The sequence below is a fragment of the Capricornis sumatraensis genome, chromosome 8 (assembly GCF_032405125.1).
Source record: "Capricornis sumatraensis isolate serow.1 chromosome 8, serow.2, whole genome shotgun sequence".
In the NCBI taxonomy this organism is placed as follows: Eukaryota; Metazoa; Chordata; class Mammalia; order Artiodactyla; family Bovidae; genus Capricornis; species Capricornis sumatraensis.
Window position 1 is genome coordinate 110,806,432 of NC_091076.1, and position 142,542 is coordinate 110,948,973.

Here is a 142,542-nt window from a genome sequence, read left to right on the forward strand (position 1 = left end):
ATAAAGTTAGGCAGACAACAAGGTCTGTGCAAAATGTGGCTGGTTCCCGAAGCAGCAGGAGAGCCGACCGACACAGAGGCCATCCTGAAAGGAGTCAGAGGCAGCAGTGAGGCGGCAGGCTGGCCAGAGGCAGAGCCCACGGGCATTGCCAACACCCAGGAGTCCGTGACACGCAGCGTTTGCAGCAGGGCAGACGCTGATGGGTGAGCACAGAAGCCAGTGCCTCGGATGATGCAGCAGAGGATGGCTCCGGATGGACTGAAAATGCTCACGGTCTCCGGGACGCGCTGAGCGGAGCTCTCTGTGCTGTGCAGGCTCCTGCTGGCAGTGCTCACACGTCGGGGGGTGAGGGTGGGAGGGCGCCCCACGAGGAAGGGGGCGCGAGCGTTCACCCAGCTCACTCTGTACGGCAGTCACCGACATGACGTCGTAAAGCAGCTCTACCCCAATCGAGACGTAAATCTAGTGGCTGCAGATAAAATGAATGGACGTTTACGGCCTAGAAGTTCTCAGTGTCTCCCTCCATCCGGTTTTTGGAAATTGTTGTAAAATATATGCATAAGATTTGCTGGAAATAAACCAGGCACAGGTATTATAGGAGTAGGAACATTTATAGGAAATAACCTCGAACAGGCAAATTCACAGAAGTGGACAGAATAATAAAGGCTCAGGGTGAATGGGGAGTTAATAGTTTCAGATTTCCTGTTTTGGATAATGAAAAAGTTTTGGAACCAGATAGTGATGATGGTTGCACAATATTGGGAATGTAAGTAATGTCACAGAATTGTACACTTAAAAATGGTTCTGATGGCACATTTACCCTTTCTGTTTTCTAAAATATAATTTAAAATAATTCTGACATAATACATGGTTGCTATAAAAAAATCATACAATGTAAAGCAATCTAAGCTATGGAAATTCTCTTGCTTAGTTAATACATTTTCCTATCCTATACACATAGGATACTAGCAAGTCACTTGTTCTGAAATTGTCTTATTTAACAACACACTGTGAACACCACACCTTCTCGTCTGCTTGTATTTGTGTGGCATTGCTTGTGCTGCCTGTGTTATTTCAGTGTTTGGACGTGCCCACAATATTTAGTTGAAAATTGATCGAAAGACGTTTAGGTTCTTTCTAAACCTCCCTTTGGAAATAACGCTGCAACTAAGGCGATTGCACGTAGGTCTTTGGTGACTGTCTTCCTGCTCCCTTGGAGTCTGTTGCTGGAATGCCTGGGTCAGAGGCTTTGTCCGGGCCTAGGCTTTTGGCCTAGGAAGGCTGAAAGGCTCCCTGGAGTGTCTCTTGCATTGGCAGACAGGTTCTTTACCACTGAGCCACAGACCTGTATTCTATTTGCTCTCGATAAAATGAAAAAAGGAAACCAAAAAAGACGGCATGCGTGGATCGCCGTCTCCGATGGATGAACAGTGTGATCGGTGGAAGGGGAGTGGAATCTGAGAAACCTGTTCTCCCTCTTCGGGGGGGCGGGGGGGTGGGGGGCGTTCCTGGATGCATGAGCAAGCTTGGGGACGTCCCACCTGGCACTGAAGCGAGATCCTAGGCAAAGAATGTTCATTCTCCTAGGGACGTGATATTACATTTCTCCCTCCTCAGAGCCAGCCTGAGGAGAAGAAGGAGGATCACACGGAGTGAAAAAAAGCGTCTCATCAGCGAACACCATCCCTGCAATGACCACACAGGACGTAATGGAAGCTGCGAAAAAAAAGAAAAGTAACAGTGACCAGATCGGCTTCCAAGAGGGTCCACGACACTGACTGCTATGCTGAGCAATCTCTGTGTGATCTCTGTGATATGGAAAAAGTTTTGGCCGGAAGAGGAGAATTTGACTAGAGAAAGATTGAGCCTTAATATAATAGTCAGCAAAGCTCTCTACAGACAGTAACACAAACTCCAGAAGCAGGGACATTCTTAAAAACTGCTGTTTCGAGCTCTGCGTGAGTCCCATTCAGAAGTGCTGGCTGAGCTCGCGTCAGTTTCCACTTCTGCGGGGCCAGCTTATCTCCTCTCGTCAGGCTCACGGGCTGGGCCCGGAGCAGCTGTACGTCTCCCATGTGACTCCAAATCGAGGATAACAGCAGCCTGGAGCGCTGCCAAGCCCGGCCAGGTCCCCCCCGAGGTCCGAGTGAGTGCCGATGTGCCGGCAGCTGGGGAAACTTTACAGACACGTCCACAAACTCCTCGTGCTGAAATTCTGTCCTCGGGCAACGCTGTTACAATCCTGACACTTGATACTAGAGATTCCGGCCACAGGTAGGTGTCTGTATATGTTCTTCATGAAGCAGGTAAGCGAGATGTGGAAGCTTGTACGAGAAAAGGCAAAAAAGGAGAAGCAGCTGACGGATGCCTACAGCGACTGCTGTGGCTAAAATTCCAGAAATCTCGTGGCTAGAGGCTAACAAGCCGCCAAGATGCTAAGCTCTAGTTTACTCGAAAGCTTCTTTATTTAGAAAGTGAGTCATGACCACGTATTTTGTTTTGCTTCATTCAGGTTCGTTTATAATCTTGGACAACCAAGCCACCCAAAGCTCACCCTGTTTCTGAACACACGGAGATCGCTCTCTGCCATGAACCGGAAAGCTTAGTCTAGGAGCCAGCGGACCCAGCCACGCTGGTAAGAAAGAAGCGGTACCGACCGTCTCCACTAGGGGTCCTCCGGGAGGAGACCCTTCCTCGCATAGACCTTCAGGGCCTGGCCTCTCGCTCTACCACAGTTGCCAGGCAACACCCCAGTTGTGGTTAAACCTGCACGACGGAGATCAGCCCTGAGAGAAGACATACATGAACAAAATGATTCAAAGGGCTCGATTCTTCGTACTTACCTGTTTACTCATTCATTTGGCCACGTTGCATCTCGGTTGCAGCAGGCAGGATCTTCCGCTGCCGCGCGTGACTTCTCTAGGTGCGGTGCCCAGGCTCAGTGGTTGCAGTGAGTGGGTTCTCTGCAGCGGCTCATGGGCTCCGGAGGGCACGAACTCTGTAGCTCTACAGCATGTGAGATCTTAGTCGCCCACCAGGGATCGAACTGGTGTCCCCTGCATTGCAAGGCGGATTCTCAACCACTGGGCACCAGGGAAGTCCCCCAGAAGTCTCACTTTAAGTGAATGAACTTGCCTTCCATGGAGCCACAGTTCTGCCTGCCCACTCCGCTGCACCCCCCGACATAGTCACTCTTTCACTGAATTGGATAACCAACTCAGTGACGTCGCCAAACACACTGCTTCTCAGACTCGAACACCTCATTCTTTTCTTAAACTCTCAGGAGAAGACATTGCCTTCCTCTTGACTGTGAAATGAAAGCAATTACAAGAGGGCATCTTCACATGCTTCACAGCCTCAGCCCCAGCCAGGCTGCCTTGGGCTTCCCTGGTGGTCCAGATGGTAAAGAACCCGCCTCCAATGCCGGAGACCTGGGTTCAGTCCCTGGGTTGGGAAGATCCCGTGGAGGAGGGCATGGCACCCCACTCTCCAGTATCTTGCCTGGAGAATTGCGTGGTCAGAGGAGCCTGCGGGGCTACAGTCCATAGGGTTGCACAGCACACTGGCTTTCTTCCCATTCCCGTGCGTGTGACGGAACAACATTCCTCTGCGTAAGGCCGAGATCCACACCTGCGCTCCTGGTTCCACCACCATCGCCACTATCCCCCTCATTCAAGCACATTCAAATGCCTGCCCACCCACAAGGGCTGCCTGTTAGGTGGCATGGAGGTTCCCAGTGGAGCACAAGGGCTGCCTGTTAGGTGGCATGGAGGTTCCCAGTGGAGGGCCGTAACCCAAATAACTCTGGGTCCCCGAGACAACCTCAGGGGAAAACAGTGGCATGATGCTGTCGTGAAATCCTGTTATTATCCGTTCCCACGTCAAGTTCATCTGTGGTCCCAACTAGCAATTATAACTCTACCAAGTCATAGAAATCTCTAAGATTCCTAAATCTCTAAGAATTCTCTAAGATTCTAAATTGCTAAGATTCAGCAGATCTGAAGAAATGTGGAGTGGACTGAAAGCTCTGCTTCCTCTTTCACAAGACTGTAAATGAACACTGTGTTGTTGTTGCGCGGTCGCTAAGTAATGCCTGACTCATTGCGACCTCGTGGACCGCAGCACGCCAGACTTCCTCATCCTTCTCTATCTCCCTGAGCTTGCTAAAACTCATGTCCATGGAGTCGGTGATGCCATCCAACCATCCCATCCTCTGTTGTCCCCTTCTCCTCCTGCCTTCAATCTTTCCCAGCATCAGGGTTTTTTCCAATGAGTCATCTCTTCGCATCAGGTAGCCAAAGTTTTGGAGCTTCAGCTTCAGCATCAGTCCTTCCAATGAATATTCAGGGTGGATTTCTTTTAGGATTGACTGGTTTGATCTCCTTGCTATCCAAGGGACTTTCAAGAGTCTTCTCCAGCATCACAGTTTGAATGCATCAGTTCTTCAGCACTCAGCCTTGTTTATGGTCCAACTCTCACATCTGTACATGACTATTGGAAAAACCATAGCTTTAACTGTACAGACCTTTGTTGGCAAAGTGATGTCTCTGCTTTTTAATATGCTGTCTAGGTTTTTCATAGCTTTCCTTCCAAGGAGCAAGCGTCTTTTAGTTTCATGGGTTGGGAAGATCCCCTGCAGGAGAGCATGGCAGCCCACTCCAGTGTTCTTGCCTGGAGAAGCCCATGGACAGAGGAGCCTGGCGGGCCACAGTCCATGGGGTCGAAGAGAGGTGGACATGACTGAAGCGACTTAGCGCAGCACAGCACATGTTTTGAAAACTCACAGCAAAATAGTTGTTGAATTTTTATTTGTTTTTAGTTCTGCATAGGATACACTGATGTTCTAATCTGAGGACTCACATCTTCAATTCCACAAAAACATCATACCTTCGCTTATTTATTCCCTGTATGGTCCCTGTTATAAAATGCCTATTGAGCACTGCACAGTCCTGTGAAGCTTTTAGATTTGTGCAGAGGCGCGAGGTCCAGCTCTATAACCTGTGGCGGACAGAGTCAAGGTCAGGGGGAATGGATGCGCCTCTCTGGACTCTTGTGTTTCTGACGTGGCATTCACAGTGTTGGCCTTAAGTTTTCTCGGTTTTGGCCTGTAACGATGCGCCTCCATTTCTTTCTGGTTCTTCCAACCATTCTTCCTTATTTTCTTCTGTTTTTTCTTCTCCCTTTTTAAAGTTTGGTCACACATCTGAACTTCCATATTTTACTCTCTATTTCAGTGTGTTTCTAGCTGGAAGTCGGGCCTTTCCTCATCACAGAAGGTCATATTGATGGTGACTGCCTCAGGTTTCAGTAAGGAAAATAGCACCCCCGCCCCCAATAAAAATAAATCAGAATAAGGACGTCAAGAAAGAGGAATAGAAAGAACACTCAAGAGCAATGATAAGAACTGAAACAAGTGAAATACATGTAACTAATTATTGATACGGTAGTTGTGAATCTCAACGTAACTGTAAGAAGTGAAGTGAAAGTTGCTCAGGCGTGTCCGACTCTTTGTGACCCCACGGATTACACAGTCCATGGAGCTCTCCAGTGGGTAGCTGTTCCCATCTCCAGGGAATCTTCCCAGCTCAGGGATCGAACCCAGGTCTCCCACATTGCAGGTGGATTGTTTACCAGCGGAGCCACAGGGAGTCTATAGGATCTAAAACAAGTGTAACAACAAAATTAATAAAAACCCAAAATATATTTCAGGCGATTTAAAGGAAACTTAGATTTTTTTTTTGTGGGTCATTGATCTTTCATTGATACAGAACTTTTAACAGTGTTTACAAACTTCTGCCCCATCCCCTTTCCCTGAGACATTTAGAACATCTGCATTTCTAAGTTTTTGCCAGTTTTTAGTGTAAAAGACACGTGCTATTTCACTGTTGACTATTTTCAAAACCAGAGCTAATTACCAAGGAGAGAAATGTCTATACAAAATATCATGACTTTAAATGTTTGTCTTAAAATTATACCTCTTTTCTCCAGAACGTATCTCAGCTTCGTGAATATTAACATCTGTGCCTTGGGAGCTATGTCAAATATTTGAGATTTCCCAATTCACAGACTTTGGTCTCTTGTTTCGTGGTTTACTTTGGCGGGTCAAGAAAAGTTTGTCACTCTTGACAAAGATAGACGATATAACGGGAATTGAATATATTTCAGTTTTTCCCCTAGTCGTCACGTGTAAAAATTGACCTGAATCTTTTCCTAATTTTTTTTTTCAGTCCTTAGCAATCCACCTACTTTTGTTTTGCTCAGATGCCTTATGAAATCCTGTACCCATGATGCAAGGAGCAGGAGATAGGGATTCATTCATAATTCTCCCCTAGTCCAACTTAGATGTCTCTCCAAGGCAGGCTATGGATTGCTTAGCAATCCAATTGTGTTTCAGGGAAAAAGATAAAGGAAAACAAAACAACTCAGCTCCCGCACGTTCTGTAGCGCGTGTTAGTCAGATATGTCCACGGCGACTGTGTTTAGGCATTAGTAGTGAAAAGAAGAAAAAATAAAACGGCTAAAGAGTTCTCATACAAATGTAACCGTTTTGTTCGGTTAGTTGCGCATTCACTGCCTTTCATCCCATCTTGGTCTCATCACAGTAGCAGAGCTGATTTTGTGTTCCTTGTTCACTGTCTCCCCTGATCCCTGGAGTCGAAAGGCCGAGTGAACAAACACGGGGCTTGTTTAATTCGTAACCAGCCATGGAACAGTCATTTCCCTGCAGGATAACTGGCTTTGGGGGAAGAACAGACAGAAAACAAAACAAGCTCATCAAGGGCAGCTTGGTCTGGCTCCGCCCCTTCTCAGAAACCAGCCTGGGCGAGAGCTGCTGGAGCGAGCCTTCATTGCAGGAATATAGGAAGAAGTGGCCAGAAAGACACTTCAACTGTTGCCTCAGGCAAAAAGAACTGTGCTTTGGCCCTCTTTCCAGGGCACTTTTTCTCTCATTATCCTGACAGTAAGTAGAGTTCTGTTTTCTTGTGTTGTGACAGATATTCGGGTGGACGCTGCGAAAATCAGTTTTCCAGATGTTTCCAAATACTTGTGTGTTCTGTACTGAAGACCTAACAACAAAACGTTTGTTTTTTCCCAGCCAACTTTCATTGTGCAGATACAATAACCGAACATAGGAAAACAGCAGAGTTTGCTTCTGTGCCAGCTAAGGGAGACGCATCTGAGTATTTCGATGTGAAATCCTAGACATTTTATTTGCAAACATTTGGGCAAAATTACTTTGTGTGATTTCTTTCCTCTTTCTGTTTCTTTTTTCTCTTTCTCTCTTTTTTCTTTTCTCTTTTCTCTTTCTTTCTTTTTTCCACTTACTTTATAGTTTTTTTTTTTTTTGTCAGTTATTCAGGAACTTTTGAATTCTGAAAATTGAGGTAAATTGTTTTATGCTTCCTGTTTATCAGAATCAAGCTTCAAGTCATTTGAGTCCAGATAATTATTCCATGGCATAACTCTTTGGATAAAAGTTGCTCGATTCAATCAGGAAGGTAAATATCAAAAGAAAGTACTTCCTTGGGATTGCTTCTAAGGGACATAATTAATTATTTAGATGAATTTACATCAGAATTTTTGTTAATTAGCTATGGCTTTTCTTTTTAAAAGTAAATAACAAAAATTATAATTCAGATGAGATACTATTCAATTGTTCTGTTCATATAATTGAATTTCTTTTATAAAATGTCAAAATGGGAAGTATCTTACAGATTCAGAATTTAATCCTATGTTTTCCATTGTAATACTAATGTTATTGTAAAACTGTGTAAATGGTCCGCTCTACTTCCTTACCGGTACTCATCTCCCAAACAGCATATATTTGATGTGAAATTTTATAATCATGATTATTGAACTAATATTTTAAATCCTTTTTTTGCAGTTCCTAAAGGTAGGTAATATTTTCCCTCAAAATGTGACCAAGGCTTTTCTCTTATTACACTTATTTTTCTAGCTTATACTTCACTGTGTCTACTTTCTCTTTATTTAATGAACAGGCTAAATGCATATGAAACAGAAAAGTGTATACCAGCAAACTCAAGCACTTCTGTGCAAGAATCTCCTGAAGAAATGGAGGATGAAAAGAGAGAACCTGCTGGTATGTTTGACCATTTGATCCCTTTCAGTTAGCAGTATTCTTTTATTTCGTTGCCTTGTGGTTCTCTTATATTTTAAGTAGCAGACTGCATTTATTTTGTTTTTTGAGGAGCTGTAAGGATGTATTTTGTTTTATTGAATGAAAGATTCTTTCAATTCTATAGTGCTTTACAATTTTCAAAAGGTTCACACACACAATTTCATATAAGCCTATTTGTCGTTGTTCAGTTGCTGAATCGTGTCTGACTCTTTGCGACCCCTGGGCTGTGGTGTGGCTTCCCTGTCCTTCACCACTTCCCGGAGTTTGCTCAGATTCTTGTCCGTCGAGTCGGTGATGCTGTCCAACCGTCTCATCCTCTGTTGTCCCTTCTTTTGCCCTCGATCATTCCCAGCACCAGGGTCTTTTCCAATGAGTTGGCTCCTATAATAACCCTTTTTTTCTCTCACCCCTATATTGCCCCCCCTTCCCTCTCCGCACTGGAAACCACCAGCTTGTTCTCTGTATCTGTGAAAACTGCATTTATTGACTTTGAATTTCTCTCCAGTTATTGGAATTGAGAGACTCACAGTCATCTCTGAAAAACAACCCAGAACTGCAAAGACAAAGTTTTCCTCATATTTTTTTTAAAAAAAGGAAAGTAACTAAAATCTAATTATGTGGTAATTAGATTATAAGCAATTATTGAGCTTCCTAGGTGGCTCAGTAATAAAGAATCTGCCTGCCGATGCAGGAGACCTGGGTTTGATCCCTGGGTCAGGAAGATCCCCTGGAGAAGGAAGTGACAGCCCACTCCAGTATTCTTGCCTGGGAAATTCCACGGACAGAGGAGCCTGGTGGGCTACAGTCCATGGGGTCACAAAGAGTCAGACACGACTGAGCACATAGCAACTATTAAAGCTGCCATCATGGGTAGTAAATTTAGAGTCAAGAAATACTAACCACAGCATCTGCAAAAATAGAGGAATTTTAATTGGGGGCATTTATTTTCAAGGCCATAAATTTTCTACCCAGAGATTATTTCCAAGAATTATGACCAAGTGGCCCCACTGATTGTCTGTGTGTATTAGAGCCCCGAATCTCAATAGCTCAACGCAGCAAAGGTTTGCTTGTCACTCTTTGCAGTCTAAGTCAGGTTGGCAGGGAAAGGGACGCAGGTTGGCTCGGTGGAGGGATCTCCACACAGACACGCAGGGCCCCAGGCTCCTTCACAGAGCGACTCCACCAGTGATCGTGCGAGACTTTGGAGATTCTCCCTGGACCCTCAGGACGCGGAAGGCCTGAGACAGAAGAAGGAAGCTTGCGCAGGGCTCCGTTAACCAGGCCTGGGCCCACATCCCACTGCCAGAACTCAAGCATTTGGTCCCGCTTCCTTTGCAGAGGCGGGGAAGGCCGTCTAGCATCGTGCCAAACAGGAGATGATGAATGCCGATGAGGCACTCGACACTCTCTACCACTCCGCCCCTTCTCACGGATGCGGCGGGGATGGTAATGGTCTAGCTGCTATGGCGAGTCTGGCTCTTTGCGACCCCCGCGGGACTGTAGCCCCCCGGGCCTCTCTGTCCGTGTGCTTTCCCAGGCAGGAGTACTGGAGTGGGTGGCCGCTTGCTTCTCCAGGGATCTTCCCAGCCCAGAGATCAGACCCGCATCCCCTTGTCCTGGCAGGCGGATTCTTTACCGCTGAGCCCGTGGATACGACAGCTGACAGAATGGTGCTCTGTGCCCTCCTGAATGCCTCCTGGGGTGCCCTGTGTCTTGTGGGCTCTGGGACCACCTGCCATGCACATAAGGACTGTGGGCCTGTTCGCCATCCTGGTGGGCCCTGGAATGGCTTCCACGGGAGCTCATGATTTCCCGCAGGAGTTTAGCTCCAGCGGTAGAGAATGTGCTGTGTGTTGGCTGTCGTGGGGTAGGTCTGTGGTTGGGTCCCATTGCTCTGAAGAGTGACGGCAACGGGAAGACACCTGCGCGGTGAAATTGGGATTTGTCTTCAACTGTTCTCTTCTGTTGACTGAGCTCCTCAAGGGATGGCAATCTAAATTTGTTCTCTCTCTCTTTTAATATAGGAATGGGGGTTCCTGATGCTTTTAACCGTTCATATGTGCATACTTTCACATGTAAATCAGAATGTCCATTTTCCTGGAATGCCTCCCCAGAACCTGGGAAGGGTAGATAAGTATAATAGGTCTTTTATGGATGTTGTGTACACACCAGTCTCCAACTTGACCCAGCAGATAATGAATACGACGGCATTTGCCCCTGTTATGAAAGGTAGGTGTGCTAATGGCCAAAAAGTATGACCGATTTCATTAGTTTTTTAGTTGAAGTACAGTTGCCTTACAGTGTCGTCAACCTCTGCTGCACAGCACACTGACTCATACACACAGAACCATTCCTTTTTCCTATTCTTTTCCATCATGGTTTATCACAGGATTTTGAATATAGCAGAATGGAGGACCTTGTCGTGTATCCACCCTGTGTATGAGAGTTTGCATCGGTCCATCCCAGATTCCCGGCCTGCCTCTGCTCCATCCCCTTCCTCCTTGGCAGTCCCAGGTCTGCTCTCTGTCTGGGAGTCAGTTTCTGCTTCATAGAAGGTTCATTTGTGCCCTTTTTCATATTCCACATATAAGCAATATCACATGGCGTGTGCCTTTCCCTTTCAGACTCACTCAGTAGGATCGTCTCTGTTGCGTCCACATTGCTGCAAACGGCGTTCGTTCTTTTTACGGCTGATCCGCATTCCGTTGTATATACGTGCCACATTTCTTTATGTTTTTTTGATAAAATGTTTGCGTTTTTAATGTGAAGCCACAGTTAACTATGATGCTAATTATCTAGATAGCAAGATAGCAGAACTTTGTCAGTTCTTTCTCTCATTTAGCCTGAACTATTAGCCTTTTAAACCCTTCTGGCTTGATGAGGATCTACTTCGGGCAGGCCTCCATTTCTATTGGAATTTAAATAAAGGAATAGCTTTATAATTTCAGATTTGCTGAATACTGCCTAGGAGGAATATGTTATTGGTGAGTGTGGGTGTTTTTAACATGGAAATATAATGATTAATATTTATAATTTAGGAAAAAAACATATAAATAAAAGAAATTAGATATGGTTATTATAACATTAATTTCAGAACTGTGAAAATTAAGGGTGAATAACCTGAGGATATTCTGTCTGCATATGGTATAATTTGTAAACATCTTTAAAGTCCTTCATTCTAGATTTTTGCTGTTTGGCTACACCATGCAGCTTGTGGGATCTTAGTTCCCAGCCAGGGATCAACCCCATGCCCCTGAGTGGAAGCATGGAGCCCTCACCCCTGGACTGCCAGGGACGTCCCTAAGGGCATTCGTTCTAAATGAGGCCTCTGGGTAACTGATAGAACCAAAATGTGCTTTTCACTCATGGGCAGGCTGGGTGCAGTCTGGTTATCTACTCTTAAATTCTGGATTTGAACAGGTAAAATTGCTTGCTGTTAAAGTCACTTTGTGTTCTTGGTCACTGTATAAGGCAAAGACTATATGAAGATCGTTTGCTTAGTAAAGCTAAAATCTGGAGTCCTTTGACCACATCGTAACTGCCACAGTTACCTCTATTTTGGTACCCTGATTCTCTAATATATACTTCTTTCTTGACATAACCATTTTATATACCTAAAATTTGCCCTAATGCCTGTCATTATTAAAGGAAAACTGTTAATTCTCATGCATATCTCTTGATTTTAGAATCTAAAATGACAACCAAAAAATTCCTTTTTTGGGGGGGGGGTTATATTTAATTTAAAGGTAGAATGATTTTAGTTGATTCCAATGGAAAATAGGTGATGGCCAAGTTGAATATCACATTCTGTTTTGGTGAAACTCTAACAATCCTCTATGTTTGTTTGTTTTTTTAACCATACAATTCACAGGAAGAAGAATCATTGGGGCACCAGATGAGAAATCCATGGATGAAATAATGCTAGACACTTTCTCATACAGCGTGGGCGTCATCTTTAACGACTCTTTCTCTTATAAGTTAAAATTTTATCGGAGATATTACGTTCCCATTTTGAAGGAGGATTTTTTCACAGGTGACTTTCCGTGTAAAGTGTTACTGTTGCTTTTTGCATGTTTTTAACACAAGCGCTAGGATGGGTCGGGCGGCAGAGGTATCCGCGCGAGCACCAGATTCGACACACACTCTGCTGACCTTGTTCCGAGCTCAGTCGTCTCTTCCCCGCTGAGGATGGCTCTCAAAAGCCCAGTGAGTCATCCAGCAGATATGTAGTGAATTCCCAAGGGCATGCTGGAAAGGACGCAGAGGTGATCGAGACTGAAGTCCCAGCCTCAGGTGAGCGTCCAGGGTCAGCAGGACAGGCCAACGGTGAGCAGTTAATGACCAGCGCGAGGAGAGGTGCTCGGGGCAGTTAGACCGGGGGCTCCCGGGAAGCCCTGTGATGAGAGAAGCTCTGCCTGGAGAAGTGATGGTTCAGTGAACCCTGGACCGGGTGGCGTACGTGGGGAGCCAAGAACTTCCCCTTCCAGAGAGTAAAGGGGGTCGTGGACGGGGGCGCTGGGGTGGGGGAGAGCATGTGGTATGCCACGCGGCAGAGGAGCCGTCCTGTGTTTAAGTGGGCAGAGCACGCAAAAGGGGCCGCGGCGGGAGGAGGAGGCTGGCCCTGCGCGAGGGCTGAGGCGGCGGAGAGGCATCAGGGTGCTTTGATCAGGGCAGACGCGGGTAGGTTCCCAGGCCTGAGGGAGCGCTAGCCCCTCGGGGAGAATGAGTGGAATGTTCTAGTTCTGCTTCGCAATGAGATGTTCACTGGCCACTCCTGCTCTGCTCCTCTCCGCTCACACGCTGAGTGATAGAACACTCGGCGGCGCAAAAGAGAGAGCAAAGCGTAGGACTGGATGGACAGGATGCGTCTGCAAGGGTCAGCCTTCTGGTGGGTGACTGTTACAAGCAGTGAATAAACAGAGGAATTCTGAAGCCGGGGGGATTCTTACTGCTTCAGAACAACCGTGATTTGAACTCCACACGTTCCCTAGACCGGAGTGGAGATGTTCTCATTCTGGCGGCCAGGAAAGGCCTGTGTGACAAGTTTACCTTTGTAGAGAGAGCAGAAGGACAGGAAGGCGTGCGCCCCAGACCCTCCTGCAGGGAGAGCGTTTGGGCACGAAGCCAGCTCTGGTGCTGCAGCGCCTTTGGCGTCTTGAGGCGCAATGAGACGCCCAGGGTGGGCCAAACAGAGTGTTTGCCTCCGTCTTCTCTTCATTTTCTGAGACATTCTGTGCATGCCACCGTTTCCTCGAGTAAAGTCGCTTTATTTAGAACTTTCATTTGCTCCTTTTTCCTGTGGTTACAAGTCCTGCCTGTTGAATACTGGGGTACACGTGTCTCTTTCAGTTCTGGTTTCCTCAGTGTGTATGCCCAGCAGTGGGATTGCTGGGTCGTATGGCAGTTCTATTTCCAGTTTTTTAAGGAATCTCCACACTGTTCTCCATAGTGGCTGCACTAGTTTGCATTCCCACTCAGGACGGGGTACACATGTACACCCATGCGCGATTCATATGAAGGTATGGCAAAAAACCACTACAATATTGTAAAGTAATTAGCCTCCAATTAAACTAAATAAATTAATTAAAAAAACAAAACCCCCAAAAAAGTCCTGCCTGGTGAAGGCACCTCCAGAGCAGCTTCTCTTGGATTCTTGTATCTTATTTTCCAACCGCCTTACTCCCGTCCTGTCGGTTCTGCTTTTTTCCTTGTATTTATTTATTTATTTATTTTGAGCCAATAGCTCATTGCTCCCCCTCCTTCTCATTTTGCTCAGTCATGTCCGACTCTTGTGACCCCCATGGACCGTAGCCCACCAGGCTCCTCCATCCATGGGATTCTTCAGGCAAGAACACTGGAGTGGGTTGCCATGTCCTTAGCTCATTGCTAGAGTACAGATATTAATGACTTTTCCTTCCATAATGTTGGTTCTGCTTCCCTTGTGTGTGATTATAGCTTACTGCCAGCGTACAAATATCAATGACTTTTCCTGTGCACTGGAGAGATACTGGAAAGGAGGATTCGTGCCTCTACAAGCTGCCATTAATGCTGCTATTATACAAGTAAGAAAAGTGCTAATAACTGAAGTGAGCTAATTCCAGAGGCATCAAGGTTTGATAAAAGATGGTGTCTACTCAGGTCTTCATCTGTTTATATAATAAACTGGGTATCCAAATGGTAAAACTGACATTTAGGTGAAGGAGTACATTTTTTTTTTAACTTTAAATTTTCAAGTAGTTTTAGAAAGTTTCAAAAACAATATACAGGGAGGCACCCACCTGTTCTTCATCTAGTTTCTCCTGAAAGTAACATCTTGCATAACCACAGAACAGTGTTTAAAACAGGAAATGTACCAGGGCCCAAGCCCCATAGCTCATTCAGATCTCACCAGTGTCTATACTTTAATGATTGTGTTCATTTGCGTTCTTTAGACGACAGCAAATCACTATGTGATGGAGGAGTTGATGTCAGTTACTGCTGTAAATATGAAGACGCCACCCTTTATCTTTAAGGAGAACCTTCAAAATGAAATGTTCATTTTTTACGGCTTGCTTTACTTCTCCCCGTTTCTATATTTCCTATCACTCAATGTTACAAGAGAGAGAAAAAAGTATAAGGATTTGATGAACTTGATGGGTCTGCAAGATTCAGCCTTCTGGTAAGTGACTAATTCAAGTAGTGCAAGTGAATAAACAGAAATTCCGGAGCAGCGGAAGAGTGTTACTGTTTTAGAACACCGCCACTTAAACTCGATGCACGGCCTACTTTGTTGTTGTTGGGACTTTTTTATTTAGTTCTTATTAAATTTTGCTGTGCAAGATAGTGACTATATTTTTCTGGGCTGTATTTCTGTGCCATCATGTATTAAGCCAGTGGAACGATAGAGGTACCATTAAGATCACAGAGAATAAAAAAGAATCACCCGGTGTCAAAAAGATGTGTACCAGACCAGGTGGTGTAATTTTTAAAAAATTTTTATTGGAGGGTAGTTGATTTACAGGGCTTCCCTGGTGGCTCAGACGGTAAAGCGTCTGCCTGCAGTGCGGGAGACCGGGGTTCGATTCCTGGGTCGGGAAGATCCCCTGGAGAAGGAAATGGCACCCCACTCCAGCACTCTTGCCTGGAAAATCCAGAACAGTGTTGTGTTAGTCTCTGCGGGACCACGCGGTGCATCAGATTATACATGTGCACATATCCACTCTTTTTTAGATTCTTTCCCAATATAGGTCATTACAGAGTCTTGGGTAGAGTTTCCCGTGCTATACAGAAGGTCCGTATTCGCGGTCTATTTTATATATAGTGTGTATATGTCAATCCCAGCCTCCCAACTTACCTCTTCCCACCGCCCCCTCCCCATCTGCCTTCCCCTCTGGGCAGGTAGGTTTGTTTCCTGCGCCTGTGACTTTCTGTTTTGTAAATAAGTTCCTTTGTCCCATTTGTTTTTAGAGTCCACATAGAAGCGATATCATACCGTTGTCTTTCCCTCTCTGACTGACTTCACTCAGCCCGACGATCTCTAGGTCCTTCCTGGCATGATTCCCTTCTTTGTGTGTAACTGAGAATTCTTCATTGGGAATGCGTGCCCCGCGTTCCTCATCCGCTCCTCTGCGGATGGGCACTTGGGTCGCGGCCGTTTCCTGGGTCCCGTGGTGGCGCCGCTGTGAACGTGGGGGCGCGTGCATCGTTTTCAGTTTTCTCTGCATCGTTGTCCGTTACGGCCCGGGGCCGTATGGTAGTTCCGTTTTTGGTTGTTGTAAAGGAATCTCCGCACTGCCCTCCATGGTGGCGGCACCGACTGACGTTCCTGTGGGAAGGGTAGGGGAGGCCCTTTCTCCACTCCCTCGCCAACATGTTTTGCGTGTGGATGCTCTGAGGGTGGCTGTTCTGACCAGTGGCAGGTGATACCTGGTTATAGTTCTGATTTGCCTTCCTCTAATAACGGGTGATGCTGGACATCTTTTCCAGTACCCTCCCACCTGGCCCACCCAGGGTTACCGCTTAGTTTCTCCCCACTTCCTCCTGCTGAAGAAAGTACAGGCTTATAATGGCTAGTTTCTGTTCAGAGATTGAGTACCAAGGATATATTTTTTTGAGCAACTAAATGCCGTGTGTTGGAGTTGAGATGGCCTATAAGGGTGCCCAGTCCAGAGGTTGGCAGATAGGAAGCACTTTATAAGAGCACTTGCTTCTTACATTGATATACTTAGATCATATCTTACCCCATTCACAAATGATTTAATGTGATTTTAACATTTATATTTCAATGTGATTATCATATTTGTATGTATGTCTCTATGTATGTGTATATTATAATAACAGATAATTGAGGAGTAGAAACAGAGGTTGAGCAAAATAATGAGTAGATAAGATTAACAGATAAATATGCAAATCACACGATCTGCATATTAAAAAGCAGAGACATCGCTTTGCTGACAAAGGTCCGTATAGTCAAAGCTATGGATTCTTCAGTATTCATGTACAGATGTGAGAGTTGGACCATAAAGAAGGCTGAGCACCCAAGAATTGATACTTTTGAACTAGTGCTGGAGAAGACTCTTGAAAGTCCCTTGGACAGCAAGGAGATCCAACCAGTCTAATCTAAAGGAAATCAGTCCTGAATATTCATTAGAAGGACTGGTGCTGAAGCTGAAGCTCTAATACTTTGGCCACCTAATGCAAAGAACTGACTCATTGGAAAAGACTCTGATACTGGGAAAGATTGAAGGCAGGAGGAGAGGGGATTGACAGAGGATGAGATGGTTGGATGGCATCAATGACTCAATAGACATGAGTCTGAGCAAGCTCTGGAAGACGGTGAAGGACATGGAAGCCTGGCGTGCTGCATGGGGTCATGAAGAGCTAGACACAACTTAACGAGTGAATATAATCTCTAAACCTCTAAGAGGCCAAGGCTCTTAGAGAATTCTGTGATAGCATCAGTTACAAAATTCATACTGTCTAGGAAAAGAAAAAAAAGAAAAATGATCTGTTTGCTTTACCCTAAAAGAAATTTTGCATTTTTCAGTGTTGAGTCCTGGGAGATATTTCTCTGTATACTCCCCCTAGCAACAAAATGCTGCTTATGGGGATAGTGCTCATCTGGAATGGAGGAGGGACTACTTATCGAACAGCTCTTTATAAGAAACTTATTTGCTGAAACGAAATTAAGGTCTAGGGAATTTTAAGTTTCCTATAAAGTATATTTTAAGTATATTTTCCTATAAAGTATAAAGTAATTAATAGTAAGAGTTTTAATTCTAATATAACTGAATTATGAAATAGTATAAGGGGAAAGTGGGTCTTGAAATTTAAAAAAGGAAAGTAATGTTTGTTCAGTGAAACCTTGGGAAATACAAAGAAGTAAATGGTGTTTGTCAGGAGGAAAGAGAGAGAGGAACTCTGTACAAATGACGGTATCCCTGCAGCGATTTTAGGACAGGCAGGCACGAGCCAACTCTAGATTATAAAGTCAGGAAGGTGCTGGTTATTTAGATGAGGCTTCATTCTCAGGGTAAATGCTTCTTAGTATGCATGTAACCGAAAATTTAGCAAAATGGGTATATGTTAAAACAAGGAAAAGAAAAATCTGAAATGTTCTTATTAAGAACAGAATGTCTAGTGGTAATAAGTTTTACAACACTCCCACTTTTTTTTTTAACTAAAGCAATAAATGTGAAAAGCAGTCAATATTTACTGTAGTGATGTCTGAAATTGCTTTGTTTTATGATGAAGCTTTTCACTGATATATTAACATCCCCCCCAACTCCACCCACAACTCCCTGCTATAGATTCCTTTTCTAGAAAGGTTTAACTTCCTTCATCCATAGTCCCCACACCCTATGGCTTTTCAGTTCCTACCTAGAGCAGTTCCCTTCTGTACTCAGGAGGTGAATTCTGTAGAATGCGGCGTGCCTCTCCAAAAATGCTGATCGTCTAGCGCAGTCCGGATCCTTGTAATGACATGAAAGTTTAAAAACAAGTTGAATAAGCAGTAATTAAACATGCTCTGATACACAGAGTGCCTGATGAACTATGGATGGAGGTTCGTGACATTGTATAGGAGACAGGAATCAAGACCATCCCCCCAAAAAAAGACATGCAAAAAAGCAAAATGGCTGTCTGAGGAGGCCTTACAAATAGCTGGGAAAGGAAGAGAAGCCAAAAGCAAAAGAGAAAAGGAAAAATATACCCATTTAAATGCAGAGTTCCAAAGAATAGCAAGAAGAGATAAGAAAGCCTTCTTCAGCGATCAACACAAAGAAATAGAGAAAAACAATAGAATGGGAAAGACTGTAGATCTCTTCAAGAAAAGGCAGAGGAACCAGAGATCAAATTGCCAACATCTGCTGGATCATGGAAAAAGCAAGAGAGTTCCAGAAAAACATCTATTTCTGCTTTGTTAACTATGCCAAAGCCTTTGACTGTGTGGATCACAATAAACTGTGGAAAATTCTGGAAGAGATGGGAATACCAGACCACCTGACCTGCCTCTTGAGAAACCTATATGCAGGTCAGGAAGCAACAGTTAGAACTGGACATGGAACAACAGACTGGTTCCAAATAGGAAAAGGAGTATGTCAAGGCTCTATATTATCACCCTTCTTATTTAACTTATATGCAGAGTACATCATGAGAAATGCTGGGCTGGAAGAAGCACAAGCTGGAATCAAGATTGCTGGGAGAAATATCAATCACCTAAGATGCAGATGACAAACATCACCCTTATGGCAGAAAGTGAAGAGGAGCTAAAAAGCCTCGTGATGAAAGTGAGAGAGGAGAGTGAAAAAGTCAGCTTAAAGCTCAACATTCAGAAAATGAAGATCATGGCATCTGGTCCCATCACTTCATGGCAAATAGATGGAGAAACAGTGGAAATAGTGGCTGACTTTATTTTGGGGGGCTCCAAAATCACTGCAGATGGTGATTGCAGCCATGAAATTAAAAGATGCTTACCCCTTGGAAGGAAAGTTATGACCAGCCTAGACAGCATATTAAAAAGCAGAGACATTACTTTGTCAACAAAGGTCTGTCTAGTCAAGGCTATGGTTTTTCCAGTGGTCATGTATGGATGTGAGAGTTGAACTATAAAGAAAGCTGAGTGCCGAAGAATTGATGCTTTTGCACTGTGGTGTTGGAGAAGACTCTTGAGAATCCCTTGGACTGCAAGGAGATCCAACCAGTCCATCCTAAGGGAGATCAGTCCTGAGTGTTCATTGGAAGGAGTGATGCTGAAGCTAAAACTCCAAACACTTTGGCCACCTGATTTGAAGAGCTGACCCCATTTGAAAAGACCCTGATGCTGGGAAAGATTAAAGGTGGGAGGAGAAGGGGATGATAGAGGATGAGATGGCTGGATGGCATCACCGACTCAATGGACATGAGTTTGAGTAAACTCCGGGAGTTGGTGATGGACAGGGAGGCCTGGCGTGCTGCAGTCCATGGGGTCACAAACAGTTGGACACGACTGAGCAACTGAACTGAAACATGCTCTATTGGGATATATTCATGCAAATTCCCGATTTTAATAATTTCACCGTTTTCTCCAGCTGTTTCTTATTAAGCAGTTTTATGTACAAGGAAGAGCTCTGAACTGACAGAAAGCCTACAGCTGCTCTCTCAGTTCTGTTACTGATTTACTGTGGTGACCTTGAGTAGGACCCTTTAACCAGGAAGAACTGCCATTTACTCATCTGTAAAATGAGAAGCTTGGGCTAAAACACTCTCCAGGTTTCATAGATCTAAGACTGACTGCTATTTCTAATACTCACTTCATAAAAATGTGAACCCCAGCACATCTATAGCAAAACAGTGTGAACACATAAGGGTGTTGCCATAATCTATGTTCCATCGTGTCCAACTCCTTTGTGACCCCCATGGACTTATAACCCTCCAGGCTCCTCTGACCATGGGATTCTCCAGGCAAGAACACTGGAGTGGGTTGCCATTCCCTTCTCCAGGCAATCTTCCAGACCCAGGGATCAAACCCGTGTCTCCTGCATTGCCGGGGGATTCTTTACCCTGGAGCCACCTGGGAAACCCACCATGATCGGCATCCGTTTTCAGAAAGAAATGCTGAACAGGAGCAGCAAGCATGCACTGGGCTCAGTGTGGTTATGAGATCCCAAGTTTCTACTGGAGGGAAGGCAGGGCTGTTGCTGGCTGCGGTCCTCCCAGACGACCACATCATCCGTTGGCCCCCGGTACATCCACGGTCACTGATGGATCAGCAGCTGTTGTTTCCTTCCAGTTTTATAATGAGAACACTTTGGTAATATATAACAAAGCTGGAAACACAAAATGCTTATCTCCTGGAATTCAGCAATTTCACCTTAAAGAAAAATTGTGTGCACTTCGCCCAAAAAAGGCAAGTGCAAGAACATTCTTAGCAACGTTGCATTAGAAAGATGGTCTGGAAACAGCCTAGAGGGCCACAGGCAGGAGAACTCTGAGTCGTATTCGCCCAGTGAGATGCTATGCAGAGTGTGTGACAGTCACGCACTGTGAGTGAAGGCGAGTTGTGGAAGGACACAGGCAAGGTGACGCTAGCGAAGCCCGTCCACGTTAGTTGTGCAGTGCGAACGCCGAGGCAGTGTGTAGCCTGACAGCAGTGCAGCCGGCGTAGTGCTTTAGCTTGTTGTTGTTTAGTCGCTTGACTGTGTCTGACTCTTTTCCATCCTACGGACCGCAGCACACCAAGCTTCTCTGTCCTTCACTCTCTCCAGGAATTTGCTCAAGCTCATGTCCATTGAGTCAATGATGCCATGCAATCATCTCACCCTCTGTCACCCCTTCTCCTCCTGCCCTCAATCTTTCCCAGCATCAGGGCCTTTTCCAATAAGTCAGTTCTTCGCATCAGGTGGCCAAAATATTGGAGTTTCAGTTTCAGCATCAGTCCTTCCAATGCATATTCAGGACTGATTTCCTTTAGGATGGACTGGTTGGACCTCCTTGCAGTCCAAGGGACTCTCAAGAGTCTCCTCCAACACCGCAGTTCAAAAGCATCAATTCTTCGGTGCTCAGCTTTCTTCACAGTCCAACTCTCACATGCATATGTGACTACTGGGAAAACCATAGCTTTTCTAAACAGACTTTTGTTGGCAAAGTGATGCCCCTGCTCTTTAATATTCTGTCTAGATTTGTCATAGCTTTTCTTCCAAGGAGCAAGGATCTGTTAATAGGCGGCAGGTACAAAGGGAGGCATGGTGTATTCTTTAAGTATTTTTGTATGTTTTAAATATTTCATAATGAAGTTAAAGCAACTGAAATACTGTTTGTCTTTTTTAGGCTCTCCTGGGGTTTAATCTATGCTGCCTTCATCTTTGTCGCTTCCGTAATCATCACAGTCATCATAACATCTACTGAAATTATCATCCTGACAGGCTTCACGGTCATATTTACTCTCTTTTTCTTGTATGGCTTATCCTTGGTAAGTTCGTACGTTTGCTACCATCGTCTCTGCTTTCGGTCTTGGTTATAGGTAACAGAAAGAATGTCTGAGCAGGCTCCTGCAGCCACTTCTTTCACGTTGTGTGCGTGTGTGTACGTGTGCGTGTATGTGTGCGTGTATGTGTGCGTTTGCTTGAGAAGTCTTTCTGAGTATGAGAAAATGATGTAACCTAAATAAAACTGAAACTTTTTTTTTTGCGTAAAGGTCTGAATTAATGAAATGATGCATCAAAAAGAAAGAAAATTGTTTTGACTCTAAAAATAGCTAAGATTTTTATAGATTGATGAGAATGTTCTCAAGGGCTGCTGCTGCTGCTAAGTCGATTCAGTCGTGTCCGACTCTGTGTGACCCCATAGATGGCAGCCCACCAGGCTCCGCCGTCCCTGGGATTCTCCAGGCAAGAACACTGGAGTGGGTTGCCATTTCCTTCTCCAATTCACGAAAGTGAAAAGTGAAAGTGAAGTCGCTCAGTCGTTCCTGACTCTTAGCGACCTCGTGGACTGCAGCCCACCAGGCTCCTTTGTACATGGGATTTCCCAGGCAAGAGTACTGGCTGGACCCACCTTTTTTTCCCCAAAGGTTCCCTGTCGGATGGTAGCTTTTTGCATCTCATCTCCTTGTAACATCCTACCCTCATCTGACCGGCCATGTCACCCTCTCTTCCTTCTCTGAACAGGCTCCTCTGACTTCTCCCACCTTCCAGGGGGTTTTCTGCAAAACACAGTAGACGCTGTTTGTTAATATATTAATTTCTTTCCCTCTTTCCAAGGCTGCACTTTTATCCTTGTCTCAGCTCTTCTTGCAGGCTTTCCAAGTAGATAAGTGGTTAAGAACCCGCCTGCCAGTGCAGGAGTCGGGTTCCATCCCTGGGTCAGAAAGATCCCTTGGAGGAGGGCATGGCAACCCACTCCAGTGTTCTTGCCTAGAGAATCCCGTGGACAGAGGAGCCTGGTGGGCTACAGTCCACGGGGTCGCAAAGAGTCGGAACAGAACTTAGCTACTATACAGCAGCAACAGCTCTTCCTGCAGCCTTTCAAGCCCAGCATTTAAGTAGGCAAATAAAGATTCTCCTTACAAGGAGGTTGAGAGAAGGATTGAGCATAATTGCCCGTTAATGCCGTTCATCGCTGTGTCTGTGATGAACAGTTATGTTATGGTACAGAAGTCCTTATTTTGAGGTGGGACCGCTGACCGTCAGCCTGTGCAGTGTCTCGGCTCTTGCAGATCGCTCTGGCGTTCCTGATGACTGTGCTGCTAAAGAAAACCTTCCTCACCAGTTTGCTCGTGTTTCTGCTCACCCTCTTCTGGGGGAGTGTGGGATTCACTGTGTTTCACCAACAACTTCCTTCACCTTTGAAGTGGGTTTTCAGTATCTGCAGCCCCTTTGCCTTCAGCGCTGGTCTTAACCAGGTGAGATCAGAGCTAATTCTAACACTGTCATCATTTCGAAGAACCTAGAAAAGACTCTCTTGAAAAACAATTACAACTTAAATTCCTATTATTAAAACATTATATTTTTAAAAGTCACTGTTTCCTTCTAATATTGCTTTGATTGCTGTAAAATAGAAAGTTCCCCTAAGAGCCTCATTAGGAGGGCTTCTTAGAGAAACTGCATAATAAAGTGGTGGTTCTTGCTGCTACACTGAATTATATTTAAGTATTTATTATTATTTTTGTTTGAATCTTAGATTATCCACCTGGATTATACTATGAATGGTGTCATTTTTCCTGACGCTTCTGGAGACTCATATATAATGATAGCTACTTTTTCCATGTTGACTTTCGATGCCCTTTTATACTTGGTGTTGGCGTTATACTTTGACAAAATCCTACCCTGTAAGTAATTACGGTTTTTCCCTGACCTCTACCGGTACTGCTCACATTGAAGATGTTTTCCTTAAAGTCATATATTTTAAGGAATAAGGAATGCAAGCATTTCCCATAAAAGACTGAATGACTTCTTTTCCTCTACTTCATAGCTTTAACGGTCTAAAGGAATTGCTACCTAAAAATAATTATTCTTCTGAATGTGATCTAGTGATACACATTCTAAATATACAATGATGATCATTTTAATTATATTTTAATTAAATATATTTAATTATTATAATTATACTTTAATTGTAATTGTAATATGATTAAATTACATTATAATTACAACATGTATTATTATAATATAATAATTATATTTTAAATATTATATTTTAAATACTGTTACACTTTTCAAAGATCACTGAAAGTGTTCTCCAAGAATGATATTGAGGGTTTGAATCAGGACAGGCGGGAACAAATTAGTTCTTCAGATGCTTTTGGTTGGCACAGGGACACTGCGTAGTGAAAGTGCCTCCTCACCTTTGCCATATATCGCTCGTATTTACAGAAGTGATCCCCTGGAGGAGGGCAGGGCACCCCACTCCAGTGTGCTTGCCTGGAAAATCCCATGGATGGAGGAACCTGGCAGGCTACAGTCCATGGGATCACAAAAAGTCAGACTTCACTTTATTACCCAGTTAGATTTTCTTTATCTTGAAAACAACTAAAAATTTCACATAAGTCTAGAATTCCTACACACATGCTAGAATCAGCGTGCTTGTTTACCTTGCATGATCCTGTTTATATATTTTATTTTTTATGTTTCTTCCACTTTGACTGGATTTAAGTTTGTTCTGTATATCCCTACACATTCATTTGTGTGTATGTCTGTCTCTTGATCACTTCTGGTTAACATCTGAAGGCTCTTAGTAACAAATGCAGTTCCATTTTTTAAAATCTAGAGAATGACCATGGCTTCATCCTGAATAAATTAAGTTCTCCATGTACTTTTTATTGATGTACCATATAGATTTCAGTATTTTGCTCAATCATACTGTTGAATCACATGATTTCTTAAGTTCACAAACATATTTAAAATTATTTTTATGTGCCATGTTAAGGCTTTTCCCGCTCAATATGTGATTTAATCATTATCCTAAACACATTTTAGAAAGAAATTTATTCAAGTCTTTAATTTATACCTTATCAAGGGTTTTGTTATACTGTTTACCTTTTGTAATAATGTCCTTTCTTTTTAATTTTCATTGTTTCCTTCACTCTTAAGACTTCTTCTCGATAATAGGGAGTTAGAAAGCAATATTTGTGATGCTTAAAAGTCGAAGACATTCTGCACTGCTCTAAAGAAGGCTTATGTGCTCATTGTCTTCATGGTACTGAACAAATGTTTTATCACCTTTTGATTAGATGGAAACGAGTCCCATTATTCGCCATTGTTTTTCCTGAACTCGTCATCTTGTATCCAACACCGGAGGACTGGTAGTCATGTCGCTGAGAAAGACGTGGACCCTGAGCCCGGCTCTGATGATCACTGTGAGCCCGTAGCCCCAGAATTCCAGGGGAGAGAAGCCGTCAGGTAGTCACTCGTGTACTGATACGTGGGCGCAGGAAATGAGCTCACTGAAAAGTTTATTTAAGCGTCGCTGGTTGATAGTGTCCTGTTGATTTCTGCCGCACAGTCGGGTGGCTCAGTTGCATATTCTTATCCCCCGTGGTCGGTCACAGGATGCTGACAGTTCCCTGTTCTGCACAGCAGGGCCCTGCCGCTTATCCGTCCCGTTTATAACAGTTTGCCTCGCTAACCCCAAACTCCCGGTCCCTCCCCCTCCTCCTTGGCAACCGCGTCTGTTTCCGTTTGTGAGTCTGTTCCTGGCTCGTGGGTTTGTTCACCTGTGTCGTACTTGAGACCCCACACGTGAGAGATGCCGCACGCCGTCCGTCTTTCTCTTTCTGCCTCACTGCACTCAGCACGATCGTCTCTAGCTGCATCCCCGTTGCTGCCAAGGGCAGTCGTTCCATCCTCTTTCGGGGGCGAGTGACGCTCTGTGAGTGCGTCCACCGCAGCCTCTCGGTCCGCTCGTCCGTCGATGGGCGCTGAGGCTGTTTCCGTGGCTCGCCTGCTGTCGATAGTGCTGCTGTGGACAGTGGGTGCACGTATCCTTTCGGATTAGAGTTTTCTCCGGATATGAGCCCAGGAATGGCACTGCTGGATCGTATGGCAACTCTGTTTTTAGTTTATCGAGGAAGATTGCCTACTGTTTAGGGCTTCCCTGGTGGCTCAGGCCTGGGTTCAGTCCCTGGGTCGGGGAGATCCCCTGGAGGAGGAAATGGCAACCCCACTCCAGTGCTCTTGCCTGGAGAATCCTATGGACAGAGGAGCCTGTAGGCTACGGTCCATGGGGTCGCAAAGAGTCGGACACGACTGAGGGACTCCACTTTCAGTTTCCATACTGTTTTCCATAGTGGCTAAAATAAATGAAATATTAACCAATGGCAGTGGGGTGAACCTGAAGCAAAATATTGAAGAACAAATTTGTAAATGTCACTTTGAACTCCTCCACCGCCATCACCTACAGTGTCCGTACGATAGTGAAAGTCACATTTGCTCAGCACCGTGCAATATTGCCGCTTTACCCTCTGTCTAGGCTCCCCCTGCCTCTGACTGTCCGCCCCGGCCTCTGAGTTTTTGCTGGTCTTCAGTTCAGTTCAGTTGCTCAGTCGTGTCCAAGTTTTTGCGACCCCATGAATTGCAGCACGCCAGGCCTCCCTGTCCATCACCAACTCCCAGAGTTCACTCAGACTCACGCCCATCGAGTCAGTGATGCCATCCAGCCATCTCATCCTCTGTTGTCCCCTTCTCCTCCTGCCCCCAATCCTTCCCAGCATCAGAGTCTTTTCCAATGAGTCAACTCTTCGCATGAGGTGGCCAAAGTACTGGAGTTTCAGCTTCAGCATCATTCCTTCCAAAGAAATCCCAGGGCTGATCTCCTTCAGAATGGACTGGTTGGATCTCCTTGCAGTCCAAGGGACCCTCAAGAGTCTTCTCCAACAGCACAGTTCAAAAGCATCAATTCTTCGGTGCTCAGCTTTCTTCATAGTCCAACTCTCACATCCATACATGACCACAGGAAAAACCATAGCCTTGACTAGACGGACCTTAGTCAGCAAAGTAATGTCTCTGCTTTTGAATATGCTATCTAGGTTGGTCATAACTTTTCTTCCAAGGAGTAAGTGTCTTTTAATTTCAAAGTCACCACCTGCAGTGATTTTGGAGCCCCCCAAAAATAAAGTCTGACACTGTTTCCACTGTTTGCCCATCTATTTCCCATGCTGGTCTTAGGGTCTCTGAATCCTTTCCTCTGTACTTTTGACTGGCTTCTACTGTCTAATGGAACAAGTAAGAAATTTTGAATCAGCGTGTCTGCTCCAAACACTGTGGTTTGTCATCTTGAAATCCAAAATCAACCAGCCTCTCCCAAGGGGAAGTTTATGTATTAAAATAAAATGCTGAGGTCCCACGCCCATGGGGTCTCACTATAGCCAGAAAGGCAGAAATAAAGTGTCCTCTTGGATTCAGCAGCTTTGACGCCTTTTCTTTTAAATCTCCAGACTCTTTGCTCTAACCTGCCCACTGCCAGCATTCTTGGTTGATCTTTATTGGTTACCTTGGTTACCTTTATTCTCATTCAGGGTCAGAAAGGTGGGTGAAGTTTCCCTTTGAACTCAAAGATGCATTATATGTGGTCTTATAAGGTCCTGACATTGCTCATCTGTCTGAGCTTGATTCTTGCTTTGCCCTATATCTGTTTCCTTTGAAATTTTAGTGTGTATTCAAGCTTGGTGATCACTGATCTAGAAGTGTGTGTGTGTGTGTGTGTGTGTGTGTGTGTGTGTGTGTGTGTTTGATGAAGCAATCCCAGGTGACACAGTACTAAAGAATCCGCCTGCCAGTGTAGGCAATAACAGGGACACAGGTTTGATCCATGGAAGGCCCTCTGGAGGAGGAAATGGCAAGCCATCCAGTATTCTTGCCTGGAGAACTGCATGGGCAGAGGGGCCTGGCGGGCTGCGTCCACGGGGCTGCATAGATCCGACATGACTGAGCACACACATTTACTTGGCTGCACTGGGTCTTGGTTGTGGCGTGCAGGATCTTTCTGACCTTCTTTGATGCATGTGGGATCTATTGCTGTGGCGTGTGAACCCTTAGTTGTGGCTGTGGGATCTGGTTCGATGACCAGGGATCAAACCCAGGCTCCCTGCATTGGGAACCTGGAGTCTTATCCACTGGACCACCCGTGCACGCTCAGTCGCTAAGTCGCATCTGACTCTTTGCAGTCCCATGGACTGTAGCCCACCAGGCTCCTCTCTCACCCTAATTGTAACTTTCTAAAGGGGCTCTTTAATTTTCCCCCTTAGGGGAAGCGTTTAGTCACATATAAGTCTTGGTCTTTCTGAGTAGACTGTTATGTCATCTTTTTTCACATAAAGTTGGCTGCCTCTCTGTAACTCAAGTTATTCATGATCTGTACAATTTTAACTTTTCTATTGGCTACCTAAGCACCCATTTTTTTTCATTTCAGAATCAGAAATGTTAAAAAAGTATATAAAGAAAAGACTGGAAAAGTGGAAGTACTGAAAGGTAAGGAAAAGCTTGCATTGTTTCATTGACTTCTTAAAAAAATGGAAAAAGTTCAGTGTAAAAAATTACAGATTATAGATAAGCAAAACAGAAAAAAGTACAAACAGCCCACCTCCACTACCTGGAAACTCACCGCAATTAAGAATTGGATGTAAAAGCCTTCCAGATGTCTCATGGATCTACTTATCTACAAAAATGGAAGCATACAAAGAAAAATGTCACTTTATTTTAAAAGATGACTTTGCCATTAGCAATACTTTATTGTATTTGCACTGTAAGGAAAGAATATCGAGACTTAAAATGGATAAATTTTTATACTAGTCAAGGAATATACATAGTTCATATGTACTGGCAAGATTCAGTTCAGTTCAGTTCAGTCGCTCAGTCGTGTCCGACTCTTTTCAACCCCATGAATCGCAGCACACCAGGCCTCCCTGTCCATCACCAACTCCCAGAGTTCACTCAGACTCACGTCCATCGAGTCAGTGATGCCATCCAGCCACCTCATCCTCTGTCGCCCCTCCTCCTCCTGCCCCCAGTCCCTCCCAGCGTCAGAGTCTTTTCCAGTGAGTCACTCATCGCATGAGGTGGCCAGAGTACTGCAAGATTAACATAAGAGAAATAACACCTTTGTTGCTATTCTTGTGTAGTTGCTAAGTTGTGTCTGACTCTTTGTGACCCCATGGACTGTAGCCCCCAGGCTCCTCTGTCCGTGGAATTTCCCAGGCAAGAATACTGGATGGCTTGCCATTTCCTCCTCCAGGGCATCTTCCCGACTCAGGGGCTGAACCTGGCTCTCCTGCGCTGCAGGCAGATGCTTTACCCCTGAGCCACAAGTCAGTACCCTACAATAACCATAGTTTATGATTTCTAGTGAACTGACATATTTGAAACTGAGTATTCTCACAAATATATTTTTCTATGACAAACAAACGTTTGTAGGAAGCATCAAAGTTAGTGGTGACATTTCATAGAGGACAGCTTGCTGTATAGATAATTATTTTTAGGAGGAATATCTTTTTAGAAGAGACAGAAGCCTTAACAGCTAAAAAAGGGAGAGCCGTCAGCCCTCCCAAGGTTGCAAGTTCTCGGTCCACTTTGCTTGCGTTACATTTATTTTCTAATAAATGCAGATCCCTTAGCTCAGTTTTACTTCTTCCTTTGAGAGTATGTCTTCCCTTTGAAAATTCAATGTACTTGTGTAAACATGTTGGGTTTTTTCCTAGTTGATGAAAACAGTTGTTATTCACATTCCCTTCTGCATCTTTTAAAAATGTCTCCTTATATTATGCATTTAAGATGGATAAATGGAAAGACTCCCACATGTATTTCTTCCTGACAGTTGAATTTTATTTTTATCCGAAAGCATCTAAACCTGTGGTTTCTTTTTTAAATTATAGCCAAAGACACGTTAAAGTATTTTTAAATGTCTCATTTCAATTTTCACAGCCCAGTATGAACCGCTTTTGCCCTCATCAATATGTCTAAACAGTTCCAGCTTCTGCAAGGATATGTTCTATTTTTTAAAGTAGCAGAAGCTTAAACAACTTTAAGGCATCGAACATCAATAGGTGTAAAAATATATGAAACAACCCATTGGAGTTGCTCTTCGGGAAGTAAAGGTGGTGGCTGTCCCTCTTGTCTTTCTCCCCCAAAAGGCAGCTGGTTCATGCGGCCACTGGGAACGACTTTGAAAACATGCCCTTGAAATAACTTGTCTGTAGTGAAGGACAGGGAAGCCTGGTGTGCTGCAGTTCATGGGGTCGCAAAGAGTCAGACACGGCTTAGCGAGTGAATAATAACAACAGTCTAATAGCTGAATGGAGTTAAATAGCACTCCCTTCTAGGGACATCATGACTTACTTAACTCACACACTAGTGTATGAAATTCAGTTTGTTTTCAGTTTTTACACTGTCATAAAAACACTATCGTGAACATTCTTGCTCAATCTTTGTAAAGATTGCTAATAACTTCCCGAATAAAAATTTCTAGAAACAGAATTATTCAAATGGGTCCATATTTTTAAGATTCTTGGTTGAAGGACCAAATCATTTCCTTCCAAGATTATAAAAATTCATACTCCCACAAGCAGTTATTAACAACAAAAATAATAGTAGCAACGAACACTCCAGGCTTATTGAGCACCTAGTGTGTCCTGAGAAGAATGCTCAGGGACCCGCCTGGACGTTTCCTTTAACCCAGGAGATCCTGACTCCTCTTCCACTTCACATATGAGGAAACTGAGGCTTCCGTTTCTTTTTTCAGATCGTTTGTGTAATTTTCGGGATAACTAGCGTCCCTTTTATCCTTGAAAACACTGATCTTTCCCCTTTAAAAACAATGAGCATAAGATGTGTTAGTGCCCTTCTTCAGTTTTCTCCATATTGTTTATTAATTAACTCATATTTGTGACAGATTCGAAAGCTTGTTTCATTGATTTTAATTTCTTATCTTGACTTTGGTCCATTTTAGGTTTCTTTCTGATTCTATTGGTCAGTGTATTCTACACCGATAATATATTATCTATTAGATTTTCTCCACTGTATAACTGTATTACTAATATCTTAATTATTATGGTTCTCAAATATATTTTAATATCTTGCAGCCAAGACTGATCTCTTACTATTCTGCAGATTTTCCTGATCATTTGAGTCTATTCTTCCAATGACCTTTTAGAATCTTTCAGTCAAATTGCAAGTGAGGGTTTAATGGATTAGATTACAACAGGAAGCATTTTCTCTTATAATTATTTTTTACTAGTATATTTAATAACTGAGTAAACCAGCCTTATAAAGTTTTGTCTATCATCCAGATAGAAAATAGATGAACTGAAATTTCAGTCCAGTCATTAAATCCAATATTGTTAGAAAGTAGGGCACTTATTTTACCTGAAAGACCTTGATCATTTAGATATGGTGTTTTACAAGGTTCTTAAGAATTTCATCTTGTTCTGTTCAACAACTTTCTGTAATGAAGTTTGGATTTCACATGGTGGCAAAGCAAATAAATAAAAAATAATATCTCAAAGAAGTTTTAGCTCAATGATTTTTCTATTGACATGAAAACACAATGCTTTTAACAAAAGAATACAAAAATGGAATTAAGGTGAAATACAGATTTTTGGTGAATGTGTTTTAAAAGATAGTTAATGCCATGAAAAAGGTTTATGATTAAATATTTGAAAAGGCAGCCTAGAAAAAAAGACAAAGTTTATAAATATAGTTACATAGTCATATGTGCAAATATACACATGATACAAATGTATTATAATGAGGCTATTGGGAATTATGGTTGATTTTTATCTTAAGTGATTGTGCTTATTTCTCAAATATTCTACAGTAAAGATGTTATTTTAGCAACCAGGAAAATACTGAACATTATGTATTTTAAACTGTTGAAATGCTTCAAAAGCACAATTAACATAAGGTGTCTTGTTCTGTTTTTAGAAATGGCCCTATCTATTGCCCTCTTATTTATAATGCTGATGTTTTGTTCTGAAAACAGGCTTGTGCTTTGACATCTACGAAGGTCAGATCACGGCAATTCTGGGTCACAGTGGGGCTGGCAAATCGGCGTTGCTGCGCGTCCTTAGCGGGTCGTCTGTTCCAACAGAAGGTGGGCAAAAGACGCTTCCCAAAGGCGAGCAGCCTGAGTGCGGGATGGGGCCGTGTGTGCCTTTTCATTTTCAGGTTGTAATTTAACCGCCTTAGAGGAAGTGATGTTCGTTTATCTAAAGCTGTTTACCAGAGCTACAGGATTTTATAGATATTTTCGATTTCCCAAATTTGCATGAAAATCCTGATCTTTGTTGCTGTGTGATATTTCAGGGGAGATACTGTGTATACGCTATTCTCAACATCTATGCTGAGAGTAGTTAGTGGTTGCTAATAAATAATAAAATCATCATTTTAGATGCTTCTGAATATATGCCAATATTTTCCTAAATAAGATCTACAGACATTAATAAAATGTATTATCTGACCAGTATTAAATTATTTTAACTTCTATTCTTAGGATCAGTTACCATCTATAATAAAAATCTCTCTGAAATGCAAGACTTGGAGGAAATTCAAAAGATAACTGGTGTTTGTCCTCAATTCAATGTTCACTTTGACACGCTCACTGTAAAGGAGAACCTCAGGCTGTTTGCAAAAATAAAAGGAATTCAGCCAAAGGACGTGGAACAAGAGGTACACGGGTGTACTCAGAGTCTCTGAACTGCCGCCCATTTGCCAAGTTAAATCAGTGATTTACTGCTCTCTTGTAAATGAAATGCAGGCAGTGAGATCCTTTAATATATATTATATATATACATATGGGCTTCCCTGGTGGCTCAGCTGGTAAAGAATCCACATGCAATGTGGGAGACCTGGGTTTGATCCCTGGGTTGGGAAGAACCCCTGGAGAAGGGAATGGCTACCGATTCCATATAATATGAATCATCTTGGATTTCAAGCTTTGTATATTTCTTGTCTAGGTACAAAGAGTTTTACTGGAACTGGACATAGAGAACATTCAGGATAATCTTGCTACACTTTTAAGTGAAGGTCAAAAAAGAAAGCTGACCATTGGGATTGCCCTTTTAGGAGATCCTCAAGTAAGTGAGATTATACATGAGGAGGATTGCGGAGTGAGCGTCAGGACAAGGTCCAGCTCGTGTGTGTGTGTGTGTGTGTGTGTGTGTGTGTGTGTGTGTGTGTGTGTGTGTGTGTGTGTGTAGTAAAACATTTTACTGTAAACACAGATGATTCTTCCTCCTCCTCCTTCCGCTTCTTTCTCTCGTCCTTCTTGAAACATAACTGACCTACAGCACTATGTGACCTCCAGGTGCGCGGCACCGTGATTTAATATTCCTGTGCGTTACAGAATGACCGCCACCATCAATCTAGCCATCTGCCATCGCGCAAAGTAGCTGGGATACTGCTGACTCTCTGCCCCGTGCAGCACGCTGGCCGGGGCTCGTTTACCTGCAACTGGACGTTGCTGCCTCTCAGTCTCCCTCACCTGTTTCACCGTCCTCCCACCCCGCTCCCTTCTGGCAACCACCTGTTCCTTCTCTCTGCCTGGGAGTTTGTTTCTGTTTTGTTCTGTTTGCTAGTTTGCTTTGATTTTTAGATTCCGCATGGAAATGGGGTCATGCAGCATTTGTCTTTCTCTCTCTGACTTCTTCTGCTTAATACCTAGAGCGCAATATGCTCCAGGTCTATCCCTGTTGTCACAAATGCAAGCGTTTATTCTACGTTTGGCTGAGTGATATTCCACTATAGATACATATATATGCCACGTCTTCTTTATCCATTCCCTGTCGATGGACGTTTAGGTGGCTTCCATATCTTGGATACTATAAATAACACTGCAGTGAACATAAGGACCCATGTGTCTTTTTGAATTAGTGTTTTGGGTTGTTTTTGTGGATTTTTTTTTTGAAAAATACAGAAGTAAACTTTCTGGATTGTATGGTAGTTCAGTTTTCAATTTCAGCTTTTGAGGAAACCCCATACTCTTTTCCATAGTGACTGCACCAATGCACATTCCCAGCAACAGTGCACAAGGGTCCTATTTTTCCCACATCCTTACCAATATGTGTTATTCACTGTCTTTCGGATAAGAGCCATTCAGACAGGTGTGAGTGATATATCATTGTGATTTTGATGTGCGTTTTTTCCCCTGATGGTTAGTGATGTTGAATAGCTCATGTGTCTGTTGGCTATAAATATGTCTTCTTTTAAAAATGTCTGTTCAGATACCTTGACCACTTTGTAATCAGGTTATTTTTTTTATATAGAGTCGTGTGAGTCCTTCGTATATTTTGGATGTTAATTCCTTATTGGTCAAATCATTTGCAAGCATCTTTTCCCACGTGGTAGGCAGCCTTTTGGGTTTTTTGATAGTTCCCTTCCCCCTGCAAAAACGCTTTATTTTGGTTTTATAGTTATTTCAGTTATCTATTTTACTTTAGAATTTATTCTTATTTATTTTTTAATCTTTTGGCCACACCACATGGCCTGAGAGAGCTTGGTTCCAAAGCAGGGATCAAACCTGCGTCCCCTGCATTGGAAATGCATAGTCTTAGCCACTGGACTGCCAGGGAGGCCCCTGCAAAAGCTTGTGAGCTTGATGCTGCCCCATTCATTTATTTCTGCTTTGGCTTCCCTTGCCTGAGGAGGCGTATCCAAAAAAATACTGCTAAGACCAATGTCAAAGAATGAAGCTCTTCTTTCACCCCTGAAAGTGGTCCAGTTTTCGTTACCATGTATCCAGAGAGAGCATACCATGCGTCACCGTGAGTGTTAGTATATTGGACACGAGTGCTGGGCAGCCATTGTTTGGCACGGTTTTTATTGTTTCCCGTGTTCTACTGTGGAGACAGCTAACAAGGTCGAGAGAAATGGTGTCTATATCTTCATCCACCGTAGGTTTTGCTATTAGATGAGCCAACTGCGGGATTGGACCCTTTCTCAAGACATCGAGTGTGGAGCTTCCTCAGGGAGCGCAAAGCAGGCCGCGTGATCCTCCTGAGCACCAACCTGACGGATGAAGCGGACATCCTGGCTGGTAACTGCAGCTTCTGTCTCAGTCTGACAGTGAAGAATTCGGGAGGCGTGGATTCCCAGGGCAAGACTGCTGCTCTTGCTCCCTCAGCGTGTCTATACGGCACAGGAACCCGGGGAATGACTGCCGTCTCGTCCCCCTGCAGCATTCCTCCGGCTCTGCGTATGCTGGGCTGTGGGCGCTAATGAACCCGTGCGGACAGCTTCTCAGATCAGCTCCGATTAGTTTCAGCATCCCAATCTCCTTTCATGCCTGTTTGGTTGAAAATGTCCCCTCATTTTTTATCATCCAGAGTAGAAAATATGCTTATGGAATTTATGGTTTGTTTATTTTTTTTTTCAAGAAGTATCAGAGGCCACTGACGTAGACTGGAATGCAGAAGCTCATTTTTTTTAATTAATTTAATTTTCTAACTTTTTATCTTCTTTTGGAGTATAGTCGATGAGCAGTTTTGTAATAGTTCCAGTTGCACAGCAGAGAAATTTAGCTAAACATATCAGTTCAGTTCAGTCGCTCAGTCGTGTCTGACTCTTTGCAACCCCATGGACTGCAGCACGCCAGGCCTCCCTGTCCATCACCAACTCCTGGAGCTTGCTCAGACTTATGTCCATTGAGTTTGTGATGCCATTCAACCATCTCATCCTCTGTCTTCCCCATCTCCTCCTGCCTTCCATCTTTCCCAGCATCAGGGTCTTTTCTAATGAGTCAGCTCTTTGCATCAGGTGGCCAAAGTATTGGAGTTTCAGCTTCAACATCAGTCCTTCCATTGAATATTCAGGACTGATTTCCTTTAGGATGGACTGGTTGGATCTCCTTGCAGTCCAAGGGACTCTCAAGAGTCTCCTCCAACATCACAGTTCAAAACATACATTTATCCATTCTCCCATGCAGAAGTTTATTTTATTTACTTTTAACTTTATTTTATACACAATAACATTTAAAAAATTTTTTTAAACATTAAAATCATTTTGTGTTGGGGTATAGTTGATTAACAGTGTTGCAATAGTTTCAGGCAAAAGGCAAAGGGACTCAGCCGTACATACACGTGTATCCTTTCTCCCCCAATCGCCCCTCCCTTCTAGGATGGCAGAAGCTCATTTTAAATGCGTCCATTTCTGTGCACGTTTCATGCTTTTAAAAGCTCATGAGATGGAGTTAGGCCCTCGCAGGACACTTCTTTGGAAATCTGAGTCCTGGCACCCCCCACCCCATGTTTTCCACACATTGAGGAGGTGATGACCCCGTCTTCCCTCTCTCGCTTCTTTCTGCTCAGATAGGAAAGTGATCCTGTCCAACGGGAGGCTGAAGTGTGCGGGCTCCTCTGTCTTTCTGAAGCGAAGATGGGGTCTCGGCTATCACCTAAGGTAAAGGCACCGAGGGTGGCCTGGCTCTGTAGACACATCTTCAGTGATGGGCTGTCTCCCAGGTGGGCCGCCCTGAGAGAGACTGGGACCTCACGCTTCAGCTTGCTCAGCTGGGTTGGTCCGGGTCTGCCGCGTGCTCCTCCGTATTCTTGTTGCCTGCATCTTCCCCAGCGCTGAGGACGGGGCAGGCTTCAAAGGGAGAGGCCCTGGCGGACTGATGACGGCCTCCCGGACCCCCGTCCAGGCTAAGGCATGGGTGGTCTGACCTCGTGGACCCCCGTCCAGGCTGAAGCCATGTGTGGTCTGACCTCATGGACCCCTGTCCAGACTGAGGCCGCGGGTGGTCTGACCTCATGGACACCCGTCCAGACTGAGGCCGTGGGTGGTCTGACCTCATGGACCCCCATCCAGGCTGAGGACATTGGGTGGTCTGACTTCATGGACCCCATCCAGGCTGAGGCCATGGGTGGTCTGACCTCATGGACCCCCATCCAGGCTGAGGCCATGGGTGGTCTGACCTCATGGACCCCCATCCAGGCTGAGGCCATGGGTGGTCTGACCTCATGGACCCCTGTCCAGGCTGAGGCCGTGGGTAGTCTGACCTCATGGACCCTGTCCAGGCTGAGGCCGTGTGTGGTCTAAGCTCACGGACCCCCATCCAGGCTGAGGCCATGTGTGGTCTAACCTCCTGGACCCCAGTCCAGGCTGAGGCCATGGGTGGTCTGACCTCATGGACCCCCATCCAGGCTGAGGCCATTGGGTGGTCTGACCTCGTGGACCCCCATCCAGGCTGAGGACGTTGGGTGGTCTGACCTTGTGGACCCCCATCCAGGCTGAGGCCATGTGTGGTCTGACCTCATGGACCCCTGTCCAGACTGAGGCTGTGGGTGGTCTGACCTCATGGACCCCCGTCCAGACTGAGGCCATGGGTGGTCTGACTTCATGGACCCCCGTCCAGACTGAGGCCGTGGGTGGTCTGACCTCATGGACCCCCATCCAGGCTGAGGCCATGGGTGGTCTAACCTCATGGACCCCGTCCAGGCTGAGGCCATGGGTGGTCTAAGCTCATGGACCCCCATCCAGGCTGCGGCCATGTGTGATCTAACCTCCTAGACCCCAGTCCAGGCTGAGGCCGTGGGTGGTCTGACCTCATGGACCCCCGTCCAGGCTGAGGCCGTGTGTGGTCTGATAGGCCTCGACCTTTTCCTGCCCTGAATCTCCTCAGCTGACCCATGCAGGACTCCGGTAGATGGCCATCCTTTCACAGGACATGAAGTCAAGTCCTTCCAGAAGCTACCACCAACAGGCAGTCAATCTGGAGACAAAGAGCGGAGGACTGTGTCTAACCAGCGAGTGTGTCCAGGCCAAACCAATACTTTTTGGAAAAAACCTTGATGATGAAACAAAACATGGGTGAAGGGCAGATTTCCCTATTAGACACTAATTTTTTCACATCTGCAGTCTGTTGTAATAATTATTTTCCCTAAGAAATCTCTTCTGCCTGATGTTCCTGCCTGCCTGTGTTTCTCTCCATACTTGACATACCATTTTAATCGCATTATTTATTTTTGTGTACTTGCATTTGGTTTGAGCTGATACATCTCTGTATAGATCCCAAGATTTTCCAAACTGATGACATCATTATTACTGTTATTATTTCCTCATTTGTTTGCTCCCTAAAGCCAAGTAAACTAATACACAAAGGCTAGAAATCTGATAAGAGCTCTGTTTTTGTGGCAGTGGCAGAGAAAACACAAATGAACTGTCTTTCCTTTTATATATTAGTTTGTACAGAAATGAAACGTGTGATCCAGAAAAAATAACATCCCTCATTAACCACCACATCCCTGATGCTAAATTGAAAACGGAAAGCAAAGAAAAGCTTGTGTATACATTGCCTGTGGAAAGGACAAATAAATTTCCAGGTAATTTAAGTACAAGTGCAAGGGGACAAACTTGGGAACAAGTGTTCACACCGTCATTACAGCTTTCATATGTGGTAGATTTGGATTTTGTTTGGGGTTGAGTTTCTCAAGGAGCTGAAGCTGAGATGAGAACTTCCAAGTGGAGCTGTCCAACGGCCAAGTGGATAGTTGGGTATGGGATACAGGAATTCAGAGAGCAGAGTGAGAGCTGAATCTGGGAACCGCTCACTCAGTGATTCGGGTTGAAGCTATCGAATCTGTGTATTAGATGGGCTTAATGCAAGGGATTGGATTAACGAGCAGGTGGCATAGGGCTGAACCCCCAGGAGAGAGTGGAGGACGGGTCAGAGTGCGGTGGGGATCCGCAGCCCCCGGGGCGGTTGGAGGAGAAACGAGAGTTTGCTCTTATTAACTCAAGGGAGAAAATGTTTCCAGAAGGTGGGTATAGTCAACAGCTTTGAATGTCACTAAATTTTAAAAAGAGAGAGACCAAGTTTAAAGAATAAAAACAAACTACTCCCCCCCCAGCCAAGAAAACGTATTCACTGAATTAAGAAAATTGGAATCACTGATGCTTGCGAACAGTAGCTTCTGGGCAGGTGGTGGGGGGATGAGGGCAGCCTTTGGGTCTGTGTAGGTTATGTGTGGATAGGAGTGACCAGCGAGAGAGCAGAAGAGACGGATCTTGGGAGCGGTGGGTGCTTTTGGTGGGAGGAGCAGGGGCTTCCCTTTCTTTGCTGTTGCTTGTCGTGTGCACGCACACACGTCTTTGCTCAGTGGGTGACCTTACAGCATTTTGGCATGCGACTTGGGATGACCGGGTGCTTGCAGACGCTGATGATGCAAGAGGTAAAAGGAGGAGGCAATTGGGGAGGTCCCTGAGAGCCCCAGAGGGGGAGGGGGTCAGGACCCAAATCAAAGAGGCGGCCGTGGGTGGCAGAGCTGCAGATCGCCCGGAAGGAAAGTCAGCAACAGAAGCGAGAACGCACAGTGATTGTGGGGCAACAGAGATTTGAGGGGCCACGGCGGTTTGAGGGGTGACGGCAGTTTGAGGGGCGACAGCGGTTTGTGGGGCGACGGCGGTTTGTGGGGCGACAGCAACTTGAGGGGCGATGGTGATTTGTGGGGTGACAGTTGATTTATAGGGTGTTGGTGAGAAGGTGGTGCTCTCTCTGATTGCTTGTCTTTCCTCGAAGTTTGCGGGCGCATCGTGAGCTGTAGGCAGACGATGGAGGCAGAGGGTTTGTGCACGAGGGCGGGCGGGTGGGGAGGCCTCCCACTTCATGTCGCAGAGGGAGTGCACCCTGGTGAAATTTTGCCTCCAAAGAAGGGGCTTCTGCACAACATTCGGCATCATCGTTCGGACAGGGGTCCATTCACTAGGCTTAGCTGTCGACGTGGAATTCAGATGTCTCTGTCCCCTCCTGTTGCCTTAGACCTTTTCGGTGACCTCGATGAGGGTTGCAGCCTGGGTGTGATGAGTTATGAGGTTTCCACATCAACTCTGAATGAAGTTGTCACGAAACTGGAAGAAAACTCAGTGGCTGAGCAAGGTACATCCGTTTGTATGCGTCATGGAAGACCAATGTCCAAATGGTCATGTGCCAGCTTAGTATCTAGAGTGTCTTGTGTGTGGCTCTCGCCAAGGAATGAGACACATTCCAGATCTGATTGTGCTGTTTGGGAAGGGCTGTCAGCCTTTTCCTCACGTCGTCACTAGGACTAAACACAGGTCCCTTCTTGGCACATCCCAGACTTCCCTTCAGAAACGATTCGCCTCCTCTTTTAGCTGCTGTCTCCTCTCCCAGAGAATCCCTGCTTCTTGGATGCTCTGAGGATGTCAGAGGCTCTCCAACAGGGTCATGAAGTCTGAGCAGATGTTTCTCGTCAAGATTGCCCTTGCCTTGTTCATATGCAGAGTTCCACCGAGCCCTTAATGGGGAAAAGGGTTCAATAATCTCCTGAGGTGTGTTTTGGTGGTGGTGGTGGTTTAGTTGCTAAGCCATGTCCAACTCTTTGCGAGCCCCTTTTATGTAAACCGCCAGGCTCCTCTGTCCATGGGATTTCCCAGACAAGAATACTGGAGTGGGTTGTGATTTCCTTCTCCAAGGGATCTTCCCAACCCAGGGACTGAACCCTGGCCTCAATTAGTGGGCCTCTCGCATTGACAGGCAGATCCCTTACCGCTGCGCCACCAGGGAAGCCCAGCGTGTGTTTAATGGACGATGATAGAAAGAGCTGCCGTTCTGCAGCCTTCGTGGCAGACGCTTACCTTCCTGTAATGATCTTTATGGGCTTTTCAGGTGGCTCAGTCGTCAAGAATCCTCCCGCAGTGCAGGATGTGTGGGTTCAGCCCTGGCCAGGAAGATCCCCTGGAGAAGGAAATGGCAACCCACACCCGTATTCCTGCCCAGGAAACCCCAGGGACAGAGGAGCCTGGCGGGCTACAGTCCTTGGGGTTGCTGAGTCGGAGACGGCTGAGCGACTAACAAGCAACAGAATAGCCTTTGTGACAGACGCCCTGGACACATGTTTACACCCCAGAGAATCAGGCCAACAGCAGTTAGATGCTTCGTCCCAAATCATGCTGCCCGTACAGCATGCACTTGGGAATCGGGTACCGATCTGGTGGTTTCAGATCTGACAATTTTTCTGCATAAAATTCTAAATAGATATTTAGGGATCCATGATTGGTTGTTCCTGTGGAAGAGATTTCTTGAAATCCTCAGAATATTGTCACATATGAGACCTTCTCTGTCTTTCCAAAGACTGGGCATAATGTGATCATCTTTCCTGAGCTCCACGTTTGGTATGAATTCACCGTGTTTATTGAATGTGGGCATCACGTACCTCATTTGTTTCTGACCTTCTTTGCTTTGTAACCGGGAACATTCTAAAACCACGTTTAATATTGTTACAAAGAGAAAGCTGTGGTGCCCATGATGCCGTTAGTAATGTGAGTGTATTCTGTGTGTGCGCGCGTGTGTGTAGATTTTGAACAAGAGGAGATGAGCAGGGACACGGGTCGGCTGCATGAGATGGATCCACCTTGCCCTTCTGCCCCCGAAACGCAGAAGGCTGTGAGCGTCGCGGGCCTCTGGAGGCTGCAGTTCTGGGCGATGGCACGGCTCCGTTTCTTACAGTTAAGAAGAGGAAAAAAAGGGCTTCTCACCCTGTGAGTATCGGGGCACGTGGCTTCTTAGACAGTGAGTGTCAAGAGAGGGTTAAACGGGAGGGAATCTGAAACTAGAATACGATTAAATACTACTCAGCCATAAAAACCTGAGCAATGTCGTGACAGTAGCAGGTGAACCCAGGGGCTGTCTAGTGAGGGGAAAACGTGAAAGACAAACAGAGCATGTTGTTTACATGTGGAATCTTCTAAAAAGGTGCAAACGAACTTATTTACAAAACAGAAGCAGAGTCGCAGAAGTAGGAAAAGCTTACAGCTGGCAAAGGAGAAAGGCTGGGGGTGGCAGGTGGGCTGGGGCCTGGGATGAACACACACACACACTACGTGAAAAATAGAAAACCAATAAGGGCCTGCCATACAGCAAGGGAGCGCCGCTCTATAATGACCCAGATTGGAAAAGAATTTCAAAAAGAGCAAAAATTAAGCTGCTATTGTGGATCTAAAAAAGACAAAAGCAGACAAGCCAACAAGAAGCCTGGAACACAATACCCCCAGCAGCGTTCCTGCCAGAGGATGGATAAATGTGGCGTTTGATTGCACCAACAGCGGGGACGCCCGATGGGAGGGCCTGAGCAGCCTTCTCCGCACGTCTGTTTCACTTTCATAGTTTGATAGCCTGTGCTTATATCCCAGTGCCAGGCTTCCCTGGGGGCTCAGCAGTTAGGAACCCGCCTGCCAGTGCAACTGACTCAGGTTCAGTCCCTGGGTTGGGAAGATCCCCTGGAGGAAGGCATGGCAACCCACTCCAGTATTCTTGCCTAGAGAATCCCATGGGTACAGTCCACGGGGTCACAGAGAGTCAGACACGACATAGGACTGAGCATGCGCCCACGCGTGGCATGTGAAGGTGTGACTTTCAAAACGTTAGCACCGATTATGGATGGCACCCAGCAAACACTTGTGAAATGTCTGGCTGAATAAACTAACTAAATAAACTACCTAATAAAAATAGCGCTGTCCTGTCACAGCGGCAGTCATACGGTGATATTGCTTTATTGACAGACTGTTCGTGTCTGGAGTTGCAGTGTTCCCTTTGATTGTGGAAAGCATTTTCTATGCTGTGTTGAATGAAACCACTGATTGGGAATTTAAACCTGAGTTGTATTTCCTCTCTCCGGGACAACTTCCCCAAGATCCCCGTACCAGCTTATTGATCATCAATAACACAGGTAAACAGAAAAACAAATTTTAAATCCAGAAAATAGTGATTTTTATTGTTAAATAGCACAGGTGGGGGGGAAGCAAGTTATAAGAGGGTAAAATGTGCGTTTAAACCTCACTTATGGAAAAGAGCTTGTGAGGGGCGGTGCATGTCTGTGTGACTTTGGAGCTGCTGGGACAGCCGGAGGGAGCCTGAGTCGCCCTGTAACTCATCTGACCCGCCAGTCTATCCGCCTGAGGATCCTCAGCTCTTCTGGGAGATGGAGACGGGTTTCTGTACTCACAGAAGCACTCGGTGTCCAGGTCTCTGTGTTACAGCAGCCTAACCACACCCGAAACGCTGTACACGCCGACTGATAGCGTGACGATGGCATTGTTATACCCTATGCCCCTCCAGCAAAATCTAGGAAGATTCAAGACCAATTAGAACCCATGATCTTGTTCCCCTAAATGATGGGCAGTTGGTTTTGCCTGACTGCTCACTTCAGTCTTCTTCGGTGGCTCAGTGGTGAAGCGTAAGATTTGATAACGGCAGACAGTGGAGTGGCTTCTCCTTTGCGGGCCGGCATTGTTATTCTTCTGCTGCCCGCAGAGATGCGCCTTTACACGGCATTCTACAAATCTTGACTGTGTGTGTGGTTTATTTTTAAAAAATGGTCACGCGTGTTCTTGCTTTCTGTGGCCTTCTGCTCTGGATTTCATGCTAGAATCAAACATTGAAGACTTCATACAGTCACTGAAGCATCAAAATATACTTTTGGAGGTAGATGACTTTGAAAATAGAAATGGCACCGAAGATCCGTCTTACAACGGGGCCATCATCGTTTCTGGCAAACAAAAGGTATGCGTGCCACTTGCCTCTTGTGTTTGGTTTTATGACAACCAGTTAAAGTGCTACGTTTTAGCTGACGTAAACACTGTGAAAAGTCAACCCAGCTAGTATACAGTGACAACTCAAAAACACGTGGGGTTATCACTGAATAAACCGTGACGTTTAAAGAAGTTGTCGTAAAACATTTTTATCTTAAATTTTGAATTATAAGATTTTTTACATTTGAAGGTACCTAGATATCATTACATTATTCAGACTCAGTAAAATATTAGACCTTCTGAGTACCAACCCCATTTAAGAAATCCCACTTAATGACGAACTACCCAAGTGATATTTTTATATATTGAGAAAATACATTAAACACTATAATAATCACATGAAATCTCTGGGAGGAAAGTGCTCTCAGTTTATTGTTCAATATGTTTCAATTTGGGTAAAAGAGAGCAAGTGATAATAGAAACCCTTTCGCAGGAATAAGACTGTTGAGAATACACCCCAATCCTAAGTAAGACTGAGTTTACATCCCAGTGGAAAGCTGGGGCCAGATTCCATGATTTTCCTACCCGGAAAGTCAGGGTTCCTTTGCTTGCTCTCCGAAAGCTCAGTGTCCCCTTGTCAGGGCCACTGTTGAATCCTGGTTGATGAAACTTCCTCGTAAGCAAAATGAGGATGAACGATTTCAAATCAGTGATGCTGATAAAAACGCATATTGCCAGCTGTGCTGTCTGCTCCACCAGAACCTGCTGTACATGACCTCATTTAAGCCATATCCCAGCCCATTCACTGTCCCCCCCCCACAAAAGAGAAGAGCGATGCTCAGAAAGGCCAGCTCACCCAGAGGTGGTCACACAGCCAGAAGCGCCACTGCCGAGCGCTCTCTTCTTCAGTGGCGTGGAACCAGCGTGACGCTGTTTGTCTTTGTTTCCTGGGAAGGACTATCGGTTCTCAGTCGTGTGCAACACCAAGAGGCTGCACTGCTTTCCCGTCCTCGTGAGCGTCGTCAGCAACGCGCTGCTTCGGATGTTCAATCAAACGCGGCACATTCGGACCGAGAGAAGTGCATACCCTTTGGTAAGCGCTGGGTTTCCTCGTTTACCTTCTTGGGGTGTTGAGTAATTGCTACAGGTCCTCTGGGGCGTCAGTCCTAAAAACTGTTTCGTCTAAATTTTTCAATCAGGCTATACTTGGCAACATATGATTTTTCCTAAGTTATTACTAAAGGGTTTGCAGGAGGGATATTTCCCAGTATTCTGTGATAGTCTCCTATGGAATCTTCTGAAAAACTACAAGCTTGACTGCAGAAGTGTCTTGGAGACAGAGAGTGAGTCTGTATGTGTGTGTGTGTGTGTGTGTGTGTGTGTACAACGGGTTGGAAGTTGGGAGCCCTGGTAACCAGCTTTAGAATCTTGTAAAGCCAGTATCACTTGGTGGTGGACCCTTCATTGACTCCGCGGCTAGTGGGTTGACTGAAATGAAGGAGAATCTGCTCGCTTTGGGGCCATCTTCCTTCGGATCCGTCCCTTTACTCACCCATCATTGCTCTGCATCGCAAGGGTGTCTGATACCCAGAGCCACGTTCTCAGGGGGCTTTGTCAGCCAGCTGTAGCCTGGATTTACACAGCAGAAAGCAGGGATCGGAGCCAGGAGGGCAGAAAGGCCCCACACCGTGGGCTCCGGTCACAGCACCCCCCCTTCGCCTTCTAACCCGGAAGGGACCACGGCTTCCTTACCCTTGTTTCCTCCACTCTCCCCACCCGTGCAACCCTTGCGTGATTGACTTCCCTCTGTTTTAAGTACTGAAGGTGGCGAAGGCTTTCTGATTAGACCCCGACCGGTGCCCTGGAGGGATCTCCCAATGTGGACCCTGCCTGTTCCAAACCAGGAGGTTGGGAGAGCCAGAAACGCGATTGGAAATGGAGCCATCAGAGGCGTGAGCCCGGTCTGTGACGGAGGGCTGAGCTCAGTCTGGGCCTCCACTGCCTTATGGCGCTGGGCGCACACACGGGGCAGACGGGGCAGACTGAGCTGAGCTGAAGCCGCTGCTGGCCGTGAGCGCTGGGCAGTGGCCAGACAAGGGGGTCTGAAGGGACCCTGCAGACAGGGGAGCCACCAGGTAGACCGAGGGGGCTACAGCCCCTCTTGGTCATTGAGTTTCCTCATTTTATTGCGTATTTGTTCAGGATCAAAATGGACCAAGGCCCCAAGGTTATTCTCTTAGACATCCCCGGAGGTGCATACCTTTCTCCTTCCAGCCACTCGCAGAAAGACAGTGACGTGTTCTCCCATCTGCTGAAACGTTAGAGTTTGTAGATGTAGCTTCCAAAGCCTGAAGGAAAGTTTGAGAATGATTTTGAGATAGGCTACTACTGCCCTGGCCTCCTGTAATTAATCCTGGAGGCAGCCCTGTACCTGTGTGTACTAAGTCGCTCAGTCGTGTCTGACTCTTTGTGACCCCAAGGACTGTAGCCCACCAGGCTCCTCTGTCCATGGGATTCTCCAGGCTGAGACTGCAGTGGGCTGCTGTGCCCTCCTCCAGGGGATCTTCTGGACCCAGGGATCAAACCCAAATCTCTTTACCTCTCCTGCTCTGGCAGGCGGGTTCTTTACCACTAGCACCACCTGGGAAGCCCCCGCCCCGAGCTGAAGGCCAGACTCAGACACCGGTTTGCGGGAAGTGAGTTCAAGTTTCTCTCTTTGATGGTGGGCTTTGTGCAGAGGGGTTTCCTTTCAAGTCTGTGCTTCAGAAGCTCCCACTCAGCTACCGGTATCTTCACCTCCTCATCACTAGGTTTGCTGGGGAAGACGGTTGCTCAGGCCTGAATGACCAACTTCTCTCATTGCTCCTCAACCATTATTTTTTGTATTGTGGTTTAAAAGAAGTCCCGTAACACAAAACCTTACCATCTAGTCATGTCTTAAAATGTCTTTATTTTTGATTGAAGGATAATCGCTTTCCAGTATAGTGTCGGTGTCAACACGGACCAGCCATCGGCATACATAGACCCCCCCCTCCTGAAACCCCCCGTCTCCCACCGCACCGCACCCCCGAGGCTGTCACCTCTGTTTCAGCCCCCTGAGCCGCACAGCAGATTCCACCAGCTATCATTTCATCTAGGCGTTTTTAAGGGTGCACTTCGGAAGTGCTCAGTATATTCACACCGTCGTGGGTCAGATCTCCGGAACTCTTCTGTCCTGCGGAATTAGCGCTTTATCTCCGCCAAACAAGACTCCCTGCTCCCCGCCCCTCACGGCCCCTCCTGACCCCCATTCTGCGGCTCTTTCTGGGAATCTGACCAGCACACGTGTCTCGTGCCTGGCTTCCTTCCCGCTTCCCTGACACCCCCTCAGTTCACGCGTGTTGCAGCGTGCGACAGGACGTCCTCCTCTAAGGGTGAACGATTCTGCTCGTGCACACCCGTTCGTCTGCCTGAGGACTCGTGGCTGCTTCTGTCCCCTTGGCTCGAGTGAACAGCGCTGCTGTGAACAGTGCGCGTGGGTCTCTACTTTCCGTTCTTTCGATACGTGCCCTGAAATGGTTCTGAGTCATTTTTCACTTCTCGGAGTTGAAGCTTCACGTTGGGTGACCAGGAGCTTCTCCCCGGCCCTGCCCCCGGCCTCCATGGGTGGAGATCGAGGAACTAGCTGTGCGTGTTTGATTTTTCGGTACTTCCAGAAGCACGGGCTTTTGTGAAGATCGGTATTGCTTTCCTTTTTTACAAATGCTCACTGGCTTTAAGCACGTCACTGTATGGATGTGGTTAATGAATTGTTTTGTTGAGGCGGCATCGACTTGCACCGTCATACCACGGCTTCCGGGTGTGACTCCGTGCTGCTTCTGGTCGTGTGCCCACCAAGCGTGCCTTCTGTTCACAGGACCATGTGCTGCTCTGGACGGGGCTCCCCCAAGGCTCGTTCTTCTTGTTTTTTGTCACGTGCAGCCTGTCTCCTTACATCGCCATGAGCAGTGTCAGCGATTACAAAGTAAGAAGAGGGAGGAGGGAAGAAAAACGCCGGGGCCCCAGTCATTCTGTGTCCAATGCCATGGGGTTCTCACAGCAAAACACTGGACCGTGTTTAACTCAGATAATGCAGTTCAATATTATTTCTATCAAGTCAGAAAAGTTCAGAGAAGGCAATGGCACCCCACTCCAGTACTCTTGCCTGGAGAATCCCACGGACAGAGGAGCCTGGTGGGCTGCCATCTCTGGGGTCACGCAGAGTTGGACACGACTGAGCGACTTCACTTTCACTTTTCACTTTCATGCATCGGAGAGGGAAATGGCAACCCATCCAGTGTTCTTGCCTGGAGAATCCCAGGGATGGGGGAGCCTGGTGGGCTGCCGTCTATGGGGTTGCACAGAGTCAGACACGACTGAAGCGACTTAGCAGCAGCAGCGGAAAAGTTACTTCTAAAAACACAAAGCGCTTGTGACTTCAAAATGATAGGAAAAGGGCAACAGTCTGGCGGGCACTCAAATTAATCTAAACCTTCAAAGGGGAATGTGATAAAACTTTCAACCATATTATTTCCTAACCACAGGGAAGAAATCATTGATACTGAAATCGAGGACCACAGTTAAGACTTTAATCCACTTGCCATTGTGCAGAATACAGTTTTTTGGTTGTATTTGTGTTGGGTCACACCCATTATGGAGGCAAGACAGTCCTATCAGATTTAAACAGGTCATCTCTTACCATCTGAGTCAGTAATTATCCAGGAGCATATTTAGATAATGGAGAATCTACTGTTCTCGGGATGACACAATAGCATTTCTTCTGAAGGAGACTGATTCGGACTTTGATCTTTAGGAGGCTACTGTTCTATTTATTCTTCACACCTGCCAGATAAAACAATTCTCGTGTTTAAACGTCCACCTTGATGCAACTGGCTCTTCTATCATCGGCTCCCTAAAAGCGGTGCACACGTAATTAAGATATTGCAAAAGTGAAAGTGAAAGTCGCTAAGTTGTGTCCGACTCTTGTGACCCCATGGACTATATAGTCCATGGAATTCTTCAGGCCAGAGTACTGGAGTGGGAAGCCTTTCCCTTCTCCAGGCCATCTTCCCAACCCAGGGATCGAACCCAGGTCTCCTGCATTGCAGGTGGATTCTCTACCAGCTGAGGCACAAGGAAAGCCCAAGGATATTGGAGTGGGTAGCCTGTCCCTTCTCCCATGGATCCTCCCAACCCAGGAATTTAACTGGAGTCTCCTGCATTGCAGGCAGACCCTTTACCAACTGAGCTAGCAGGGAAGCAGATTAAAATATTAAATTTTTAAAAATATTAGATTTTTTTTAAAATTTAGGGACTTCCCTAGTGGTCCAAGTGGTTAAGACTTCGCCTTCCAGTGCATGGGGTGCAGGTTCAGTATCTGGTCAGGAAGCTAAGATCCCGTGTGCCTGACAGTGAACAAACAAAAATAAAACAGAAGCGGTGTTGTGACCAGTTCAATACAGTCTTCACAAAATGGTTCGCTTCAAGAGACTTAGATCTTTTTTTTAATGTATTAGAATATTAGATTATATTTACCGTTGAGAATCACCTGATGTGCTTTTTTTTTGGATTTGAATTTCAACTGAATCCATGTTTCTGCTGTGGTTTTCCATCAGAAGAGAACCAAGTCCCAGCTGTGGGTCTCTGGCCTCTTCCCCTCTGCGTACTGGTGTGGGCAGGCGCTGGTGGATGTCAGCCTCTACAGTCTCATTCTCCTTTCCATGTATTTGATCTTCTACCTAGCGAACATGGTGTACATTTATCTCACAAGTCGAGTTATATTTGCTTTGGTAAGTAACAGTGGCACAGACAATATCTTACACAGCAACTCCTAGTAAACTTTCACGCTGATGTGGTTTCATACAGTCACGACGTTTCCATTTTTAGTTTGTCAGACACCCAAGCAGAACCCTGCAGAGTGCGTGTGTAATGAGAACCGTAAGCAATGCTTGTAACCTCTCCCTCAGTTACTGCTTCATTTCTTTGACTGTGCTGTCTCTTCCTATCGTCTTCAGGTTGTCATGACGCTTGGTTATGCAGCTTCACTTGTCTTCCTGACATACGTGATAGCGTTTGTTTTTCGTAAGAGGAGAAAAAATAGCGGCCTTTGGTCATTTTGCTTCTATGTAGTAAGTATTTACACAAACAGTTCTTTTTTAAACTTTCAGCGTAACATTAAAGACAGTCACGTTTGCCTTGAGCAATGGGGACAACCAATACCTTAAAATCACACCCTAGAGAGGGGAGCGAGTGTAACATGTTACGGAGTCAGTGATGTTCCTGGAGAATTCGTGTACGACCTTGACTCGAATTTACAGAGAAGGTTCGTGTGCCATGCCTGCTATGTCGCTCCCTCCTGTCCGACTCTTTGTGACCTTACTGTGGCCCGCCAGGCTCCTCTGTCCACGGGATTCTCCGGGCAAGAACACTGGAGTGGGTGGCCATTCCCTTCTTCCCTGCCCAGGGATCGAAATTGTCTCTCTTGCGTCCGCACTGGCAGGCGGGCTCTGTAGTAGCGCTACCTGGGAAGCCCCTGGGGTTGCAGAAGAGCTGGACGTGACCGAGCGACTAAGCACGTAAGATCGCGGAAAACTTGGACGGAAAGGTTTTATCAAAACTCTGGGGCTGCCTGATCCGAGCATTTCAGGTGCCTTTTAGCTGAACTCCTCAGCTGCTGGCTGAATGTCTGTCTTGCATACACAGCTCTCAGTTCTTGGAGTAGGAGTCTTGAAATCATGAGAGGAACCCAACCAAAGTCTACCTGCTAAGAAAATGCGTATGGTGTCATCCACTGATTTCTGTAAGACGTTGGCAGCGGATTGTCCTGGTCAGCAGCTAGCTGTTGACTCACCCTTTCTCAGCAGACATCTCTAGGTGGTATTGGGTTGGCCAAAAAGTTAAGATGTTATGGAAGCACCCAAGCGAAACTTTTTGGCCAACCCAGTATTTCTCGGTATTCAGCTGGTAGTGTCTATAGAGATACTTTATTTGAAAGACTGATTTTGAGACAGTCATGAAAATTTGGTACACCAAAGTCTTTCCATTTGTACTTTGCCGTGAGAACTCTTTTTTTTTTTTTTTCCAGCCAACAGACTTAATAATACTGCACAATGTAAACCCAGAAGCTGGGTAAGCAGAACAGAGGTCAGTCTGACTGACAGTTGATTTCTTTTCAGCCCGTACTCTTGGTTTGCATACGTCCAGAAAAGGTGGATGAAACATCCATGCGCACACTTTGTGTTTTCTCGTTGTTTCGGCTGTGAACAAAGTCTCTTTCGGGGCTGGCGATCAGGCGGCATCAGGGTTCTTGGCCAGCAGGGCCTCTGACAGGTCTGCTCCTGCAGAGTGAGTGAGGACTCAGCCATCCTAGTGTGAGCAGCCTCGGAGCCGCTCTTTGAGCTTACTGGTCTTCAGTCCTAGGTCACCAGCAGCCCAGAGTCGTGCTTCCTTTTTCTTTATGTCTTTGCCCAGTCACGCTGTTGGCTCTCGTTGAGCAGAAACTGCTCCAGGCTGAGACTTAGTAAATGCACTTCTAGACAAATGCCCGCTACAGTGTGTCGAGGGAGAAGGCAGCCGTCGGGTTGCCAGGCACTCACTGCTCACCCTGTCTGCACAGATGCGACAGCCTCTCAGATGAGGACTCACTCAGCTTCTCCGGTAGAACCGCGCCTCCCCCTCGGCTTTCGCTGCGGGAGCGGGTGTCTGCAGTGATGCTTTCAGTTGGGAAAAACGAGAAAGAGTTTTCTCAGCAGATTCCAAAGTGTGTCAACTACAACAGTGTATGACAGCGCTTCCAGAACTCGAAACATCAGACTTTGCCAGAGTGGAGCTTCCATGTCTCTCCACTTAGAGAGCAGAGACCGTCCCCCTGTCTCCCCCCGCCCCTCGGCCAGTTCTGTACATAGTAAGGGATGCAGGCCTGGTGAGGACAGGCTTCCTCCAGCGCCTGGTAGAAACGGGCTGGAGTCTGCACTGTCGTACCGTGAATTCCTCAGCGGCAAGCGGATAAACGAACAAACAAGGAAATTTGGCTTTGTTGTTTCTAAGGAGAGGCACGATGATACCAAGGCCTTTCCTGTTAGGTTTGTGGATTAATACGATGACTAAGACCATCTCACTATCTTGTGAATAAGTGAGCCTTAGCAAATAAAGAACCACAGCAAAGAACTGAACTTTTGACACCGAAAAACTACATTGTTTCAAATCGAAATGTATCTACAAATGATTGGAGATCTTTTTTCCCCCTTTATTGCCAATTCATTGTAAATTTATTATGGATGAAAATAAGACAAAGCAGTATTGCAAAAACAAAGTAAATTTTGCAAACTAAAAATTTCTTTCCTTAATATGAAAAATACACCACAGTGTTACAGTGTCATACTTTCTGATTATTTCCCTTTTTCTTTACATTGTCAGTTTCATTTTTTATACCACTGAAAAGGAACCACATATTTACGGAATATTGAAACGTCAGATTTGAAAAATAATGACGATTATCTCACATAATTCTCCTCATTTTATGGAAGGAAAAAATTATTCGGCTTTTGGATTGTTTTTCTTTGATGCTTTAATCCTTTATAATTTCTTTTCTTAAATTTTTTTTATTAAAGTTAGCTCATTTGCAGTGTTGAGTTTGATTTCTGCTGTTCGGCAAAGTGGCTGTCACATACATACTTTCTTTCCCGTTGTGGTTTATCGCAGGACATGGAGCGTCGCTCCCTGTGCGCTGTAGCAGGACCTTGTTTATCCGTCCTGTACATAATAGTTTGTATCAAGTAACCTATTTAAAGTCACACAAAAATTAGTGACCGACTCGGGATAAAACTGAGGTCTCAGTGAGTCTGAACAATTTAGCTCTCACCTTCGTCTCCAGATTTTCCCTCTAAGAATTTCCTGTTAGGAGCGGAAGGTCATACACTTTCTCATAACAAAATCTCCTCCCTTCGCTCCTCCCTCTGAGAGGACTGTGCCTGCACGAGGGAAAGCTCCCGTGTATTTGATCAGAGCGCCTGCCATCTCACGCATTTCCTCAAGTATCAGTGGGCGGCCCACACTAACGGCGCTAACGTGTCGCCCTTGCCTTGTAGGTCACGGTCATCGCGTTTGGCATCATCATGCTATTTGCTCCAGACGTCCCTGTCCTGATAACTTGCATGACTTTAGTTCCCTCAGCAACCTTGAGTGGATTTACAGCTTTTTTGCAACAGGTAAGAAATGTTATCTAATGTGCCATTAATTTTGAATGTGCAGCCTCTTAAAGTCCTTTGCCTAAATCTACAGAGACAGACAGCAGGCTGGTGTTTTCCTGGGAGCTGAGGGGGGAAAGGAATAGGTGTCTCTTTAGGGTGGTGGAAATGTCCCTAAGTCGAATTGCAGTGATGCTCTTGCAGCTCTGCAAATTTACTAAAAAGCTTTGAATCGTACACTTAAAATGAATGAATTTTATGGCATGAGAATTTAACCACAATAAAGCCATTTTGAAAGCTTTGCCAGGAATTACTGGCGGGCAGCAGTTAAGACTCAGCACTTTTACGGTGGAGGGCCCAGGTTCAATCCCTGGTCAGAGAACTAAGATCCCAAAAACCATACCAGGCAGCCAAAAACTAAAAATAAAAGCTTCTGCCATGTGCACTTTACAAAACGTAAGCACTGTCAAATGTATTTAAAACAAATGCCAGATAGAAACATATTGCCTGATTCCTTGGGTATTCATTATCCAGCGTGAGCATATACTCCCATACAATAACACCTACTCATTGAGAAATAGAAGTAAGCTGATGCTGAAGCGCCAGTACTTTGGCCCACTGATGCTGGGAAAGATTGAGGGCAGGAGGAGAAGGGGACAACAGAGGATGAGATGGTTGGATGGCATCACCAACTCAGTGGACATGAGTTTGAGTAAACCCCAGGAGTTGGTGATGGACCGGGAGGCCTGGGGTGCTGCGGTCCATGGGGTCACAAAGAGTCAGACACGACTGAGCGACTGAACACCAAGCAACAGCTTTGCTATGCACTGTCCCAGTAGTTGAGGCGCCACAGCAAGCAGGTGGCACTGGTCCTCCTTTCACCGTTTAGTGGAGACGAAGGCAGAGCAGCCTCAGCCGGTCAGCGCCAGGGGCCTCGAGGTTGCCAAGGAGACAGCGAGGGGCGAGGGCAAGGTTCCGAGCCCAGCTGGGTCCCTGGGGAGCCCAAGGACCCTGCAGGGTCCTGAACAGTGGGCGGGGGCCGGTGGGGGAGGCCAAGGCAGGGACTCAGGAGAGGGTGCATGGGGCGCTGAGGAGGCCGAGGCGCTTCACACAGGAGGAGCCGGCCGGCGAGGCGAGCGGGAGAGCTCGGCCAGGAGCACGCCGTCTGCCCGGAGGTGGTGGCTTAAAGGCAGTCTCGAGGGCCCCCCTGAGCCCGTGTGCTCCCAGGGACCCGGGAAGTCCGCGGCAGACTGCCCTTTCCCTCACTGGCACTGCCTGGAATTCCCTACTGCAAACTCATTCCTTCGCGCGGAGCGTTTCTCTCCTAAGATGCAAGTCGCCCTGTGAGGTGAGATACACCAACCCACGTGTGTCACGCACACGGCTGGGGAGGAATGAGTGACTTTCTGAGCGCGTTGCTGATGAAGAAAGAATCACAGGATGGGACTAATTATTGTGGTGGAAACAGTCGCCCCTGGGACCCAGGACGGCTCCTGGGGCCATTTAGGGCAAAGGTGGAGCCCTAGAACCATTCACCGTGTAGACCCCTCTGTCTGTTACGCTTGAGTAGACGGTCAGCAAACATTAAACCAAAATATCAAGGAAAAATAGAAGGAGGAGATGGACAGACTTAGGTCACCTCCTTGGAGAGGCAGGCAGGGTTGGGTAGGGGTCCTCTCTTTTCTCTGTGGGGAATTGCTTGTCACCAGGGCACATAGTGGGAATCAGACTTAATGAGAGAAATCTCCAATATGTAAAATTCCCTGTTAATTAAATGCAAATAAGAATGCTGATGAATTTCCATTGAGCCTTTTTTTTTTTTTGTCTTTGCAGAGAATCCCTCGATACAGGATAAAATATCAAGGGGCAAATTATGACCTGAGTGCAGCTGACTTTCTAGTGTGCCTAATAGTAAGACGGCTTTTCTACCTCACTGCCCACTTTTTTTGGGGGGGTTATCATTTACCGTAGTAACTCTTTGATCTTGTCTGAAGTGTACCAACTTTGAAAGTGTTTTTAAGATAGTCTTAGACAAAGCAATCACATTCAGATACGATTTTACGTTCTAGTTACTTCTCACATGCATGAATGGACTGTGTAAATCCAGAATGTCACATAAAATTAGATTTTCTTGTTTATCCTGTCTACTGCCTCTCAAATTTGAGAGTTTGTAAAGAAATCCATGCAATACAACTTAAATCCTTTGCAATTAGAGATAAACAAAGCAAAAGTAAAAAATAAAAGGGAAAAGGGAAAATGATTATACTGGTGCATGTGGGCTGAAGAAAATTAGTGTCTGTGCATATGTGGCAGTACTTTTCTAGGCATAGATCAAAACTGGTAGTCCTTGCCCTCATGGGGCTTCAACTCTGGTGGAAGGAGGCAGATAATAAACTAAGAAAATAACATGCTGTGCGAAAGGATGGACTTCAAAAATAAAAGCCCGCAGGAGGCAAGGAAGCGAGCTGTGGGGACGTCACGGGGAGGAAGATTCCCGGAGGAGGCGGGAGAGTGACCCTGGCTTGATGCCGGCGGGTGGCCAGGTGGGTGGGGCAGGGTAGCCACAGGGGGGAGAGTGAAGGTCACAGAGGTAACCGAGCTGAGTGAGGGTGAACAGAGGGGGTGGCTTGGCAATCCTGGGTCACGTCCAGGACTTTGATCTTCCTTTGTGAGGGCGAGGAGCCAGTGGAGTTTTCAGGGAAGTGCCGTGACCTGGCCTATGCTCAAAATACAGCTCCCTCCCGTTGCTGTGTTGAGGGTAGATGTTTGGGGCAAGGGAAGAAGAGAGACCCACAGCCAGGGGCTTCGGTGTTACTGTCAGCAATTACGGCCCGGCAGGGTGGGGGGCAGCCCTGGGTTCCCGGTAACTTTGAAAGGAGAAGCAGGTCACCTGTGCTGACAGACCGGATGTCGGTTGTACAACAGGAAGAAGGAAAGAAGGCGGGTTCCCCGAGCTGGGTTGCCACTATAGAACTGATCTGTACGCATGCCTCGCACCTGTTTTATCTGAAGACAAAAGACCCAAACTATGATTCAGATGTTTCTGATGTGGACTCACCCCTCAGTGTAACTGTTTCTTTGCTCCTAGCCTTACTTTCAGGCTTTGCTCTTCATGTTCGTCCTGCGATGCCTAGAAGCAAAATGTGGAAAGAAAATAATGCAAAAGGATCCTGTTTTCAGGTTGGGATAAAAGTTAATTTCATACTTCATATTGCATTTTAATATTCCTAGGGAGTGGCTGCACCCCCAGCCTCTTAATGCTGATTTGTATGACAGTATGAATAGCATGCTGATTTTCGGCACGGCCGATGGATTTCTGGCTGAACTGCCGGGAAACGGGACACCTAGGCAGGGGCTTCCCTTGTAGCTCAGTCGGTAAAAGAATCTTCCTGCAATGCAGGAAACCCGGGTTTGATCCCTGGGTCGAGAAGAATTCCTGGAGAAGGAAATGGCAACCCACTCTAGTATTCTTGCCTGGAGAATCCCAAGGACAGAGGAGCCTGGCGGGCTATAAGTGCATGGGGTGGCGAGAGTCGGACACGACTGAATGACTAAGTCACCCCCACCAGGCAGAGTTCTGCCATTAGTCAGCTGAAGGGAGCTTTCAAGCTCTCAAAAATTTAATGAGAACTCAAATACTTGTTTGACTTATGCATAGAATGCTAGATTTCTGACTAAAAAAAAAAGATATTCTGTAAGCAAGAAAGGGCTACTGTATAGCACAGGGACCTGGGACCTGTGGTCAATATCTTATAATAAGTAACAAAGGAAAATAATCTGAAAAATAATAAATGTATGTACGTGTAACTGAATCACCTTGCCATGCACCTGAAACATTGTAAGTCAACTATACTTCAATAGAGTATATCTACTGAGAAAAGCATTTTAATGAGAACTCAAATATGCCCTTTTCCCACTCAAGAGGCTCACACATGCCCGACCAGAGGGATAGGATGGAGTTGGTTTGGCCGCACAACTCAGAGTGTTTCAGCAGGGGAGGGACTCTAGTAAGGGTCACAGTCAAGACAGGAACACTGGGGTGGGGGGGCTGCCATTCCCTTCTCCAGGGATCTTCCTGACCCAGGGATCGAACCCAGGTCTCTGGCACTGCAGGCAGCTTCTGAGCCACCAGGGAAGCGCCAAACAGTGAAGGATACCAGGCAGATACTGGGTGTGAGTAACATGGGCTCAGAGTCAGCAGAGAAGAATGCAGGGGACCTGATTTTCAAAGCTGATAAATTTGAAAGGGTCAGAGACGCTCGTTAGGAGAACCACAGCAACACGGAGAAGGGGGTTCAACTGCAGGGGTGGGCCTTCCTGGCCAAAGAAGACTTGCTGTCCATAGTCAGCCTCATCACCAGCTTGTTGAAAGGACCACGGGGAAGTCACAGAGAAGCTGACTTTTCTTAGCTTTTTACCTTGTATAACGGTGCGGGCGACCCCAGTGAGATAGTTTCAGGTGAGCAGCAAAGCAACTCCACCCAGCATATGCCTGTATCCGTTCCCCCTCAAGCTCCCCGCCCGTCCAGGCTGCCACACGATGCTGAGCTCCCTGGACGTGCAGCAGGAGCTCGTTGGTTACCCGCTTTTACTATAGCTGGGTGTGCAAGTCTATGGGGGCACATGGAAGGGATAGTTAGAGAAGCTGATGTTTGAGGCATCTTTGACACCTACCAAAAAAATCGCATGCTGTCTACTTCATCTTTTCTGTAGAATTTCCCCCCAAAGCAGAGATGCTCGTTCAAACGCAGAAAAACCTGTAGCTGAAGACGAAGATGTCCAAGCAGAAAGAATAAGAACAGCCACCGCCCTGAACACGTCAATAGAGGAGGTGGGGACGCAAGTGGCCAAATGGGTGTTAATGGAATGCTCAGCAGCTCAGGAGTAGAGGTTGAGGTGCTGGGTTTCGTTGAGAAAGTCTGGAGTTGGGTGTGTGTCGTGCTCAGCGGTGTCTGACTGTGTGACCCCAGGGACGGCAGCCCGCCAGGCTCCCCCGTCCCTGGGATTCTCCGGGCAAGAACGCTGGAGCGCGCTGCCATGTCCGCCTCCGGGGGATCTTCCTGACCCAGGGACTGAACACGCGTGGCTTGCATCTCCTGCACTGCAGGCGTGTTCTTTACTACTGACCACCAGGGAATCCATGCATTTATGTAACTCCTAAATATGCAGGCACTTCTTTCAAAGTCCTTGATGCTCCAAGAAGAATGCAAATCACACTGGTTTCATCTTTGTTTGTTTGTTTGAGGAAAATGGCCTTGGATGTGTAGAGCTGCGATTTCAAACCCCCAGTTTCATGAGTCAAAGAATTTACGGGAGATTTGTTATAGAATGCCGGGTAGAGATTAAGATTTTAAGGATTACTCTTTGATTTTGATGTGGGAGGTATTCACATGACTTTAGACACTTCTGTTATTGAAAGGCAAGCAGCCAGCCTGAAATGATGCTGTTCGATGCTCATTTGATACTAATGATACTCAGTCCACTGATTTTTTGTTTGTCTCATAGATAAGTTTATTTGTGATATAGTTCAGATTCCACGTAGAAGTGATTTCATGTGACGTTTGTCTGTATCTTTCTGACTCACCTTCACTTAGTGTGACCATCTCTGGGTCCACCCATGTTGCTGCAAACGCCATGATTTCATTCTTTTTATAACTGAGTAATATTTATATTCTCTACTCATTCATCTGTTTTTAGCAAGAAGTATTGTCAGCACCCACGAGTGCATGCTACATTTGAGACAAGCAACGTGGATTGCCCTTGACGCAAACATGGTTTGGTTCATGACAGAGGGCAAGAGAGGTTCCAGGAGGCAGAGCACAGAAATGAAAAGTGACTGCTGCTTAAGGGGAAACTCACGCTGTTCTCTGTTCCAGAAACCGGTCATAATTGCTAGCTGTCTGCACAAAGAATATGCAGGCCAGAAGAAAAGGTGCTTTTCAAGAAGGAGGAAGAAGACAGCAGTGAGAAACATCTCCTTCTGTGTTAAAAAAGGTTCGGAACAGTCACTGTTTAAATTCGCCATTATTTTTAGAAATAATACCCCCTGAACATCGAGGTTATCGACACCGTTGTATTTGTTGAAGCGTTCATTCACTCATTCAACATATGTTTTTTTGAGTGTGCCAGGGGCTGTTTAAGAATCCGGAAAGATAATTATGAAACAAATAAACAAATGCATGACCTCATAGCTTTTGCATCCCCAGAGGGCTCACTAGACAAAAATGACTTATCAAGAGAAGTTTCAGATGTCACACTGGCAGGTTCTACAGGGAACATTCAAATCTGTGAAATGACCTGAGTGACTCGGGGCCACGTTCACTTAGGGCTGGAGGCGGAAAGCCTCAGTTGCTCAGTCGTGTCCGACTCTTTGCGACCCCATGGACTGTGGCCCACCAGGCTCCTCTGTCCATGGATTCTCCAGGCAAGAATACTGGAGAGGCTTGCCATTCCCTTCTCCAGGGATCCCCCCAACACGTGGATTGAACCCAGGTCTCATGCATTGCACGTGGATTCTTTACCATCTGAGCCACCAGGGAAGCTTAGGGTTCAGTCAGTCAGTTCAGTCGCTCAGTCGTGTCTGACTCTTTGTGACCCCATGAATCGCAGTACGCCAGGCCTCCCTGTCCATCACCAACTCCCGGAGTTCACCCAAAACCACGTCCTTCGAGTCCGTGATGCCATCCAGCCATCTCATCCTCTGTCGTCCCCTTCTCCACCTGCCCCCAATCCTTCCCAGCATCAGAGTCTTTTCAAAGGAGTCATCTCTTTGCATGAGGTGGCCAAAGTATCGGAGTTTCAGCTTTAGCATCAGTCCTTCCAATGAACACCTAGGACTGATCTCCTTTAGAATGGACTGGTTGGATCTCCTTGCAGTCCAAGGGACTCTCAAGAGTCTTCTCCAATACCACAGTTCCAAAGCATCAATTCTTCTGCGCTCAGCTTTCTTCACAGTCCAACTCTCATATCCATACATGACCACTGGAAAAACCATAGCCTTGGCTAGATGGACCTTTGTTGGCAAAGTAATGTCTCTTGTTTTTAATATGCTATCTAGGTTGGTCATAACTTTCCTTCCAAGGAGTAACTGTCTTTTAATTTCATGGCTGCAATCACCATCTGCAGTGATTTTGGAGCCCAAATAATAAAGTCTGACACTATTTCCACTGTTTCCCCATCTATTTCCCATGAAGCGATGGGACCAGATGCCATGATCTTTGTTTTCTGAATGTTGAGCTTTAAGCCAACTTTTTCACTCTCCTCTTTCACTTTCATCAAGAGGCTTTTTAGTTCCTCTTCACTTTCTGCCAGAAGGGTGGTGTCATCTGCATATCTGAGGTTATTGAGATTTCTCCTGGCAATCTTGATTCCAGCTTGTGCTTCTTCCAGCCCAGTGTTTCTCATGATGTACTCTGCATAGAAGTTAAATAAGCAGGGTGACAATATACAGCCTTGACGTAGTCCTTTTCTTATTTGGAACCAGTCTGTTGTTCCATGTCCAGTTCTAACTGTTGCTTCCTGACCTGCATACAGATTGCTCAAGAGGCAGGTCAGGTGGTCTGGTATTCCCATCTCTTTCAGAATTTTCCACAGTTTATTGTGATCCACACAGTCAAAGGCTTTGGCATAGTCAATAGAGCAGAAATAGATGTTTTTCTGGAACTCTCTTGCTTTTTCCATGATCCAGCAGATGTTGGCAATTTGATCTCTTGTTCCTTTGCCTTTTCTAAAAAGCCAACTTGAACATCTGGAAGTTCACGGTTCACGTATTGCTGAAGCCTGGCTTGGAGAATTTTGAGCATTACTTTACTAGCGTGAGAGATGAGTGCAATTATGTGGTAGTTTGACCATTTTTTGGCATTGCCTTTCTTTGGGATGGGAATGAAAACTGACCTTTTCCAGTCCTGTGGCCACTGCTGAGTATTCCAAATTTGCTGGCATATTGAGTGCAGCACTTTCACAGCATCGTCTTTCAGGGTTTGAAACAGCTCAACTGGAATTCCATCACCTCCACTATCTTTGTTTGTAGTGATGCTTTCTAAGGCCCACTTGACTTCACATTCCAGGATGTCTGGCTCTAGATGAGTGATCACACCATCGTGATTATTTTAGTAGTGAAGATCTTTTTTGTACAGTTCTTCTGTGTATTCTTACCACCTCTTCTTAATATCTTCTGCTTCTGTTAGGTCCGTACCATTTCTGTCTTTTATCGAGCCCATCTTTGCATGAAATGTTCCCTTGCTATCTCTAATTTTCTTGAAGAGATCTCTAGTCTTTCCCATTCTGTTGTTTTCCTCTATTTCTTTGCATTGATCGCTGAAGAAGGCTTTCTTATCTCTTCTTGCTATTCTTTGGAACTCTGCATTCAGATGCTTATATCTTTCCTTTTCTCCTTTGCTTTTTGCCTCTCTTCTTTTCACAGCTATTTGTAAGGCCTCCCCAGACAGCCATTTTGCTTTTTTGCATTTGTTTTCCATGGGGATGGTCTTGATCCCTGTCTCCTGTACAATGTCACGAACCTCATTCCATAGTTCATCAGGCACTCTATCTATCAGATCTAGTCCCTTAAATCTATTTCTCACTTCCACTGTATAATCATAAGGGATTTGATTTAGGTCATACCTGAATGGTCTAGTGGTTTCCCTAGCTTAGGGTTAGGGAAGACTTTTCTTGAGCAGAGACAGTTAGGCCAAATCCAGGTGATGACAGGCTTCAGGTCAGTGTAGTGATAAAGAACCCACCTGCCAGCACAGGAGACATGAGAGACCTGGGTTCAGTCCCTGGGTCGGGAAGATTCCCGGAGGAGGGCATGGCAACCCACTCCAGTATTCTTGCCTGGAGAAACCCATGGACAGAGGAGCCTGGCGGGCTGCAGTCCATGGGGTTCACACAGGGTCAGACACGACTGAAGCGACTTGGCACAGCTCAGCACTAGATGATAAGAAGGTACCAGCGATGTTCGCATGCAGAGATAAGAGCATCCCAGACGGAGGAAACAGCGAGGGCTCAGACCCAGGTGTGCCTTTGGAGTGGGTAAGGCGCTCAGAGGGGCCAGCAGATGCTCTGTGATCGGAAGGGATGCTCTCAGAGGTGAGCAGTACCCACGGGGTCTCAGGCCACTTGAGCAGAATGCCTCTAGAGGGTTTTTGTCACCATTTAATTGATACTTTGAAAAATATTTCACCCTGGCTATTATTTGTCCATGAATTTGGGTGGTGGACAAGTTAAGAGGCTTTCATATCATCGTACCATCACAGATGAAAGATGATAATGACTCAGACACAGGTGGTGGAGTTTGAGATGGAGGAAAGGTGCCTGGCTCCCCAGGTTTAGGAATTGCTTAGGTCCTCAGCAGGTCAGCCGTCAGCCGTATAAAAAATTATGGGCACCTTTTTCCACTGGAAAAGTAATCTGAAAAAAGACCCATATATGGACAGCAAATGTCAGTCTCTAAGCTTTTTTTTCAAAATGTTTTATCTAATTATAGGGGTTAAAGAACATGTTTTGGTGACATGAATTACACATATGATGTAAATTTCAAAATGGCAATGGAGCTGAACGTGTATCTCAGAAAGCTGCTGAAGAAGCAGATTTATGTTATTGTTTGACTTCCAGTCCTGATGGCGGGTGCCTCTCTTTCAGGAGAAATTTTGGGGTTGCTGGGACCTAGCGGTGCTGGTAAAAGCTCGTCTGTCAGAATGATATCTGGGATGACGACGCCAACGGCTGGAGAGGTAGCGCAAATGAAGATGGGGTTTCCGCTCCCCAAGTAGACATGATGTAACAGAGGTGACGTCCTTGTGAGGCTGTGCTGCGAGTGGTTTAAATAGCTTTCTGTAATAAATATACGGGGTGACTTCTGTAGGATTTCTTTGATGTTCAAAAACTTGAGGCATTTGTTAGCCGCAGGTCAGTTTCTTGAGGAATCACGTGGCTGAAGACGGGCTTGCACGTTTCTGAAACCAGCGCACTTTCTCAGGTCGAGCTGACGGGGTACGGTTCGGATCCAGGTCAGCAGGGGGACGCCAGCATCCGGTTCCTGGGCTACTGTCCCCAGGAGAACGTGCTGTGGCCCAGCCTGACCACGCGCGACCATCTGGAGGTGTTTGCCGCCGTGAAAGGGCTGCAGCGAGCAGACGCCCGAGTGGCCATCTCACGGTACTGCACGCCCGTGAGGCTCCTCTGTGCCGAGGCTGATAAGGAGTGGGGAGTAGGGGGCCATCTCCATCCTCCGGGAGCCGCAGGGGTGGAGCGGGGATGGAGGCCAGGGGCCAAACCCTGCATCCCCGGCTGGGGGGCATTTAACAGTAAACGGCGTAGAGTAGTTGTCGGTGTTCAATGAAACGCAGGGTATCACTAACACGTGGAATCTAAACTGTGGCACAAACGAACTTCTCGAAGGCACAGGAATAGACTCACAGAGAACAGACTTGTGCTTGCCCGGGGACCCGGAGATATGGAGGGATGGAGAGAGAGCCTGGGCTTGGCGGGTGCCAGCTCTCACACACAGAATGGATGAATAACAAAGTCCTCCTGTACAGCCCAGGGGACTCTAGTCAGTATCCTGGGTTAGACCGTAAGGGAAAAGAATATGGAAAAGGACGTGCATTCGTGTAGCTGACTCACTGTGCTGTGCGGCAGATATTAACACGACATTGTAAATCAGCTACGCTTCAACAAAATAAATTGAAAAAATGTTGACTGAATGAATGATCATGAATAATCACCTATTTCATGAGAATTCAAGTTAGTTTTAAAATTTTTTTATGAGATGTAAATCTTTCGTATTCAGAATAAACTTTATTCTTTGATGGTTAGATTTTTAATTTTTTTTTTAGTTGGAGGAGAATTGCTTTGCAGCGTTGCGTTGACGGTTAGTTCTGAGAGTGATGGCGCCAAGGAGGGGACCCGGGGCCGTAACCCCTGCGTATGGTTTACCTTCTCTCCACATCGTCTCCTGATCTCACCATCTGACCCTGTTTCCCGCCAGGCTGGTGGACGCCTTCAAGCTGCATGAACAGCTGAACGTTCCCGTGCAGAAGTTACCAGGAGGGGCAGCCAGAAAGGTGCGTGTGTCCGGCGGGCTTCCTCTGCGGGTGGCGGGTGGTGGCAGGAACAGCCCCGTGTCTCTGCCTTGCAGCTGTGTTTTGTGCTGAGCCTCCTGGGAGACCCACCCATCCTGCTTTTGGATGAGCCGTCCACGGGCTTGGACCCCACGGAGCAGAAGCAGCTGTGGTGAGCAGTGCCCGCAGGGCCAGGAGGAGGGGCCTTCCGTGAAAGGAGCGTTTTTAAGCTGACCTTGGAAATGCAGATCCACTGACCCCTAGCTGAGCGGAGACAACTCGCAGGACCTGGGAAACCAGTGTTTAACAAGTAGATTCTCCCAGGGGCTTCCCTGGTGGCTCAGCAGTAAGGAACCCGCCTGCCGACAAAGGGGACGGGACTTCGGTCCCTGGGTCGGGAAGATCCCTGGAAGAGGGCATGGCAGCCCGCTCCAGTGTTCCTGCCTGGAGAGCCCCGTGGACGGGGAGCCTGGCGGGCTCGGACACGACCGAGCAACTGAGCAGCACATCCCCTCGTAGGGCACCAGCTTCGAGCGGCGTTCACGTGGGGTTAGAAAACCTCTCAAGATCTTGCTGGCGTTTTAGGTCTTGCGATTTGGAATGTAGATTAATTTTGCCGATTATTGAGATGTCTGTGACTTTTTTCTTAGGAACTATTGGCTTGCTAATACATTTTCCTCCTTTGCTTTTTTCTCCCCCCGCCTCTACCTAACCTGTTAAATTTGTTAATCTAGATTTTCTTTCAATAGGTTTTAAATTCTTCTTATGTTCCTGTCGAGGACTTTATATTTGGAGTTATAAAACCCTCCAGTCCACGTTCATATTTGTGTCTGTCCAGTATCTTCCCAACCTTTTAAAAGAACTTTGTTATGGAAATTTTATGCAAATGGAAAGAGAATCATATATGCCTCTATCAGCCACATGCTCTCCATGTAAGGCCAATCTTTCTTCGCCTTTGCCTCCACCCACTTCCTTTTGCTGCTTTCCAGTTATTTTGAAGCAAATGCTAGGCAGCATACCCTTCATTTATAAACATTTTAGTTAACTTCTGCCAAAGAAATGAAATTTTCTTTTTTTTTAGCTTAACCAGAATGCCATTAACACACCTAAAAACACCTAAAAACTTTTATCAAAACCTTGTATGTAATCACATTTTCCTGTTTGGTTTTTTAAGTTTAGAATTTAAATATGATTCATGAATTGTGTTTTATCCGTAAAATTGCCGTTCCGTCTCTATTCTCTCCCTTTTAAAATACGGCGTTACTGTTGGGGCTCATTCAGGCAGACGATCCAGAGAGCCGTCAGAAACACGGCGCGGGGGGCCCTGCTGACCACCCACTCCATGGCTGAGGCGGAGGCCGTGTGCGACCGTGTGGCCATCATGGTGTCCGGCAGGCTGAGGTGGGTGCCGGCCAAGCCTGCCCTGGATTTCTAAACGAGGCTTGCTATGAAAGGGCCAGGCTTGCCCAGTGGCTCAGCGGTAAAGAATCTGAGATGCAGGTTGGATCCCTGGTTCTGGGTGATCCTCTGGAGAAAGAAATGGCAGCCCACTCCAGTGTTCTTGCCTGGAGAATCCCATGAGCAGAAGAGCCTGGCGGGCTACAGTCCATGGGGTCGCAAACACCTGGACACAACTTAGCCACTAACCAGCAACAACATGAAAAGGGCAAAACCACTGTAACCAGCTGACACTCTTCCCCCCTCCTTCAGGGACCCCTTTCCCTAGATCTGAAATTTAGGAATAACAGGACAGAATCCCAGGGCGAGGTTTTTCCAGCATGTCTTCCTTCTCGTTTACAGATGCATCGGCTCCATCCAACACCTGAAAAACAGCCTTGGCAAGGATTACATTCTGGAATTAAAGCTGAAGGAGGCTTCCCAGGGGATGTCGGTCCACACGGAGGTCCTGCGGCTTTTCCCTCAGGCCGCCCAGCAGGAAAGGTGAAGGCGCTCTTGGTTGTGGAGGAGCAGGTTGGCTTTTCCCATCCATGGTTCCTTCTCTGCTCCGTGAGCACTTCAGGGCGATGAGACTTCAGCATCAAGGGAGGGACCTCAGAAACGGATTTAAGCCTTCCCGATCATAGGAGATTTGTGAGAGTCCCCAGAAAGATGTGCCCCCCTCCCCCACAGGGAGGCCTGGGGACACTGGCCTGGGCCTCCGCGGCCACCCGAGGCTGGTCCCCAGGTCTGGAGCGGGACTTGGAAAAACCGGAGAGGCAGTTCTGATGACCTGAATCTTCAGAGAAGCGCAGCCAGCCTGGGACACCTTCCCCAGGCTTCCCTGTAAATATTTAAAAGATGCAAATATTTACCATCTTAAAGACACAACTGTTCAGGGGGAATCGGCCCCATCGGAAACGGCAACCGGGATCATCAACGCATGTCCCTTTAGTGGGGTTTCCCTGCCTCACAGTGAAGAACAGAGGGGAGTGTGTGAGCATAGAGGCAGAGGGGTGTGGCTTTTAAGGGGAGGGCAGGGAGCTGGGGCAGGAGCTGAATTTGAAATTCCTTGTGGGGAGAAGCCACGGAAGAAGCAGGGCGTAACACCGAGTACAAAGTAACAGAATTATCTAGCGGCGTGCGGGGTACAAAGTAACGGAATTATCTAGCGGGGTGCGGGGGCGCAGACTCAGCCCCGTTCCCAGACCCTCGAGCCGCAGCTTTGATGCGGATGGAGAGGCAGGAGAGGCGGGCTGGGCGGAGACCAGGGTCTGAGCGGCCGGGGGCTTCACAGTCTGTCTGGAAGGAGCCGTGCATGGGCCTGAGGTGACAGGGGCAGAAATCAGCCCCGGCACTTCCGCTCCTTCGAGCTGGGTCAACTGCAGGTTGGCACAAGCCGTCGGCCCGCCTCCCTCTACAAGGATTGCTGCTGCAGCTGCGGCCCTCCAACGCCCCCGAGAGCGTTCCAGGGGAGGGCAGGCATGAGGCATCTGTGCTCCGGAGAAACAGCTCCGGTCCTCAGATGGTTAGATGTTCTCAGGAGCCCATTTTACGAGCCCAGCTCTTGCACCTCCCCGCATCTAGAAAAGCACTAACCTCCTTTATGGTGATGACGGCTCCTCGTGGTCAGCAGCAACCGTCACCGGACCAGCAGAATCCTCTGCAAAAAAAAACACGTGCCTGATTGCACGTACCCCCCCCCCCCCCCCCCCACCAGAATCACCTCCATGCCGACCTTGCCCCGCCGCCTCTTCGGAGCAGTGTCTCAGAGCGACCTCAGGCGCTGCCTCTCAGGCGATAGTCCTCATTTTGCCCCAAATCAAACTTGACTCACAGCTCTCACGTCGTGCTTTTCTTTTTCACATGTAAAGCCGTCTCAGTCCCCCCACTGTTATGACCCTCCCTCTCAACCATGTGTCTCTTGCCTTTGCTTTCTGGTTACAAGGATGACATGTTGGGATTAGTTCTAAATGACTCAAACTCATCAAAGGGATTCATTCAGATTGCCTGTGTGGCACGAGAAAAAGGTTTGAATAAACTAAACTGAGCGTTGTTGTTCAGTTGCTAAATGGTGTCTGACTCTTTGCAACCCCGTGGGCTGCAGCATGCCAGACTCCCCTGTCCTTCACTGTTTCCTGGAGTTTGCTCAAATTCATGTCCATCGAGTCGGTGATGCCATCCAACCATCTCATCCTCCCTTGCTCTCTTCTCCTGCCCTCCATCTTACCCCGCATCAGGGTCTTTTCCAGTGAGTCAGCTCTTTGCATCAGATGGTCGAAGAATTGGAGCATAAATGTAATTATACTGGGTCATTTCCAGGAGAATTATCTCCAGCCGCCAGCCAACAAAGCCACTGCAAGAAATATCTATTGAAATTTATCTTATTGTTTCATACTGAAGCCAAGTGTTAATTTGCATTCATTTTATCTGTTAATAAATTTTTTAATAATAAAATTTATTTACTAACTTTTAACATCAGCAGTTTTTTTGATGGTCATTTTCCCCCTTGAAACTCAAGATAAAGTGTGACACTGTTTCTGCCTCCAGGTACTCCTCCTTCTCGGCTTACAGACTGCCTGTGCGGGACGTTCAGCCCCTCTCCCAGGCCTTTCACAAGTTAGAGACAGGTAAGAATGGCCATTTTTAAGTAAAACCCTTGAAGAATTAGTTCTTACCTTAATAATGTTCATTCTTCAATTGATGTGAAGTCGATTCACACTGTTATATCTGTTTCAGGCCTACAAAGTAGTGGTTCAAAGCTTTTGTAGATTATACTCGCTTTAAAATTAGTGCAAAATACCGGCTGTATCCCCTGTGCTGCACAGTATATCCTTGTAGTTTTTACTTTATGTGAGATATTTAGATACACAGCACACCTTCTTTATCCGCTCATCTGTCGATGGACACTTAGTTTGCGTCCCTATCTTAGCTATTGTAGACAGCACTGTTTTTGAACATTGGAGTGTATGAATCTTCTTGAATTGGTGTTTTCACTTTCTTTAGATCACAGAGTAGTTCTATTTTTAGAACAAGCTGCAAGCTAGGAGACATTGGTAAAGCTACGTAACCCCTGTGTGTCTAGATGGCTCGTCTCTAAGTGAAAGGTAGTATCAGTGGCCACTTGGCAGAATTACCAGGAGGACTGAGTAAGTTCATCTGGAAGAGCCCAGGACGGTGCCTGACTCCCCATGTTTGAGATGAAAGAACTCTCTGGCTTGCTTTCTTGCTCTTCCCAACACTCCAGACACGCCTGCCTGCTCCTGCGCCAGGCCTCACACTCCAATCCTTCTCCCGGAATTCTGCTCCTTAAACACCCAGGCTGTTCCTCGCTCCTTTTAGGTTTATCCTCAATCATCACCTTACTGCTGTGGCTTCCTTAAAACCATCCTGGAAAAAGAGCACCAACATCCCTTATTTCCTAGATAGATCTTTTCTCCAGAGTAGCTACTATTATTTACTTTATTACACATGTAAGTGCCTCTTTAGAATGCAAACGGCATGAAGGCAGAGGTTCAGGCTTTGCCTCATCTCTACTGCTCCGTCCCTGGCACCCAGGGGTGGCTCGTGCACAGAGGATCCTCAGTGTGTAAACGGTGAGCCGTGCACCCGTGAGTGTGTGTGGAGCACATCTGATGGCCGGTCTCACGCAGATCTCCTGGTGGGGAAGCCCGGCAGAGAGACAGGCCTTCAGAGGAGCTGGCCGTAGCACAGTGACGCAGGACTTTGAGATCTTTTTAAAGGGAATGCGATGGAACTGCAACCTTCCTCATGTGTAAGAATGTATCGGTGAATTCCTCAGCCCCTCAAGGAACTTAGCTGGCTCCCCAAGATACACCCACTAAGTAATAGGTTGGGTATGAAGTTCGTTTGAGTTTTTCCATAAGATGTTACGAAAGAACTCTGTGGCCCACCCAGTAGTAAACCATATTATCGGTAAGTAACGTGAGAAAATTCTAATATCAAGATGAGTTTAATATGTATTTATACCGACACTATGACTTTTCACTTTCATTCTTTCACCAAGCATTTGTTCATTCCGTTCTGTGTTCCATTTATATTCATTACTGGCACTTTTATTTCAGATGACTTTGAAAAGATGGTTGGTAATAAATAAATTGCAAGCATCTACTACCAGTCTTTTTTTTTTTTTCAGTGAAACGTAACTTTAACCTGGAAGAATACAGCCTCTCTCAGTGCACCTTGGAAAAGGTGAGTCGCCCCGTGTGGTCTGGCGTCGTTCCTGTAAATTTCACATAAAAGTCCCATGTATATTCCCTGTTTCTTTTGAGGCCAATCAACAGCTTGCTTATTGTTTTTCCTTCTTCTTTGCCTCCCATTCAGGTGTTCATAGAACTTTCTAAGGAGCAGGAGCTGGGAAATGTCGATGAAGAGGTTGATACAACCATGAGATGGAAACTCCTCTGCCCCTCAGAGGGCCCGTGAAGCCTCCAGCCTGATCGTTCTCTGTTGATGTGATTTAAGCTCATGCCATATGTAACAATTAGCAGCATATATAATTTTAAAACGGCTTCCCAGTTGGTGCTAGTGGTAAAGAACTTGCCTGCCAATGCAAGCGACACAAGAGACGCGGGATGCATCCCTGGGTTGGGAAGATCCCTTGGAGGAGGGCACGGCAACCCACTCCAGTGTTCTTGCCTGGAGAACCCCCTGGCCAGAGGGGCCTGGTGAATAGCACAGGGAACCTGTACTCAGGGCTCTGTGGTGACCTGAATGGGAAGGAAATCCAAAAAGGAGGAGTTGTATGTATATGCGTAACTAACTCTCTTTGCTGTACTGTGGAAACTCACAACATTGTAAAGCAACTATACTTCAATAAAAATGAATAACAGACATAGCTTTTATAAAGTAAAAAAATAAAAAATTTTAAATTATGTAGTGCAAAGGTTGTTTATGTCCAGTGTGAAATAGATTGCTTTCCAATTTCAAGATGGTAGTTAGGCAAAAGGTAAGACAGGGAAAATATATCTCAAAGACCTAGTAAACTTCCAGTAAAAAAAAAATTGACTAGAAGGCAGGCCATATTTGACCAATGTATTAGCTGAAAATTTCCTAGAGCTTAAAAACAGATACAAGTTCTTTGACTTTTTTTTTAATGGAAGTATAGTTGATATATGGGGCTTCTCTGATAGCTCAGTTGCTAAAAAACCTGCCTTCAATGCAGGAGACCCCCATTCAATTCCTGGGTCAGGAAGATCTGGAGAAGGGAAAGGCTACCCACTCCAGTATTCTTGGGCTTCCCTTGTAGCTTAGCTGGTAATGAATCTGCCTGCAATGCAGGAGGCCTGGGTTCGATCCCTGGGTTGGGAAGATCCCTTGGAGAAGGGAAAGGCTACCCACTCCAGTATTCTGGCCTGAAGAAGTCCATGGACTGTATAGTCCATGGCGTCACAAAGAGTCAGACACGACTGAGTGACTTTCACTTCCTTATAGCTGGTATATAATGTTAGTGTCATGTATACAATGTAGAGATCGAAATTGTTACAGATTATACCTCATTTAAAGTTACTGCAAAAGCTTGGCTCTTTCCCTGGGCTGTATAGCGTATCCTTGCAGCATGTTTATGCACACAGTTTTTACCTCTTAACCCATTTTCCTTCCCTGCTGCCCTCAGCCCACTGGTAACCACTAGTTTGCTCTCTATATCTGTGAGTCTATTTCGGATTTCCTTTATTCCGTCATTTTTTTTTTTTTGGATTCCACACATAAGTGATCACATATTCACCCTTTACTCCCCTGCCCAACAAACCCTAGATTTAAAAATTCTATATGACCCCGTTGGATGCTGTTGTGTTCTTTGACACTTACAGGTGAGGAAAGTGAAGTCTCCGGAGAAAATCACCTGTCAGAACTGCACAGCCCGTAGGAAGCAAGGCTAAGGTTTCAAGGTCAAATGTGCTGAACGACATCCTCGGGGGTGGGAAGGTAGCGCGTGTGTCCACATCAGGCCGTGGCGGGAAGACGGGTGGAGACACTGAGTGCTTACATCGCCCAAAGAGCGTAGGCTCAGATACATCGGCCAACGTTTGAAGGTGAGCGCCAGTAGAACAACATACCGGGAGGTTCTCGCTCAGAACTTGCCAGATGAGAAGAGAGAAAAAGAGCAAGGAGGGGAACAGAGGGAAAACCCAGTCTGTGTAGGGATGGGGAAGTGGGAAGCCACCGGCAAGACTAAACAGATCTTAAGGGGAGCACCGGCGAAAGGGTTTCATTTGCTGGGCTGTTTGCTGCTAAATCTCCATGTTCCCTGCCCTTATAATGAATATAACTAGCATATAGGAGAAATAAGCATTAGCCTTTAAGATTAATCATGTTAACCTTGGGTTAAATAAATTCCTTTCTTGATTGTAACTCACTACACCCTCACCCTATAGGAATGTAACTTTATTTGGAGGGTGGTGCCTGGTTTAAGAAAAAACACCCTTGGAAGAAATAAGTTTTTTGGTTATCAGAAAGAAAGGATCATAAAATGTCAGCAGGTCTCACTCGAGGCCAGAAGATGATGTAATATCCCTAAGACTTTTTTTTTTTTTTTTTGGAAATCATTTAAAGTTAGTAACAACAAATGAAAATGAATGAAACAAATAAAAATCCTTTCACCAATGCTCCCCTTAAGATCTATTTAGTCTTAAGATAGTGATAAAGTTACATTTTTACATAGCAAGGACACAGTGATTTATAACAAAGCACAGTGATCTATTACAAAAGAGAAAATCCATTAACTCAAAAAGTCTAGTATTGCTAACATCAAAAACTACTATATTTCCTTTTCTATATTCCAAATACATTGATTAATATATTCCCAGGTGCCTAAGGATATGGAGGCCTGGCGGCAATCATTGACTCAACAAGAAGAAAAAGCCCTATGCTAATTAAGACTCTCAAAATACTCCAAAACTCTCTGTGCTGTTTATGGTTGAGAGGTAGTAAACAATCATGTGGCAGCAGTATGGATAATCCTGTCACACAAGCTAGTCTGTCAGCAGAGAGGTTTGACCTGAGACATCCTTGTCCCACCCAGGGCAGGGAATTAGCAGCAATTATTGACACAACAAATGAAGAACCCTTCACCAATATAATTCCTAACCAACCCACTATACTAATAATTTCCAACTCCCCAAAGGAATTTGCCTTTAGTAAGTCTAAAACATCTCGTGCCTCTCAGATTGGGAGGCTGTAAACAATCACATGTGGCCGGACGAACCTATACAGGTGGGCTAGATAACCTTCAGAGGAGTCCATAAGCTGAAACACTCTTGTCACGCCCAGGAATTTTTATTGCCTTGGAGCTGCAGGTTTTCTCCTTCTCCGAGAGAAACTGTTATGGGGGAGAGCCTCCCGTAAAGTCAGAGGTATAGGTGAGAGCATAAAACAGACTCTGGTTTTGGGGTTAGATGCTCAGGAACAGGGGGTTTCCTGAGGCTTGACCACTCCTTTGCGTATGCCAAGCCTCCTTCCTCATGACCTTTCCCATGGGCGGAGTTCCTCACGCTGGCCCCCGGCAGCCAAGCTCCTCGTCCATGGGATTGTCTAGGCAAGAATACTGGAGTGGGTAGCCATTCCTTTCTCCAGGGGATCTTCCCAACCGAGGGATTCACCTGCGTCTCCTGTGTCTCTTGAATTGGCAGGCAGGTTCTTTCCCTCTGAGCCACCTGGGAAGCCCAGGCAGGTCACGGAGAGAGGCTAAAAGATGCCCAAGAAATGGGCCTGCAGATAAGACTGGAGGACAGTAATATGTCATACAAAGGGTGTGGCAAGACAAAAAACAAGTTCATAAAGCAGGACCAAGTAAAATATCCTCATTATATTTTTAAGAAACAAGGACATTTTGGGAGAGACTCTACCAAAACCCAAATGTAGGCAGTGCAGCTAGGTCAGGAAGGGTGAAGGGTGAGAGCAGCGAAGACTGGGAAAGAGCAGCGTCCCCGCCTCTCTCTGTCAGGCTTCTGGGCTGCTGCGTGCTCTCTTGGCAGCTCAGGGCCTTACACTTTGACCTGGTGCGGTTTTGAGGGCTGCACACAAGTCCCACGGCCCCAGGTACTCTGCACAAATCGCCAGGAGAGCGTCCAGGAGGATGCGTCAGCTCCAAGCAAAGGACAGCATCTGACTTCCGGCACCAGAGGATGCTGCTGCAAAACACGGGAGGCAAAGTCAAGGAGAGCTGTCAAACGCAAGCACCTCCCGTGAGGCTCGCAGAGGGCTCATGACACAGAATTGTCATCGGAGCTCCCAGGCTGAAGGTGGGGTTTAACCCAGGTTCTGTTGCTCGCCAGCTGTTTGATGTTGTGCACGTTATTGAAGCTCAGGGACTCATTTTACTCATCTGTGAAATAGGAGTGATTATACGAATGCCTGGGCTTTCCAGTGAAGGGGATATGCTATGCATAGCCCTGTACTATAATTAACGAGGCTTCTTTGAAAAATAAGAATGACTTTCTCATCACCCCCAGGTGAAGGGCTGGCAGCAGTAAAAAGTACATCATGGAAAGATCTTGAAAACAAGGTGTTGAAGTACTGATGTGACTGAAGGAAAACCATTAGTGACTGTTCCCGTAACCAGAGCCTTGAGGGAGCTGCTGAGAAAGGGCATCACTAGCCAAAAAGCTCAACAGTCGTGAAAGGCCTGCAGGTTTGACACTAAAGCCTGTGCCTTGTGTATCTTTATCCCCGATCTGAGATTGTAAAGAACAGATATCTCTAGAGCATGAACGAGGAAGCAGAAGTTAACAATAGAAGACACGCGAGAACTGGGATCTGGGTTCTGCCTGCAAAAGACAGAAGGGAATGGCAACCCACTCCAGTATTCTTGCCTGGAGAATCCCGTGAACGGAGGAGCCTGGTGGGCTGCAGTCCACGGGTCGCAAACAGTCGGACACGACTGAGCGACCTCACCCTCACGTTGCCTGCAAGTGGCGTCAGCCCCCTGGTCCCCACTTTATTTCTGAGTCTTCTTTTTCTTTATTCTTCTGCAGCACCGCTCCCTCGGGTTGGTTCGTTGTTGGGCTGATCCCGACATCCAGGTGGCTCAGAGGTTAGGAATCTGCCTGCCAATGCAGGAGACACAGCCCTGGGTTCCATCCCGGGGTCAGGAAGATCCCCTGGAGGAGGACATGGCAACCACTCCAGTGTTCTTGCCTGGAGAACACTGGAGAATCTCTCTGGAGAATCCCATGGACAGAGGAGCCTGGTGGGTTACAAGCCAAAGCGTCTCGAAAGAGCCAGACACAAATGAGCAGGCATGGTAATGCCCACCTCATGAGAGTCTTATGTTTATTCAATGTGGCAATATTTCACTGTGCCTTGCACATAATAAATACCATATGTGATTGCTTCATAAGGGCATTATGCTACAAAATTAGTGCTATTCTACTTTTGAAATCCCAACAGGACAATTTTTTTAAATTGGGAAGCTGAAACTAAAGCTTATTTAGGAGAGTGCAGACATGACTTGATCAAGAAAATGTTGAAAAAGAGGATTCATGCGGGTGTGCTTGCTGTGTTACGACACTAGAAAGATTGCCACATGGTCAGGAAAGAGGCCAGGGTGTTGAAAGAAAAGAATCCAGTCCAGAAGCCAACTGGGGTCAGAAGACATAATCTCTCTCCTAGATACAAAGGTCAGCTGAAAACAAAATGTCCACATTATATTCTCTGGCAGGTGTTATTAAGTATGATAATTTCGTATCTTCTGCAGGAGACAGCAGACATACAGAAACAATCAGAGCCTGTCTTTGTTTGACAGTCGTAGGCCTTAGTGAGTTCAACCTGCCTCTATTTTGCTAGCCTAGCAATTTCTGGACTCATACAATTCGCAAGAGAATAAATATGAGAGAATGGGAGGTAAATGAGGGCGACCTCATGCGATTATCACAGCCTGTAGGAAACGGATGAGTCTACTTGGTTTGAGAATTACCCGCACAGCATATGCCCTCGGGGCGTGTTCAGGAAGTAGTTACAGTACAGGGGACCGTAACAGACCCCCACAGCGAGCAGAGAGACGCTGGCCCCTACTCACCTTTCTTCTCCATGAATTATACTTTCATGAAGTTACAATTTCACGTAATTTCATGAGCAACTTTTTTTAGAATTGCCTCGTCTTTGATTTACCTGAAATGCCCCCAAAAAGATGGAATGGCAGCTCTTACCTGTTAAAAATGTTTCTTCAGTAAAATATGAAACCAATACGCAGCAGGAACCAGCGGCTGCTTACGGAGAAAGTAGTCCTTCTGGCACTTCTGCAGAAATAACAAGCTTGTCGACCTTGGGAGGGCAGGTGCTTCTAGGCGCCATTGCTCTAAGGACTCTCCTGTTGCCCACTGCAAGAAGGGTGCTGCAGGTAGCTGGCAGGCAACCCAACTCAGATGAAGACGAAAATTCAGTTCACTTTTTTCCCTTAAAAAAATTACATTCTTCATCGCCATATTTCTATATCCAGATTTTAAGAACTAAATTTCAATGGAGACTTTCGAGTTGCTTTCTGGCCCGTTTCTGTATTTGTCATTTTTTTTTTTTTTTTTTTGAATGGGTGCGTGAGTGCTTCTCACAGGCATCCCCCGGGCTCAGCACAGAGTGTGTGTGTGTGTGTGTGTGTGTGTGTGTGAGCTGCTCAGTCGTGCCCAACTCTTTGAGACCCCACGGACAATAGCCCGCCCGGCTTCTCTGTCCATGGGATTCTCCCAAGAATACTGGAGTGGGTTGCCGTTCCCTTCTCCATGTCATTTTTTTTTCCTTTTTACTTGTTTCTGCTCTGTTCTGAACTGTTTCTTTACTTATGTTTCTTTAAAAGACTGTGTTGGGAGCCAGCTCTCCCATGAGGGCCTTTATGAAAAAGCTAATTGGAAAGACTAGGTTCTCTTTGATTTGATAGTACTTACGCTCGCTGTGTCCAGCCAGCCATCTGCAGCCGCGAACGCCCTGCTCAGGAGCTGGCAGGGAGACAAGAAATGGAAAACTGCAAAGAAGTCACCATGTGATGTGAGCACAGAGTTTTTGGCAGTCTGGCTGAATTAAGACCATAATCCTTTTCGGAAATCATCCTACACGGAACTATTCACAATAAACATGAAATTAAAAGCATGATGTAGTAGTGACCCAAAAGGAATGTGAATTGTTCTCCAGGACCCGCGGAGACCCGTGGATGAACTGTTTCTGGAGTCTTGCTCCAGCTTTCCTGAGAGTAAGTTAACCTCTGAAATCGTGGTTTTGCATATGAAAATATAATGTGTGACTTCAAACAGGGAATGCCAAACACTTGGATGAAAACTATTTAGATGCAGGATGGTGTTAGCAAGTCATTTTGATTTTTCAAATTATCTGAGTATTTCATATTGTGTTGCTAAATAACCATTTAGAGAACCAAGATTTATTTAAATTTTTACCCAATGACTAAAGCATGTTTGGACAAATAGCATGTTTTATCTAAGAGACTATTGGATAAGCTGACAGGAATGTGACTTTATGTTGCCTCTTTACAAGGATGAGCTATATTTCTCAAACTGTAAGAATTACTTATTCTTTTTTGTTCATTTTCAATTTTGTTGCCAGAGGCTTTATATGCATTGGGGTGATACATGATTTTCTGAGTATTAATTTTTTTTTTTAACCAGAGACCTAAGATTCTGAGTATTTAAATGATTTAAATGGCTTCATCAAGAAATCTTAAGGCTATATTTTCATTGACTTTGTTTATCATCCTAAATTTTTGTGAAATTTGTTGTGTAACATGTTTATTCTCTGAATACTGGGAATTCTGTCTGAATAGGAAATGACTGGCTTTTATAGCCAAGTTATTATTTCCAGATCACATGGGCTCCTATTCAGAGCAATTTAAGCTAAATAGATGTTTTGTGCAACTACAGTGAATGGTATTTTTATTTCTGACCAGGACATGCTGTGGAAAAAAACAAAAAATCAGCCTTAACAGTTAGAAACACCACAATCATGACCGGATCACGTTCATTATTCTTTAAAATATTCTGCAGCACACGCATCCATCCACAGCAAGAAAGCAGAGGAGACCCCAGCAGTGGGTTAACCCTTCCAGACACCACGGTCTCCTGCAGCTCTGGTTTCCTAACTGGAAATGTTTACTATCCGAGTTTCCTTTCTTGTTTGTCTCTGGTGCACCGGGTCCTATTGCCGTGCAGGCTTCAGCCAAGCTGCGGCCGGGGCTTCTCACCGTGCTGGCGTCTGCTATTGCAGATCACAGGCTCCAGGGCCCTCGGGCTTCAGTGCTTGCTGCTTGCAGGCTCTAGACACAGGCTCAGACTCACGGGCTCAGTGCCTCTGCACGAGCGGGATCTTCCCAGACCAGGGTGGGAACCAGCGGCCCTTGCATTGCAAAGCAGGTTCGTAGTGACCAGGGCACCCGAGAAGCCCTGGAAGGATTCTGGTTCGGTTTCAGTCAGAGCCTCAGCTGCCACAGTCTGCTCTGACGATGACATTATCATCAGGAGCTCATCCACGCAGCTTCTAAACCCTTCCTTCCTGGACAGGTTCTAAACCTGAATCCACGCCCTCTCGTGTTCCTCCAACGAGGCACAGCCCAGACGGACTCTCCAGCATCTTCTTTGTGTGCCCCGAGGCCCTCGTTCTCGACCGACCGACTGCAGGACCTCTTCCGTCTTGTTCCCTGACTGCATGTGCTCGGACTCCTCTTTTGCTCCTGGTGTTAGTTTTTTAATCGCTGCTATAAACAAATGGCCACACACTTAATGGCTTAACACATAAAGAGATGTATCACTGTACAGCTCGGGAGGTAAGAAGTGGGAGCTGGGTGTCACTGGACCAGCCAGGCTGTGCTCCTTTCTGGAGGACGTATCATCACGGTACGGATACATACATGCAATTCTCCGTAGGAGAGAATTCTGTTTTCTTATCTTTCTTGGCTTCTAGACACATCTGTGTCCCTGGCTCATGCCCTTCTTTCTCCATCTTGGAAGCAAACAACAGGTTGAGTCCTTGAAACAGCACTTTAGGGATTTCCCAGCTGGCGCAGTGGTAAAGAATCCGCCTGCCAATGCAGGAGACGCAAGAGAGGCGGGTTCGGTCCCTGGGTGGGGAAGATCCCCTGGGGGAGGAAACGGCAATCACTCCAGTATTCTAGCCTGGAAAATTCCACTGGCAGAGGAGCCTGGTGGGCTACAGTCTATGGGTTTGCAAAGAGTCGGACACGACAGAGTGACTGAGTACACTCACCGCATCGCTTCTCTGACCTCCTCTTTTGCCTCCCTTTGCACGTCTAAGGCCCCTTGTGGTGACGCTGGGTCTGCCCTGATGATCCAAGCTTATATCCCTGATTAGAAGTCAGCTGGCTACCAACCTTACGACAGGCTGCTGCCTTTACCCTCCTGTGCCCCGGGTGCATCGCTTAGTAGCAAGGTCTCCAGAACTTGGCAACCTGGGTTAAATCCGTGGCCTTGTGGACCTGTTTGTGCCTCAGTTTCCTCATCTGTAGAATGGGGAGAATAATATCCCAAAGATTTATTGGAAGAGTTGAACTAATTTTAATAAAATACTTGGTGCTACCTGGAACATAAAAATAGCATCATTAAATATAGTTAGTATTATTTCCTTCCCAATCTCTTATATTCAAACTACTTCCACTCGCTCATTGTTTCAGCTGAATGATTGAATGACTGGTGCAAACAAGGCTCCTGTCTGTTTGATCATTTATTTTCCTGAGTTTAAAACTCCCGTTTCATGTGCTACCTCCACTCCCATCCCTTTTCTAAGTGAATGAAAGATTCTTTAAATTCAATTGTTGTTGTTCAGTCGCTCAGTCATGTCCAACTCTTTGCAACCCCATGGACTGCAGCACGCCAGGCCTCCCCTGTCCTTCACTGTCTCCTGGAGCTTGCTCAAACTCATGTCCATTGAGTCGGCGATGCCATCCAACCATCTCATCGTCTGTGGTCCCCTTCTCCTCCCGCCCTCAGTTTTTCCCAGCTTCAGGGTCTTTTCCAGGGCGTCGGCTCTCTGCATCAGGTACTTTACAGCTTTCAAAAGTTTCACACATGTGAATTCATATGACCCCATGACCACCCCTTCCCCTACCCAGCCCTGGGTCTCCCTCCCCTCTCCCCACTGGCAACCACTAGCTTGTTCTCTGTATTTGAGAGTCTGTCTTTCTTGTTTCATTCACTTGTTTGTAATATTTTTTAGATTCCACATATACGTGATGTCATACAGTATTGGTCTTTCTCTATCTGCCTTATTTTACTTAGCATAATGCTCTCCAAGTCCATCCGTGTTGTTGCAAATGGAAACTTTTCATTTTTTGTAACTGAGTAATATTCCATCTTCTTTAGCCATTGTCTGTTGGTGGACACTGGGTTGCTTCCACACCCTGGCGATTGTAACTGATGCTACTATCAACACTGGCGAAGTGACAGTGAAAGTCGCTCAGTCGTGTCCGACTCTTTGCGACCCATGGACTACACAGTCCGTGGAATTCTCCAGGCCGGAACACTGGAGCAGGTAGGCTTTCCCTTCTCCAGGGGATCTTCCCAAGCCAGGTCTCCCACATTACAAGCGGATGCCTTACCAGCTGAGCCACAGGGGAAGCCCGAACATTGGGGTGCGTCTATCTTTTCAAATTAGTGTTCTTGCTGTTTTCAGATGCACACCCGGAGCGGCACTGCTCAGCCACACGGTAGTGCTGTTTTCAGTTCTGCGAGAAGCCTTAGCATGGCTCTCCACACAGGCTGCAGCCATGTGCGTTCCCACGCGCAGCGCTCAAGCGTTCCCTTTTCTCCACGCCCCCACCCGCGTTTGCAGGCTGTGGCGTTCCTGATGATGCCATTCTGACCGTTGTGGGGTGGCGTCTCCTCGGGTTTGGGCTTGCCTTTCCCCGACGATGCCGATGTGATGCTGAGCGTCTTTTCTTGTGCCTCTGTCTCTCCTCTTTGGAGAAATGTTTGTTCGGCTCTTCTGCCCACTTTGTAATAGGGTTGTTTGTTTTGGGGGGGGTGAGTTGTAGGTGCTGGTTATATATGTTGGATGCAATTGGTCACTTTTCATTGCCTTGGATGTTCTTTATTGCACGCAGTATTACTTAGTACGGACTTCCCAGGTGGCTCATCGGTAAGACCCCACCTGCCAGTGTAGGAGACGCAGGTTCAGTCTCTGGGTCAGCAAGATCCCCTAGAGCAGGGAATGACGACTGACTCCAGTAGTCCCGGGAAATCCCAAGGACAGAGGAGCCTGGCGAGCCATAGTTCATGGGGGCGCAAAAGAGTCACACAGGACAGAGCAACTGAGCATGCATGCGTTAGTTAATATAAGTGACGTAGCGGTATCGCTTTTTCAACCTTCTCTTCCAGGTTTTAAATCGGCCCTGTGTTTTAAAATCTCTTCTCGCGGATCAGTGGGTACTGATTTGCTGCCTCTGAATCCTACCTGGTACTCTGTGAACTGTATCCATTAGAATCTGACGACATTGCACCCCGACACTGAACATTACGAGGAGCATCCTGGTTCAGGTCCCCGCGCGGCCGCGTGTGGGGTTTCCTTGGCATACACACCCGGAGCGGTACTGACTGGCAGCGGGGTGTTGCTGAGCAGTAATGAGCTGGTGACGGGTCACTAGAAGGGCTGCGCGGCCTTCTCCCGCTGGCAGTGACGCTCCTTCATCCCTGTTAAAGAACTGAACCCTTGACTCCGTTGCTTTGTCTAGTTTTCTCGGTCTGATGAGGACTCAACGTGCAGTTCGCGCGCGCATGCTTGTTTGGAAGCTTCTTCGTTCCACCCCGAGCGCCCTCATCCCTCCGCGTGTTCTTCAGCTCTCCTGCCCACTTCGCTCCTTGCGCGACTGGGAGCAGCTGTTGTGATGCTCCTCTCTGGCTGGGTTGCTCAATGCTTTCTATTTCCAACCCTCACATTTTCTCCCTTCACTTTCTCCTTTTGAAATAAACAGGTCAGGATGAGCAAGAGGCATTTCAGCGTGGGCCAGCAAACGAGGGCGCTTCTTGGCAAGAATTTTCTTAAGAAATGGAGGATGAAAAGAGAGACCTTGTCGGTACGGTTCGGAGTCTATGTCATCTTATATTTAAAACAGGACACAGTACTTTCTTGGGCACAAGCACTTTATCTGTTTTCTTTACTCTTTCATAGATATTCTATTTCTAATTAGCAGGCTGGATTTTTTTTTTTTCAAATTCTGAGTTTTGCTATTATTTCAAGTGAGATTCCTTTCAAATATGTCATTACGACACATCTTATTGGAAGCATTTTGTAAATAATTTATATTCAGAAACTCCATGAAAAATGAGTGAATGAATGAATGAAGTCGCTCAGTCGTGTCCGGCTCTTTGCGACCCCGTGGACCGTAGCCTATCAGGCTCCTCTGTCCATGGGATTTTCCAGGCAATAGTCCTGGAGTGGGCTGCCATTTCCTTCTCCAGGGGATCTTCCCAACCCAGGGATCGAACCTGGGTCTCCCTCGTTGTAGACAGACGTTTTACCGTCTGAGCCACCAGGGAAGAAAAATAAAGCTATGAAAATAAACTCCCATAAAAATAAAGCCTGAAAATTTATCCTACTGAGGTACCAATTACATCTGAATTCATTTGAATCTCATAAAGGAATAAGTACAGAAATTCAGCAGAAAAGTGAAAGAAATTTACTTAATCCAGAAAGTAATCAGAACTTAATCCAGAAAGTAATACAAAATTTTTAAAAAAATAAAAACTCCAAGGACAAATTGTAGCATTTGCACACCATTGTACTATGGACAGAGATGATGTCGATTTGAAAGAAATCAAGAGCAGAAAAACAAAGAGGGAAGGAAAATGGCATTTGAACTCTTGCTTGTAATAAGCTTTGTAAGGAAGATCACATGCTATTCATGTAGGAACTTTAATAAATTCAGAAAAATGTAATTTAAAATCACTTGTAAAATACCCATGTTTCAAGAGTGGATGTATTAACATTTCACTTTCTGAACATTGCGAGTGTGCACGCGTTCTTCCAACAAATATGCACTGAGTGTGTAAATCGGCAGTGATTAAAGCACACGAAGATCCCTGTATGGAGGAAGGATTATGTACATATAACGGCTGGAGCCTATGCTATAGAGATGTTTTACGTCTTTTTATTTCTTTCAGTATAAGGATTATATCTGTCAATTTATTTATCTAAACAGAATAGGTGTAAAAACAAGCCAACATATGAGTTAAAGTATGATCATCTGGTGAATAAGATATATACCTCTTTTAAAGGCCATGTATGGGCTTCCCTCGTAGCTCATGGAGAACACAATGGCAACCCACTCCAGTGTTCTTGCCTGGAGAATCCCAGGGACAGGGGAGCCTGGTGGGCTGCCATCTGTGGGGTCGCACAGAGTCGGACCCGACTGAAGCGACTTAGCAGCAGCAACAGCAACAGCTCGTAGCTCAGACAGTAAAGAATCCACTTGCAATGCAGAAGACCTGGGTTTGATCCCTATAACTGAACAATAAAGTGTGTTCTTATCAGATTTCAAATGCATTTGAAATTCTGGTACATTTCCAACTCCAGAATGCTATCACAATGACACAAGGCTTTTAAAATTCTTTTCATGAAGCAACGTTTTTGGAGCTGTCTTCTTTTGCATTGGGGCAGCAGAAAATAAATACACTGCTTCATTCCTGATTATGGAGGCGGATTGTCTATTTCATTCCAATGAACATTTCTTTGTCATTCTCACTCAGGGGTCAACACGACCATTCATGAAGCAATCCAGCCTTTAACACTTGCATTAAAGTAAATAAACTTAAATTATTAGTTATGATTGGAATTGACACTGCAACTCTGTCTTGATGGATGATGTGCATATTTCACAATACGCAGATTAAAGGACAAAAAAAAGTTGAAACACTTAAACAGTGGAAGAGAGGAGAAAACAGTGCCCGAGCAACGCAACAGAATCACGAGCTTTCAGCGCGCTCGTCCCCGCTCAGCCCGCGGCGGAACAGCTGCTGACTTGCTCCCTTTTTCTCTCTGCTCTGTAGGAATCGCTCTTCTCCTGCCTTCTGGTGCTGTTTGCTCACCTGTTTTCCTCTAATTTGCACCAAGTTAATGACTTCCCTCAACTGCCCGCTGTGGACTTGGGACGTGTAGATAATTTTAATGATTCTGATTACGTTATTGCCTTTGCTCCTGAATCCAAGACCACCCAGGAGATAATGAACAAGTTGGCTTCTGCCCCTTTCATAAAAGGTATGTTTTAGGCAGTTCGTGGTAATGTCCCTATTTGCAAAATACACCAATTCCTTTGCAATTTCTTTGATAAACTGTGTTCAACGTTCAAGTATCTAGATTTAGTTAACATTAATTCATATTCCTCTCGAGTATCAAGGAGATTTTCTTACTGTTTACTAGTCTTCTATTGAAGAAATTTTATATTAAAAAGGTGATCCTCGTTGTAGTCCTTATCAAAATGAGACAGTCCAGGACCACTCAGACATGCTTGTGAGAAGACTCTGGGAAGATTGGGAGGTGGTGACAGCGTGGCCTTGTAATCTCTTCAGATACTCCTGGGCTTCCTCTGGCCGATCACCTTGCTTTGCCTGGTTCTGAGTGTGTATTCGGCTTCCTCTGTGGCTCAGCGGTTAAAGAGTCTGCCTGCAACGCAGGAAGTCAGGAGGCACGGGCTAGATCCCCGGGTCAGGGAGATCCCCTGGAGGAGGGCATGGCAACCCACCCCAGGCTTCTTGCCTGGAGAATCCCACGGGCAGAGGAGCTGGAGGCCTCGGTCCACGAGGTCACACAGAGTCGGACATGACTCCGCACGAGCCTGAGTCGGGTCGGTCTGTCTCTGGTGCCCCCACGCGTGCCCGCCTCTGTCGGCCAAGACGGAGTCTGGCGATGAGGCCTACGGGAAGGCTGACGTCACTCCCTTTTGACCTCCCAGGAGAGGAATCTGCGGTCTCTTGTCTCGTACGCAGACAGGACGCCGCTTCTCCCCCCTCCTGCTGCTTTGGAGCAGCTGTCTCCGCTGCTCCAGCGGGGGCCCATCCATCTCCTGCCTCAAAACCAAGGGCAGCGTGTCCAACGAAACTAGCTGACGAGGCGCCTCCTGCAACCTCAGAACGTCAGGGGTGGGAGTAGGGTCTCTGGCGGACCCGAGGAGAGAACAGGGACCCTGTCAGAGGACAGCAGCGGTCCCTGCAGAGCAGAGGGGCCAAGGCTGGGACAGTGAGGCAGCCACAGCGCTGTCTCTGGACCACAGAGATCTCACCCCCGTCCCCTCCTCTCGCTCGGCAGGAAGGCCCATCTCGGGCTGGCCTGATGAGCAGAGCATGGGCGAGCTGGAGCTAAACTACTCTGCAGACGCGGTGAGAGTCATCTTTAACGACGCCTTCTCATACCATTTGAAGTTTCTGTGGGGACATCGAATCCCCACGATGAAGGAGCACAGAGACCATTCAGGTAACCTTCCTATTGGAAACAAAATCTATTTTTTGCTATATCGTCACTAGCCACAAGGAGGCCTGTGTGACAGCAGATGTCTGCTCGCTATAAACATACGCAGCATAAAGTCTAATTTCCAAACATACGTGAGAGTCATCCTTATTAAATCAAACCTGTGATCTTAAGCGTATTTTTTAAGAAATCATGTTGCTATCATTCCTATGGTTTTCCTAAATAAAACCTCAAGGAAAGGCTCTTGCTCAATGATTTCCAGTCATTAAAAGAGTCGTGCTTAAGCAACAGAAGAACAAAACTCAACAAAACATCCTCAACTAATGGAGAGAAAGGATGATACAATTTAATGAAACGCTGTTGAGAGCGGGTCTTAAGAACACTGATAAAGCATGCCTGGTCTATTCTCCTTGGGTGAACCCCCCTGAGAACCCGTACCATCCGTTGTATTATTGTGGACCGGGACTGTATTTTGGAACTTTTGAAATTCTGACTTTCCCTGTATCCCAGTCTGCACCATCTCATCATAATAGGTGTTTTCTTTTTTCATTTTTTTCCCCTAAAGCTCACTGTCAAGTAATGGATGAAAGTGTCATGTGTGAAGGTTCTTTGTTCTGGGAGAAAGGCTTTGTAGCTTTTCAAGCTGCTATTAATGCTGCCATCATAGAAGTGAGTACTGAGACCAAGGAAACTAACTGCTTTGAAAATCTGGTTTTCATGGAGGGCGATGGAATGGATTTGTCATTTAATTAATTTAGTCACTTAATACGGAACAGCACAGTGAGTGATTCCTCTACCCGAACCTCACACCGAGCACTGAGGGTTAGGGAAGACGTAGAACGCAGGCACCGTTCTCCAGGGATCCTGGGTCGTGGGGGACAGAGACATGGATAGACAGTCGTAGTGAGAGTTCCGGCTCTGTCATGGAGCGGAGTGATGGCGAGGCAAGCCACAGGCAGAGGATCCTCTGGCGAGATGTGTCAGAGAAGAGTGACTAACCAAAGTGGCGCTTCAGAAGCGACTTCACGCGTGTGTAGAGTTTTACCCACTGGAGATGCTAAGTAAGGATATTCTAAGGAATTGAGACAAAATCTAGTATATTCCAGGACTTACAAGGGGACGACTCGTGATGGACATATGGACGAACGTGGAGTGAATGCGCGTCACTCCTGTAATTGACACGACACGCATGAGGCTATAATTAGCTTGGTGCTAACACCGTGTTCATTGATGTCTGTCTTTAGATCACAACGAATCATTCGGTGATGGAAAACCTGATGTCAGTGGCTGGTATAAACATGAAGATACTACCTTTTGTTGCCCAAGCAGGAGTTATGACTGATTTTTTCATTTTCTTCTGCGTTATTTCTTTCTCTGCCTCCGTATACTACGTCTCAGTCAGTGTGGCCCAAGAAAGACAATTCGTGAAGCCAGTGATGGCAGTGATGGGACTTCGAGAGTCAGCCTTCTGGTAAACCCCATGGCTACGCTCCATCCTGCAACAGAGAGCAAGTTAGCTGGTTGGACCCCCTAGACCTGTAAAGTCTCATATCTAAACCTGATGCTGTCATAAAATAGTGCCTTGTGTAGGAATGGAGTGAATGGGCCTGTAGGTTCCTTTACAAACCAGTGGCCACATTAAACGCATAAAATACAGCACTTCATTTAATTATCTCATCATTTTTCAGCAGAAGATAAGGGAGTTTAAACAGAATAAGTAACTACCTTCAGGGTCAGAAAGGTACAGTCTAGCAGAGAAAGCTTAAACCAGGTTCATAGAAGGGGAGAGCTTATTCTTTCCCTTATAAAGAAGCTTTCTTCCTGATTCTTTGGAATCAATCTCAAAAAAATAAAATAAAATAAAATAAAAAGACAAACAAAACTAATCTTCATTTCCATCTAAATCTGTGTGCCTATCTATACCCAATGTCTGTGTATAAATGTGTCTATGTTCAGTCTAGACCTAGTCATCTGTGTCAGGGGTTGGCAAACTGAGTGGTCCATTTGTTTTTACAAAACTAGGAATGATTGGAGGCAAAAGGAGAAGAGGGCAGCAGAGGGTGAGATGGTTGGTTGGCATCACCGACTCAGCGGATGTGAATCTGAGCAAACTCCAGGAGCTGGTGAAGCAGAGGGAAGCCTGGCATGCTGCCATCCAGGGGGTCACAGAGTCTGTCATAACCTAGCCGCTGAACAGCAACAGCAAAAACTAGGAATGGCTTTTACATAAGAACAATAATATCTTATGGCACCAAATTTTTATATGAAATTCAAATTTCAGCATCTACAAATACATGTTTAGTGGAACACAGCCACGGTCAGGTGGTTGTGTTGTCTGTGACTGCTTCTGTCTTACGAAGGCAGTGCCGAGTAGTAGCCGCAGAGACTACGGTCTGAAAAGCCTGAAATATTTGCTATCTGGCTCTTCAGAGAGAAAGTTTGCTGATCCCTGCTTCACCATCCGCTTTGTTTGTTTTGGTCTCTGTTCCATGTTTATGTAATTACTGAAAGAGGAGGTCCAGAACTGGCAAGTCATCATCATAAATGTCTCCCATGGAAACCTCTCCCATTTACTCTTGTTACAATGTCCAGCTTCGTTGTTGTTCAGTTGCTCAGCCGTGCCCGACTCTCTGTGACCTCATGAACTGCAACACACCAGGCTCCTCTGTCCTCCACGCTCTCCGAGAGTTTGCTCAAAGTCTTGTCCATTGAGTAGGTGATGCCATCCAACCATCTCATCCTCTGTGGCCCCCTTCTCTTCCTGCCCTCAATCTTTCCCAGCACCAGGGTCTTTTCCCTTGAGTTGGCTTTTTGCATCAGGTGGCCAAAGTACTGGGGCTTCAGCTTCAGCATCAGTCCTTCCAATGAATGCTCAGGGTTGAATCACCTTTAGGATGGGCTGGTTTGATCTCAGTTTATTTGTCTTACTTTGAAATTAGCGACCTATTTTACCCATTAACTTGTTTAATTGCTACCTTCTCCAGTAGAAGATGAAGCTCAGGGGCAGAGAAGTTTTCTGACTTACGAGATGGTCTGTTCCTTTGCTCTTGGTATATGGCGAGCTTCACAAGACAGCTGCTGAGAAATGAATGGATCAATGGATGGAATAGTGGCGCTTTGAACTGGTGCTTTCTTTCTCCGCCAGGCTGTCCTGGGGTCTGATGTACGCCGGCTTCATCTCCGTCACGGCCGCTCTGATGGCTCTGATAGTGGCATGTGCCCCAGTGGTCGTCCTGACGGGCTTCACGGTCGTCTTCACCCTCTTTCTCCTCTACGGCCTGTCTTTGGTGAGTTGGCGAACTCTCTCTCTCTCTGAACTCTTGCTCAGAGAAGACTACCAGCCATTTCTCGCAGATTCTGCTCACATGGCCTCTGTTCTGTTCGCAATATTTGAGTCTTCACATGAGACAGTATCCAGAGGTTGGGGGCAATGATGAAATACACTTCTACGTGGTGAAATTCTTTTCTATTATGCCTCTGGTGATTCCCAGCGGATTGTGGACCACCTGGAGCCTTCCTCTCCTTTCAGATAACGTTAGCTTTCTTGACGAGCGTGTTGGTGAAGAAGCCCTTCCTTACGGGGCTGGTGGTCTTCCTCCTCACTGTCTTCTGGGGGAGCCTGGGATTCACAGCCTTGTACAGACGCCTTCCTGCAGCTTTGGAGTGGATCTTATGTCTTCTCAGCCCCTTTGCTTTCACTGCTGGAATGGCCCAGGTAAGAGTTCATGAAACTATTTCACTGTTTCACTTATTGCGTGTGTTAGTCGCTCAGCCGTGTCCAGCTCCTCTGTCGTGGAATTCTCCAGGCCAGAATACTGGAGTGGGGAGCCGTTCCCTTCTCCGGGGGATCTTCCCAACCCAGGGATTAGCCAGGTCTCCCACTTTGCAGGCGGATTCTTTACCATCTGAGCCACCAGGGAAGCGACTAAGCACAAGTTACGATGTTGTAACTAGAATTAAATTTTCTGAGAGGAGGTCAGTCTCGTATAGAACTGGCCAGTCAAGAAAGAAAAATGTGCTCTAGGATATCGCTGGGGTCCAGTGATTAAGAATCCGCCTGCCAACACAGAGGACACGGGTTCGATCCCTGGCCTGGGAAGGTTCCCCACGCCGCAGAGTGACTAAGCCCAGGAACCACAGCTACTGGGCCTGCGCTCCAGAGCCGGCGCTCAGCAACGTGGAGGCCCCTGCGCGGTGGTGAAGAGTAGACCCTGCTCTCGCCGCAACTAGAAAAAGCCTGCCACAGCGGTGAAGCCTGCACAGCCATGAATACGTAAATAAGTGAATCTTAACAATGTCTCTAGGGAACTGGAATACAGCTGATAACAGGAAGGGTCATGTTTCCTGAGCATTAAATGAAATAAATGTTTTTTGGGGGGACAGCCCTATAAAAGTAAAAGCTGACCACACCAGTAATGGGGTATCAGTCTATGTTAATCAGATCTAAAAGAAAACGGATAATGCTGAGAGAGAGAAAGAAAAACCTTTCCTGTCTTTTCAATGTGCACCTTTACAAAAGCAAATGGGCATTTTAACCTTTGGTAAGTGTTGTGTGAATTATCTAGGGGGAATCTAAAAACCTTCCCAGGTGGCACAGTGATACAGAATCGGTCTGTACTGCAGGAGACACAAGAGACTTGGGTTTGATTCCTGGCTTGGGAAGATCCCCTGGAGGAGGAAATGGCAACCCACTCTAGTATTCTTGCCTGGAAAATTCCATGGACAGAGGAGCCTGGTGGGCTCCAGTCCATGGGGTCACAAACACCTCGACTAAGAAATTACTCTCTGTCTTCTGCCCGACTACAAAAGTACTTCAGCCCTCTCCCTTTCACTCTCAGACAGTGTCCCCCCTCTAGAAGTGGCCCCTCTCCTCCACGGTCAGCCTGATGAAGCCCCCAGGCAGCCCAGCTCCAGTAGCAGCTTCCTGGTTTTCACCTCTGCCTGGAAGACTTCCCTACTGCAGACCGTGGCCTTCTAAACCCTGAGTACCACCTGCCCTTACTCCCTGAATTGCCTGTGCTTAGTTCCCTTCCTGTCTCTTCCAAGAGCTTAGAGCTCTATGAAGGCAGAATCATGTTCCATTTATTTTTTCAACTCCAGTGTCTAGCAGAAATAAGACAATATAACTTTTAATGCTCTGGTCATCCTTTTCCGATTCCACACATGTATCTTCTTTTTTTTTTTTCCCAGCTTATCCATTTGGACTACGATGTGAATTCTAACATCCGTTCAGATTCTCCAAACGACCAGTACCTCATAATAGCTACTATTTTCATGCTGGCTTTTGATGCTCTTCTCTATTTGGTACTGACGTTGTATTTGGACAAAATTTTGCCCAGTAAGTAGTAGCATGATTGTGATTCAACACAATTTCATTCATTTCTATTTCTTTGAAATAACTGTCTGCAACATATTAGATATAAATTATCAAGCATTCCCCCCACCACCACCAAAGTTTCTAAAATAAGCCTCAGCGGTATTCTGCATTTAATGTCACTTTCTAAGGTCTTTTTCTACCATGACATTTTAGATGGTTTCTTTAAGAAAAAGGTACTTATAGATTAAGGATAATTTATAGATTAAGGGTGATGGATTCAGGACAACTGCACTGATAGTGCTTGTCTCAGAACTGGCCAGAGAATGCTAGTTGCCGGTGCTGGGTCTGAGGAGTCTCTAAACCTTCCCCGACGGGTGCTGGGACCGTCTTCTGGCGGCTCCAGCGCTCAAGGAGGTGGCTGACCCAGTGCTTCCTTGCCGCCTGTCCATGTAGCTGAGTACGGACGTCAGCAGCCTCCCTGGTTTTTCCTCAAGTCCTCTTCTTGGTTCCGACGCCGAAGGGCTGATCGTGCGGCCCTCGAGAATGACATCGGTCCAGATTCTCCATCCAATGACTCTTTTGAACCAGTGTCTCCCGATTTCCACGGGAAAGAAGCCATCAGGTAATGAAAATATCACGTGGGGCTGAAATGGAGAGTAGGTCCGAGAGCAGAGCTCTCTCTGGCAAGATCGGGGTGGGGACAGAGGTTTCTCTCAGTGCCTCTGTGTACCCACCATCCCAGGATGCTACACTCGTGAAAGCCTACACTCGTTTTTGGGGGGGGCCACACTGCTATGCAGTTTACAAGACCTTAGTTCCTCACGGAGCAGGGAAACTCAGCAGGGAAAGCTCCAAGTCCTAACCACTGGACTACCCGGGGATTCCCAAGGCTAGCCTGGCTCCTAACAGCACTCCGCCTCCTCATCTGGTCCGCGTTTGCTTTTACTAATGTCTTACGACAGGACGGCATCCATCAGGGAGGTGATAACCTCCACATCCCCGTTTTCGTCCTCCCCTCTCTTTTCTTTTGCCTTTTCTCTGTCCTTTCCCTTAACGACAGACGCAGTCCTCATCTTTGTTATTCTGAGCCCCCTTTTCTCTGCAGTTCACTTTATCTCTCGTCTTTTGCTTCCTGATTAATAAGACCAGAAGGAAGCAGCAAGAGATACAGACAAGGGCAGATGGGAAGCAAACCCGAGCCAGGGGCGCTCTGGCGGGTGTATCTTCCCTCTGAGATAACGTGTGTGCAGTAGTCAGTCCTGATGGCTCCATTTCCAAACCCCCAGAAGCACCTAAGCTCCCTGGATCTCTGCTCCAAATGTGCCCATCTATGTTGCCTTTGTCTCACACCTAAACAAAACCTTTCTGGTTCACCGCCTCCACTGGCCTATTTTAACTCTGAACATTTATGATACGTACAGTCTCTAAATATTGACTTTTGAAAACAGGGTCCAGTATGAACAGACACCAAACAGCAGCATTCTCTCACTCCCGGTGTAGCGGGACTGTCATCGGGAACCGTGACCTCCCTGCACACTGGAATTTTTATGTCCCTTTCGGTGTCTGGGCCAGAATCAGGGGCCGTCGGAGGAGGCGTAGAAAGTCCTCAATGCTCAGGAGGCATTTGTCTTCCCCAGTGGGCAGGGAGCAGGGTTTTGATGATTTGTGAGTTACAGTTAGCCAGAGCGGCTCTATGCTCTGGGAAAAACATCCCCAGAATGAACAGAGGCCTTGGGGGCAGACACCCTCACATATCTGATCACGAGATAGTTTAGGAGTTTGAGCTATGAGTCGGCAACCCTGGGCTACAGGCCTTGCTCCGTGGTATGCCCTGTGCTGCAAACAACAGGTTATGTGTGTGTGTGAGTGTGCGAGTGTGTGTGAGTGTGTGTGAGTGTGTGTGTGTGAGCGTGTGTGAGTGTGTGTGTGTGTTAGTCGCCCAGTTGTGTCTCTGTAACCCCGTGGACTGTAGCCCACCAGGCCTCTGTCCATGGAATTCTCCAAGCAGGAATACCGGAGTGGGTTGCCACGCCCTCCTCCAAAGGCTCTTCCTGACCCAGGGACCAAACCTGCATCTCCTGCAACGTGTCGCTCGAAGCCGCGGTGGAAAAAGGTCATCAGATGAAGTCCACAGGGAGCTCTGAGTCCATGGATGGTGTGCGTGGCACACGACTCTGGGACTTGACCCAGGGTGGTCTGACCCCCAAAGCCGGCGTGTCTCTTTGCGGGCTCACTGCTTGCTTTTGTCCTCCACCGGAGTGCAGGTCCTCTACACACCGTCTCATCGCCCGCTTCCTCTGGGCCAGTCACTTCTCATCGTCCTCACGGCACTCATGGACTCACGCTGCCTGCAGAGAGTGAGCTGCTCAGCCTGTGACGAGGATGGAGGCAGGCTCTGATGAGGTGCCGAGAGGTTTCTGTCCACCCGCGGACCTGCATGAAGGAAAAGGACCTCCAGCTTTCCTGACAGCCTCGGCGGCTTGACTCATGGATTCTCTGTCTACCTCTACCATCTGCTCAAAACGTCTTCCTCTCTTTTCAGAATAAGAAATCTCAAAAAAGCATATGGAAGAGGCAAGCACGAGAAAGTAGAAGCTTTGGAAGGTAATGAAATAGCCTCATATGTAACCTAGTGATGTGATTTAGCGACAGAACCTCACTGTTAAACCGTCTCAGTCACGATTAAGAACAGATATTCAGATACCATGAATTGCCTTTATTTGAGCACATTATGATTTCTTCCAAGTAAACTTCAAAATCTTATAATAATTTTAGGAAGTCAGATGTACCACTGATATCTTATGGGTTTGAAAGATACAGGATAGTGCGATACTGTTTATTTTCAACTCATGGTATTAACCCTAAAGCTGTCTTTATTACAGTCAGCCTATCTTTAATGACAAGATTGCTTTCACTGAAAAAATTGTTCATCAGATAATACATATCGTGACAACACTGCATGTGTCCAATGTGTTAGAATGTGCAGTTTTACTTTTTAAGATTTTTTTTGATGTGGACCATTTTTAAAGTCTTTTCTGAGTTTGTCACATATTGCTTCTGTTTGACCTTTTGGTTTTTCTGCTGGGAGTCCATGTGGGAACCCAGCTCCCTGACCTGGGATTGAACCCACACCTCCCACATTGGAAGGCAGAGTTCACCACTGAACTGCCAGAGAAGTCCCAGAAGATGCAATTTTAAAAGGAATGAATTTGGGGGTGCGTTTTATTTTGAGTATTGCTAGCCAAATATACAGATGCTGTGAGAATTTATAAAAATTTCAGAGACTGTAAAGTTACCGTGTAGGCCCTGAGTGTCATCTTCTTGGAATAACGCCAGGCCTGGTATTGAACATATACGAAGGCCAGATCACGGGCATCCTCGGACACAGTGGAGCTGGGAAAACCACGCTGTTAAATATACTCAGCGGACTGTCGGCCCCAACGTCAGGTAAGAAGACAGTCACGGCACGACAGGAGGGCGGGCAAGCGAGCCCACTGTGCTTTTCCCCCGCTCACTGTTACATTCATGAGCTCCAGCAAGCAGTCTCATCAGCTAATAGCCGCACTCAGGCACTTGAGACAGGATCCTCAGAAGGCCCTCCAAGTTATTATTTGACAGATTTATGTTGAACTTATTTAGGAAAATCTTGGTGGCTTAAATAGGTCATGAAAAGTAGCTCTTCTGCTCCCTAACGGGCTTGGATGTATGGTGAACACTAAGTTTTAATTCATCAAGCATGTACAGTACTCCTTTTAGGTAAAAGGAATATGGATAAAGAAAGTCTGAGAAAGTAGAAGCTTCGGAAGGTAATGGAATGGCCTCATATGTAGCCTAGTGTGATTTAGCGATGGTGCCTCACTGGCACTCTGTCCCGGTCGCTATTAAGAACAGATATTCCAGATATTATGCCTTGCCTGTATTTGAACACATTGTTTTTATCTGAGCACATGATTGTTTCTTCCAAGTAAACTCAAAAGCCTTGTAATAATCTTGTTATAATGTTTAAAGGACTTTAGTATTGACACACGTTGCTTTCCATTTTAAAATCTCTCACACGAGACCTGGATCTTTATCCTGAGGCTGACTGTTTCCCTTCCAGGGTCTGTCACCATCTACAATCACTCACTTTCAGAAGCGGCTGACCTAGAATACATCAGCAAGCTCACTGGCTTCTGTCCACAAGCCAACGTGCAATTTGGCTTCCTCACCGTGAGAGAAAACCTCAGGCTCTTTGCTAAGATAAAAGGGATTCAGCCACATGAAGTGGAGCAACAGGTAGATGCCTGCGCTAGCTGCCACAGCCATGAGAATGGAACTGCTTACCTAGAAAATCCTAAATGTGTTTGTGTTATTTCTACACAATTCATCGTCAAAAGATCCAAAAAGCCTTTAGCAATGAACAGCAAAGTGATAGTGTCTTTAAGAGAAACAGTCTAAACTTGGACTCAATATCCTTTGTTAGGTCCAACGGGTTTTACAGGATCTGGAGATGGGAAACATTCAAGACGTTCTTGCTCAAAATCTAAGCGGTGGACAAAAAAGGAAACTGACTTTTGGGACTGCCATTTTAGGAGATCCTCGGGTAAGTCAACCTGAAATTACTGGTGAAATCAGGTGGAGAGTTGCGAATCTGTGGTGTGCAATCACGTTTAATTTGCAATTGATAAGTGGAAGAGAACTGTTCCAATGAAGAGTTAAGTGCTAAAATATTTCTCCTAAATAATTTTGCAAGTACGGTTGAGTCTTGAACAGTGCAGGGTTCGGGATTGGGGGTAGGGCGTGTTGAGCAACCCTCCACACGGTGGGAAATCCTAGTAGAACCTTCCGGTCGGCCGTCAGCACACATGGTCCCGCCTCTGCAAGTGCATCCAGCCTGGGACTGCGTGCGTGTGGTGTGCAGTGGAAACCACCCACGAATACGCAGGCCCGCGCAGTCCAAAGCTGTGTGCTCACCAGTTCGCAGTATATGGCTCATTTTTTGTTCTTTTTCTTTTTTATTAATTGATTTGGGGTGTTCTTATTTAGTGAGATAAAGTTGCTTTCCAATGCGGTGTTAGTCTCTACTTTGCAACTGTGTCCATCAGCCGTGCGCATACCTGCATGGCCACCCCCGGGAGCTCCCTCCCCGCCCACCCCCGCCCTCTAGATCATCACCAAGCACAGAGCTGAGCTCCTTGGGCTGTGCAGCAGCTTCCCGCTAGCTGTCTGTTTCACACCCGGTGTGTAGAGTCCATCCTGATCTCCTGACTCACTGTATATTGCTTTTTAAAAGAAGCCCGCACGAACAGGGAAAGCGATTTCAGGGGCTTTCCTGCCGTGCAGGTTTTGCTGTTGGACGAGCCGACTGCGGGGTCAGACCCTCTTTCAAGACACCGGGTGTGGAACCTCCTGCGAGAGAGGAAGTCAGACCACGTGGTCCTCTTCAGCACCCCGTTCATGGATGAGGCTGACGTCCTGGCTGGTGAGCCTTGGGTTTCCTTCGTGTATCTCAGTGACGACTTAGGAAGGTGTGTAGTGAGGCTCCGGGCCAGCTCTGAGCATGTGGCTCCCTCGAGCCAAGGGGGAGGACGGTCCTCTGACCGATCTGAGTGTCTTCATCCCGGAGGGCATTGTCCCAGCAAGGATTCTGATCCTATTGCAAAGCACCTCACCTGATGTAAAATGCAGAGCATGCTCCCGAAGATGTGTTATGATTCATCCTGTATGAAGGGGACTTCCCAGGTGGCTCAGTGATAAAGAGTCTGCCTGCAGTGTAGAGACGCGAGAGGCGTGGGCTCAATCCCTGGGTCGGGAAGATCCCCTGAGAAGGAAATGGCGATCCACTCCAGTATTCTTGACCGGAAAATCCCCATAGACAGAGGGGCCTGGTGGGCTACAGTCCGTGGGGTCCCAAAGAGTTGGATACAATGAAGCATGCACGCACACATTCAGTCTATTTGGAAAAACAGTTGACTTGAAAACCATCCTTTTAGTGTATGACAGTTTTTCTAAGAATTTAGAAAAATTCTTCGAAGAAATTAGAAGAATTTAGTTTACTCAAGAATAAACTAACATATCATTTGATTTATCAGATGTCGAAGAACGTGGCTTACTTACGGCCAGAATTAGGATGTGCCTGTGTTAGCAAGTGGTGCTCCTAAAATACACTGTTTGTTCATGAATTTGGGTGGTTTTTTTTTAATAAATAGTGAAAAAACAACCTCTGAATACAATTTATTTCATTCTTCCAACTTAGATAGAAAGGTGTTTATGTCCAACGGAAGGCTGAAGTGTGCGGGCTCTTCTCTATTCCTGAAGAAGAGATGGGGCATCGGCTACCATCTAAGGTACAGCCCTTGCTGTATGTTAGAATGTGCTGGAAATGTCAGGGACGTGACGTCACCGGTAGCATGTTAACGTAGGTTGCTCCATTAGTAAGACCATTTCGAGAGAGCTGTGTTAAAACAACTGCTCTCTTTCTTAGCTAGAATGAATGATTTATGGGATTGCAGACATTGAGACTATACGAATGATTAAACCAAGTCTGTGGGTTTCTCTCGTGGCTCAGTGGTAAAGAACCCGGCTCCAATGCAGGAGACGCGATTGGATCCCTGGGTCAGGAAGATCCCCTGGAGGAGGGCATGGCAACCCACTCCAGTGTTCTTGCCTGGAGAATCCCACAGACAGATGAGCCTGGTGGGCCACGGTCCATGGAGTCGCAAAGAGTTGGACATGACTTAGCGACGAAATAACAACCACCAGTGAGATTTAAATAGTATCTGGAAAATATGTTCACAACCCAGTGTTTGCTAAGAGAAATTTATTGACACTCCAGCCTCTCTCTCATCCTGTTTCTAATGCTTATTTTTGCCAGTCTTAGCCGTTTCAGTAGCTTCTTCTCTGTTCTCCCTAACTTCATTCCCTGTCGTCTTGTCCTGTCTCCTTTTAGCACTACTAAGTGATGTCTATATCACTTACTAAGCGTGGACTATATTTTAGGCACGTCCAAAGATGTTCACATATGCAATACTCATATAGTTAGTTCAGTCGCTCGGTCATGTCTGACTCTTTGCAACCCCATGAATCGCAGCATGCCAGGCTCCTCATATAATCATATGTAATTCTCCAAATAACTTTAGAAAGATGGTATTATTATGCTTCTTTGACAAGTCAAAGAATTTTAATAATCTGCCCACTCTCACATCATTTATACTGTGATTAGTCACTCAGTCTTGTCCAACTCTCTGGGACCCCATGGACTAGAGCCCACCAGGCTCCTCTGTCCAAGGGATTCTCCAGACAAGAATACTGGAGTGGGTTGCCATGCCCTCCTCCAGGGGATCTTCCCAACCCAGGGATCAAACCCAGTCTCCCACATTGCAATTTGGACCAAGATTATAGATGTGATATAAATTACTCCCTATACTTCCCAGTTAAGTGTAATGTTTCTTAAAAAGTAATTCAAGTCATTCCATCCCCAGCGGCTACCTGGACCCCACATTGTTCTCTCCGAGCGCTTTGCTGTTGCCCTAAGTTGGGACTGACTCTTTGTGACCCCATGGACTGCAGCACGCCGGGCTTCCCTGTCCTTCACCATCTCCCGAAGTTTGCTCTAGCTCATGTCCATCGAGTCACTGATGCCATCCAACCATCTCATCCTCTATCTTCCCTTTCTCCTCCCACCTTCAATCTTTCCCAGCATCAGGGTCTTTTCCAATGAGTCGGCTCTTCACAACAGGTGCCCAAAATATTGGAGCTTCAGCTTCAGCATCAATCCTTCCAATGAATATTCAGGACTGGTTTCCTTTAGGATGGACTGGTTGGATCTCCTTGCAGTCTAAGGGACTCTCAAGAGTCTTCGCCAACAACACAGTTCAAAAGCATTGGTGCTTCGGTGCTAAGCCTCCTTTGTGGTCCAAATTTCACATCGGTACATGACTACTGGAAAAACCACAGCTGTGACCCGATAGTGATTGACCACTGCATAGTGGTCCAATGGATCTCACATCATTCACTCTCAAGTGTTTAACTTGACCGAATTTATGATCCACCATGATTTGGGGGCAAGACTTGATTGAATAAATGCCTCAACTAAAACCAACACAGGCTGTCCTCAGGGGGGGCCCACACTGAAGTGTCCTGACTCTGCTTAAGGTGGGACGTCTGTGTGCTGATTCTTCCTCCATCACATTTTAACCATGTTCACATCTTACCTGCTCTTGAAGGTCTTCTCTGAATTCTCTTGAACAATAAGCATCCTCTTGACTACAACCCTGAAAGCACTATTTTGAATTGTTGCCTGAGGCATCTTAATTAACTTCTTTGATCCTCAGTTAAAAAGGCGAAACAGCAATACCTACTTTAAGGTGAAACAACAATACCTACTTTGCAGTGAAGGCTAAAAATATTGAAAGGCTACCTGATGAGCAACCAGCTGCTCAGCCAGTTTAGCTCAGCGTCCCTCCCCCTTCCTCCCGTTATGGGCTGCTCGTATCTCTGTCATGCCCCCAGCGCCTTTAGGGAAGGCACCACATTCTCCCTGTTTGGTATCCTGAAGAGCAAGTCACACAGAATACTTTCAGCTACAACTGATTTTGGGGGGTTGGTCTCACCAAAGTCCATTACGATGCCTTGTCATTGCACAACCTCAGTGAGGTTCTTTTTCTTTTTAGTGTCAGATAAAGTCTCTGACTTCTTCTTTGAGTTTTAGTATTTGCTTATTTCCTTGGCTGCTCCGGGTCTTAGTTGCTGCACGTGAGGTCTAGTTCCCTGACCGTGGATTGAACCTGGGCCCCCTGCATTGGGAGGGAGCATGGAGTCCCAGCCACCGGACCTCTAGGCAAGTCCCAGCCTCGGTAAACGTCAGTGGATGTGACCAATAATAGGGTTTCTTAAATCTAATGATTTCATAAAGACCTTTATATGTTCTCATCAAGAAGATGGACCAGCTTTGACTTGAATAAATTTTGCCCCCCGCAAAAGATAAAATTAGCTAACATATTTTGAGGTTTACGTGTTGCCAAGACCTATATGATTCCACACATACTGTGTTTTGTTATGTCTTCCAAAATTCTTGGAGACCTGAGTATTATTTCCAATCACGGAGTAGAAAATAGATGCTCAGAGGCCTAAATCTGGAATATGGACCCATAGGGCACGAGAGCGGTGTTCTTAATGACTGTAGCAAATTAACACTCTCTGTTCCTGCTTCCTCCTCCCTGTTTTGTAGAACTCATACTTTACTGCAAAGAGAGAATTCAGAAGTTGAGATTTTGAACAGATTCAGACAAAATCGCCATGCCCCCGTCTATCCCCAGTCAAGATGGAGCCGGTTATCTCTTTCTGCCGAATAACAAACCTTGAGTCTCCTTTCCTGTCCTTAAGCATCCCTGAATGTTCCTCCCTCTGCAGGTTCTGTAGATTATACAGCTTGGGCTACACTGATATTTTTAAGTCTTGCTTCCTCTATTAAATTATACTGGCTTGTCTCATAAGTGTTAATGAAGCAACAAACACATGCTAGGGTTCTTTGTATAGGTGGCGTTGGATAAGAACAGCCTTAACCTACTCTTTTTAAACATCAGTTTGCATCTGAATGAGACGTGTGATCCAGACAGTGTAACGTCGATTGTTAAACACCACATCCCCGATGCCAAATTAACAGCCCAAAGTGAAGAAAAGCTGGCGTATATTCTGCCTTTGGAAAGGACAAACAAATTTCCAGGTAACAGAATGCGAGAGCCCTCAGAATTGTTTGCGATAATGTTGTGTACGATCACCGTGGTGTTCAGAATGATGGCTGACCTGCTGCTGCTTGCAAAGTACATGGCACTGTGAATTATTTATGACTGTTATTATTTATGAATATTGTTTAATACTCCAACAGCACTTATGAGTACACTGAGGCCAGGAAAATGCTAATTCTGTTTCAAGTTACATGTGCAGTCAAGAGATACAGGGCGACATCAAGCTACAGTGAGAAGCATTAGGGAAATTTGCGTCGGGAATGCATGAGACGGAGGTCCAAGCAGGGAGAGATCTGGGCAAACCCTGGCGGGGAATCGGATGGGAGCCGAGGGAGCGTGCACTGAAGGTTGAAGGCGTCATAGACACCACGACATAACGTTATAATCTCCACAATTCAACAGTAATTATGATCAGCCTGTATGAAAATCAGCTCTGCTGCAAACGCGAACGGCTGGAGAGGCATCGCCTTTACCCCTCTTCTGTCTGATTTCCCAATACGCTGTTTGATTCCCCAAGCACTCTGAGCTGGATTGCACTAAAAAGTATAACCCCGAAAAATGTGTTTACTTTATTGCATTCCAAGAACTTGCCAGCTGTTAATGGAAGGTCTTGGGACCAATGTGCATGCTTGAATTAATAAGCCTGCAACAACTGTGGCTAATAAGGAAATACAGCACCAGGCAAGCTCGGCTGGCAGAGCCAGGCTGGCTAGATTCAAAGCCCGGCTCTGCGGGTACTCACCCTGTCACCCCAAACAGGTTATATTAGTGTACTCCACCTCAGTTTGACCATTTGTAAAAAGCGGTTCATATTAGTATGAACTTTATAGGGTTTTTATGAAGCTTTAATTCATTTACATTTATTATAAAAATATTAACTATAAATCAAGCACCTGGAAAGATATCTGACAGGTAGCACCTATGGTATTTCAGCAAGTTCCAGACACCCTCAATTTCAGAACGTGCCACCAGGGAAGAAACAGAAAGAAACAATGCTGGCATTTAAAACATGACCTCCTAGCGTTTATGACGCATGCTCGTTTCAGATGCATTAGAAGTTGATGAAATGTATTCATTTTAGAGTCAGTGAAATAATGATCCTATTAACTCATACAATGCCTTTGATACTTGTATGGTTTGTGTGCATACGTGTTAAGCTGTGTCCAACTCTTATGCAACCCCGTGGAGTGTGGCCCACCAGGCTCCTCTCTCTATGGGAGTTCCCAGGCAAGAATGCTGGAGTGGGTTGCAGTTTCCTTCCCCAGGGGATCTTCTGGACCCAAGGATGGGACCTATGTCTCCTGCATTGGCAGGTGGATTCTTTACCACTGAGCCACCTGGGAAGCCTAACAATTACATTAAAAAAAAAAAAAACATTAAATAAAATAGAATGTTTTTTCCCAAAACCACCCACATGTGTAGTGTTCTAGGCATGAAAACAGAAATTTCTAGATTCTTATACCCAAGAATATCTGGAAATTAACGTACTGTGTAGTTTATTTTAGAAGTGAGGGACTGTCTGTAGCATAGGTTTGTTTCTGACGAACGTATTTGTCCTATCACAAGTGTTTTCTACTTTGAAAAATATAGCTATTATCAATCTCATTACAACTGATATTAATTTAGTACATTTTTATGCCTATTTTTAGACCTCTACAGGGATCTTGAAAGCTGTTCCAACCAGGGCATTGAGAATTACGGTGTTTCCATGACAACACTGAATGAAGTGTTCTTGAAATTAGAAGGAAAATCAGCTATTGATGAATCAGGTAATAAATAATTTTTAACTTGAAATTTCTCTTTCTGTGCTATATTTTGTCCTGAAAACACACTTGGAATGATGAAGTTACATGATTTTTGAGATGTTATGATTCAATATGATCTTGGAAAAAGTTAGAGCAGACGAGAAGTCTATTTCTTGTTTTCTTCCCTCTTCTCTCAACACTGGTCTCACCTCTTGAATCCTGTATTTTGTCCCAGACATTTTACTAAGCCCGTGGAACACAGCCGTGTACAGAGTAGGTCTTTATGCGGCAGACGTAAATATGCATATAGTGTTTTTTGAATGTAATGGCTATGGATAAAAGAAAATTAGAATTGTAAGTTGAAAGTCGTTTTCTTGACATATTTGAGGATATTATTTCACTATTGGGCTTCTCTGGTGGCTCAGTGGTAAAGAGTCCACCTGCAATGCAGGAGGCCTGGGTCCGCTCCCTGGGTCAGGAAGACGCCCTGGCGAAGGGAATGGCAGCCCCTCGGGAACTTCACTGCTGCTGTTGAATGGTTCGCTGTCAGGCTAGCTGTTACTCCTTGGAAAGCTCTCTGCCTTTCTTCTCTAGCTGCTCTAAGATGTTTCTTTTGTCTGGTTTGCCTTCATCCTTCTGGGTTTTGTCTTGCCTACGCTCTCGTCTTCTTTCCATTTTTGATTGATCAGGTGGGAAACCTTTTTTATATACTCGATAACTTTTTTAAGTGGTGTAATTCACTTTTAGGGAACATACATTCAGAGCATCTAGAGTTGATCAATTTCGCTAGGCTTCTCTTCCAAAAGAGGTAACTTTGTCTAGTTTTCAGGCTTCCCTTGTGGCTCAGATGGTAGAGAATCCAGCTGCAATGCAGGGGACCCGGGTTTGGTCCCTGGGTTGGGAAGATCCCCTGGAGAAGGGACTGGCAACCCACTGCAGTGTTCTTGCCAGGAGAATACTCCCAGGCTCACACGGACAGAGGAGCCTGGCGGGCTACAGTCCACGGGGTCACGAAGAGTCAGACATGAATAAGTGACGTTCACTTACCTCATTTTCACCTATGGCTGTTGAAAGTATTGTCTCAACCAATTTCATATTCTTCTGTTCCTCATATTCTTTCATATTCCCCTTGGTCAAAAATACTAAGATAGTTTATCTCTGGCAATAGATTTTTCCAGGCTAAATATGGGTTTCTGTCCATTATGTTCTCTGGAATGAATTCAGTCCTTTAAAGCTCCAGATACAGAGCTTTTTTTTTTCTTTTTTTTTTTCAGAAAATGCAAGATTTCCTTTTATTAAGTCGTTATTTCTTGTTCCTGTATTGCTGTCTTTGTATCTTTTTATTTTTTTCCACTGTTCCTGTTTCCTTAGCAGTTTCTCTAGTGGTGCCCTGAATTAGATTATTTGCATCTTTGCCCAAGACTCTCTCCTCTGACAACAATTGTTGAAAAGAAGATCCTAGGAAAGTCTAAACGATGCACGTTGGCATCACTGACTCAATGGACGTGAGTTTGAGCAAACTCTGAGAGACAGTGAAGGACAGGGAGCCTGGTGTGCCGCAGCCCACAGGGTCGCGGAGAGTCGGATACGACTGAGCGCCTGAACCACAGCAAACGGCTGTTTATAAATGGTTGCTTTCATCCTTTGTAGGACCTGGAGTTCGGGAGCAGTTACAGAGTGGCAGGACCAATGCCACAGGTAGCCTTGCTGAGCCGGAACAGGTCGTGTCGTCCTTCAGTGAAGCAAACAGCTCGGTCAGCGGCCTGGCCCTCTGGAGGCAGCAGCTCTGTGCGGTAGCCAAAGTCCGCTTCCTGAAGCTGAAGAGTGAAAAGAGAGCCCTGCTCGCCATGTGAGTACCTGCGAGTTTCAGACTCACGTGAGCCGTGTGCTGTCAACAGCGTCAGGAGAGCAGAGCTGCCGTGAGAGAAGCTGCAGGAGCTGCATCTGGTCTCTGTAACACAGAAGCCAGGGCTTCTTTAGCTTTTCATTTCACATTGGAGCGTGCTGTTGTGTCGCTAAGTTGAGCCCAGTTCTTCTGTGACCCCGTGGACAGAAGCCAGGCTCCTCTGCCCGGGGGATGTAGCCAGTCAACAGCACTGTGACTGTTTCAGGTGGACAGCGAAGGGACTCAGCCACGCACACACGTGTCCACTCTCCCCCAACTCCCCTCCCACCCAGGCTGCCAGGTAACCCTGAGCAGAGTCCCCTGTGCTGTACAGAGGGTCCTTGTTGGTTATCCATTGTAAACAGAGCAGTGTGTTAGTGTCCATCCCAAGCAACCAAGCATCCCTCCCCTCCTTCCTCCCCTCTGGCAACCATAAGTTCACACCGAAATCAATTTTAATTGCTTTGGTGGATATGTAATTAAACCAGATAAAGTTTGGGATTTTTCTTTTAATTTTCACAGAATCTGCTCTGATCAAAGGGTTGAGTAGTTTTTCAGAAGCTTGGAAGTCAGGCCCTAGGTTCTAAGGACTTGCCTCTTTCCCTAGAGCGGCTCTGTGGCTGTTTTTATTTTAGCACAAAATTCAAGTCATTTCCTGGAACTTACCTGTAGAGCTCCAGGCCCTTTGTTAAGTAATTCCTTGCATGAGTCCTCTCTCTACCCAGGACACATATTCATTAAAAAATATTTGTGAGTACTCCTGCGTGACACTCTCTGCTGAATGTCTTATCGAATAAACACGTATCGAATAAACCAGACATGAGATTTGGCTTTGGAGGGTGATTAGAAGTACACTAAAGAAGCATAACACAACAGCCAGGAGATGGAAGCAGCCTAGATGTCCGTCGGCGGATGAATGGATAAAGAAGCTGTGGTCCCTACATACGGTGGAATATCACTCAGCCATAGACAGGAATGCATCTGAGGCTGAGTTAGCGAGGTGGATGAACTGAGATCCTTTATGCAGAGTGAAGTAAGTCAAAAAGAGAAAAAGAGATACTGTCTATCAATGTATGTGTATATCTATGGAATCTAGAAGGATGGCACTGATGAACCTGAGAGCAGAGGAGGAACGGAGACACAGACATAGGAAGGAGAGGGCAAGATGAACTGGGAACAGCTCTGACACATACGCCCGCCGCGTGTGAGATAGAGAGCTGGTGGGAGCTGCTGCGTGACCCGGGGACCTCCACCCGGTGCCCTGTGACAACCTAGCGGGGTGGGGTGGGGAGCGGGGAGAGGGAGGCTCCAGAGGGACAGGACCTGTGTCTACTCATGGCTGATCCACGGTGTGTACAGCAGAAACCAACACAACATTGTAAAGCAATTATCTTCCAATTTAAAAAAAAAAAAGCGGAGTGCACAGTTAGACAGTATCGTCAGCTGCAGCACTGAAACTGAAGTTGCTCAGTCATGTCCGACTCTTTGTGATCCCATGGACTGCAGCCTACCAGGCTCCTCAGCCCATGGAATTTTCCAAACAAGTACTGGAGTGGGCTGCCATTTCCTTCACTGGTACAAGAGAAATGATCTCCAAATGGGGCTTCCCAAAGAAGAATCTTACATGAGGGAGAATTTGAATCTGGTGTAAGAAAATGGAGCATGCAGCTAAGGAAAGAAAGGAGGATGAAAAAGCAGGCAGAAAAAGCAGTTTGGAGCATGGAGACACGTGAGGGGAGAGGAAGAACTGGAATTAATTTCAGCTAGTTGACATCCTGCAGCACCGGATTTTCGAAAGAGTAAGAATGATGTTGATAAGACCCTAAATAGAGCTAAGGAGTTTGGGCTTTATACAAAGTAAGGAAATAATGAGGCTCCTTTATTATTTTTGAATGGGTGGTTGGTATAACTAGGACAGAATGCCAAGAAACGTGATTGCGCAACCGTGCAAAAAGATCTGGAAACAGTAGGCACTGGAGGCAAGGAAAAGAGACATTGAAGGCAGTTGGAAAGAGGTCAGGAAAGGGCTCATTCAGGTCCAAATTTGCAAAGTAGGAGAGAGGTTTCGGAGGCAAGCAGTAATGATGACATGATCAGCAGAAAATTTCAGCCATTCGGAAAAGGGACTTAAGGGAGAGAAACAAGCAGAAACAGACTGAGGTTCAAGCTCGAGCAAATGAGAAAACGTCATTTACAGAAACTGGGGACAGGAAGGAGAGGAGGTTCAGGCCGTAGGACGCCTGGGTGCTGGCCTCGTGCCAGCTTGCAGCGTTCCAGAAAAAGATGGCAAGCAGGGCTGAAGCAGGACGAAGTGGGCACTAGACAGAGATTTCAGAGTCGTCCGCAGATGACTTCGTCAACTGGAAAGAAGTGTTCAGAGGTGGAGGGGAGGTGGTTTAGAGATGCAGGGAGACCCAGAACGGGCCCACACGAGCCACCTCACGTCAGAAGGAAGGAAGGAGCGCGGGGGCGCGTTCATGCGCTCACCAGTGTGCGTGACTTATTTCTATTTTCGCACTGTTACCTGCTTGAACTGGAAAACCCGTAATGGCTGCTGCTGATGAATTGTTCTCTTCTCCATTTCCTCCTTCAGATTACTGCTTTTCGGCATTACCTTTGGTCCTCAGCTTTTGGAGCATGTGTCCTATCGGTTACACCAAGAAAGCTATTCTTGGGGACTGTCTCCGAACATGTACTTCCTCTCCCCGGGACAACCACCTCAAGCCCCGCTGACCCGCTTACTGGTCATCAACAGAACAGGTGAACGTGGGGCTGGACACACCGGCTCAATGTTGGTTCGTGTTGAGAGACTCCCCTAGACCATAGGAACCGCGAGGGGAAAAGGAGTTCTGTATGCTTTAGAAAAGTGTAGGTGAGGCCAAACAGGAAACCAATTCCAGAGTGAAAAATGCAAGGTCGGGAGTGTGTTTTTAAAAACGCATTTTGCAAGTTTACTCAAACCCTAAAGCATGTTGCACACAGCAGCCCAGGGGAATTTAGGAAAGGGGTTACTGACTGGTTTCTGAGGTCGTTCTATCACATTTTTTAAGTACTATGCAGTTGTGAGCTTTGGAGAAAAGAAATATTTTCCACATTTCTAAGATGGAAGTTTAATATGGTCGAGGATTTGAACGTTAATTTTAAGTGGCAGTTGCACACAAACGGAAATGATAGGTAAATGCTTCAGCTGTAGGGAAAGCAAGTCTGACGTTTCCTTGATACCAGAATGGATTTTAGTCCCACGGCATTGGTTCTGCCCTCGTAAGGAAACCCTTAAGAGTCCTTATTATGGTATGCTTTGAGTGACATCATTTAGTGTTTTAAAAAATATTCCTTTTTGTGTTTTACTTCATTTTTGCTTCTTTTGATCTTACCCGCATGATAGGGTCAAGCATTGATGACTTCATACATTCACTGAGGCACCAAAACATCGATTTAGAAGTGGACGCCTTTGGAACAAGAAATGGCCCCAATGAGTCATCGTACAACGGGGCCATCACTGTGACAGGAGATGGCAAGGTACGCCGGGCTCTGCCGCCCATCTCATCGAAGACAGGCAGGAACATTACATGCCCACTGACACGAGCAACGCCCACTGACACGAGCAACGCCCACTGACACGAGCAGACGGGGCAGCTCTCGTTTTTAGAGGGTGATTCATTCTGCACATTCTTTATTTGTAAACTGAACGTATCACATCCTGAAACAAAGCCTACCGCCGTGTTTAAGTGAGGTTGCATTATGGAGTTTTATAGTGAGTGCTTAAAGTGAAAGTCACTCTCTCATGTCTAACTGTTTGCGACCCTACATGAAATTCTCCAGGCCAGAGTACTGGAGTGGGCAGCCTTTCCCTTCTCCTGGGGATCCTCCCAACCCAGGGATTGAACCCAGGTCTCCCGCATTGCAGGCAGATTTTTTACCAGCTGAGCCACAAGTGTTGCTGCTAAAAATCATGTGATGTGTTTTGTTTTAGTTTAGGCATAAATAGTCACACAGCTAATGCTGTTGCAGTTGGTAGAGATCTAAATACTGAACTCCTTGCCGTATGTTGGGAATTGATTGAATAATATGAGTGACGGTTCATGACACTCACTGCTTTAGCCTTCTTGTGTTGTCCATAATTTGAAAGCTTTTCTACCATGTACTTTCATTAAATTTTATATTTTCTTTCTGAGGACTTAGAATGCATATTTGCTATGCTTTAGGATCCCAGATTTTCAATAGCATGTAACACCAAAAGGCTGAATTGCTTTCCTGTACTCATGGACATCATTAGCAATGGGCTACTTGGAATGCTTAATTCTTCAGAACACATTCAGACGGGCAGAAGCACGTATTCTGAGGTAAGCATAGTATTATCTCACTTTTGTAGGTCATGAGACTCTGATGCTGGGAGGGATTGGGGGCAGGAAGAGAAGGGGACGACAGAGGATGAGATGGCTGGATGGCATCACCGACTCGATGGACATGAGTCTGAGTGAACTCCAGGAGTTGGTGATGGACAGGGAGGCCTGGTGTGCTGTGATTCATAGGGTCGCCATGAGTTGGACATGACTGAGCGACTGAACTGAACTGAGCTGAGACATTTTCAGGGAAATACTTGAAATTCTGAAATAACAGGGTAGTTTTTATGAACTTATTCTTGAATGTTTATGTTTTATATGCAACTAAATTACATATATATTTATATGTACACACATGTGTATGTGTATACATACACATGCAATATTTAGCAATCATTGCAAAGCACTATAACTTTAGTTGGATGACAAGGCCAATGAACGACAGAAATACAATTAACTGGGAAAAAATGATGCATTTTGGGCTTAGATCTGTTACCATCTGTGGCCCTCAGTAGTGGGACCTAGTTAAACAGCCAGCATCTTAAATCCCAGGCTTTGTGACCTTGTAACAACTGAACTTTTGTAGGTCTAGGTTCAACAATCCACCAAAAAATGCAGATAAAAAGCTTATCCTGGGGCTTCCCTGGTGGCTCAGTAGGTAAGAATCTGCCTGCAATGCATGAGGCAAGGGTTCGACCTCTGGTCTGGGAAGATCCCACAGGCCACAGAGCCACTAAGTCTGTGGCCACAAGTACTGAGCCTGTGCTTTAGAGCCGGGAGCTGCGAGCCCCGAGCCCATGCGCCCGAGCTCCACAGCAGAAGCCGCCACAGTGAGAAGCCGGTGCACGGCAAACAGAGAGGCGCCCAGGCAGCAGCAAAGACCAGGCACAGCCACAGATAAAAGCAGACAGGGAGAATCATAAGGGAAAACCGAAACTCTATCACAAAACTCCCTTAAGAAGGAAACAAGGCCATGTTGGCAGGAGGTGTTGGGGCTGGGTTGCTATAAAGACAAGTGACGGGGCACATGGAAAACCAGAGGCGCTCGGTAATTGCACGTACTCTCATTATTGAGGTTAGTGCTGTTTTTCTTGGGAATTCTTCAAGTTTCCATTAAAGAATGTTCAGCTGTGACTAGACCAGGGACCGGCTGAATTAGAACTAGAAGACACGCGTGTGTAAAACACGACTGGCCGGCCATGCCCAGATCCCGAGTCAGATGCTCACAGGGGGTGACGGTGTGCAGGTCCATATCTGCGCGCCACCCCTTACGTCCCTCTCTGTTGAGTCGCCCTTTGCCTCCTTTAAATGACGCCTCGGGCATACTCTGTAGCTCACGGGTCACTTTCTGTTGTCAAAAACTGTCCAAAACCTCAAGTTCTTGTCCGGTTCAAAGACTTAGCAGCAGCCTCGCGGGCGCGGCCCGGGTGGGCTGTCGGCGGTGAGAGGCGTGCGTTCCTCCCCTTCAGCAGTCTGCCCTCTTGGAGCCAAGAGGAGAGTGGCCTCGGTCTGGAGCACGCCTTGCCCCTCCTGAGTAAAATATGGCGGATGCTGGCCGTGTAGACGGACAAGGACGAGATGCTGAGGGCTACCCGGCCATCGGGCTGTGGCTGCCCCGGTCCCCTCTGCTTGCGTGGTGGCCCCCGCCGCGGGGACCTGTGTGGAGTCTAGGAGAGGGTTTAGCTTGGACCCCCGGCCCTGCTGGAGATGAAGACCCACTCAGCCTTGCAGAACAGAAGTCCCCGAGGGCGGGAGAGACCTTCACACCATCCTGCTTCCGACGGGTTTTCACTGTTTAATGTGCCATCGGTCAGGAAGCGGGACAACTGTGTCTCGTGGGCCTAGAACCTCTAAGTTAGGGTTTACCCATAAAATTCAGCTATTTAAGAACACTTTGTAATATATAAATATAAATAAAACATAACTTGCTTTCATTTCTTAGAATACATTTTAATGTTAAAATAGTTTCCATTTGCCGGTAATTTAAAATTTAAATAGTTTGAATTTACCAGTAATAAAGAAAATGCATTAATCTTCAAGTAAATATTTTGAAACTTTAAAGAAGTTATATTTAGTAACAGTTTTATCACTGCAGTGTCTTAGTTTCGGCATTAAATTATGTGGTAACTTTAAAAAAAATGGGTTTACTACAAAATGTTTGATACCTACCAGCCTAGCTGGCCTTGGGTACCTGTGTAGATAATTTCTCTTAGCGTGAACCCTGTTGATTCCTCCCCGCCCCCACTCCTGGTCTGCTCCAATTCTGCAAGCCCATCTGCCTTGAGTCTAAAGCACAGAGCTCGCTTCCGACCCCACTCATGACTTTAACCGTCCATCAGAGTGTCCTGAAGGGTCCCCCACTGGCCACCGTGCATGCCCCCGCCTGACCAACCACCCAACTGGCATCAGGAGTCTCCGTGGGCTCCTCCAGGCCGAGCTCTACACACCCTGCCCGCAGATCGACGTCCTCTAACACGGACAGAATGTGATTTTATGAACCAAGTTTTGAGTGAGGGGTCAGCCATTGAGACTAATTGTGAATTTTCCATTCCCAAAGACCATCCTTGGTTGCTCAGAGGGTAAAGAACCTGATGCAATGCAGGAGACCTGGGTTCGATCCCTGGGTCAGGAAGATCCCCTGGAGGAGGGCATGGCAACCCACTCCAGTATTCTTGCCTGAAGAATCCCATGGACAGAGGAGGGGTCGCAAATAGTCTGACATGACTGAGCGACTAACACACACTAAAGATATTCCAGATCTGGAAAGCCAGCAGGGGTGACCACAGGCAGAGACCAGAGACGCTGAGGCGGACCTGGGTGCACTTTCGTCCCCTTATCTCAGCATGTGCCTCCCTATTCAGGCAGTGCTGACCTGCTGCAAGAGCTCAGAGGGGCCCTCCGTTTAGGAGGGGCTGAGAGAGTGTAAGCGGCTCTCAAGGCTCAGGGTCCTGACCTCAGACAATGAGCAAAGCAGTGAGGCAACCAGTCACCAGTGAGATCAAGGCCTCGAGCCAAACCCAAAGCCCTCTTTAACCTGTACAGGACTTTGAGCCACTTTAACTCAATGCTTTTATGTGGAGTGTGGGCTGACCATTTTTCTCCAAGCCCAGACACCTACCTACTCAATCATTCATACCCCCCGGCACTTTGAAGGCATTTGCGCTTTCTCCATTATGTTGAACGAGAGAAATGATTCCTTCTACATGTTGAGCTCAACTGACTTGGTCTCAGGTTCTGAACATAGCGGAGTAGCTTCCCCGTTGACAGCCCAGGACCTCTGTCTATTAAAATGTCAGCCTCAGTGCAGTCAGCGTAGAGCTGGGAGAAGAGGCTGTGTGATTACGCCTCCCTTTGTTAACCATGGGGGTCTAGTCAGTGCACGCAATGCGATGGAGTTCGCTTCTTCGTGAATCAATCAGGAGGCATGTTCAAATGTCCCAGCCGCTGTAACACACGACTAAAGAAGCAAAGTTGCAAACAGGACCCTGAGAAGTGCTCTGGGTAGTTAGACCACTTCACGCATTGAAATGATTTGGTTTAGAGATAGTATAAATGAAGTCTATACCTGACCGCCGTCAGCTGACGTGTTCGGCATGATTTCAGGAGCACGAGTCTTACGAGCACGGGTACCTGGGCATGGCCTTCTTCTGGATCCCCGGGGTGGCCTGCTTCGCTCCGTACATCGCCATGGGCAGCATCGGTGACTATAAAGTAAGAGCGGCTATCTAGCCGCGCCCTGCTCCGCCCGCTGCAACACCCACACGGAAAGTGAGGCGGGATATACACATGCAGACAGACGACTGAGTCGCTCCGCCGCGTGCCTGAAACCAGCACGACATTGTCAATCAACTATACCGCCGTGTAAAATAAAAATTAATAAAAGCCGAGAAATGAGAAAAAATGCAAAAGGGATTAAGTAAAATTTCTCAAAGTTTCCTTCCTGACGGAAAAAAAGTTTCCTATACTAAGTAGTAATGATAATAAAAAGCAAAAGTCCTTATCTGTTCTTTTATATTTTTTTATTGGAGTATAATAGCTTCACCACGTCGTGTTGGTTTCTGCTGTACAAGGTGATTCAGCCGTATGTACACATATACCTCCTCCTTCCTGAACCTCCCCCTCCCCACGCCACCCCTCTCCTCTCACCCCCTCCCCCGCCCCTCCCCCGCCCCTCCCCCCTCCCCCGCCTCCCCCGCCCCTCCCCCCTCCCCCGCCCCTCCCCCGCCCCTCCCCTGGGTCACCCCAGAGCCCCGAGCTGAGCTCCGTGCGCGGCGCAGCAGCTCCCGCCAGCTCTCTGCCTCACACGCGGTAGTGTATATGGGTCAGCGCTACTCTCCCCATTGCTATGTTCTTAGCACCCCGAGACCCCGCCCCCATCTTATGACCACGCACGTATATGTGCATCGTGCACCTAATTTAAACAATGCTTGAGACAATGGAGGGTCAACCATTTGAATAAAAGCTGGGCGAATATACGGAAGACGCTATTTGCCTTAAATGAGAGACCTCAGGAAGGGTAGCTCAGAAGGTACCATCAGCTGGCTGGGAACCGCGGATTCTGTCTGGCGGGTTCTACTTCCCTGCTGACACCATCCCATCCCCGTTCCAGACGGAGGCGAGGTTCTCCGGTGTAACAGCCCTAAGCAATGCACCGGAGTACTTTGGCTTATTGCTAGAAAGAGTGTCCCTTTAAAGCTTCTTTTTGCGAAGATTCTATAAAAATGTCAGGAACCCACGATAGACTTTCTCTGCATCCATGGTGCTTCCGTGCCAAAGAAGTTCCCTCCTCGCGTTTCCACGTCCTTAGCGTCCTCCGCTGGGGTTCCCTCTGCACCGCTGAGCCTTGTGAAAGTTCAGCAGGTGCTGCTGGTGGACTCAAATCAATTTTCACTTACCCTGCTCTTAAACTATCCTTCTCTTGAGCAATTTCTCCCATAAGAGGCAAAGCAAGATGCCAGTTATAAGTGTGCTGTTTACATTCGGCGTAAAGCTTAAGAATCTGCCAGGAAATTGTGCACCTCCTTCTCTTGAAACTCTGTGCAGCTTGCAAAGCTCCACAGTGTCAGAGGCATCAGTAGCTTTGACAAGAAAAGAATAGGAATCTTCTCACCGCCGCAATGCTGTGTAGATCCCTTCTTCCTGGAGACAAGGTGGCATACAGCGTTATCAATGCCCCTGAAATAGGGCAAGTCACAGTGTCATTTGCTAAATTAGCATAATATATAAGAGAGACATAGAAATGAATGCTTTTGTGCTGCATATTTGCAATTTCTCCAGCCTAAACTATTCAAAAACTTTTGACGATTCTTTTGCTTCTTTATCAGAAAAAAGTTCACTCCCAGCTGCGGATTTCAGGCCTCTACCCTTCCGCCTACTGGTTTGGGCAGGCGCTGGTGGACGTTCCCCTGTACCTCTCGATCCTCCTTCTAATGCAAATAATGGATTACATTTTTAGTCCAGATGAGTTTGTGTTTATCATTCAAAACCTGGCAGTTCAGGTAAGTGGCAAAAGTTATCAAATGGCTTTCCTAGACTACTTTTCAAAAATGCAATTACATTATTCATCTTCAAAGAACTTCCCATTATGTTTGTTATAGCTTAGTTCTGGAAAGCTGACTTTAAGTTGTTGTTCAGTCCCTAAGTTGTGTCCAACTCTTTGCAATCCCATGGACTGCAGCATGGCAGGCTTCCCTGTCCTTTATTATCTCCAGGAGTTTGCTTAGATTCATGTCCATTGAGTCAGGGATACCATCCAACCATCTCATCCTCTGTCGTCCCCTTCTCCTGCCTTCAATCTTTCCCAGCATCAGGATTTTTTTCCAATGAGTCAGCTCTTTGCATCAGGTGGCCCAAGTATTAGAGCTTCAGCAACAGTCCTTCCAGGGAATATTCAGGGTTGATTTCATTTAGGATTGACTGGTTTGATCTCCTTGCGTCCTAGGGTTTAAAAATAAATTTGTATTTAGATAGCATTTACCTTAGGTGACTGTAATATTTCTATTTTCAGACCCTGTGTATAATTGGCTATGTCTCATCTCTTGTTTTCTTGACATATGTGATTTCATTCATTTTTCGCCGTGGGAGGAAAAATAGTGGCATTTGGTCATTTTTCTTCTTACTTGTAAGTATGCATATGGTGCATGTTATTTTATTTTAAAACTATTTTTAATAATTCTGAGAATATATATTTCAATCTTTGTAGTAAGCATGGTGGTAAATTAATATTGCTTTCAGAATGTTATACTTTGGTGAAACTGTGCTCTTTATTTTAGGTCACCCTCTTCGCCATTGTTGCTAATTATCTGAATGAATACGGATTCCTAGGGCTGTTTCTCTGCACTATATTAATACCACCCTTCACACTGATTGGTGTTCTACTCATTTTTTCTGAGGTGAGTAATTTCATGTCTGTTCTGGGATCATGAAATTTGCTGTCGTTGGAGAAAACCTTGGATATGAAACAATGTACATAGAGCCCTCAGCCGGTCAGTGTTCGATGCCTGTCTTCAGAAGGTCACTTCACTTCCCACAGGCGAGGGTCACAGTCTCCAGGAGGAAGCCCCGCCATGCTTTATCAAGGTCAGAGGCAAAGGCACCGTGGTGGAATTTTGCAGTTCTCTTGATCACTCTCACACCTGGGGGCAAAGGACCTACTGGGAGGTGGCAGAGATGCCCTTTTTCTATTCATTCCGGACACATGAAGTTTAAGTTTCCTAAGAGATGTGCAGTGGGAAATGGCAAGTGGTCACTTGACATAGGAGCCTAAAATTCAGTGTGTGCGTTCAAAACAAAAGCTGAACCCCTGAGATTCACATGCTTATGAGTGATGTTTAAAGCCACAGGACTAGCTTGTATAATCTACAGAGTAAGCATTGTTAGATTGAAAAGAAGATGAAGCATTTGACTTTGAACTACAAACTTTAAAGATTGGGAAGAGGAGGACTCCACAAACCAGTTTAAGAAGGAGCCTGTGAGGGAGGAGAAAAAAAAGGAAATTTGTGCACCAGAATCTCATCTCTGAAACCCCCCTGAACACTTAGGATAAATAAGGATGTGTGTCGGATGGCAACAAAGCATGCTTCAAGAAGGATGGAGGGATTCATCTAATGAGCGGTCTAGAAAGATGATGATTGAGAAGAAACTGCTGGGCTGGACCAGATCAGAGTCCTTGGTGATGTTCACAAGACAGGTTTCAGTGGAAGGGTGGACACGAAAGCTCAGAAGGAGCGAGCTTAGTACAGAATGAGAGTGAAGAGCAAGTGAGGTGGTTATAGACACAGTTCTAGGAGCTTTGCTAAAAAGAGAACCAGTGAGATGGAAGAGTGGATGAGCGAGAATAGATTTAGGTTTAAGAAAGGAGATGCTGTGCTGCTTTGAGAGAAATTTTAGATGGAAGCCAAGTCCTTGACGATCTGGGAAAAGATGGCATAGAGAGCACAAGCTGCCGGGGGTGGGAGGGGTCCCGTCGCTAAAGCTGGAGTCTTCCAGACGCAGATGGAGAGGATGGACGTGTGCACCCAGGGTGGGGCGGTGGTGGGACGAGAAGGGTGGGGCAAGCCGAGAGAGTAGCGTTGACAACGTACACACCAGCGCGTGTAGGACAGCGAGCTAGCAGGAAGCTGCTGTGTAGCACAGGACATCGGCTCAGCGCCCTGTGATGACCTAGAGGGTGGGCTGGGGAGGGGGGCAGTTCACCAGGGAGGGGAGGTATGCATATTCGCATAGCTGATCCGCTCCGTTGGCCGGCAGAAACCAACACAGCGTTGTAAAGAGATTGTACTGATCTTGGCCCCGTCCAATTTAAAAAAAGATGCCACAGGAAAAAAACAGATCATGACCAGAGCATATGGAAACTGAAATGTTCTCCTTTCTTAGGAGAAAGGGTAGATTGTCATCTGAGTGAAGCGAAGGGAGGTCTTGGGACTTTGAAGGTAGAAGAAAGCTGTGAAAAGTTGTTTCAGAGGGCAGGTCAGCAGAACGGAGACAGCAGTAGAGGACCACCCCCCCCCCCACCGACCCTACTTTTAAGTGAAGTCAGCAGAGTTGTTTCTGTTATCTTGTCTGCTCCTCTGTAACTCAGGAGAAGCGGGGAGTTAGGTTTGACCAGGGATAGGGTTTTGCCAGATGAGTTGATGAAGCAAAGGGTCGGGGCAGCGTTTCTGTATAAAGAGGGGTCGGACCGTGGCGTCTAAGCTCGGGAATGAGGAGGGGGAGGAGATGAGGGGGTCTGTGGACAGAGGAGTGGTGGGTGGAGTGTCACCAACTCCAAGTTATAGAGAAAGGATGCTCGGAGTAACACTGGTGGCAGACAGGGCAAAGACCAGGGGGCCTGAGGTCGATTTTGGATATGACCCAGTCCTTGGACCTGAGCAAGATGACGTCAGGAGCCTGGCAGGTCATCCAATATGAAAACAATCATCTTAGACGCTGGATGGCTGTGGTGGTTAGAGATTTACTACATCGGATTAAAGATGCTCAGAAAAGAAGTCTTGGGAGATACAGCTTGAGAAACAAAACAGATCCTTTGGCCCTCATTCACAAGAGTTGGGAGACCTTTTAAGTAGCACTGATGAAAAGCGCGCCTTTGCCTGTGTGCAGGTGAGAGGCCAGGTGAAGAACTTTGTCTTCTGGCTGAGGGGCGGCCACAGGCATCCTCCGGCGCAGGGGCAGCGGGTGGCGGGGCAGCCTGCCGGCTCTGTAGCGCAGGCGTGGCGAGAAAGGCAGGGGTGGGGGGCAAGTCCAGGCACGTCTTGCCCTTGGCTTCAGTGGGTCCCACAACACCAGGTTTCCGCCAGCAGAGCAAATCCTGCTCACGCTTGCCCAGACACACCTGAGCTACAGCCAAACTCGAGTTAGCAGGTAGGTCGCCAAGTGACCTTGGAAGCAAGGGAGGCGCGCAGTTAGGAACTGACTCTTACCTGATGCAGAAGAGGACTCAGGTAGAATGCAGACGAGTCACTTACCGGGCATCATTTTTTGTGGGAAGAGATTCGCACACAGGTCAAGATACATGTAAACACCCCTTTCTTCTCGTTTCACAGATTTCTCCCGACTCGGTGGATTACTTGGGGCCTTCAGAGCAGCAAGTTGCATTTCTGACATTGCTAATCGTAAGAAGACACTTTCATTTAAATGTTCTTGCCTGAGGGGACACCTTTGTATGCTCTGTGTTAAATGAACAGTTTTGATTTCGCCACTTCAGTTTTAACTCCTCGCTTCCGGCATCTGGCCACTAGTTAACACTCATCACCTGATACTGAGTGGGAAGCCCGAACTCTCAGTGGTGTCGGTAGTACTAGTATCAACTTGTTACTATTTCTTTTCTTACAACAATTTTATTCATTTACTTAAAAATAAACGGAGAAGCCTGCATGGGCTCTCTCTGGTTGCAGAGAGCTGGGCCGCGCTCTAGCTGGGCCGCACTCTAGCTGGGCTGCACTCTAGCTGGGCCGCGTGGCCTCCTCGCTGCCCCGGCTTCTCTCGTGGACCACAGGCTCAGGGCGCTCAGGACTGCGTAGCTGCGGCTCCCGGGCTCAGTTGCCCTGTGGCGCGTGGAATCTTCCCAAATCAGGGATCGAACCCACGTCCCCTGCACTGGCCAGCAGATTCCTCAGCACTGAGTCACCAGGGAAGCCCAGCTTACTATTTCTGTCATGATCTCTCAAGTACAGTAACACAGACTAGGGGAGCTTCGTAAAATATTAACTGTAGTATCTTTCAATCTTGTGAAAATGTTATGAATCGTTAAAAACCTTGAACATGATCAAGCTCCTTAAATCAGTTCCAATATGGAAGTGGCTTTTATATTGATGCTCACTGTGATTGTCTTTCTCTCCCCAGCCTTACCTTCATTTCTTCATTTTCCTCTTTATCTTACGATGTCTGGAAATGAAATTTAGGAAGAAACCAATGAGAAAGGATCCTGTGTTCAGGTTAAGAAAATTCAAATACTATTTCACGTCTTATTTAAAAACTCATTGTTTAAAGACATTTTAATACGGCTAATTAGTTGCATAGAAAGTCTTATGTAAGGTTGTTTTGAAGGGACTGTGTAGAGTTGTTCAGTCACTCAGTCATGTCCGACCATTGTGACCCCATGGACTGCAGCACGCCAGGCTTCCCTGTCCATCACCAACTCCTGGGCACATCTATGTAAGCAGCTGGATAAGTCTAGGCTTCCAGGAAGGAGGAGTAGCTGAGCAAAAGGAGGAAAGTTGGAATAAACACCAGCTTCCTGCAGATTTGAGAAGGCCGCTGGAACCAACTTGGAGGCCTGTGGTGCAGGACCATGAAAACCTAACCTGAAGCTCGGTACTGAAGGGTCTTGGGTAGAGACGCTTAGGGAGGGTTTTGAAAGTTACACGATGGAAGATGAGGACAGATGTGCTTTGAAAACCTTGCCTTACTCAGAAGAGGAATCAAGCTCAAGTCCAGCTTAAGCAAGCAGAGCAGGAGGGGGCGAGGAGACAGCTCTGTTTTAGGGCATCGGCTGCCAGCGGAAGTTTGGGAGAGAGACAGGGAGCAGCTGTAACCAGGGGTGTGAGACGATGGAGGAGAGAATTCGGTGGGTAGCAGTCAGAAAAGGGTGATTCTGAAACACATTCCCAAGAAGCGACGGTGCTCAGTTACTGGTGAGTGTGAGTCCTGGGCTCTGAAGGTCATGCCTCTGATGATAAGCATTTTGGTCCACTGTTGCCCCAAAGCCTTCAGAATTCTGAAGTATCTGTGCTAAAATTATAGTTCCTAGGTTCCTTCCACGTGCAACCCTGCCTCAAAAGCCTTTTCCAGAGAAGTGTGGACTGTTTTATTATTTAAAAAGAAGTCGCGACCAGTAAGGAGCGTTATGCTCAGGCAGAAAGCCAGAATGATGTGAAAGCATCATCGATGGGAGCAAGGCTGTTTGAAAGGAAAACAGTGTCGACTGGAAACTTAGAGATTTTGCTGTGGATTCTTTACCAGCTGAGCCACAAGGAAAGCCCCACAGCTACTCAATCTGTCCAAATAACTGATCGCAGTACATGCAGAATTCACCACTTTAGTACACGTTTTTCAGCTGGAAACCTCTTAGATTCGCACTGTTTTGCTTGTAGAATTTCGCCAAGGAGCAGTGCTGTTTTTGCAAACCCAGAGAAACCCGAAGGAGAGGATGAAGACGTCCAGATGGAAAGAAGGAGAACAGCAGATGCCGTGGCCGCCCCGGACTCGGAGGAGGTAGAGCCATGAAATCACGCGTGGGACGCTTGATTCTGTCGGGGCAAGGGGGCCAGTGTGCAGTCTTACTTTTCCGAAAACACGCGAGGCTCTTTAGTTCTTACACATGGAGCCCATCGTTTGACTTCTGTGAATATGCAGTGCCCACAAAGATGAGAGAACCGAGGAACACACACACTGACTTCTTCATGCCTTGTTCAGAGTCATAGTTTTGGCAAATAAAGCTAATCATCACAGAACCAAAGCGAGACTTTGTGAGTTTTCTACACTGAGTAAAGTTTACTGCAAGCAGTTCAGGGGAGAGAGTTCATCTGAGGCGTGTATGTGTTTGTGTGCCTGGGTGTGTCTGTTTGTGTGTCTCTGTGTATATTTGTGTGCCTGTGGGTGTGTGTGCGTGAACACACATCTTCACAGACCTACTGGTTGAGTGGATGTCTCTGTTCCAGTTTTCAGAGGAAGAGCAAGCAGGAATCATATGATAGAGTACAGATGTCTTTTCCCTGAAGGAATGTATAAGACTGGGGGAGTTTGCTGGAAAATGGCAGTTTCTAGGGGGGAGGGCTGGTCTGACTCATGGTATCGAGCAGAAGAGATCTGGACCCGGGGAGGAGGGGACACACGCTCGTTTCACAGTGAGAATGAAGCTGCATCGGACTTCCCTTGCTTTTCCAGAAACCTGCCATCGTGGCCAGCTGTCTACGGAAGGAATATGCAGGCAGAAAGAAAAACTGTTTCGCCAAGAGGACGAAAAAAGTAGCCATCAGAAATGTCTCTTTCTGCGTGAGAAAAGGTGGGAACCACTCGTTCTGCTGGCAGAGCCGTCTTGACCCGGGACCGTGAGGTCTCCTGAAGGGCCTGGGAGGGTCTGAATCCGGGGCCATCTGCACAGGAACCCGGAGGGCAGCCAGCCCTCCTCCACAGGCTACAGCCGAGCCAGGCTGTGGAAAATCTCAGCTATACTTATAATGGTGTTTCCTTGCAAAGGAAGACAGTTCTGTTCCGTTCAGACAGACACACAGAAAAGAGCAACAGTAAGAACAATGACCAAAAAGGAGGCGGTCCTTCTGTTAAGAAGGATGGACTTCTTTTTTAAGTGATATAATTAATTTCACAACAGGGATTAGTTCCCAGGAAGGAACCCCCTGGGGTACCGCAGTGCATCCTTCGTCACAAACAGCAGGCTTTGCAGCGTATTGGTTAAATGCAAAAAAAAAAAAAAGCGCTTCAGATTCCAGCTCAATCTCAGATTGGCTGCATGACCTTGGTCATTTTGCTCTTCATTCTCTTTGCATCTCCGTTTCCTTGCCTGCAAACTGAAGCTAGTGGCAACACTCAGGCATGTGCGTGAAGAATAAGTGAAATAATGGCTGTGGTTTGACACACGGTGAGCCATGGAACAGCATTTGTGTGACTTGCATTGTAAGGTAAAATTCTGAGTGCACCTGTTTCCTTCAGGTGAAGTTATAGGGCTCTTGGGACACAACGGAGCAGGCAAAAGCACAGCCATCAAGATGATAACCGGAGACGCGCGGCCAACCGCAGGGCAGGTCAGTGAACACGTGGAAATGCGTTTATCGGTGCTGCCCAGAGCAAACGTGTTCCAGTGGCCATAGGGGTCAATCTTAAAAATATATATCTGGTCCTTTCTTGTTAATCAGTGTGATTTATGCACTGAATGAAGAGGATTAATGAAAACTGTCTCCCCTTAATTCCAAAAATAGTTAGGCACTGAAGCCTACGTGTTATCTATACGATGCCTTTCACTGAGTGAAAAATAGACACATTCACAGGAAACGTTTGGGAAAGTAAAGCTAAACAGTAGCTTTGTTCATGGTCTTTCTTTTCTTTCTTTCTTTCTTTTTTTTTTTTTTAGTTATATATCCTGAGAACTTGTTGAATTGGACTGCCAAGATGCAGGATTTATTCAGAAAATAGAAATCTTAGATTAGTGAAAAATTGTCCAAGTTCCAAAGCAAAAAACCACAATAGTATATGAATACAGTGGGGTGCTATGTCTGGGCCAAGTTGTGGGAAGTAATGGACAGAGGACTGAAGTATTGCAACTTTGTCTTTTTCGTTGTTCTTTTTAAAAAATAATATTTATTTATTTATCTGCAATGGGTCTTAGTCACAGCATTGAACTGGGATTCAGGCACTGAACCTGAAGTTACAGGGCTCAATCCCAGGTTCAGCAATTGAACCTGGGCCCCTCAACCTGGGCCCCCCGCGTTAGGAGCACAGAGTCTCAGCCCCCAGGCCACCAAGGAAGTCCCACAGTGTCGCACATTGGAAGGGCAGACGCTGCTGACACTGGTCAGAAGGTGAAGGCCAGAGGGCAAGCTCACTAAGCTGATGGCACTCTTGGTCTCCCTTCCTCTCTCACTCCACGGCAGCCAGAGTGGTCCTTAGGAAAATGCAGAAGTGTTCATACCATCGCCCTGCTTATAACCTCGCGGCTGGAGTGCGTGCAGAACCTTCACCGGGGCCGCAAAAGGCCCTGTAGGGTCTGGGCTCCGTTGATGACCCTGCCTCCCGCTAGCCTTCGGTGGTCTTCCCACTGCGAGACCCTCGGGTGTGCTCTCCCGGGGGCTGGAGAGCTCCGCCCTCGGCTCTTCAAGTGTCTGCTCATCTCCTTCTCCTCACTTTAAAATCCATGTCCCCAGAGGCCTTTCCCTGTGACCCTCGGGGCTAACACCTTTGTGGCCCTGAAAGCGCTCGGCGGGCGCCGTGACTCACCCGCGCGTGTGCTCGGCGGGATCTGGATTCACCCGTGCGTGTGCTCGGCGGGCGCCGTGATTCACCCGCGCGTGTGCTCGGCGGGATCTGAATTCACTCACGCGTGTGCTCGGCGGGCGCTGTGACTCACCCCGCGTGTGCTCGGCAGGATCTGGATTCACTCACGCGTGTGCTCGGCGGGCGCTGTGACTCACCCCGCGTGTGCTCGGCGGGATCTGGATTCACTCACGCGTGTGCTCGGCGGGCGCTGTGACTCACCCCGCGTGTGCTCGGCGGGATCTGGATTCACTCGCGTGTGCTCGGCAGGCGCCATGACTCACCCGCGCGTGTGCTCGGCGGGATCTGAATTCCCTCACGCGTGTGCTCGGCGGGTGCTGTGACTCACCCCGCGTGTGCTCGGCGGGATCTGGATTCACTCGCGTGTGCTCGGCAGGCGCCATGACTCACCCGCGCGTGTGCTCGGCGGGATCTGAATTCACTCACGCGTGTGCTCGGCGGGCGCTGTGACTCACCCCGCGTGTGCTCGGCGGGATCTGAATTCACTCACGCGTGTGCTCGGCGGGCGCTGTGACTCACCCCGCGTGTGCTCGGCAGGATCTGAATTCCCTCACGCGTGTGCTCGGCGGGCGCCGTGACTCACCCGCGCGTGTGCTCGGCGGGATCTGGATTCACCCGTGCGTGTGCTCGGCGGGCGCCGTGACTCACCCCGCGTGTGCTCGGCGGGATCTGGATTCACTCACGCGTGTGCTCGGCGGGCGCTGTGACTCACCCCGCGTGTGTTCAGCGGGATCTGGATTCACTCACGTGTGCTCGGCAGGCGCTGTGACTCACCCGCGCGTGTGCTCGGCGGGATCTGAATTCCCTCACGCGTGTGCTCGGCGGGCGCCGTGACTCACCCGCGCGTGTGCTCGGCGGGATCTGGATTCACTCTCGCGTGTGCTCGGCGGGCGCTGTGACTCACTCGCGCATGTGCTTGCTGGTGTGCTTCGTGTTTCTCTGTCTAGACTGAAAGCCCTAGGAGGCCAGGTTAGCGAGGGCTCTCCTCCTCAGTCCTGGGCAGAGACGATACAGCCCCGATGTCGAGGGCTTGCCGACCCGGGGCAGGCCCCAGTTCCCACTCCCAGCTCTACCTCGAACGGCCCCCTGCACGATTCCAACAAACGAGGCTCGTCTGTTTCCTCACGTGTGAAGCAGGCCTATCCAGCTAATGCCCCAGTCAGGTCGGGTGTTTCTGAGGCCAAAATAATTTAAAACACAGAAAATGTAAGCACTGGTAAACATACATACCTGTTATTATTATTATATGGCACCCTCTGTGGCTCGTAAAAAATGATAAACGCATGTATTAATAGATTCCTATGTGCCAGGCTAGTGCTGAGAAGCTTCCATTTGCTTTAGTTCAGGATTTCTCAGGTTTGGCCCTGGAGACATGTTGGGGTTTGGGGGGCGAGGATGCTTGTTTCTGTTATCTTCTCTTTTTTTAAACTTAAAAAATATCTTTTTATTTCACATTGCCGATTAACAGTGTTGCGATAGTTTCAGGTGGCCAGCAAAGGGACTCAGCCACACACACACGTGTCCATTCTCCCCCAGACTCTCCTCCCACCCAGGCTGCCACAGAACGCTGGACGGTGTTCCCTGTGCTGGGCAGCAGGTCCTTGCTGGTTATCCGTTTTAAATAGAGCCACGTGTATGTGTCCATCCCAAACTCCCTAACTATCCCTTCCCCCAGCCCATCCCCCTGGCAACCATGAGTGTTTATCTGCATCTGTGGGTCTGTTTCTGTTTATCAGTTCACTGCAGTCACTCAGTCGTGTCCGACTCTTTGTGACCCCATGGACTGCAGCACGCCAGGCTTCCCTGTCCATCACCAACTCCCCAAGTTTACTCAGACTCATTTCCATCGGGTCGGTGATATCATCCAACCATCTCATCCTCTGTCGTCCCCTTCTCCCACCTTCAGTCTTTCCCAGCATCAGGGTCTTTTCCAAGGAGTAAGTTCTTCGCATCAGGTGGCCAAGTTATTGGAGTTTCAGCTTCAGCATCAGTCCTTCCAATGAATATTCAGGACTGATTTCCTTTAGAATGGACTGGTTGGATCTCCCTGCAGTCCAGGGGACTCTCGGGAGTCTTCTCCAACACCACAGTTCAAAAGCATCAATTCTTCAGCGCTCAGCTTTCTTCACAGTCCAACTCTCACATCCATACATGACCACTGGAAAAACCATAGCCTTGCCTAGATGGACCTTTGTTGGCAAAGTAATGTCTCTACTTTTTAATATGCTATCTAGGTTGGTCACAGGTTTTCTTCCAAGGAGCAAGTGTCTTTTAATTTCATGGCTGCAGTCACCATCTGCAGTGATTTTGGAGCTTAAAAAAATAGTCTCTCACTGTTCCCATTGTTTCCCCATCTATTTGTCATGAAGTGATGGGACCGGATGCCATGATCTTAGTTTTCTGAATGCTGAGTTTTAAGCCAGCTTTTTCACTCTCCTCTTTCACTTTCATCAAGAGGCTCTTTAGTTCTTGTTCGCTTTCTGCCATAAGGGTGTTGTCCTCTGTGTATCTGAGGTTTCTGTTTTTAAAGAAGCTCATTTGTATCATTTCTTTTTAGATTCTACACATAATGTCATACGATATTTCTGCTTCTCTGTCTTCCTTCTCTCAGTATGACCGTGTCTAGGTCCATCCATGTTTTTTAAGCTTTTTATCCCATATTGTCACGTTAGTTGATCAGCACTGTGGCACCAGTGTCACTTTGGACCAGATCATCCCTGCTGTGAAGGGCTCTCCTGTGCATTGTGGGATACTTAGCAGCATCCTTGGCCTCAGCCCACTAGATTCTCAACCAGGACAACCCAAGTGTCTCCATATGGACCAGATGTCCCCTGGCAGGAGGGCTGGAAAAAACTAGCTTATTTAATCTTCACAATATACTTGTGAAATATCCCGTAATTGTAACGGTTTTGACTCTGGAAAAACAGAATCTTCAACAAATACCTGTTCCTAGGGATGCTTGGATCAGTAAATCAAGTCAAGCATTGGACAACCAGGCTTACCAGGTGGCTCAGTGGTAAAGAATCTGCCAGGCAATGCAGGAGACAGACTCGGGTTGGCTGCCTGGATCGGGAAGAGCCCCTGGGGGAGGACATGGCAACCCACCCCAGGATTCTTGCCTGGGAAATCCCATGGACAGAGGAGCCTGGAGGGCTACAGTCCCTGGGGTCACAAAGAGTCAGACACCACATAGTAACTAAACAACAACAGTTAGACAACCAAGTACGCGACCCTGGACTCTTTCATGGACTTGGCACCGAAGTCCAAACTGTGAGAGAAGCTGTCCTGTCATCACGTGGAGTGTCTGCGTCTTTTCCCCAGAGCTGGCGACCACCCACACACTTCTGGACTCCTGGCCCCGAGTGAGCAGGAGGACGCCGCTGAAATAACGCTCAGCGCCTACACGCATGGTTTTGGAGGGAAGGTGAGAATGGCCTTGTCTCTGCAGGTGCTGCTCGCAGGGGGCAGCGGAGGGGCGCCCCCAGGGTTCCTGGGGTACTGCCCCCAGGAGAGCGCGCTGTGGCCCAGCCTGACCGTGAGGGAGCACCTCGAGGTGTCGGCCGCTGTGAAAGGGCTGCGGAGGGCGGACGCCGCGGCTGCTATCGCCAGGTGCGTGGGGGGGCCTCACCTGCTCCCCACCTGGGCTGAGACACCTTCACACAGAATGAGGCGGGCGGTGCTGATAGCTCCATGCTGCGGATCGTCTAGACCCCAGTTCAGTGTTTTCGCTAGCCTTACGCCTGGAGAGAAAAAGGCCATGTGCTATCATTTCTTAACTGATGTATAGCTGACTTACAATACGGTGTTAGTTTCACATGTACAACAAAGCGACTCAGTCATATTTTTTCCAGATTCTTTTCCATCATGGGCTATTACAAGACACTGAATACAGTCCGCTGTGTTCTGCAGGAAATCCTTGTTGCATAGCTATTTTATGTATAGTAGTTTGTATCTGTTAAACCCAAAATCCTAATTTATCCCGCCCTTCACCCCTTTCACATTTGGTAACTGTAAGCTTGTTTCTCTAGCTCTGTGAGCCTATTTCTGCTTTGCATATAGAATCACTTGTATTATATTTTTAGATTCTACGTATAAGTGACATCATATACTACTTGCCTCTGTCTGACTTACTTCGCACTAACTTCACAGTGTGTAATATTCTCTCGATCTATCCGCATTGCTGAAAGCGACGATATTTCATTCTTCCTTGCGGCTGAGTAATCTTCCATTGCTTGTGTGCACCACCCCTTCTTAAACCAGTTGACCACTGATGGGCATTTGGGTGGTTTCCATGTCCTGGCTACTGTAAATAGAGCCACCGTGAACGCTGGGGTGCATGTGCGGTTTCAGATTGAGAGTTTTCGTCTTCTCTGGATGTCTGCCCTAGTGTGGGATTGCAGGATCTTTGCAGGATCGTATAGGATCTTATACTCACTGTTCTCAGTACAGAAAGAAGTTACTGCAGAAATGAGTCTGCAAGAAGGGTTCATAAAACACCCTAGGTGGTTTCAATTTTAGGATCACTGTGAGCCTCATTTAAACTCTCTGCATCTGTTCTGACTTGCTGGTTCTCCCCGACGCATCCCCGCCCTGAGCAGGGTGCTGTGGGTTTGACTCCCCCTGCTTCCCGCAGGCTGGCGGACGCGCTGAAGCTGCAGGACCAGATGGCACTCCCCGCCAGGGCCTTACCCGAGGGGGCCAAGAGAAAGGTAGGACCGGGCCGGGCTCCCCCCTCTCCACGCGCGCCCCCACGCCGGCGCCGACGCGGCTCCTCTCTCTTGCAGCTGAGCTTCGCGCTGAGCATCCTGGGGAGCCCGGCCGTGCTGCTTCTGGACGAGCCAACCACAGGGATGGACCCCGAGGGGCAGCTGCAGATGTGGTGAGGGGCGTCGGGGCACCCCTGAGCGAATGTGGCACCTGTCAGCTGACCCTCGAAAGCACTGCTGGTCATGTCAGACCCAGTGGTGAGAGGGGTGATTTTTCGTGTGCTGACAGGTTTCCTTCCCCTTGGACTCACTTGTATGAATGCACCTAAGCAACCGCTTTGCAGTTGTTATTTGAAAGTCTGAAATTTCCCACTAAAAATGTCCTTGACGCAATGAAAAAAGAAAAAAAATTAAACCATTGTTTATAAAGGGAAAGATGTCCCACATTACCAGAAAAAACAGTATGAAGAAAAAAGTCCTGACGTCATATCACAGCCAGTTTGTATTAAGGAGAAAAAGGTAATTGTAACTCAATCCTCACTCTAAAAATTTCATTTTCATCTTAGCTCTTCCAAGTAAGTATTCAAGGCTCATTTTTATATTTAATCGGATCAATCTATTATTAAGTTTAAATCTTTTGCAACATCACCCAATACATAATTCTTACGGAGGGAAGAGTAAATTCCAATGTGTTCTCTTTTTTGACTTGCAAAATATTCATTTTATGTTATTTAAAAATTCTTTTATTGATGTATAATATTTATTAGTTTCAGTTGTACAGTATAATGATTCAAAAATTTGTTATAGATTATACTCAATATATTCTCTAATCACTTTAAGAATTTTCTGAAATCTGTCACTCTGAGCTTCTGGGCATATCATCACGCTTTCACATGAGGTCTCGTCTTCCCTCCTACTGCCTTCTCATAAATATTACTGACATGCAGCATCTCTGCAGACAAGCTTGTACCTACTGTCACTCCTTGCCTTCAGCCCAAGCCCTGCTCCGAACGAGACACTGTTTGCTTGGTTCTTTCTGTGCCCGTTGTCCCTCCGAACCTCCTTTCTTTGAGGAGTGAATCTGAATTCTCTGTCTGTTTCGTGAGTGCCAGTGGGAACGTCGTTACGTTTCTTTCACACTGGAGCACCCCCACTAACTGACATTTTTTTTCCTTGGCCTCACTTCAGGCAGCTGATCCGGGCCTCCTTGAGAAACACGGCGCGGGGGGCCCTGCTGACCACCCACTCCATGGCCGAGGCGGAGGCCGTGTGCGACCGTGTGGCCGTCATGGTGTCCGGGAGCCTGAGGTGGGTGGGTCCCCAGGCGCGCTCTGAGCGAGGGTCTCTCCCCGACCCAGTGGTCTCTGTGTGGAGCTGGGCTGGCCGGCTGCCCTGGTCCCAGGGCCCTGCGTCCCCAGCGGTGGGTTTCCCCTCGCTTCCCCTGCCAGCTGATCCTCCTCTCACCTCCAGGTGCGTCGGCTCCATCCAGCATCTGAAGAGCAAGTTCGGCAGAGGCTACCTGCTGGAGATGAAGCTGAAGAGCCTGGCCCGGCTGGAGGCTCTGCACGGCGAGGTCCTGAGGATCTTCCCCCAGGCTGCTCGGCAGGAGAGGTCAATGTGGGCTCGTTCTGTTTTGTCCTGGTCTTTGCTCTGTTTTTCTGTGATGGCAAAGATATAAAAGCTTCATCTTCTCATTCTTAAAAAAAAACATTAAAACTATATGGGAACCATGAGGACTTCAGTGAGTAGAGAGATAGCCAATTCCAAGGGATAGCACGGGAGGGAAATAAGAAAACCAAGTCCTGGTTTGGAAGCTGATTCTTGTAAGGGAATTAACATTCTTCCTATTTCTTTTCCTTTAATTTTCAAGAGCCTATTTATTTATTTTATAATTGGATTGCAGTTGAGTTCACAATGTTGCGGTAGCTCCAGGCGCACAGCCAAGTCCTGGATGAGCCTGCTGCCCCTTCCCAGACAGGGCACCCGTTTGCGGCCGTGCCTCCGGGTCCTGAATTTAGCTCTCTCTCTCCTCGCCTCCAGGTTCGCCTCCCTGGTGGTCTACAAGTTGCCCGTTGAGGATGTGCACCCTTTATCACACGCCTTCTTCTGTTTAGAGACAGGTGAGAGTGCCTGCTGCGAGGCGAGCCTCTGGAAACTGATCACGTTCAAGTCTTGCATAAAACCAGCATAAGAAGTCTGAATACATGGGCCTAAAACGTGACATTATACTATAAGTGTAGTTTACTATATTATATGATAAGAGCTTCCCTTGTGGCTCAGCTGGTGAAGAATCCACCTGCAATGCGGGAGGCCAGGTTCAATCCCTGGGTCTGGAAGATCCTCTGGAGAAGGGAAAGGCTCCCTACTCCAGTATTCTGGCCTGGAGAATTCCAGGGAGTATACAGTCCATGGGGTTGCAAAAAGTCGGACACAACTGAGCGACTTTCACTTCACATACTATAAGTAAATAGGTTTCAATTTGGCAACTTCTGGGGAGATAGGCAGACCTCAGAGGTATTGTGGGTTGGGTTCCAGACCATCACTGTATATTGAATGTGGCAATAAAGGCAGTCTCATGGGTGTTTTGGTTTCCCAGGGCTTATAAAAATGGTGTTTAGGGGGCTTCCCTGAGTCTAGTGTTTAAGACCTCACCTTCCAGTGCAGGGGTGCAAGTTCGATCCTTGGTCGGGGAAGCTAAGATCCAACATGCCTTGAGGCTAAAAAGTCAAAACATAAAACAGAAACAATATTGTAACAAATTCAATAAAGACTTTAAAAATGGTCCATATCCAAAAAAAATTGATGTTTTCACTGTACCACAGTTTATTAAGTATGCAATAACATTATTTCTAAAAATCGTAATTACTTGCCATAATTTAGAATATTTTATTGCTAAAAAATGAGAGCCTCCATCTGAGTCTTAAACGAGTGGTAATCTTTTTTTTATAATAATAATATCGAAGATCATGGATCGGCATGAAAAATAGAATCAGAATGGAACATTTGAAATATCTTGAGAATTAGCAACATGTGACACAGAAAGACAAAGTGAGGAAATGCCGCTGGGAAAGCAGCGCCACGGACATGCCAGGCGCAGGGCGGCCACACACCCGTGGTTTGCGAAAATGCCGCACTGTAACATGGGGCTCCCTGCGTTTCTGGCTTTCACAGCTGGTGGTGTGCTTGGGGGTATAGTTGGTGTCTGGTGGCTCTTCTAGGGGCTTCCCTGGTGGCTCAGTGGTAAAGAACCCGCCTGCAATGCAGGAGACGCAGGTTTGATCCCTGGGTCGGGAAGATCCCCTGGAGAAGGAAATGGCAGCCCACTGCAGTATTCTTGCCTGGGAAATCCCACAGATGGGGAAGCCTGGCGGGCTACCATCCGTGGGGTCACAAAGACTCAGACACGGCTGAGTGACTAAACAGCAGCAGCAAGGTCTTCTAGAGGCGCGGGGCGACGGTGGTCTCGTAGCTCACTGTTGCCTAGTAACTAACTGTCCGCGAGGAGTCTCCACTCTCCAGGGTCTCCTCTCCACTCCTGGTGTTTCTCTCTTATGTATTTGCATGTCTGGACTCTCAGGCACAGTCCACAAGGGTAAAAGGTAGGAAACTCAAAAACAGGATAATTCCAGGCTTCCCTGGTGGTCCAGTGGTTGACTCCAAGCTTCCAGTGCGGGGTGCAGGTTTGATTCCTGGTCAGGGAAGATCCCACAAGCAGCCAAAAAAAAAAGCCATAAATTTGAAAATTGAAAAAGTATAATTCCAGGAACTTTTCCTCATAAAGGGGCTCTTTGGCAAGGTGCCAGGAACGGTGCAGTCGCCTGTGGCTGCGCTTGACACCAGGGTTCCTGTTCTTGGGTCCAAAGGGCTGAAGAGAGGAGGCGGTGACTGGACTCTGGGAGCAGAGTCAGGGAGAATCTGCCATCTTGATGGAAGAAGTGACCTTGAATCCAAGGACATGCCTGGGGTCAGGGAAGAGGAGGAGGGATGAAAGCTCCGTCTCCTCTCTCTCTGTCCCTCCCCCTGGGCTTTCCACTGTCGGAACCCCCCAGGAGGAGCCCCCCGAGTCAGGCTCTGGAGCAGAGAGCGGGGTGGAGGAGAGTGAGGGCGGATGCACAGCGGCTGGAGGCAGTGATCCAGCCTTTAGCACGACCCACACAGGCAATCCAGAGCCTCACGCCCTGTTTCCAGTCTTGTGGCCCCTTTGCCCGAGCTCTAAGATGCTGAGAGAGAAGACCACGTGGGGAACGTGCATTCCCGCACTCAATCCAAGTTCATTACCCACCTTGCATATTCAAGATCTGTCCGTGTGTGCCCTTGGTACCTGACTAGGCAAATCTGTACATGGAAGACATTCGCAGTCCTAATACACGTCCGTCCTTCTGCAGTTAAACAGAGCTTCGACCTGGAGGAGTACAGCCTGTCGCAGTGCAGCCTGGAGCAGGTGGGTCCGTCCTACACATCCCACAGCATCCCAGGTGGCTCGGACGGTAAAGCAGCGTGGGAAATCGGGTTCAGTCCCTGGGTGGGGAAGATCCCCTGGAGAAGGAAACGGCAACCCACTCCAGTATTCTTGCCTGGGAAATCTCATGGACAGAGGCGCCTGGCAGGCTACAATCCTTGGGGTCCCAGAGAGTCAGACATGACTGAGTGACCAACACTTTACTCTTCACGGAATATAAAGATCCGTGTGCACACACTCTGCACTCACTCGGGGCTACAGGAAGCAGCGGTCACCCCATCTCTTTATTTCTTCCTCTGTTGCAGGTGTTCCTGGAACTCTGCAAGGAGCAGGAGTGGGACAATTCTGATGAGGAAGTTGATCTGTCCGTGAAGTGGAAGCTCCTGCAGGAAGAGCCTTAAAGCCCAAATCCGCAATTTTTAAGACAACATTTTATAGCGTCAATATACCTTGGCTCAGATATGATTTCAAAATGCTTTTGAAACTCACATCATCACTTTTCTCAATAACATGCTGGATAGTGGGACTAAGGAGTAAGGTCAGAGCGCTGAGGCTCAGCGGACCAGGCAGCCTCCAAAACAGCAACTGAACCCAGTGTTTCATACAGCAGCCGATTTTAAAATGCACCTAATTATGGAATTTTTATGTTTCTGAGAATGATACAGAAAATAATTTTCTTTCTCTGACCTTTAGAATCTTAACTATTTTCTCATCTTTTTAAGTAGGCAGGTGGCTAAATGGTAAAGATTTTGCCTGCCGATGCAGGAGACACAGGTTTGATCCCTGGGTCGGGAAGATCCCCTGGAGAAGGGCATGGCAGCCCACTCCAGGATTCTTGCCTGGGAAAGCCCATGGACAGAGGAGCCTGGCGGGCTGCATAGGATCACAAGAGTTGGGCAAGACTAAACAATGACTGAACAACAACAAAGACAAAGTGAGACAGGACGCTGGCCGTTTGCTGCAGGGAGGCGGCATCTGACCGTTTCACGGCAGCGCAGTCTTGCTCGTTTCGTTCCTTTCTCACCTGTTCTTCATTTACTCTCCTCCGTTTCCTGTCACTTCTCAGATTTCAGACTCCACAGTCATGCTTCATCTGTTGTGATGATACAGGAAACGTGAAACCCGTTAAAATGGTCGTACTGAGAAACTGAACGTTAAGGTCGAGGAAAGTTTTTTTAAAACACATCTTACAATTCTGAATCACAACAAACTGTGGAAAATTCTGAAAGAGATGGGAATACCAGACCACCTGACCTGCCTCTTGAGAAATCTGTATGCAGATCAGGAAGCAACAGTTAGAACTGGACATGGAACAACAGACTGGTTCCAAATTGGGAAAGGGGTACGTCAACGCTGTATATTGTCACCCTGCTTATTTAACTTATATGCAGGGTACATCATGAAAACACTGGGCTGGAAGAAGCACAAGCTGGAATCAAGACTGGGGGGAGAAATATCAATAACATCAGATATGTACATGACACCACCCTTATGGCATAAAGCAATATTATTTTTGGAGGCTCCAAAATCACTGCAGATGGTGATTGCAGCCATGAAATTAAAAAGACACTTACTTGTTGGGAGAAAAGTTATGACCAACCTAGACCGCATATTAAAAAGTAGAGACATTACTTTGCCAACAAAGGTCCGTCTTGTCAAGGCTATAGTTTTTCCAGTAGTCATGTATGGATGTGAGAGTTGGACTGTGAAGAAAGCTGAGTGCTGAAGAATTGATGCTTTTGAACTGTGGTGTTGGAGAAGACTCTTGAGAGTCCTTTGGACTGCAAGGAAATCCAAGCAGTCCATCCTAAAGGAAATCAGTCATCAGAATGTTCATTGGAAGGACTGATGCTGAAGCTGAAACTCCAATACTTAGGTCACCTGATGTGAAGAACTGACCCATTTAAAAAGACCCTGATGTGGGAAAGATTGAAGGTGGGAGGAGAAGGGGATGACAGAGGATGAGATGGCTGGATAGCATCACCAACTCGATGGGCATGAGTTTGAGTAAACTCCGGGAGTTGCTGATGGACAGGCAGGCCTGGCGTGCTGCAGTCCATGGGGTCACAGAGAGTCGGCCACGCCTGAGCAACTGAGCTGAGCTGTCATTTTGAAGCATGTTTTTGTTCTCCGTTTCTTGTGATGTGAGGGTCTACGGCACAGTGCTAGAACTTCATAGGTGCCGCATTCTTCTGCCTGCATATGCTGTGGCCTGTCCATCCTATAAACACCTTGCAATCGGCGCGGTTCTCTGGTCCATCCTTACTCAGCTGAGTCGTTGCTGCTGCTGCTCTCCTTACTGTTTCCGGTCGTGTGCTGAGCTGTGTTCCCCGCAAACTCACAGATCCATTCTCCAGGGTGGCTGTGTTTGGAGGTGGGGCCTGTAAAGAGATAAGCGAGGTTGTCAGGTGGGGCCCTAATCTGAGGACGCTTGTGTTTCTCTAAGAAGAGGGACCACAAAGGCCCTGCCAGCAAAGGTCCATCTCGTCAAGGCTGTGGTTTTTCCAGTGGTGATGTATGGATGTGAGAGTTGGACTAAAAGGAAGCTGAGCGCCGAAGAATTGATGCTTCTGAACTGTGGTGTTGGAGAAGACTCTTGAGAGTCCCTTGGACTGCAAGGAGGTCCACCCAGTCCATCCTAAAGGAGATCAGTCCTGGGTGTTCATTGAAAGGACTGATGCTGAAGTGGAAACTCCAATAGTTTGGCCACCTGATGTGAAGAGCTGACTCATTTGAAAAGACCCTGATGCTGGGAAAGATTGAGGGTGGGAGGAAAAGGGGACGACAGAGGACGAGATGGTTGGATGGCATCACCAACTCAATGGACATGGGTTTGGGTGAGCTCCGGTCCACTTCTGTCTAGACTGCCGCTCAGCTCATCCAGCCACCGCAGGCAGATTCTCCCCCTGGCGGGCCCTGGCCAACATGCCTCCTGTCAGCACCACTCCGCACCTCTCCTCTGAGCTTTGCCTCCAGGAAACGGCACCAACCGGAGCATCATCCTGCTTGTAACCAACAGGATGACAGCTCCGGGCGGCAGCCAGCCTGCTCCCAGCCAAGGGACGAGGTTGCGGCGGCCACGCGGTTTCTCTTTGTGGCCAATGTGACCCACGCAGGAGAGGGACTGGTCACTCCAGGTTTGGGACTTCAGGGTCGCGTCGAGGGCAGGCTGCTGGCTCCCTGCTCTGAAGCCTTGACTCATGTTTTCAAGTTCCATCCCTGGCATGTTTCCCAGAAAACTGAGGCCTGTTCCAGATTCTCTTTACTTGCTAAAATTCCGCTGAGACACACTGTGTCTTCCTGCACTGAATACCCTTCGGAGCCGTCAAGTCCTGCTGTTTTCAGGAGAGGCTCAACGGGACATAATTGTGTGGCATTGGTTGATCAGGGCTATAGAAGGTGCGATATTATTATTACGCATGAGGCATCGGGGGAATGCTGCGATGAAATGAACAAATCTCCTAGCTAATCACCACACTGCCCACACATATTCTCTGTCTTTCTGCTCAAGGTTGGATGCGCTAGAGCTGTGATCTGTGGCTAATTCCTGCCCTGTGGATGGCGGTGCAGACCTCTGGAAGAACAATGCTGCCCTTTGCAGGCAATTTTAGGTAGAGTCCTTGGAATATTTTCACAGCAAATTCACCTATACACAAGTCCAAGGGTGCTGGTTTTTTAATCTGCCTCTCAAGTGGGCCTTAGAAAGCATCACTACGAACAACGCTAGTAGAGGTGATGGAATTCCAGGTGAGCTATTTCAAATCCTGAAAGATGATGCTGTGAAAGTGCTGGACTCAATATGCCAGCAAATTTGGAAAACTCAGCAGTGGCCACAGGACTGGAAAAGGTCAGTTTTCATTCCAATCCCAAAGGAAGGCAATGCCAAAGAATGCTCAAACTACCGCACAATTGCACTCATCTCACACGCTAGTAAAGTAATGCTCAAAATTCTCCAAGCCAGGCTTCAGCAATACATGAACCGTGAACTTCCAGATGTTCAAGCTGGTTTTAGAAAAGGCAGAGGAACCAGAGACCAAATTGCCAACATCCGCTGGATCATGGAAAAAGCAAGAGAGTTCCAGAAAAACATCTATTTCTGCTTCACTGACTATGCCAAAGCCTTTGACTGTGTGGATCACAATAAACTGTGGAACATTCTGAAAGAGATGGGAATACCAGACCAGCTGACCTGCCTCTTAAGAAACCTATATGCAGGTCAGGAAGCAACAGTTAGAACTGGACATGGAACAACAGACTGGTTCCAAATAGGAAAAGGAGTATGTCAAGGCTGTATGTTGTCACCCTGCTTATTTAACTTCTATGCAGAGTACATCATGAGAAACACTGGGCTGGAAGAAGCACAAGCTGGAATCAAGATTGCCGGGAGAAATATCAATAATCTCAGATATGCAGATAACACCACCCTTATGGCAGAAAGTGAAGAGGAACTAAAAAGCCTCTTGATGAAAGTGAAAGAGGAGAGTGAAAAAGTTGGCCTAAAGCTCAACATTCAGAAAATGAAGATCATGGCATCTGGTCCCATCACTTCATGGAAAATAGATGGGGAAACAGTGGAAACAGTGTCAGATTTTATTTTTGGGGGCTCCAAAATCACTGCAGATGGTGATTGCAGCCATGAAATTAAAAAGACACTTACTCCTTGGAAGGAAAGTTATGACCAACCTAGATAGCATATTGAAAAGCAGAGACATTCCTTTGCCAAGAAAGGTCTGTCTAGTCAAGGCTATGGTTTTTCCAGTGGTCAGAGTGAACTCTGGGAGTTGGTCATGGAGAGGCTGCAATTCATGGGGTCGCAAAGAGTTGGACACGACTGAGCGACTGAACTGAACTGATAATATCCTGCATAAACCACTTAACTGTTGTTGTTCAATCTCTAAGTCTTTCTGACTCTTTTGTGACCTCATGGACTGTAGCCCACCAGGCCCCTCTCTCCATGGGATTGTCCAGGCAAGAGCACTGGAGTCGGTTGCCACTTCCTTCTCCAGAGGATCTTCCCGACCCAGGGATCAAACCCACGCCTCCTGCATTGGCAGGTGGATTCTTCACCTCTGAGTCACCAGGGAAGTCCAAAAGCAACAGTACTCCAATTTTTAAAAAAATCTTAAAAAAGAAAGAAAAGTAGGCGGAAAGTGATCTTGGCAAATCTATACCAGGACTGGCTCATCTCCATCCCAGGGAACAAGGACCCTGAACCGTCTCGGGCTGCTCTCCTTCCCCCGTTCTCCTTGTTCTCAGCCTCTTGCTGCTGCTGTGCGTACCCCCTCATTCATTCACTCGGCCCACCCGCCCTGAGCGATGGCTCAGCCGGCTTCCACCGGCCGCAGACGCACCCGCCTCCCTCTCCTCTCCTCTGGCCCCAGGTTCTTGTCTCTGACGGTCTAGGAGCTGCCAGTGGAAGATGCTCCACGTTTAGCCCAAGCTTCCTTCAAATGAGAGAAGAGTAAGAGCTATAAGCTTTGAAATAAGGTCCCGGAGAGCGGATCATTCCAAATCATAAGTTAATCCATCAGTATGACAAAAAAAGGGACGTGATGGACTGTGCTCAATTTAAAAGTTAAACTCTCAGACTGAATTGTAGGACCAGAAAATCAAGGGGGTGGAGAATCTTGCGTGCGTGTTTGGGGGCCAATGGGAGTGAGTTTTGCTTTGAGGGGTGTTTCTATGCATTTGTCTGTGTGTGTGCCAATAAAACAATACTAGTCAAAACTCAGTAATACCTGCATTTAGGAGAATATCAGTATTTCTTTGTGGACTGCAGATGCACATGTATTTGGAATTAAGCTTTATCTGGACATGTGTATTATGTTATTGCCTTAGAAGCTGACCTGTTGCCTGGCCCCTAAGACAGTCTTCTTGTGTTCATTACACAGTAAAGCTGCCCACATGGCCCCCGGCACCACCAGGTTCGGACACCTGCTCCATCCGAGCCCATGTACTCTGCTTCTCTGAAATGTCCAGGATCCATCGATATTCTCTCTCCCTTGTCACGGCTCACAGACTATCTTTGCTTCTTTGCCAGCTTTCCTGAGGAAGCAGTCTGACTCTCCTGGTTCTGGGAGGCTGCTCCCACCCCTGCCTGTGGCCTCCATGGTCCATGACGCAGCCTCCTTCCATCCTGGGAGCCAAGCAACCGGCCACCTGGACCACGGTCCCTCCCAGCTCTCCCGATTGGCACCGTGGCTGGCACCAGCCTGGTACTGCTGGGGATGCATCACCCATCTGCTGGGCACCGATCTGGGCTCTTACCACCCTTCTCGATCTACTTTGGTCAATAAGAAGGGTCTTCAATCCAATTGAGGGCATGTTGGCATGGTTTCCGGCAAGAGGTCACAAGCATCTTTCTCTATAATCTTATACAACCCTTTCCAGAAGGCATCTTCCTTCCACCTCTTCCCTCTTTCTGGTCACATGAGGGGCAGAAAGCCTTTTCAGCATCATTTATCCCTTAAATGCATCTCTCAGTAACTGTGCAGCTCACAGACATAATACCAGCCCTTTGCCCTGAAGCACAAGTGAATGGATTGGTATATTTTCAACTGAGTTCTGTGCTTAAACCATGAACAATAATTACCTTAACTTTTTTATTTAAGATTTTTTAAAAACTGATTTGTACTCTCAGTCTATCAGTCGCTCATTCGTGCCCGACTCTTTGCGACCCCATGGACTGCAGCATGCCAGGCTTCCCTGTCCGTCACAAAACTCCCGGAGGTTTGTACTATATGCTGACTTATGGGACCATCTGGATGTAAAACTATGTGGACCCCTAACGAACCTCCTTCTCTGCTCAGTTGGGCAGAGCTTTGACCTGGAGGAGCACGGCCGCCCCAGCGCACCCTGGCGCAGGTGGGCCTGTTTCACGCTTTCGTACCATCCCCGGAACATGAATGCCGAAGGTGTGCACACGCTGGGCACTCACGAGCACCATGAGAAGCAGTGTGACACTCCTGTCTCTATTTCAGATATTCCTGGGGCTCTCCAAGGAGCAGGAGCTGGATGATTTAATGGAGGAACGTGACCCTCAGTGAGGCAGAAGTTCCTCCCACAGGAAGAGCCTTGAAGCCCCAAACCCCCCATGTTCCCCTTTGTTTTCTAAGACACTCATTTATAGCATCAATGTCATGTTTGTAGAAACCATCGTGTAAGCATTGATGTGGTTCTCTGTGGGTGGAGAGGAGGTGCGAGTGCTGGATCAGTGCAGTGATAATGTGGGCAGAGGCATGTGGCTGAGCCCAGCCTGCGGGAATGTCTTAGTGTCTCTACAGGTTACCCTGATCCCATTTCTCTGTATAAATGCTGAAAAACAAGGTTACTTTTATGAAATTGTTTCAGTTTCTGAGTATGATACACAAATTTCTTTTTTTCTTTTATCACAACCTTAATTTAAAAAAAAAGAAGCTTACCACCTCACCTAGACCCCTTTCCAATTTGGAGAAGGCCAACACCAACAAACTCTAAGATAATTATTTTAATTGCCTAGAGGATGGGAAGATGGGGGATTGGGAAGAAGAGGACAGAAGACTTCCCAGAGCTTTTTATTCTCAGAACTGCCACTGAACCAGTTTTTATAGAGAGATCGTGGCTGTGGTTTGTGATCATTCAGTATGAGATTCTATTGGACTTATTGCAAAAATGCAAACCACAGCTGCTGGGCACTTAGTCCCCGCTGTCTCAGCAATGTCACATCCAGTTTCTGCTTGTCGGAGAGTCCTTCATAAAAGGCCATTTCCTTCCTTTTCTCTGATGAGGGATTTTGAATAGCAGAGATGCTTAAAAACAAATACAAAGAGATGGTTATGTCTAGGTGAATGCAAACTTCTGAAACTCTATGCTGCATATCTACCATTCAAAAGATGAGACGTTACGGAGAAATGGTGTTCTGTGTTTCAGAAATTTGAAGAGCCTGGCTCCTTTAAGAAATCCCAGCAGGGCAAAAAGATATTGGCAAAGAATTCAGAGAAGGAGGGTATGAATTTTGGGAGGAGAAGGAAGGTGCTGTTGGTGAGAAAAAGGTTTCATCTACTCCTCAAAGACTCTCTCAGCCGGTCTAATAATCAAATCAACATGTGACAGAGTAACAGGAGGGAAACAAATGTAGCTTCATACAAACCCAAGAGGTTCAAAGACAAAAGGGTAAGACGAGGAATGAATACATACGCCCTCCCGAGCTAAGAAATGGTCAGGAACCTGGGCTTCCGAGGGGAGGAGGGGACTCACGGGACAAGCAGAAGAGCAGGTGTTGAGTGATTCGAGGTGGGCCACTCAGATAAAAGGGGTCCTCCTGGAAAGACCCCCTTTTCCATTTTCCTAGGTAACTAGAAGAAGGGCCAATGTTTCTCTTGAGGGCCCAGGGTCTCAGCTGCCTTCGGCTCAGGATGACCCACGTGCCCAGATGGCACCTGTTGGGGACGCTCATTCTGAACCCCTTCGAGGGGCTGCTGGCGGGCTTCCTTCTCAAGTATTTCCTCTCTTGGGATTTTTGTGGGAATCAGATGCAGAAAGCATTACATGGCTTATGTGTTAGATTTTAGTCACCCCGTACAATGAACATGCCTCTTAGCTTAAACGTACAAGGATTTTAAAAGAAAACAGTCAGGGACTTTCCTGGCGGCCCTATGGTGAAGACTTCGTCTCCTAGTGTGGCAGGTGTGGGTTTTATCCTTAGTCAGGGAGCTAAGATTCCACCGACCATGAAGCCAAAAAACCAGAACAAGAAAAATGGAATCAATACTGTAACAAATTCAACAGAGACTTTTAAAATGTTCTACATCAAAAAAGACTTTAAAATTTTTTCAAAGTAAAAGAAAATGATTCCATTACAGAATACAATATTCTCAATTATTATTCATTTTTCATACCATCTTGTCTTGATTGGACTTCCCTGGTGGCTCAGACAGTAAAGAATTGCCTACAGGAAACCCAAATTCGATCCCTGGTTTGGGAAGATCCCCTGGAGAAGGGAATGGCATCCCACTCCATTATTCTTGCCTGGAGAATTCTCCGAATGGACTGAGGAACTTGGAAAATTATAGTCCATGGAGTCGCCAAGAGTCAGACACAACTGAGTGACTAACACTTCACTTCACCTTGATTAAAGGAGTTGAGACAGCTTACAATAAAAATAAAGTACTAATAAAGACTATTAGTACATGGGCAAAAAATTTTTTTAAAAAACAGGAAAACTAACTGAGTGAGGAGAGAAAAAATGGATAGAAATTTAGGCATACGTAAAATGATACACCATTTGTGGATACGGTTTTAAGATGTAGTGAAATAATTTTTCATTATTAAAAGGGCTGCAGCCATATCTCAAAGGAGCTAGTCAAGTCTGGCCAAATTTCACAGCAAATGGACGCTTGGCAATGCTGCAGCTGCAGACAATGTCTGGGAAAGAGGGTGGTGTGACTCTCAGTCTAGAACAGTCCACAAAACAAAGGGGAAGTTAAAAGTCGTCCACTATGAAAATAACCATCACGGTGACAGTCTATTAGGAAACCTTTTTTTTTTTTTTTCTGTAAACTGCATGAATGCTGGTTTACGAGAACTTGACAGCACATAAAAATTCATCTGTCTTGTCTCATAAACCATAGAGCAGCCGTCACACCACTTCCAGCAGAAGTGGAATGAGCAATCAGATGCTTCCCCTTCATAGAGAAGAAGCGTAAAACTGGACAAAATTGCAGTCAAAACTCGCGGTCTGTGCATTTTCGAGCCAACTATTGAGCATTTTCTTCTACAAGGGATCTTCTACAGTTTGGGTAATGTGCCAAAGTGAAGTTATTCAAGGTCAAGGGGGGAATTTGAAATTTCACAAACTTTGGATAAGTATTCAAGACCGATCAAAGAAAATCTTCACAGCACCATTTGCTTTACAGTTGCTCACAGGAAACTCAGTAGCCATGCCATGAAGCTCTGAGTATGACTTCTTTTGTGCCTTTTCCAAGTCAAAAGAATAGGCTTGGCTCTGAACCTACTTATCTGTGATAAATCTCGGAAGGAAAACAAACCACCTGGGCTCTTCCATAAATTGTCTTTTTAAAAAATCAATGAAAATAAAGTGTGCTTTCTCTTTTTCCTTGTTCCTGAGACTTTGATGCAAAGAAGTCCAGTTTTCACCACTCCATCTCATGATGACTTGAAGAACTCCTCCCAGACGCTCAAGGTTTTGCTTCAGAAGGCTAATGGAGCCTCACTCCGCTGCCATAGCTTACCCCAGTGTTCAGTAAAGCCTTTATGAAGAGCAGCATGCCCATTCTTCTTTCTCAAATATAATAGGAAGTGGGGAGTCTTGCATAAGAAGTGGAAAATGGTTTCTCTGCTGCTTGGTTTCTCTGTTATTTGCTTTTAAAAAGATACGTTTATTTATTTATTTATGAGGCTACACGGGGCCTCAGTTGTGGCACGTGGGATCTTCAGCTGTGGCAAGCCAACTCTCAGCTGTGGCCCGTGGGGTCTAGTTCCCTGACCAGGGATGGAACCCAGGCCCCTGCACTGGGAACATGGAGTCTTCTTAGCCCCTGGACGACAGGGAAGTCCCCAGCTATCTCAATCTTAGATGGAAGATTTCTGTTTCAAGATAAATACATCCTTCCCCCCTGACTCCACATCCTTAGAGACTGTGAAAAAGATGAGAAAAATGAATGTGTAATGAGTGTAAAAAAGAGACACACTTGGTAGATCAGAAAATGTGAAGAATTTCCGGGGAAAAAAAAGCAAGAAAGCTACCAAGAGCACATTGAAATAGAAAAATTACCCCAAATTGCAGGTCATGGAGGACTAATAAAAATGGGGCTCCATACGTAACAAGGGTGGATACGGGTAACAGGCCCGAGGCCAAGTTACAGACGGGCTTTCGCAAAGGATGAGCTCACAGAGCACCTTCCGGGGGCCGGCAGCGTTCATCCGGCAGGACCGGGGAGGTGCGCGGAGGCGGCCGCGCCCGGGAGGACGAGCCCTGCGCGTGCACCCTGAGGGCTCGCCTCGGGGGCGCTTACTGAGACGGCGCCGCGGCTGTTCTCAGTCCTGCGCTGCCTACGCCACACTAGTGATGAATTCTTCCGCGCTGCAGGCATTTCCACGAGTTTCTCATTCCACGTGCGCTTCTGTGCTCGTTCCATGCTTGTATGTACACGTGCCATTATTCCTGCTTCTTCAGTGTTTCAACCGCTTCTTTCACTTATTCGATTAATTTGAAAACACTTTATTTACTTCTCTAAGTATTGTTGGCTGCGCTGGGCCTTCGGCGCGGTGTGCAGGCTTCTCGCTGCGGTGTCTCCTCTGGCTGCGGAGCGCCGGCTCCAGGCTCACGGGCTCGGCAGTTGTGGTACACGGGCTTAGCCGCCCCTCGCCACGTGGGGTCCTCCGGGACCAGGGATCGAACCCATGTCCCCTGCCTTGGCAGGTGGATTCTTAACCACTGACCACCAGGGAAGTCCTAAGTTTTTATTGGGTCACTAATATGCTAAATTCTGAGGTTATACAGATGAATAAGATACACTCTCTGCTCTCAAGAAGCTCAGCTGAGTAGGAAAGAGAGAGACAAATTCGGTGACTCAAAATATAAGAGAGGCTATAATTCATGGGTGTCTAGTGTGTTGTGAAAGCAAAAAAGAGGCTAATAGTTCTTCCTGGGGATCATTCCACCATCACTCTCCCCTAACTGACCATACTATTGAAGGAGAGTGCAAATTTTATTATACACTATCTTATCAAACATATCTTATAATACTCAACCCAAATTAAAAGAAAACGTGAATTTAAAGGCTATTTTTTTTTACTTATGCAAATATCTTTGAAGCAGCCTAGGATTAAAAAAAAAAATCACCAAAGCATGGGGGACAAAGAAGTGAAATAATTTTACTACCAGATGTGATCATTCTTCAGTTTGACTTGTAGTTTTTGCCTGACAAGTTACCTATCAGCTGCCATAAAATATAGTTGCTTCAATTATTATAACATACAAATTCCAACTTTGCTAAATCAGTCTTTATCTTTTTAATTTATTTATTTGATGTGAACCAATTTTAAAGTCTTTATTGACCTGATTACAACATTGCTTCTCTTGTTTATGTTCTGGGTTTTGTTGGCTGTGAGGCGTGTGGGATTCTTAGCTCCCGGACCAGGGATCAAGCCCACACCCCTTCATTG

General features: G+C 46.7%; 2 protein-coding genes and 1 long non-coding RNA gene across 6 annotated transcripts; 2 read left to right on the forward strand and 1 right to left on the reverse strand.

Moving 5' to 3' along the window:
* Positions 1-6,870: 6,870 nt before the first annotated feature.
* ABCA6 (ATP binding cassette subfamily A member 6) lies at positions 6,871-69,619 on the forward strand. Of its 4 annotated transcripts, XM_068976058.1 has the most exons (40): positions 6,871-6,961; positions 7,416-7,499; positions 8,001-8,101; positions 10,165-10,369; positions 12,012-12,173; positions 14,096-14,202; positions 14,572-14,798; positions 21,425-21,566; positions 22,812-22,997; positions 23,276-23,423; positions 24,825-24,993; positions 28,001-28,059; positions 31,565-31,675; positions 32,075-32,250; positions 32,538-32,657; positions 34,477-34,615; positions 35,886-35,976; positions 37,762-37,901; positions 39,338-39,454; positions 40,893-41,076; positions 42,097-42,263; positions 42,963-43,096; positions 44,021-44,158; positions 46,961-47,068; positions 48,699-48,872; positions 49,098-49,211; positions 52,170-52,289; positions 54,102-54,179; positions 55,357-55,448; positions 56,982-57,099; positions 58,145-58,262; positions 61,911-62,002; positions 62,248-62,426; positions 63,259-63,334; positions 63,409-63,503; positions 64,613-64,732; positions 65,132-65,272; positions 67,319-67,398; positions 68,925-68,980; positions 69,113-69,619. In XM_068976058.1, exons 3-40 carry the CDS (start codon positions 8,006-8,008, stop codon positions 69,212-69,214), a joined length of 4,881 nt encoding a protein of 1,626 aa, XP_068832159.1. In that variant the 5' UTR covers positions 6,871-6,961; positions 7,416-7,499; positions 8,001-8,005; the 3' UTR covers positions 69,215-69,619. The 4 variants fall into 4 exon arrangements, 3 of the variants coding, with proteins under 3 accessions (XP_068832159.1, XP_068832160.1, XP_068832161.1); XM_068976059.1 differs by lacking the exon at positions 48,699-48,872; XR_011145149.1 differs by lacking the exons at positions 67,319-67,398; positions 68,925-68,980; positions 69,113-69,619 and having other exon boundaries at positions 63,409-63,502; positions 64,601-64,732; positions 65,132-65,259.
* Positions 65,198-67,147, reverse strand: LOC138082755 (uncharacterized). Its single transcript, XR_011145150.1, has 3 exons — positions 66,999-67,147; positions 66,368-66,431; positions 65,198-65,612 (listed from the first exon to the last, which is right to left on the reverse strand). It is a non-coding gene; the product is annotated as an uncharacterized lncRNA (long non-coding RNA).
* Positions 69,620-80,711: 11,092 nt separating the features above from the next.
* Positions 80,712-130,778, forward strand: ABCA9 (ATP binding cassette subfamily A member 9). The gene is made up of 38 exons (XM_068977079.1): positions 80,712-80,807; positions 82,780-82,987; positions 84,035-84,199; positions 84,759-84,862; positions 85,438-85,664; positions 87,339-87,480; positions 87,723-87,908; positions 89,384-89,531; positions 89,964-90,132; positions 92,053-92,114; positions 92,847-92,957; positions 93,610-93,785; positions 93,973-94,092; positions 94,833-94,971; positions 95,746-95,836; positions 99,074-99,213; positions 100,885-101,004; positions 102,631-102,829; positions 105,459-105,625; positions 106,251-106,384; positions 107,071-107,208; positions 110,812-110,919; positions 112,533-112,706; positions 113,216-113,329; positions 113,481-113,600; positions 116,250-116,318; positions 117,049-117,140; positions 118,299-118,419; positions 119,092-119,209; positions 119,875-119,966; positions 124,661-124,821; positions 125,846-125,921; positions 125,997-126,091; positions 127,107-127,226; positions 127,389-127,529; positions 127,959-128,038; positions 130,304-130,359; positions 130,683-130,778. The coding sequence occupies exons 1-38, from the start codon at positions 80,712-80,714 to the stop codon at positions 130,776-130,778; spliced, it is 4,875 nt and encodes a 1,624-aa protein (XP_068833180.1).
* Positions 130,779-142,542: the final 11,764 nt, after the last annotated feature.

Coding starts and splice junctions, on each gene's coding strand:
- ABCA6 (XM_068976058.1), top strand. CDS start 8,006: ATGCATATGAAACAGAAAAGTGTATACCAGCAAACTCAAGCACTTCTG. Junction 48,873..49,097: donor GTCGAGTTATATTTGCTTTG/GTAAGTAACAGT, acceptor TATCGTCTTCAG/GTTGTCATGACGCTTGGTTA. Junction 62,003..62,247: donor CGACGCCAACGGCTGGAGAG/GTAGCGCAAATG, acceptor GCACTTTCTCAG/GTCGAGCTGACGGGGTACGG.
- ABCA9 (XM_068977079.1), top strand. CDS start 80,712: ATGAGCAAGAGGCATTTCAGCGTGGGCCAGCAAACGAGGGCGCTTCTT. Junction 84,863..85,437: donor TTAATGCTGCCATCATAGAA/GTGAGTACTGAG, acceptor GTCTGTCTTTAG/ATCACAACGAATCATTCGGT. Junction 87,909..89,383: donor TCACTGCTGGAATGGCCCAG/GTAAGAGTTCAT, acceptor TTTTTTTCCCAG/CTTATCCATTTGGACTACGA.